The 142,833-nt window shown below is 44.6% G+C and overlaps 2 protein-coding genes, 1 long non-coding RNA gene and 1 pseudogene across 7 annotated transcripts; all 4 read right to left on the bottom strand.

Annotated features, from left to right (window-relative positions):
- Positions 1–26,894: 26,894 nt before the first annotated feature.
- Positions 26,895–51,055, bottom strand: LOC139241229 (probable G-protein coupled receptor 139). Of its 5 annotated transcripts, none has more exons than XR_011588826.1 (3): positions 49,983–51,055; positions 42,493–42,590; positions 26,895–28,241 (listed from the first exon to the last, which is right to left on the bottom strand). XR_011588826.1 is itself a non-coding variant. In XM_070869887.1 (2 exons), exons 1-2 carry the CDS (start codon positions 50,011–50,013, stop codon positions 30,584–30,586), a joined length of 732 nt encoding a protein of 243 aa, XP_070725988.1. In that variant the 5' UTR covers positions 50,014–51,055; the 3' UTR covers positions 29,914–30,583. The 5 variants fall into 5 exon arrangements, 2 of the variants coding, with proteins under 2 accessions (XP_070725988.1, XP_070725987.1); XR_011588827.1 differs by lacking the exon at positions 26,895–28,241 and adding an exon at positions 40,350–40,725; XR_011588825.1 differs by lacking the exon at positions 42,493–42,590.
- Positions 51,056–59,809: 8,754 nt separating this feature from the next.
- Positions 59,810–66,505, bottom strand: LOC139241228 (uncharacterized). The gene is made up of 2 exons (XR_011588824.1): positions 65,781–66,505; positions 59,810–61,625 (listed from the first exon to the last, which is right to left on the bottom strand). It is a non-coding gene; the product is annotated as an uncharacterized lncRNA (long non-coding RNA).
- Positions 66,506–67,033: 528 nt separating this feature from the next.
- On the bottom strand, positions 67,034–88,534 carry LOC139241227 (zinc finger protein 229-like; annotated as a pseudogene).
- A 42,864-nt stretch (positions 88,535–131,398) lies between these two features.
- Positions 131,399–131,713, bottom strand: LOC139241226 (histone H2A type 2-C-like). Its single transcript, XM_070869885.1, has one exon. It carries the CDS (start codon positions 131,711–131,713, stop codon positions 131,399–131,401), a length of 315 nt encoding a protein of 104 aa, XP_070725986.1.
- Between the last annotated feature and the right edge of the window lie 11,120 nt (positions 131,714–142,833).

Below are 142,833 nucleotides of genomic sequence, written 5' to 3'. Positions count from 1 at the left end.
CACACACAGATACATATAAATATATATAGACACATACACAGATATATATAAATATATATCGACATGCACACACACAGATAAAAAAATATACATAGACACACACAGCTATATATAAATATATATAGACACACACACACAGATATATATAAATATACATAGTCACACACACACAGATATATATAAATTTATATAGACACACACACACACAGATATATATAAATATATATAGGCACACACCACACAGATAATTTAAATATATATAGACACACACACACAGATATATATAAATATATATAGACACCCACACACAGATATATATAAATATATATAGACACACACATACAGATATATATAAATATATATAGACACACACAGATATATATAAATATATATATATATACACACACAGATATATATAAATATATATAGACACACACACACAGATACATATAAATATATATAGACACACACACAGATATATATATAAATATATTAAGACACACACACACACAGATTTATATAAATATATATAGACACACGCACACAGATATATAGAAATATATATAGACACACACACAGATATATATAAATATGCATAGTCACACACACACAGATATATATATAAATCTATATAGACACACACAAACAGATATATATATAAATATATAGACACACACACACACAGATATATATACATTTATATAGACATGCACACACACAGATATATATAAATATATATAGACACACACACACAGATATATATATATAAATATATATAGACACACGCAAACAGATATATATATAAATATATAGACACACACACAGATATATATAAATATATATAGACACACACACACAGATATATACAAATATATATAGACACACACACAGATATATATATAAATATACATAGTCACACACAGACGGATATAAATACATTTATTTAGACACACACACACACAGATATATATAAATATATATAGACACACACACGCAGATATATATAAATATACATAGTCACACACACACAGATATATATAAATTTATATAGACATACACACACAGATATATATAAATCTATATAGACACACACAAACAGATATATATATATATAAATATATAGACACACACACACAGATATGTAAAATATACATAGTCACACACACAGATATATAAAAATTTATATAGACACACACACACAGATATATATATAAATATATATAGACACACACACACAGATATATATAAATATATATAGACACACACACACACAGATATATATAAATATATATAGGTACACACAAACAGATATATATAAATTTTTATAGATACACACACACAGATATATATATATATATATATAGACACACACAGAGATATATAAATATATATCGACAAACACACACAGATATATTTAAATATATATAGACACTCACACACAGATATATAAATATATATAGACACACACATCCAGATATATATAAATATATATAGACACACACACACAGATATATATAAATATATATATATACACACACAGATATATATAAATATATATCGACACACACACACAGATACATATAAATATATATAGACACACACACAGATATATATATAAAAATATATATAGACACACACACACAGATATATATAATTATATATCGACGCACACACACAGATACATATAAATATATATAGACACACACACAGACATATATAAATATATATAGACACCCACGCAGATATATATAAATATACGTAGTCACACACACACAGATATATATAAATTTATATCGACACACACACACACACACACATATATATAAATATACATAGACACACACACACAGATATATATAAATATATATAGACACACACAAACAGATATATATATATAAATATATAGACACACACACACAGATATATATAAATATACATAGTCACACACACACAGATACATATATAAATTTATATAGACACACACACACACAGATATAGATAAATATATATAGATACACACACACAGATATATATAAATATATATAGACACACACAAATGATATATATATAAATATATATAGACACACACAAACAGATATATATACATATATATAGACACACACACAGATATATAAAAATATACATAGTCACACACACACAGATATATATACATTTTTATAGATACACACACACAGATATATATAAATACATATAGACACACACAAACACAAAAAAATAAATATATATCGACACACACACACAGGTATATATAAATATATATTGACACACACATACAGATATATATAAATATATATAGACACACACACACACAGATATATATAAATATATATAGAGACACACACACAGATATATATAAACATATGTATATATGCACATACAGATATATATAAATATATATAGACACACACACAGATATATATATAAATCAATATAGACACACACACAGAGATATATATATAAATATATATATAGACACACACCCAGATATATATAATTATGTATAGACACACACACACAGATATATATAAATATATATATAGACACACACACAGATATATATATAAATATATATAGACACACATACACACAGATATTTATAAATATATATAGACAGACACACAGATACATATAAATATATATAGGCACACACACACACAGATATATATATAAATATATATAGACACACACACACAGATATATATATATATATATATAAATATATTTCGACACACACACACAGATATAGATATAAATATATATAGACACACACACACAGCTATATATAAATGTATATAGACACAGAGACACAGACATATATAAAATATATAGTCACACATACACAGATATATATAAAAATATATAGACACACACACACAGATATATATAAATATATATTGACACACACAGACAGATATATATAAATATATATAGACACACACACAGATATATATAAATATATATAGACACACACAAATGATATATATATAAATATATATGGACACACACACACAGATATATATAAATATACATAGTCACACACACACAGATATATATAAATTTATATGGACACACACACACACAGATATATATATAAATTTATATAGACACACACACACAGATATATATATATATAAATAAATATAGACACACACACAAACAGATATATATATATATATATAAATAAATAGACACACACACACAGATATATATACATATATATAGACACACACACAGATATATATAAATATACATAGTCACACACACACAGATATATATACATTTTTATAGACACACACACACAGTTATATATATATATATATATATATATATATAGACACACACAGAGATATATAAATATATATCGACACACACACAGATATATATAAATACATATAGACACACACAAACACAAAAAAATAAATATATATCGACACACACACACAGATATATATAAATATATATAGAGACACACACACAGATATATATAAACATATGTATATATGCACATACAGTATATCTAAATATATATAGACACACACACAGATATATATAAATCAATATAGACACACACAGAGATATATATATATATATATATATATATATATATAGACACACACCCAGATATATATAATTATGTATAGACACACACACACAGATATATATAAATATATATATAGACACACACACAGATATATATATATAAATATATATAGACACACATACACACAGATATTTATAAATATATATAGACAGACACACAGATACATATAAATATATGTAGGCACACACACACACAGATATATATAAATGTATATAGGCACACACACAGAGATATATATATATAAACTTATATAGACACACACACACACAGATATATATAAATATTTATAGACACACACAGATATATATAAATATATATAGACACACTCACACAGATATATATATATATATATATATAAATATATTTCGACACACACACACAGATATAGATATAAATATATATAGACACACACACACAGATATATATAAATGTATATAGACACAGAGACACAGATATATATATAAAATATATAGTCACACACACACAGATATATATAAAAATATATAGACACACACACACAGATATATATAAATACATATTGACACACACAGACAGATATATATAAATATATATAGACACACACACAGATATATATAAATATATATCGACACACACACACAGATATAGATAAATATATATAGACACACACCCAAACAAATATAGATAAATATATATAGACACTCACACACAGATATATCTAAATATATATTGACACACACATACAGATATATATAAATATATATAGACACACACACACACATATATATATAAATATGTATAGAGACAAACACACAGATATATATAAATATATATATATATATATACACATACAGATATATATAAATATATATAGACACACACAGATATATATAAATATATATAGACACACACACAGATATATATATAATTATATATAGACACACACACAGATATATATAGATATACATATATAGGCACACGCACACACAGAGATATATATAAATATATATATAGAAACAGACACAGATATATATAATTATGTATAGACACACACACACAGATATATATAAATATATATATAGGCACACACACACACACAGATACATATAATTATGTATAGACACACACACACAGATATATATAAATATATATATAGAAACACACACAGATATATAAATTTTGTATAGACACACACACACAGATATATATAAATATATATATAGACACACACACAGATACATATAATTATGTATAGACACACACACACAGCTATATATAAATATATATAGACACACACACACAGATATATATAAATATATATAGACACACACACACACAGATATATATAAATATATATAGACACACACACAGATATATATAAATATTTATAGACACACACACAGATATATATAAATATATATATATAGGCACACACACACACACAGATATATATATAAATATATACAGACACACACACACAGATATATATATAAATATTTATAGTCACACACAGATATATATAAATATATATAGACACACACACACAGATATATATATATATATATATATATATATATATATATATAAATATATTTCGACACACACACACACAGATATAGATATAAATATATATAGACACACACACACAGATATATATAAATATATTTAGACACAGAGACACAGATATATATAAAATATATAGTCACACACCCACACAAATATAGATAAATATATATAGGTACACACACACAGATATATATAAAAATATATAGACACACACACACAGATATGTATAAATATATATCGACACACACACACAGATATATATAAATATATATAGACACACACCCACACAAATATAGATAAATATATATAGACACACACACAGATATATAAAAATATATATTGACTCACACATACATATATATAAATATATATAGGCACACACACACACAGATATATATATAAATATATAGAGAGACAAACACACAGATATATATAAATATATCTATATATATATACACATACAGATATAAATAAATATATATAGACACACACACAGATATATTTAAATATATATATATAGGCAGACACACACACACAGATATATATATAAATATATACAGACACACACAGAGATATATATAAATATATATATAGAAACACACACAGATATATATAATTATGTATAGACACACACACACAGATATATATAAATATATATATAGACACACACACAGATACATATAATTATGCATAGACACACACACACAGCTATATATAAATATATATAGACACACACACACAGATATATATAAATATATATAGACACACACACACACAGATATATATAAATATATATAGACACACACACAGATATATATAAATATATAGACACACACACACACAGATATATATAAATATATATAGACACGCACACACAGATGTATATATATATATACACACACAGATATATATAAATATATATAGACACCACACACAGATATATATATATAAATATATATAGACGCACACACACAGATATATATTTAAAAATATCGTCACACACACACAGATATATATATAAATATATATATACACACACACACACAGATATATATATAAATATCTATCTACACAGACACACACACAGATTAATATAAATATATATAGACACACACACACAGATATAAATATATATATATAGATACACACACACAGATATTTATAAATATATATAGATACACACACACACAAATAAGGATAAATATATATAGACACACACACACGATACATATATATAAATATATATAGACGAACACATACAGATATATATATATAAATATATATAGATACACACACACACACAGATATATACAAATAAATATAGACACACACAGATATATATAAATATATACAGACACACACACAGATATATATAAATATATATAGACACACACACACAGATATATATAAATATATATAGACACACACACACACATATCTGTAAATATTTATAGACACACACACACAGATATATATAAATATATATAGACACACACACACAAATATAGATAAATATATATAGACACACACAAACAGATATATATATAAATATATATAGACACACACATACAGATATATATAAATATATATAGACACACACACAGATATATATAAATATATATAGACACACAGACACAGATATATATATAAATATATATAGACACACACACAGAGATATATATACAGATATATATAGACACACAAACAGATATATATATAATTATGTATAGACACACACACACGGATATATATATTTATATAGACACACACACACACAGATATATATAAATATTTATAGACACACACAGATATATATATAAATATTTATAGTCACACACAGATATATATAAATATATATAGACACACACACACAGATATACGACACACACACACACAGATATAGATATAAATATATATAGACACACACACACAGATATATATAAATATATATAGACACAGAGACACAGATATATATAAAATATATAGTCACACACCCACACAAATATAGATCAATATATATAGACACACACACACACAGATATATATAAAAATATATAGACACACACACACAGATATATATAAATATATATCGACACACACACACAGATATATATAAATATATATAGACACACACCCACACAAATATAGATAAATATATATAGACACACACACAGATATATAAAAATATATATTGACTCACACATACAGATATATATAAATATATATAGGCACACACACACACAGATATATATAAATATATATAGAGACAAACACAAAGATATATATAAATATATCTATATATATACACATACAGATATAAATAAATATATATAGACACACACACAGATATATATAAATATATATATAGACACACACACACACAGATATATATAAATATATATAGACACACACACAGATATATATAAATATATATATATATAGGCACACACACACACAGATATATATAAATATATACAGACACACACACAGAGATATATATAAATATATATATAGAAACACACACAGATATATATAATTATGTATTGACACACACACACAGATATATATAAATATATATATAGACACACACACAGATATATATAATTATGTATCGACACACACACACAGCTATATATAAATATATATAGACACACACACACAGATATATATAAATATATATAGACACACACACAGATATATATAAATATATATAGACACACACACACAGATATATATAAATATATAGACACACACACGCACAGATATATATAAATATATATAGACACGCACACACAGATATATATATATATATACACACACAGATATATATAAATATATATAGACACCACACACAGATATATATATAAATATATATAGACGCACACATACAGATATATATATAAACATATATAGACACACACACACACAGATATATACAAATATATACAGACACAGATATATATAAATATATATAGACACACTCACACAGATATATATTTAAAAATATCGTCACACACACACAGATATATATATAAATATATATATACACACACACACACAGATATATATATATAAATAATTATCTACAAAGACACACACACAGATTAATATAAATATATATAGACACACACACACAGATATAAATACATATATATAGATACACACACACAGATATTTATAAATATATATAGATACACACACACACAAATAAGGATAAATATATATAGACACACACACACGATATATATATATAAATATATATAGACGCACACATACAGATATATATATAAATATATATAGACACACACACACAGATATATACAAATATATATAGACACACACACAGATATATATAAATATATACAGACACACACACAGATATCTTTAAATATATATAGACACACACACACAGATATATATCAATATATATAGACACACACACACACATGTCTGTAAATATTTATAGACACACACACACAGATATATATAAATATATATAGACACACACACACAAATATAGATAAATATATATAGACACACACAAACAGATATATATACATATATATAGACACACACATACAGATATATATAAATATATATAGGCACACACACACACATATATAAATATATATAGACACACACACAGATATATATATATATATACACACACAGATATATATATAAATATATATATAGACACACACACAGAGATATATATACAGATATATATAGACACACAAACAGATTTTTATATAATTATATATAGACACACACACACAAATATATATAAATGTATATATAGACACACACACAGATATATATAAATATATACAGACACACACACACAGCTATATATAAATATATATAGACAGACACACACAGATATACATACATATATATATAGGCACACACACACAGATATATATAAATGTATGTAGACACACACACACAGATATATATAAATGTATATAGACACACACACACAGATATATATTTAAATATATATAGACACACACAAAGATATTTTAAATATATATAGACACACAAACAGATATATATATATAAAAATATAGTCACACACACACAGATATGTATAAATATATATACACACACACACACACAGATATATATAAATATCTATCTACACACACAGACACAGATATATATAAATATATATAGACACACACACACAGATATTTATAAATATATATAGAGACACACACACACAAATATGGATAAATATTATAGGCACACACACACAGATATATATAAATTTATATAGACACACACTCACACAGATATATATATAGACACACACACACAGATATATATACACACAGATATATATAAATATATATAGACACACACACAGAGATATATATGCAGATATATATAGACACACAAACAGATATATATAATTATGTATAGACACACACACACACAGATATATATAAATATATATATAGACACACACGAAGATATATATAAATATATATAGACACACTCACACACACAGCTATACATAAATATATATAGACACACACAAACAGATATATATACATAAATATATATAGGCACACACACACACAGATATATATATAAATGTATATAGACACACACAGATATATATAAATTTATATAGACACACACACAGATATATATAAATATATATAGACACACACACACACAGATATATATAAATATACATAGACACACACACAGATATATATATATATAAATACATATAGACACACACACAGATATATATATAAATATATATTGACATAAACACACATAAATATATATAAATATATATCGACACACACACACAGATATATATAAATAAATATAGACACACACACACACAGATATATATAAATATATATAGACACACAAACACAGATATATATAAATATATATAGACACACACACACAGATATATATAAGTATATATAGACACACACACACAAATATATATAAATAGATATAGACACACACAGATATATATATAAATATATATAGACACACACACAGAAATATATAAATATATATAGACACACACTCAGATATATATATAAATTTATATAGACATACACGCACACAGATATATATAAATATATATATTACACACACACTGATATATATAAATATATATAGACACACACACACACAGATATATACAAATATACATAGACACACACACAGATATATATATATATAAATACATATAGACACACACACAGATATATATATAAATATATATTGACATAAACACACATAAATATATATAAATATATATAGACACACACACACAGATATATATAAATAAATATAGACACACACACATACAGATATATATAAATGTATATTGACACACACACACAGATACATATAGATATATATGGACACACACACAGATATAAATAAATATATATAGACACACACAGATATATATAAATATATATAGACTCGCACACACACAGATATATATATAAATATATGTAGAGACACACACACACAGATATATATATATAAATATATGTCGACTCACACACACACATATATATATATAAATATATATAGGCACACACACACAGATATATATAAATATATGTAGACACACCCACACAGATATATATAAATATATATAGACACACACACACACACAGATATATATAAATATATATAGACACACATACACACACATATATATATATATAAACATATATAGAAACACACACAGATATATATAAATATATGTAGACACACACACACACACAGATAAATAGAAGTATATATAGACACACACACACACATATATATATGTAAATATATATAGACACACACACAGATATATATATAAATATATATATAGACACACACACAGATATATATATAAATATATATCGACACACACATACACAGATATATATAAACATATAGCGACACACACAAGCAGATATATATATATATATATATATATATATTTTTATAAATGTATATAGACACACACACATATACAGATATATAAATATATATAGACACACAAACACAGATGTATATATAAATATATAGAGACACACACACACAGATATATATAAATATATATCGACACACACACACAGATATATATTTAAAAATATCGTCACACACACAGATATATATATAAATATATATATACACACACACACACAGATATATATATAAATATCTATCTACACAGACACACACACAGATTAATATAAATATATATAGACACACACACACAGATATAAATACATATATATAGATACACACACACAGATATTTATAAATATATATAGAGACACACACACACAAATATGGATAAATATATATAGGCACACACACACAGATATATATAAAATATATATACACACACACACAAATATAGATAAATATATACAGACACACACAAACAGATATATATAAATATATATAGACACACACATACAGTTTTTATAAATATATATAGACACACACACACAGATAAATATATATATATAGACACACACACACAGATATATATACACACAGATATATATAAATATATATAGACACACACACAGAGATATATATGCAGATATATATAGACACACAAACAGATATATATAATTATGTATAGACACACACACACTAATATATATACAAATATATATGGACACACATTAAGATATATATAAATATATATAGACACACTCACACACACAGCTATATATAAATATATATAGACACACACAAACAGATATATATACATAAATATATATAGGCACACACACACACAGATATATATAAATGTATATAGACACACACAGATATATATAAATTTATATAGACACACACACAGATATATATAAATATATATAGACACACACACACACAGATATATATAAATATACATAGACACACACACACAGATATATATATATATATATATAAATATATATAGACACACACACGCAGATATATATAAATAAATATAGACACACACACACACAGATATATATAAATATATATTGACACACAAACACAGATATATATAAATATATATAGACACACACACACAAATATATATAAATAGATATAGACACACACAGATATATATAAATATATATAGACACACACACACAGAAATATATAAATATATATAGACACACACACAGATATATATATAAATTTATATAGACATACACGCACACAGATATATATAAATATATATATTACACACACACTGATATATATAAATATATATAGACACACACACATACAGATATAAATAAATATATATTGACACACACACACAGATACATATAGATATATATGGACACACACACAGATATAAATAAATATATATAGACACACACACACACAGATATATATAAATATATATAAACTCGCACACACACAGATATATATAAATATATGTAGAGACACACACACACAGATATATATATATAAAAATATATGTCGACTCACACACACACATATATATATATAAATATATATAGGCACACACACACACACAGATATATATAAATATATGTAGACACACCCACACAGATATATATAAATATATATAGACACACACACACACACACAGATATATATAAATATATATAGACACACATACACACACATATATATATATATATAAACATATATAGAAACACATACAGATATATATAAATATATGTAGACAAAGACACACACACACAGATAAATAGAAGTATATATAGACACACACACACACATATATATATATGTAAATATATATAGACACACACACAGATATATATATAAATATATATATAGGCATACAGACACAGATATATATAAATATATATCGACACACACATACACAGATATATATAAACATATAGCGACACACAAGCAGATATATATATATATATAAATGTATATAGACACACACACATATACAGATATATAAATATATATAGACACACAAACACAGATGTATATATAAATATATAGAGACACACACACACAGATATATATAAATATATATCGACACACACACAGATATATATAAATATATATAGACACACACACAGGCATATATAAATATATATAGACACACACACACACAGATATATATAAATATATATATAGACACGCACACACAAAAATTAAAGATATATATAAATATATGTAGAGACACACACACACAGATATATATAAATATAGATAGACACACACACACACACACAGATATATATAAATATATATAGACACACACACACACATATATATATATATATATATATATATATAAATATATATAGACACACACACACACACATATATAAATATATAAATATATATAGACACACACACAGATATATATATATATATATATATATATAAATATATGTCGACACACACACACACAGATATATAGAAGTATATATCGACACACACACACACATATATATATAAATATATATAGACACACACACATATATATATAAATATATATAGACACACACATACACAGATATATATAAATATATATAAACTCACAAGCACATGTAAAAATATAAATATATATTGACACACACACACAGATATATATAAATATATGTCGAGACACACACACACACATATATATAAAGATATGTAGTCACACACACACACAGATATATATAAATATATATAGACACACACACAGATATATATAAATATATATTGACACACAGACACATAAATATATATAAATATATATAGACACATACACACATATATATATAAATAAATATAGAAACACACACACAGATATATATAAATATATATAGACACACAAACACAGATATATATAAATATATATAGACACACACACACAGATATATATAAATATATTTCGACACACACACACAAAAATATATATAAATAGATATAGACACACAGATATATATAAATATATATAGACACACACACACAGATATATATATAGATATATATAGACACACGTACACAGATATATATATATAAATATATATAGACTAACACACACAGATATATATAAATATATATAGACACTCACACACAGATATATATAAATATATATAGACACACACAAACACAGATATATATAAATATATATAGACACACACACACAGATATATATAAATACATAGACAGACTCACACACATATATATATAAATATATATAGATACACACAGATATATATATAAATATATCTAGACACACACACAGATATATAGAAATATATATCGACACACACACACATATATATATTAATATATATAGACACACACACACAGATATATATAAATATATATAGACACACACACACACAGATATTTATAAATATATGTAGACACACACACACACACACATATATATATATAAGTATATATAAATGCACACAGATATATATAAATATATATAAACACACACACAGATATATGTAAATATATATACTCACACACACAGATATATATAAATATATATTGACAAATACACACAGATATATATAAATATATTTATAGACACACACACACAGATATATGTAAATATATATTGACACACACACACACATACATATAATATATATATATAAATATATATAGACACACACACACAGATATATATAAATATATGTAGACACATACACACACACAGATATATATAAATATATATAGACACACAAACACAGATATATATAAATATATATAGACACACACACACAGATATATATAAATATATATAGACATGCACACACACAGATATATATAAATATATAGAGAGACACGCACTGATATATATAAATATATATAGACACACACACACACAGATATATATATATAAATATATATAGACACACACACACACACATATATATATAAATATATATAGACACACACACACACAGAAATGTATAAATATATGTAGACACACACACAGATATATATAAATATATATAGACACACACACACACATATATATTTATATATAAACATATATCGATACACACAGAGATATATGTAAATATATGTAGACACACACACACAGATATATAGAAGTATATATAGACACACACACACACACATATATATATATAAATATATATAGACACACACACAGATATATATATAAATTTATATAGACATACACGAACACAGATATATATATAAAAATATTTATAGACACACACACACTGATATATATAAATATATATAGACACACACACAGATATATATAAATATATATGGACACACAAACACACAGATATAAATACATATATATAGACACACACAGGTATATATATATATATATATAGACACACACACACAGATATATATAAATATATATAGACACGCACACACGCAGATATATATAAATATATGTAGAGACACACACACACAGATATATATAAATATATATAAACACACATACAAACAGATATATATAAATATATATAGACACACACACACAGATATATATAAATATATATAGACACACACACACAGATATATATAAATATATATTGACACACAGACACATATATATATATATATAAATATATATAGACACACACACACAGATATATATAAATATATATAGACACACAAACACAGATATATATATAAATATATATAGACACAAACACACAGATATATATAAATATATATAGACACACACACACAAATATATATAAATAGATATAGACACATACAGATATATATATAAATATATATAGACACACTCACACTGATATATATAAATATATATAGACACACGTACACAGATATATATATAAATTTATATAGACATACACGCACACAGATATATATAAATATATATAGGCACACACACTCTGATATATATAAATATATATAGACACATACACATACAGATATATATAAATATATATTGAGACACACACACAGATATATATAAATATATATGGATACACACAGACACAGATATATATAAATATATATAAACTCACAAGCACATGTAAAAATATAAATATATATCGACACACACACAAAAAATAAAAATATTTATAGACACACACACAGATATATATAAATATATATAGACACACACACACAGGTATATATAAATACATATAGACACACACACACATATATATAAATATATATAGACACACACACACACACATATATATATATATATAAATATATATAGACACACACACAGATATATATATATAAATATATGTCGACACACACACACACAGATATATAGAAGTATATATCGACACACACACACACATATATATATATAAATATATATAGACACACACACACAGATATATATAAATTTATATAGACACACCACACAGATATATATAAATATATATAAACTCACAAGCACATGTAAAAATATAAATATATATAGACATACACACAGATATATAAAAATATTTATAGACACATACACACAGATATATATAAATATATGTAGACACACACACAGACATATATAAATTTATATAGACACACACACAGATATATATAAATATATATAGACACACACACAGATATATATATATATATAGTCACACACACACACAGATATATATAAATATATATAGACACACACACAGATATATATAAATATATGTCGACACACACACACAGAAATATATGTAAATATATGTCGAGATACACACACAAATATATATATAAATATATATCGACACACACACACAGATATATATAAATATATATAGACACACACACACACACACATATATATAAATATATATAGACACACAAACATATATATATAAATGTATATAGACACACACAGATATATATATAAATATATATAGACACACGCACACAGATATATATAAATATATATGGACACACACACACAGATGTATATAAATATATATGGACATACACACACACAGATATATATAAATATATATAGACACACACACACAGATATATATATATATATAAATATGTTCAGACACACATACACACGGATATATATAAATATATATAGACACACACACAGAGATATATATAAATATATATAGACACACACACACAGATATATATAAATATATATAGACACACACACAGATATATATAAATCTATATAGACACACACACACACACAAATATAGATAAATATAACATTCTCTGTTGGGTTGGTGGTGCCTCTTCCAGTCGAAGAGCCGACACAAAATTTGATAACTGCTGCAATACCACGCCAGGACCGATAGGGGGAGCTGTACTGCGCTTTCAGTGTTTCAGCCAATGGCAGCAGCCCCTCTACCTGATGGCAGCTAACTCAGCCAATGTTGAGCGCGCCCACGTGGGGCAGCAACCCGCCCACTGGCCGCGGTTGATGGACAGCTGGGCTGACCAATCACAGCGGAAGCACTCCCGCGCCAGAACACTGCCCCGCTCCGCCCCCCGGGGGTCCCGCCCACGTGCTGATGGACAGCCTGGCCGACCAAGCGCCACTGCGCCCGCCCCCACTTCCAACACCGACCCAGCGTCATTGCGTCATTCCGCTCTGGGTCCCAGGCATCCGCGCCACCTGAAAGCGCCCTTAAAGAGAGGCCACCAAAACACTGCACATTATGGTTGTGCACCGATATTTGAGCACAGGCCCAATTAAAGCGGATACCGGATCGTGCAAAGTCAGTGGGTGCGACAGGAGAGGAAAGGGGGCAAAGAAATGCAGTGGCAGCATGAGAGAAGATGGGAAGGGAATCAATTAATCACAGAAAACTTTCAATCCCAGAATGAGAGTTTGGGATTGATACTGGGCTGTGGGGAGTGAGCGGGTCAGTGAGGGAGAGAGAGAGATTTCTAAATATATATATCTGTCTCACCGTCTGTCCCCCCAGCACGGGATATATACAGAGATAATCTCCCTCTCCACTGTCCTTCAAACTCTCCCAGGGCAGGTACAGGGGGTTAGATACAGACTGAAGCTCCCTCTACACTGTCCCATCAAACACTTCCAGGGCAGGTACAGGGGGTTAGACACAGAGTACAGCTCCCTCTGCACTGTCCCATCAAACACTCCCAGGGCAGGTACAGGGGGTTAGATACAGAATAAATCACACACTACACTGTGCCATCAAACAATCCCAGGGCAGGTGCAGCACGGGGTTAGATACAGAGTAAAGCTCCCTCTACACTGTCCCATCAAACACTCCCAGGGCAGGTACAGGGGGTTCGATACAAAGATAATCTCCCTCTACGCTGTCCATCAAACTCTCCCAGGGCAGGTACAGGGGGTTAGATACAATGTAAAACTCCCTCTACACTGTCCCATCAAACTCTCCCAGGGCAGGTAAAGGGTGTTTGATACAGTGTAGAGTGAGCATTACTCTGTATCTCACCCCCTGTACCTTCCCTGGGAGTGTTTGCTGGGACAGTGTAGAGGGAGATGTACTCTGTTTTTAACCCCATGGATTTGCCCTGAGAGTGTTTGATGGGACAGTGAAGAGGGAGCTTTAGTCTGTATATAACCCCCTGTACCTGACCTGGGAGTGCTTGATGGGACAGTGTAGTGGCAGATTAAATTAGAGAGCAGTCGATCTCTCTAATCAATGTCCAAGCATCAGAGAGACAGATATAGAGAGAGAGAAGCAGAGACAGAGACAGAAAGAGAGGGAGGGAGAGAGAGAGAGAGAGAGAAGCAGAGACAGAGAGAGAGAAAGAGATGGACAGAGAGGAGGAGGGAGAGAGAGAAGCAGAGACAGAGGGAGAGAGAGAGTGAGGGAGAGAGTGAGAGAGAGAGAAGCAGAGTTAGAGGGAGGGAGAGATGGAATGGGGGAGGGAGGGAGAGAGAGAGAGAGAGGAGCAGAGACAGAGGGAGAGAGAGAGCGACGGAGAGGAGGAGGGAGAAGCAGAGACAGAGGGAGAGTGAGAGAGGGACAGAGAGGGGGAGGGAGAAACACACTCAGACACAGAGCTTTCCCCCACAGATACACTGAGATACCAGACCTCAGCTCACTAAGGTGAATTCCCTGAGGGAGATTTTTTCACCTGGTTTTCCTGGTCGTGGATTCTCTGGGTTGGAGTCTTGTTGCGAGATATAGATAAAGCAAAAATTGATTGTTACAATGCTTGTGTAAAATGGCCGTCACTGAGCTGGAAAGGTGTGTGTGGGTGAGAGTAAAGAGTAAAGCGCCCTCGACACTGCCCCATCAAACACTCCAAGGCAGGTAAAGGGCGTTAGATTCAGAGACAAGCTCCCTCCACGCTGTCCCATCAAACACTCCCAGGATAGGTACAGGGGGTGAGATACAATGTAAAGCTCCCTCTACACTGTCCTATCAAACACTCCCAGGGCAGGTACAGCACGGAATAGAAACAGAGTAAAGCACCCTCTACACTGTCCCATCAAACACTCCCAGGGCAGGTACAGCAAGGGGTTAGATACAGAGTAAAGCTCCCTCAACACTGTCCCATCATACACTCCCAGGGCAGGTACAGCATGGGGTTAGATACAGAGTAAAGCTACCTGTACACAGTCCCATCAAACATTCCCAGGGCAGATACAGCATGGGGTTAGATACAGATTCAAGCCCCCTCTACACTGTCCCATCAAACAATCCCAGGGCAGGTGCAGGGGGTTAGATGCGAATAAAACTCTCTCCACACTGTCCCATCAAACACTCCCAGGACAGGTACAGCATGGGGTTAGATACAGAGTTTACTGTGCTGCACTTTTGGAGGGGCAGTACTGAGGGAGTGCCGCACTGTCGGAGGAGCAATACTGAGGGGAAACCTGGGTTCTTGATCCCTGCCCAGTGACCCTGGGTTAGCGAGGTGGGGTCACTGACCCTGGGTTAGGGAGGTGGGGTTCACTGACACTGGGTTCGGGAAGGGGGGGTCACTGACCCTATATAAGGGAGGGGGGTCACTGACCCTGGGTTAGGGAGGGGGTTCACTGACCTTGAGTTAGGGAAGGGGGTTCACTGACCCTGGCTTAGGGAGGGGGTGTCAATGACCCTGGTTTAGGGAGGGGGGGGTCACTGAACCTGTGAGCCTGGGTTATGGAGGGGGGGTCACTGACCCTGGGTTACGGATGTGTGGTCACTACCCAGTGACCCTGGATTAGGGAGGGGGCTCACTGACCCTGGGATAGGGAGGGGGGGTCACTGACCCGGGGTTAGGGAGGGGGGAGTCATTGACACTGGGTTAGGGAGGGGGGGTTACTTACCCTGGGTTAGGGAGGGAGGTCACTGACCCTGGGTTAAGGAGGTGGGGGTCACTAATCCTGGGTTAGGGATGGGGTGTCACTGACCCTGGGTGGAGAGGGGGGTTCACTGACCCTGCCTTAGGGAGGGGGGGTCACGGACCCTGGGTTAGAGAGGGGGGTTCACTGACCCTGCCTTAGGGAGGGGGGGTTACTGACACTGGGTTAGGGAGGGGGGGTCACTGACCCTGTGGGTTAGGACCCTCTCCCTGCTCCCTGCCCTGGGACCATTCACATGTAAATGTCCCCAGACAGCACACACCTCAGTAACTGTATGACTCCCCCTGGCCCTGACCATTGAGATGTTAATCAGCACAAGGCTCTCTCACCCACACACACCTTTCCAGCTCAGGGACCGCCATTTTACACAAGCATTGTAACAATCACTTTTTGCTTTCTCTAGATCTCGCAACAAGATTCCACTCCCAGAGAATCCGCGCCCAGGAAAACCAGGTGAAATAATCTCCCTTCGGGAATTCCCCTTAGTGAGCTGAGGTCTGGTATCTCAGTGTATCTGTGGGGGGGAGCTGTGTGTCTGTGTGTGTCTCTCCCTCCCCCTCTCTGTCACTCTCTCTCTCCATCTGTCTCTGCTTCTCTCTCTCTCTCGCCCTCCCTCTCTCTTTCCCTCTCTCCCTCCCTCTGTCTCTGCTTCTCTCTCTCCCTCCCCCTCTCTGTCCATCTCTTTCTCTCTTTCTGTCTCTGCTTCTCTCTCTCTCTCTCTCTCTCTCTCTCTCTCTCCCTCTCTCTCTCTCTCTCTCTCCCTGCCATTCTTTCTCTCTCTGCCTCTGCTTCTCTCTCTCTCTATCTGTCTCTCAGATGCTTGGACATTGATTACAGAGATCGACTGCTCTCTAATTTAATCTGCCCCTACAATGTCCCATCAAACACTCCCAGGGCAGGTACAGCACGGTGTTAAATACAGATTAAAGCTATCTCTACACAGTCCGATCAAACACTCCCAGGGCAGGTAAAGCACGGGTTAGATACAGAGTAAATCTCTCTAAACTGTCTCATCAAACACACCCAGGTCAGGTACAGGGGGTTAGATATAGAATAAAGTTCCCTCTACAGTGTTCCATCAAACACTTGCAGGGCAGGTCCAGCACGGGGTTAGATACAGAGATAATCTCCCTCGACACTCGACATCCAACACTCCCAGGGCAGATACAGCACCAGGTTAGATACAGAGATAAACTCCTTCTACACTGTACATCAAACACTCCCAGGGCAGGTACAGCATGTTGTTAGATACAGAGTAAAGCTCCCTCTATACTGTCCAAGCAAACACTCCAGGGGCAGGTACAGGGGGTTAGATACAGAGTAAAGCTCCCTCTGCACTCTCCCATCAAACACTCCCAGGCCAGGTACAGCACAGGGTTAGATACAGAGTAAAGCTCCCTCTACACTGTCCCATCAAACACTCCCAGGGCAGGTGCAGTGGGTTAGATACAGAGTAAAGCTCCCTCTACACTATCCTATCAACATTCCCAGGGCAGCTGCAGGGGGTTAGATACAGAGTAAAGCTCCCTCTACACTGTCCCATCAAACACTCCCAGGGCATGTACAGTGGGTTAGATACAGAGTAAAGCTCCCTCTACACTGTCCAATCAAATACTCCCAGGACAGGTACAGGGGGTTAGATACAGAGTAACGCTCCCTCTACACTATCCCATCAAACACTCCCAGGGCAGGTACAACACGGGGTTAGATACAGAGTAAAGCTCCCTCTGCACTATCCCATCAAACACTCCCAGTGCAGCTACAGCATGGGGTTAGATACAGATTATACTGTGCTGCACTGTCGGAGGAGCAATACTGAGGGGCAACCTGGGTTCTTGATCCCTGCCCAGTGAACCTGGGTTGGCGAGGCGGGGTCACTGACCCTGGGTTAGGGAGGGGGGGTCACTGACCCTGGGTTAGAGAGGCGGGGTCACTGACCCTGGGTTAGGGAGCGGGTGTCACTGACATTTGGTTAGGGAAGGGGGTCACTGATCCTGGGTTAGGGAGAGGGGTTCACTGACAATGGGTTAGGGAGGGGGGGTCACTGACCCTGGGTTAAGGAGGGTGGGTCACTGACCCTGGGTTAGGGAGGGGTTGTCAATGACCCTGGGTTAGTGAGGGCGGGGTCACTGAACCTGTGACCCTGGGTTAGAAGGGGGAGTCACTGACCTGGGTTATGGAGGAAGAGTCACTGCCCAGTGACCCTGGCTTAGGGAGCAGGGGTCACTGACCCTGGGTTATGGAGGGGGGTCACTGACCCTGGGTTAGAGAGGCGGGGTCACTGACCCTGGGTTAGGGAGCGGGGGTCACTGACACTTGGTTAGGGAAGGGGGGTCACTGACCCTGGGTTAGGGAGGGGGGTTCACTGACCCTGGGTTAGGGAGGGGGGTGTGACTGACCCTGGGTGAAGGAGGGTGGGTCACTGACCCTGGGTTAGGGAGGGGTTGTCAATGACCCTGGGTTAGGGAGGGGTGTCACTGACCCTGGGTTAGGGAGGGGGGGTTCACTGACCCTGGGTTGGGGAGGAGGGGTCAGTGACCCTGGCTTAGGGAGCAGGGGTCACTGAACCTGTGACCATCAGTTATGGAGGGGGGTGTCACTGACCCTGGGTTAGGTAGGGGGGTCACTGATCCTAGGTTAGGGAGGGGGGGACACTGACCCTGGGTTAGGGTCGGGTGTTCACTGACCCTGGGTTAGGGAGGGGGTAGTCACTGCCCTGTGACCTGGGTTAGGGAGGGGAGGGTCACTGACCCTGGGTTAGGGAGGGGGTGGGGTCATTGACCCTGGTTTAGGGAGGGGGGTCACTGACCCTGGTTTAGGGAGGGGGGGGGTCACTGACGCTGGGTTAGGAAGGGGGGCTCACTGTCCCTGTGATCCTGGGTTAGGGAGGGGTTGTCACTGACCCTGGGTTAGGGAGGAGGGGTCACTGACACTGTGACCCTGGGTTAGTGGTATATGAGATGGTGTGTAATCTCTCTCTCCCTGCTCCCTGCCCTGGGACCATTCACATGTAAATGTCCCCAGACAGCACACACCTCAGGAACTGTGTGACTCACCCTGGCCCTGACCATTGAGATGTTAATCTGCACAAGGCTCTCTCACCCACACACACCTTTCCAGCTCAGGGACCGCCATTTTACACAAACGTTGTAACAATCACTTTTTGCTTTCTCCAGATCTCGCAACAAGACTCCATTCCCAGAGAATCCACGCCCAGGAAAACCAGGTGAAAAAATCTCCCTCCGGGAATTCCCCTTAGTGAGCTGAGGTCTGGTATCTCAGTGTATCTGTGGCGGGGAGCTGTGTGTCTGAGTGTGTCTCTCCCTCCCTCTCTCTGTCCCTCTCTCTCTCCCTCTGTATCTGCTTCTCTCTCTCTCTCTCCCCCCCGCTCTTTCTCTCTCACTCTCTCTCTCCCCCTCTCTGTCCCTGTCTCTCTCTATTGTTCTCTCTGTCTCTCTATCTCTCTCCGTCTCTCTCTCTCGCTCTCTCTCTCACACTGTATATCTCCCTCTTTCTCCCTCTCTCTCTCTCTCTGTTCCTCCCTCTCTCTCTCAATCTCTGTCTCGCTTTCGCACTCTCTCTCTGTCTCTCTCTCTCTCAATCTCTGTCTCTCTCTCGCGCTCTCAGGTTCTGTCTCTCTCTGTGTGTCTCTCTCTCTCTCTCTCCGTCTCTCTCTCTCTCGCTCTCTCTCTCTGCCTCTCTCTCTCTCTGTCTCTCTCTATCTGAGTTTCTCTCTGTCTCCCTCAGTCTCTCGGACTCTGTAACAAAAGACCTGGTATAAAACGGTCGCCACGCATTTCATGTAAAATGGCTGCTCAATCTCAAACAAACTAATCCCACTGCCCCGCTCTCTCCCCATAGCCCTGTATCATTCCCCAAACTAATCCCACTGCCCCGCTCTCTCCCCAAAGCCCTGTATCAATCACCAAACTAATCCCACTGACCCGCTCTCGCCCCATAGCCCTGTATCAATCCCCAAACTCATCGCACTGCCCCGCTCTCTCCCCATAGTCCTGTATCAATCACCAAACTAATCCCACTGCCCCGCTCTCGCCCCATATCCCTGTATCAATCCACAAACTAATCCCACTGCCCCGCTCTCATCCCCATAGTCCTGTATCAATCCCCAAACTAATCCCACAGCCCCACTCTCTTCCCATAGCCCTGTATCAATCACCAAACTAATCCCACTGCCCCGCTCTCGCCCCAAAACCCTGTATCAATCCCCAAATTAAACCCACTGCCCCGCTTTCTCCCCATAGTCGTGTATCAATTGCCAAACTAATCCCACTGACCCGCTCTCTCCCCATAGCCCTCCATTAATCCCAAACTAATCTCACTGCCGCGATCTCTCCCCATAGCCCTCCATTAATCCCAAACTAATCCCACTGGCCCGCACTCTCCCCATAGCCCTGTATCAAACCCAGAATCTATACAGAGAGAGAGAGACACACACACACTCACTCTGTCTCTCTCTCTCTCTCTCTCTCTCTGTTTCTCTCTGTCTCTCGCTCTCTGTCTGTCTCTCTATCTATCTATCTCTCTCTGTCTGTCTCTCTCTCTCTCTCGCTCTCCCTCGATCTGTCTCTCTCGCTGCCTCTGTCTTTCTCTCTCTCCCTTTCTCTATCTGTCTCTTTTTTTTCTCTTACTCTCTCTCTCTCTCTGCCTCTATATCTGTCTTTCCCTATGTCTCTCTCTCTCTGTCTCACTCGCTCTGTCTCTCACTCTCTCTCTGTCTGTCTCTGCCACATTCTCTTACCCTCTGTCTCTCTCTCTGTCTCTCTCTCTCTGTCCCTTTCTCTCTGAGTATCTCACCCGAGCTCTCTCTGTCTGCCTTTCTCTGTCTCTCTTTCTCTCTCCGTCACTCTCTCTCTATTGCTCTCTCTATCTCTCTGTCTCTCTGTTTCTCTCTATAAGTTTGTCTTTCTCTCTCTCGCTTTCTCTGTCCCCTTCTCTCTGAGTCTCTCTCTCTATCTTTCTCTACCTGTCTGTCGATCTCTCTCTCTCTCGCTCTGTATTTTTTGTGTCTCTCTCTCTGACTCTCTCTCTCTCTCTCCAACTCGCTCTGTATCTCTCTCTCTCTTTCTCTCTCTCTCTCTGACTCTCTCTCTCTCTCTCTCCAACTCGCTCTGTATCTCTCTCTCTCTCTTTCTCTCTCTCTCTCTGACACTCTATCTTTCTCTCCAACTCGCTCTGTATCTCTCTCTATCTTTCTCTCTCTCTCTCTGTCACTCTCTCTCTTTGTTTCTTTGTGTCTCTCTCCCTGTTTCTGCCTTGCTCTATCTTTCTCTATCTCTCTGTCAATCTGTCTCTATCTTTTTCTCTCTCTCTGACTCTCACTCTCAGTCTCTTTTGTCTTTCTTTCTCTCTCTCTCTCTCTCTCTCTCTGCCTCTATCTGTCTCGCTCCCTATGTCTCTTTCTATATGTCTGTCTCTTTCTCTCTCTCTCTGTGCCTCTCTCCCTGTCGATTTCTGTCACTCTCACTCTCTTGTCTCTCTCTCTCTTCTCTCACTCTCTCTCTCTCTCTCCCGTGACACGTGTCCTGGTGTAAAATGGTCACCACACATCTCATGTCAAATGGATAGCTCAATCTCATGCAAACTAATCCCACTGCCCCGCTATCTCCCCATAGCCTGTATTAATCCCCAAACTAATCCCACTGCCCCGCTCTCTCCCCATAGCCCTGTATCAATCCCAAACTAATCCCACTGCCCCGCTCTCTCTCCATCGTCCTGTATCAATCCCAAACTAATCCCACTGCCCCGCTCTCTCTCCATAGCCCTGTGTCAATCCCACACTAATCCCACTGCCCCGCTGTCTACCCATAGCTCTGTTTCAATCCCCAAACTAATCCCACTGCCCCGCTCTCCCCATAGTCCTGTATCAATCCCCAAACTAATCCCACTGCCCCGCTCTCTCCCCATAGTCCTGTATCAATCCCCAAACTAATCCCACTGCCCAGCTCTCTCGCCATAGCCCTGTATCAATCCCCAAACTAATCCCACTGACCCGCTCTCTCCCCATAGCCCTGTATCAATCTTCAATCTAATCCCACTGCCCCGCTCTCTCCCCATAGCCCTGTACCAATCCTTATCTAATCCCACTGCCCCGCTCTCTCCCCATAGTCCTGTGTCAATCTCCAAACTAATCCCACTGTCCCGCTCTCTCCCCGTAGTCCTGTATCAATCCCAAACTCATCCCACTGCCCTTCTCTCACTCACTCTATGTCTCTCTCCGTCTCTCTCTCTCCCTCTCTCTCTCTCTCTTTCACTCTATGTCTCTCTCTCTCTCTCTCCGTATCTGGGTATCTTTCTGCCCACATCATCCGTGACCTCACAATAACTTGACCCCGCTCGGATAGGGTCAGGAGCAGAGGTCAGAGGTCGGGAGTTAGAAAATGTAATGTCAAATGACACATTGCAAATCCCAGTGAGACTGTAAATAAACCGATACAAATATAAAATGTCTGAAGACTTTAATAAAAAGTAAACGCAGACAGAAGCTCCATCCCCGCACTTGCTCATCACTGCCCCGCTGCTTTGTGTTAAAAAGCAGCAATGAGTTGTGCTCTGAAAGTGAGCACAATGCTCAGGTATCAGCACCACGCACCATTGGTGATGGGAAATACACAAACTATCTCTCTTCACAGAGACCCGGAGTTTGTAAACCTTCGGTTTAAAGGGCTGAATGTTCACATATCCTCCGCGTGGGCTGTAAAACTGGAGCTGATCCCCAAACACCCGAGTTGTGGGAGGTAAAAGTGAGAATTCGCCCCAGAGTGTTTAACCTTCCCTTGCAGCCATTTGCAGACCACTGACAGCCAGGAAATGGGGCGGGTGAGCTGGGCAAAGGTCTGTATTGTTTTACAGTATAATATAACCAGCTGCTGGTGTACATCAGTACTGCAGTAATACCAACATTTGAGAAACATTCGCTTCATTTCACAATTCAGCCAAGGTCTTCCGAACTGAGAGATAATTGGATCAGAGAGAAGGTCGTAAAATAAACAGGGGCCTGGAAAGCTGTCATTAAATACCCTCACCTTTCAGAGTACATAACTCACTCAGAGAATTGTGAACCTGCGGAATTCTCTGCCTGACTCCAATGACTGAGTGAATCTCTCCCACACTCAGAGAGGTGAACGGCCTCTCCCCAGTGTGAACTCGTTGGTGTATCAGCAGGTGGGATAACTGAGTGAATCCCTTCCCACACTCACAGAGGTGAACAGTCTCTCCCCAGTGTGAACTCGCTGGTGTATCAGCAGGTGGGATAACTGAGTGAATCCCTTCCCACACTCAGAGCGGTGAACGGCCTCTCCCCAGTGTGAACTCGCTGGTGTATCAGCAGGTGGGATAACTGAGTGAATCTATTCCCACACTCAGAGCGGTGAACTGCCTCTCCCCAGTGTGAACTCGCTGGTGTATCAGCAGGTGGGATAACTGAGTGAACCCCTTCCCACACTCAGAGAGGTGAACGGCCTCTCCCCGGTGTGACCTTGCCGATGTCTTTCCAGCTGGGACGGGTAGTTGAATCGTTTCCCACAGTCCCCACATTTACACAGTTTTTCTCCAGTGTGACTGCGCTTGTGTCCCTCCAGGTTGAATGATCGGCTGAAGCCTTGCCCACACACAGAGCACGTGTACAGTTTCTCCCCGCTGTGAACAGTGTTTTTTGCTTCCATGGTCAAAGGCCGAAGACTTTCAGGTCCAGATGTACAGAGTGACTGCATCAGATCTGAATGTGATGTTTGGTTTGAGCCTCTGGTGGACAAATCCTCCCCGTTTAACACACTGTAAAGTGAACTTCTGTAAAGTAAAGTGAAAGAAGAACATTAGAACATAAGAAATAGGAGCAGGAGTAGGCCATACAGCCCCTCGAGCCTGCTCCACCATTCAATAAGATCATGGCTGAACTGATCATGGACTCAGCTCCACTCGCTGCCCACACCGCATAAACCTTTACTTCCATAATCGCTCAAAAATCTGTCTATCTCCGCCTTAAGTATATTCAATGTCCCTTCTTCCACAGCTCTCTGGGACAGAGAATTCTTCTGATTTACAACCCTCTGAGAAGAAATTCCTCCTCATCTCAGTTTAAAATGGGCGACCCCTTACTCTGGTTTTAGTTTCCCCTATGAGTGGGAACATCCTCTCTGCATGCACCTTGTCAAGCCCCCTCAGTATCTTTTATGTTTCAATAAGATCACCTCTGATTCTTCTTAACTCCAATGTGTATAGGCCCAAACTACTCAAACCTTTCTTCATAAGTCAATCACCTCACCTCAGGAATCAACCTCGTGAACCTTCTCTGAACTGCCTCCAATGCAAGTATATCCTTCCTTAAATACAGAGACCAAAACTGCACGCAGTACGCCAGGTGTGGCCTCATCAATACCCTGTACAGTTGTAGCAGGACTTCTCTGCTTTTATACTCTATTTCCTTTGCAATCCCAGCTTCTTCAGTCTGTCCAGGTAACGGAAGTCCCTCATCCCTGGAGTCATTCGTAAATCTTTCCTGCACCCTCTAAAAGGCCTTCATATTCTTCCTAAACTGCGTTGCCCACAGCTGGGTCTGGATCACTGGACCCTGAAGCTGGTCCCTCACACACTGAGCCTCACGTTCACACACACTTCAGCTGGGTCTGGATCACTGGATCCTGAGCGTGGTTCCTCACACACTGAGCCTCACTTTCACACACTCTTCATCTGGGTCTGGATGACTGGACCCTGAGGCTGGTCCCTCACACACTGAGCCTCACAGTCACACACACTTCAGCTGGGTCTGGATCACTGGACCCTGTGGCAGGTCCCTCACACACTGAACCCTTACATTCACACACACTTCAGCTGTAACTGGATCACTTGACCCTGAGGCTGGTCCCTCACACACTGAGCCTCACATTCACACAGACTTCAGCTGGGTCTGGATCACTGGACCCTGAGGCTGGTCCCTCACACACTGAGCCTCACATTAACACACACTTCAGCTGCGTCTGGATCACTGGACCCTGATACCGGATATGCAGCGAATGAGTTAGGACAATGGCGGGGTTTTCCTGCAGAAAGTGAGCCTCAGTATATTTTTGGTGAAGGAGAGCTCGATGAAAGCGACACTATGCTCACAAGGTTAGAATCACATTGCCGTCACAGTGCCCAATCTGACCTGTGGTCACAGATATCTGACAGCAGGCAATGGCCACCTGGGTCATTTCTTCCTGAGAAGAGTCTGCAGCTGTCCACACACCGTGCTACTGGTTCTCATTGCCAGTGGTGTTGTTACTCTGCAAACACCATTGTACATAGACAGCGGGAAAGGGGACTCGCTGCTGGAAACACCACCGTTCACAGACACCAGGACAATGGACTCACGTCCGCAATCAACATCACTTCAGTTCCAATAAATTCCACAGAGCCGCAGTTGATGGAGAAGCTGTTCGTGAACTGGAGAATGTAAAATTTCAAAGACAATACAAGCTGATTGATATAATGATCTGTTTATTATTCTCCAGGCATTTCCACACACAAAAACCAACACAGTTATCATTCACTTCCTGATATTCTTCAACTATTAAATCGAAAGGCGTATTCTTCTCTTACACTTCCCTGGGATAACCCACATGTTCTGATGTTCATCCGGCAATAAACATTCCATGGTCACAACATCCTAACCCTCAATGCTGGGACTTGTATCTCTTTGTGTCCATAAGCATGATTTAATCCAATTAAACTGCTACCGCTATTATAACCCACTATCTACATAATGCTCTTCTACCTTGTTCACAGACACTTACATAGGAAACCGCAGGCCTTGTCAGATATTGCCCAGTGTTATGTCTGAAGAAGCCTGGGCCTGAGTTGCAGCCTGCTGAGGTTCAGGTAAAATATATCTCAGGATACGATATGTGATGTAATGCAGATCTAATGTTGGGAATTGCTCTGAACTTTTCTTTCCTGAACTAAATTAAATAATATTCTCAGAGGATACTTCAACACATTTTTCAGCTCATCTCTGAATTTAGTCTGGGTTACTGCATAAATACACGTGTTTGTACAGCAGCTCAAAAGCAGCAGCATGTAGCTGTAAAGTCTGCAATATACATCGGGTCATTGAAACCTGTAGAATAATAGTGCTTTGTAATTCGCATTAATCAGAAATATATCACATACGTCATCCAGAGCAGTATGAAGTTACCGGATATAGCAAAGAGTAAGATGATGGATTTCCTTCGGTTCTCCATCTCCGGATCATTGTGATTCACATCATTCTTGCTGCCCATCAGCCTCGTGCGGACTCTGCTGGCCGCCAAATTGTATCCTACAGTCAGAGCATTGAGCAGCAATATCAGGAATATTGGGAGCAGTGGAGTTAAACTGCGGTTAATCCAGCCAAATGCTACCCAAGCAGTTACAGTGTAATACTCGGGTTTTTCATGCCAGCCCCAGGGTACATTGTCGATTGTAATGTAGGGTTCAAAAGTAAAGAACCAGGCCATGTTTTTGATACAGAACAGCAGGCACACGGTTCCTATAACCAGGGATGCAGTTTTCTCGGTGCAATATTTAGTCCTCAGCTTCTGGCAACAAATGGTAACAAAACGATCGAAAGTGAAAGCGTTTGTAAACCACACAGAAATATCGGTGACTGTGCGCATCAGCGCTATGAGGAAAGAACACACAGATGTGATGAGCAGGAAGGTAGTCGGGAAATAGTAATCATTAATCCGAACAAGTATCACATCAGTGATAATGACCAGTAGATCCGCCGCTGCCATGGTCACCAGGTAGCGAGTGATACATCTGGAGAGACCGCTCTTTCCCCGGGACAGGATCACAATCGTCACAACATTAGCTGTAAAATGGAAACACTCAGTAACAGGGAATCAGCCGTCAGGTTACAGCAAGGGAGCCAGTTACACAGGATTTGGTGTGAAATGAACTTTACTGCAGGATCTGGGGACTGGAACTGAACTCTTTACCGCTGCTAGAATTGTCTAGCAGAACAGGATTTTAACATACAATTGCAATGTTAAATATCTGTGAGTGTGGGGTAAATACGCGAAAATAAACGACTTCACAAAGTTTATAGAATGTACAAATAGACTCTGGAAATTTCCTCGGAGCTGTTATCCTTCTGCCACTGCAACCTCGTAGAAAGTGGTGTAGAAATCCACCGGAAATCCGAGTAAACTACTGGCCATTTAAATGAATGAATAAATGGACAGTGTGAGAATGAGTTATGGATAATTGCTCAAAGTAGCAGTTCAGTGACAGAGTAAGAAATGAACAGTTAACGAATTGAAAATAAGTCATGAATGGTCAATCCTAAATTGGGAGATGTTTGGCGAGCGGTGAGAATGAAGCCTGACCGAAATGCAGTGAAAGCTAAAGGGAACAACCGAGGCTGAGAAAAAGTGCGGGATTTGGGTCCGTGGACAGGAAAGGGGAGCGGATACAAGGTGTGGGCACGAAATGGCTCAGAGTTCTCAAATTGTATTCGCAGACTGGAGGCTATGAGTAAAGACCTTTGGACAAACTACTGTCAAACACCACGATAATAGGGGAGTTGGTATGTTTCAACTCAACCAAGTTGCAACAGTTATGTTTATATTCCACCAGATGAACATTTAATCTGATCAACTGACTTCTTGGCTGGAAGTCTCAGGTCTTTACATTGGTGCCTTGCACAGTGCAACCCCGCCCCCCCCCCCATCTGGACAAACTCCAACAATAACCTCAAGGGGGAGAAGTTCCGATGTGATCATAAAACAAACAAACTTATCTTGCACCTTCTTCTGTGATCCTAGGAAAAATATACATTCCAAAGTACACAATGGCACAAGGGCCATATTCTTCACCTCGGTTTTGACGCCTCTAATAATGAAGCAAACCTCAGAGGGAGTTGTGGATGTAGATCTCCAGACCACAGCAAAGATACAGTACAAGTGACAATAGAGGCTGCAGTCCAGCCCAGGAGATACCTGCCGAGATTCAGCTTCAGAAAGGCTCCGTGGTAAGGTCTAAGCTCTGAATTAGCAGAATCCATCTTTAATATTAATCCAACATATAACAATATGGGGAATCTGTTTCTCTGGTGAGAAAGACTGGTCGAAAGTACATCCCAGCGGATGTGGGACATTATATGTACCTGAGCTTCCAGCGCAATCCACCAACAATGTAAGATATGCTCAGAAGTGTTTGATTCAGATTCCATTGATGTGCAGGATAGTGTGACACATATCAATTTTTCCAACTTGATATACGCAAAGAGCTCCATTTGTTCATTTGTAAAGAAATAGAGTCAGACAGAGTGTGAGAGAGAGAATACATATGCAAAAGAAACATCTGCACTGAAGAGATATCATGAGCAAGATAAGGCGGCTGGTGTAGAAATAATTAACTGCATTCCCGTTAAACTGTGTTTAGACTATACAGTCTTAGCTGGAAATTAAATCACATGAGTATATAAGATTAATATAATTAAATATGAGTGTGTGGTATGTGGTGGGTGGGGGCGGGGAGGGTGTAGTTACCATGGATACAGAATATAGTGAACATCTGCGGAGAAAGACGGATGAAGTAACTCTGAATCAAATACAAGAGATGGGACGTCCTGTGCTTTTTACACGATGAACCGCTGCAGTCCGTGTGGTGACGCTGCTCCATAGAGTTGTTAGGTGGTGAGTTGCATGAAATAATGGCGAAGATGTGAGGAGATAATATTTCCGACTGGACTTTGCAAATGGCCAAATCTGTCAGTAATTTATGTATCTGAACAATACAGCCTCATAAGAGTTGCTAAAATCATTTCCCGTATTCAGTTTTTCTCAAACCACTTAATTGATTCAAAAATTGGAATATTATTTCAACAACAACAATAATTTGTACTTATATAGTGCCTTTAACGGTGGAAACCTTCCCGAGGCGCTACACAGGAGTATTCTAAGACGAAACAAATATATTTGGCACCGAACCAGATAAGTGCAAATTACGGCAGATAACCAAAAGCTTGGTCAGAGGTAGGTTATAAGCACTTTCTTCAAGGAAGAAAGGGAGGTAGAGAGGCGGTGAGGATTTAGGGAGGCTGTTCCAGAGCTCAGGGCTCGGACATCTGAAGGCACGGCCACCAATGGTTGAGCAGTTGTAATCAGGGATGCACAAGAGGATTGAATTTGAGGAGCACAGACATCTTGGGGGGGTTGCGAAGTTAAAGCAGATTACAGAGATAGGGAGGGACGAGGCCATGGAGGGATTTGTACACAGAATGAGAATTTTGAAATCGAGGTACTGTTGAACCGGGATCAAAGTAGGTTAACGAGCACAGGGGTGATGGGTCAGTGGGATTTCGTGCGAGATTGGACATGCACTGGCGAGTTTTGAACGACCTCAAATTTGAATCGGGTAGAATGTAGGAGGTCAGCCAGGAGTGTGTTGGAACTGTACAAACTAGAGCTAACATAGGCATGGATGAGTATTTCAGCAGCAGAGGAGCTGAGGCAGCGGTGGCTACGGGCAATGTTATGGAGTTTATGCCGCAGATATGTGGCCTGAAGATCATTTCACGTTCTAATAGGATACCTCGATTGCGAACTGTCTGGTGCAGTCACAGACAGAAGCACGGGAGAGGGAGAGAACTGATGGTTCGTGAACAGTTTGTGGTGGGAACAAAGGGAATGTTGTCGGCCTTCCCAATATTTAATTAGAGAAATTTGCTGCTCATCCAGTACTGGATGTCGGACCAGCAGTCTGCCAATTTAGAGAACTTGGAGGTGTCGAGAGAAGTGGTTGTGTGGAAGAGCTTGGTATCATCAGCGTACATGTGCGTTGGAGAGGGGGGAGATCGCTGAGGCAGGCCGATAAAAGACCCAACGCGGCGGCAGTTCGGGGAGTGCATTGGAAAGGCGGGAGATCGCTGAGGCAGGCCTATAAAAGGCTTGTGCAGCTGCTGCGGGTTGAGAAGGCAAAGCAGAAGTAGAAAGAAAACGAAAGGTGACGTCACAGCCAAGGGGGTAAGTGATTGACTGGTGATTGGTAAGTAGCTTTCCTTTTCTTTTCTATTTCAGTAAGTAACCATCAGCATTGTTGTTGCCAAATTAAGTTAATCTAGGGGTTAAGTGATGGCAGGAGAGCTCGGACACGTGTTATCCTCCTCCTGTACTGTGTGCGAAATCAGGGACGCCTCCGGTGTGACGAACCACGTTGCGGAAATGGAGCTGCGGGTGGATTCACTCTGGAGCATGCATGTTGCTGAGAATGATGTGAATAGCACTTTTAGTGAGTTGGTCTTATCGCAAGTAAAGAGACCACAGCTAGATAGGGAATGGAAGACCAACAGGAGGAGCGGTGCAAGGAAGGTGGTGCAGCGGTCCCCTGCTGTCGTCGCCCAGCAAAACAGATACACCGCTTTGAGTACTGTTGGCGGGGATGACTCATCAGGGGACAGCATGGCACCGTGGCTGGCTCAGCTGCACAAGAGGGCAGGAAAAAGTGTGGGAGAGCAATAGTGATCGGGATTCGATTGTAAGGGGAATAGATAGGCGTTTCCCTGTTGCCTCCCTGGTGAAAGGGTCAAGGAGGTCAAGGGCACAAGGAGTGCAGGACATTCTGAAAAGGGAGGGCGAACAGCCAGTTGTCGTGGTACACATAGCTACCAAAGATATAGGTAAAAAACGGGATGAGGTCCTACGAGATGAATTTAAGGAGCTAGAAGTTAAATATAAAAAAGTAGGACCTCAAAAGTAGTAATCTCAGGATTGCTACCAATGCCACGTGCTAGTCAGAGTAGGAATCGCAGGATAGCTCAGATGAATACATGGCTTGAGCAGTGGTGCAGCAGCGAGGGATTCAAATTCCTGGGACATTGGAACCGGTTCTGGGGGAGGTGGGACCAATACAAACCGAACGGTCTGCACCTGGGCAGGGCTGGAACCAATGTCCGCCGGGCAGTTTTTTTTGTGCTATTTGCGATTTAAACTAATATGGCAGGGGGGGTGGGAACCTATGCAGGGAGACAGAGGGGACTAAAATGGAGACCGAAGCAAAAAATAGAAAGGCGAAGAGTAAAAGTGGAGGGCATGGAAACCCAAGGAAAAAAACAAAAAGGGCCACATTACAGCAGAATTCTAAAGTGTCAAAGTATGTTAAAAAGACAAGCGTGAAGGCTTTGTGCCGACATGCGAGGAGTATTCGGAATAACGTGGACGAATTAACTATGCAGATAGCAGTTAACGGGTATGATTGGCATCAAGGAAACATGGCTCCAGGGTGACCAAGGCTGGGAACTCAACATCCAGGGATATTCAGCATTTAGGAAGGATAGACAGAGAGGAAAAGGAGGAGGGGTGGCGTTGCTGGTTAAAGAGGAAATTAATGCAATCGTAAGGAAAGACTTTGGCTTGGATGATGTGGAATCGTTATGGGTAGAGCTGCGGAATATCAACTGGCAGAAAACGCTGGTGGGAGTTGTGTACAGGCCACCAAATAGTAGAAGAGAGGTTGGGGACAGCATCAAACAAGAAATAACGGCTGTGTGCACTAAAGGTACAGCAGTTATAAGAACACAAGAACATAAGAACATAAGAATTAGGAACAGGAGAAGGCCATCTAGCCCCTCGAGCCTGTTCCGCCATTCAACAAGATCATTGCTGATCTGGCCGTGGAATCAGCTCCACTTACCCGCCCGCTCCCCATAACCCTTAATTCCCTTATTGGTTAAAAATCTATCTGCCTGTGATTTGAATACATTCAATGAGCTAGCCTCAACTGCAACATTGGGCAGAGAATTCCACAGATTCACAACCCTCTGGGAGAAGAAATTCCTTTTCAACTCGGTTCTTAATTGGCTCCCCCGTATATTGAGGCTGTGCACCCTAGTTCGAGTCAACCCGACCTGAGGAAACAACCTTTCTGCCTCAATCTTGTCTATCCCTTTCATTATTTTAAATGTTTCTAAAATATCACCCCTCATCCTTCTGAACTGCAACGAGTAAAGACTCAGTCTCCTCAATCTATCATCATAAGGTAACCTCCTCATCTCCGGAATCAGACGAGTGAATCGTCTCAGTACTCCCTCCAAATCTAGTATACCCTTCCTTAAGTAAGGTGACCTAAACTGCACGCAGTACTGCAGGTGCGGCCTCACCAATACCCTGTACAGTTGCAGCAGGACCTCCCTGCTTTTGTACTCCATCCCTCTCGCAATGAAGACCAACATTCCATTCGCCTTCCCGATTACGTGCTGCACCATGGGCGACTTTAATTTACATGTAGATTGGGCTAACCAAACTGGCAGCAATGCGGTGAAGGAGGATTTCCTGAAGTGTATTAGAGAATGTTTTCTTGACCAATATGTCGGGGACTCTACGAGAGAGCTGGCCATCCTAGACTGGGTGACGTGTAACGAGAAGGGACAAATTAGCACTGTTGTTGTGCGAGGTCCCTTGGGGAAGAGTGACCATAATATGGTAGAATTCTTTATTAAGATGGAGAGTGACACAGTTAATTCAGAAACTAGTGTCCTAAACTTAAGGAAAGCTAACTTCGACGGCATGAGGTGCGAATTGGCTAGAATTGACTGGCAAATATTACTTAAAGAGCTGACGGTGGATAGGCAATGGCAAACATGTTTCGATCACATGGATGAACTTCAACAGTTGTACATCATTGTCTGGAGTAAAAATAAAAAAGGGAAAATAGCTCAACCGTGGCTAACAAGGGAAATTAAGGATAGTGTTAGATCCAAGGAAGAGGCATATAAATTGGCTAGAAAACACAGCAAACCTGAGGACTGGGAGAAATTTAAATTCAGCAGAGGAGGAAAAAGGGTTTAATTAGTAGGGGGAAAATAGAGTACGAGAGGTAGTTTGCCGGGAACATAAAAACTGACTGGAAAAGCTTCTATAGATATGTGAAGAGAAAAAGATTAGTGAAGACGAACGTAGGCCCCTTGCAGTCGGGATCAGGTGAATTAATAATGGGGAACAAAGAAATGGCAGACGAATTGAAGAAATACTTTGGTTCTGAGTTCACGAAGGAAGACACTAATGACCTTCCGGATGTACTAGGGGAGCGAGGGTCTAGTGAGAAGGTGAAACTGACGAATATCCTTATTAGGCAGGAAATTCTGTTGGGGAAGTTGATGGGATTGAAGGCCGATACATTCGCGGGGCCTGATTGTCTGCATCCCAGAGTACTTAAGGAGCTGGCCCTCGAACTAGTGGATGCATTCGTGATCATTTTCCAACGGTCCATCGACTCAGGATCAGTTCCTATGGACTGGAAGATAGTAAATGTAACACCACTTTAAAAAAAAAGGGAGAGAGAAAACGGGTAATTATAGAGCAGTTAGTCTGATATCAGTAGTGGGGAAAATGTTAGAGTCAGTTATTAAGGATGAAATAGCAGCACATTTGGAGAGCGGTGACAGGATCGGTCCAAGTCAGCATGGATTTGTGAAAGGGAAATCATGCTTGACAAATCTTCTGGATTTTTTTGAGGATGTAACTAGTAGAGTGGACACGGGAGAACCAGTGAATGTGCTGTATTTGGACTTTCAAAAGGCATTTGACAAAGTCCAACATTGGAGATTGGTGTGCAAAATCAAAGCATATGGTATTGGGGGTAATGTACTGGCGTGGATAGAGAATTGGTGGGCAGACAGGAATCAGAGAGTCGGGATAAACGGGTTCTTTTTGGAATGGGAAGCAGTGACGAGTGGAGTGCCACAGGGCTCAGTGCTCGGACCCCAGCTCTTTACATTACACATTAATGTTGGATGACGGAATTGAGTGTAATATCTCCAAGTTTGCAGATGACACTAAACTGGGTGGTGGTGTGAGCTCTGAGGAGCATGCTAAGAGGCTCTAGATTTATTTGGACAGGTTCGGTGAGTGGGTAAATGCATGGCAGATGCAGTATAATGTGGATATATGTGAGGTTCTCCACATTGGTGGCAAAAACACGAGGGCAGAGTATTATCTGAATGGTGGCAGATTAGGAAAAGGGGAGGTGCAACGAGACCTGGGTGTCATGGTTCATTAATCATTGCGAGTTTGTATGCTGGTGCAGCAGGCGGTGAAGAAGGCAAATGCCATGTTGGCCTTCTTAGCTTGGGGATTTGAATCGAGGAGCAGGGTGGTCTTACTGCAATTGTACAGGGCCTTGGTGAGGCCTCACCTGGAATATTGTGTTCAGTTTTGGTCTCCTTATCCGAGGAAGGATGATCTTGCTATTGAGGGAGTGCAGCGAATGTTCACCAGACTGATTCCAGGGATGGCAGGACTGACATATGAGGAGAGACTGGATCAACTGGGCCTTTATGCACTGGAGTTTAGAAGGATGCGAGGGGATCTCATAGAAATGTATAAGATTCTGACGGGACGGGCAGGTTCGATGCGGGAAGAATGTTCCCGATGTTGAGGAAGTATAGAACCAGGGGACACAGTCTTAGCATAAGGGTTAGGCCATTTAGGACTGAGATGAGGAGGAACTTCTTCACTCAGAGAGTTGTTAACCTGTGGAATTCCTTCCGCAGAGAGTCGTTGATGCCAGTTCATTTGATATATTCAAGAGGGAGTTAGATATGGCCCATATGGCTAAAGAGATCAAAGGGTATGGAGAGAAAGCGGGAAAGGGGTACTGAGGTAAGTATCAGCCATGGTCACATTGAATGGTGATGCAGGCTCGAAGGGCCGAATGGCCTACTCCTGCAACTATTTTCTATGTTTCTATGTTTTCCTCGATAAGTACCGTCCATTTTTAAAAGGATTTCAAACCCGAAATTTAAATCTCCTTTACTGCAGTGAAACTTTCTCGTAATTTAAAATCATTATCAACATAGAGTGTCTTCTATCTCTTTTCCAATAATCACATTTTGAAACAAAGCCAAAATTTTACTTTGACCATTATGAAAGTTCAGCTTTCATTGGTTAATTATCCTCCAATTAAAACAAAGTCTTTTTCACAGCCAGTATCAACTAGTATCCAGTAAGTTACGTATTTTTCCATTTAAATCTCCTTTCTTCAAATAAGTTTTTGTATCTAACAAATATTTTACACAGAGGGCTGTGTCTCCACGAATTTGTTAATTTAAACTATATAAGACAACGCAAACAATTTTTTCCCCAACTAGGCATTCATTTTTGCAGCTTTAGCTTTTGCTAAAATCAAGCTGTCCTTTGTGAACTTAATACAGCTTATATTATGTTTCTTCCACCAACTTAATCAACAGTCAAGAAAGCTTCTACGCAAACACGTTCATAACGTCAGACATTCACAGTAAAATTTCATTCAATACAGCTTATCCTATGTCTCTTTCCAGGAATTTAAGGCATGCCATTTTTCGTCTAGGTGCGTTTACCGCTCTACCAGATTTCCTGTACTGATTCGAAGCCCTTGGACCCCTCTAACGTCCTGCCATGCTAACAATACTGCTTGCCTCCCTAATCTGATTCCTCCACAATTAAAGTGTTTACGTTTAATTTTTTCGTCTTTCCTGCTAGCATTTATTTTGGGGACCCTTTTGGTCCATATCTCAGAGACCCTATTGGTCTTCATTGTTTCCCACTGACCAGTTTTTTTCTAAATATCCTGCCCCCCCCCACTTTCGGTTGTATTTCTTATTTTTCAGCCAATGCAACTATCCCCTAACTAGGTTTTCTTGCATCCGTGGTTCGCTGTACATTTGTCCGACAGACAACCCCCTTCTAGTTCTTTGTACAGATAATCTCCTTCCCCGTCAATGCTACAGCTGCAGCTGGTAAAAATACACACTCACTGCCATTGCTAGCTGCCACATTATTAAGTTCAGAGAGTCTGCAACCAGCTCGCAGCGCCAATTGTTGTGGTAAAAGGAAGACTTCTCTTCCTTAAGGCGGACTTCCCTGATATAGGCAATCGCCACTTCGCCCTCACCCTACGTATAATGACCACGGAATCAAACAAACGAAAGCTTCTGATTCACTGGTTTTATTATTCTAATATGCTCCGGAAATGTTCTGCTGAACACCTCGTAGTACAAGAGTTCGACAAGCATAGTTATACGATTTTTCGATATGTGCAACCCTCCTACAAAACCGATTGGGCTACGGCTCAGACTGGCTCTGAGTGGTTCTCCCCCACCGGTCCATCTCGCATCACATGTTTCTCTTCGAGAATGGCTTCAACTTTGCTTCAGTTTCTCTTGATGTGTTGATTGATCTTGCTTCCCAGGGTATGGCATCTTTCTAGGATTTTGATTCTCCACTGCCCTTGTGTTTCAGTACTGAGTGTATGTTTTCATCTTCTATTTTCTGTGCTGAGGGTCAATGCAAAGTTGGCTACTTCTGATGGTTCATTAATCATCAGGTATTGCTGCATCCCTCTGATTAACCCAATGTAAGCGAATGTATAAGCGTGCTTTGCATACATAAGCGAGTTTTACATAATCGGTCAATATTACAATCCATAGCGTAAGACAGAGGAACTCCCGGTTCCTCAGAATCTTCTAATTCCCTAATGCTTCTTACTCAAGTGTACTTTTCCCCCCCTTACAATCGCCCCTAATGGCCATTGGCAATATGCCCAAGCTATGCCACTTCCCAATTAATTCCTCATTGGTGAGCTTCCAGGGTTGTTCTTTCCCTTCGTAGCTCTACCTCCCGAGCTGCAGAACCTAACTGTTGGCTTCCCCATCAAGGTTGTTCTAAATAAGTCCTTTCTGCTAGACAGTCTATAATTCTCTTTATTCAATGTTTTATCTATAGTTCTGGCTAGCGTCTGCCTCCAATGTCACAATGACGAGTCAAGTTCCTACTGTCTCCATCGTTTGACACTGATCAGGAAACAGGGACCCGTTCTATTGGTCCAAAAGACAATGGGGGGCAGAGTCTGATGGGGCGACCAGTGCCTGCAACAGCCACACTAAGATTTAAGAATTTAAAATAAACATAATTGTAAAACCCGTCATTGTTCCTACACTAAATTAAGCTTTATCTGACAATTTAAATGTCGTGTCTCATTTCAGTACATGCAGTACAAGCTCGTTATGATTGTTCTCCTTCAAAGTGGAGCAGGACGAGCGCTGTTTTTATGGGACACGCTAATGATCACCCTGTGAAAACAGTAGACATCAAACACACGGCAAAAAGTAGATAAATATTTCTTGATACTTGTTAATTTTCACCACAAAGATCCATTTCCGTCCTAATAGAAAGCCGGCTATTAAAAATTGGACACGGGCTGTAATGGAACTCTAGTTTTGACAGGAAACATTGCTTTGACTTTTTATTTTTTTAACAATAAATGTCCCAGGAATTTTCATCACCTCCTTCATCTCTGTCCTGAATTTAGTTTGTGTAGCTGCATAAATACATGTATTTGTACATGAACTCAAATACATGAGCATAAAACCAGTTTCAGCGGCAATATAAGAAGGGGCGGAAAAATCGCCTCGGTAATGCACGGTGGTTTTCAATTTGGTATTTAAACCAGTAACAATAGTTGTCAGCCACAACAGTACAAAACTGCCTGATATAGTGAACAATAAAATGATGGATCTCCTTCGGTTCTTCATCTCTGGATCGCTCTGATTCTCATTGCCATGACCCCGGAGTACCCTGCGGGCTCTACTGGCCACTAAAATACGCCTAACTATCAAACAATTAAACAGTAATATCAGAGCAAATGCAAGCCAATTAAAACAAGCATTTTGCATCCAGGTCAACACTACACCTAGAGGCGATGAAAAAAAGTTCACTCTTGTGCTGCAACCCCACTGAACATTGTTAATTATTCTCTCAGGTCCATATCCAAACCAGAAAAGGAGGCTCTTTAAACTGATCACGACAGAGAAAGATGTTATAACCGCGGCCGCAGTTCTGACTGTGCAATACTTTGCTTTAAACTTCTCGCAGCATATCGATACAAATCGGTCAAATGTGAACGAGACTGTAAACCACACCGACCAATACAAGGCTACACATTGCAAGTATATAACCATCTTACAAACGACAGTGTAGGACAGGAATGAATGTGGGAAATGATAACGTAAAATGCGGTTCACTAATATATTGATGATCATCACCAGTAAATCTGCTGTTGCCATGGCGACCATGTACACAGAGACACATTTGCAAAGGCCGCAATTTCCCCTGAGGAGAATCATGATTGTCAGTAGGTTCGCTGTAAGAAAGAGGGACAAGCTGTCAGTAACGAAATCACCCAGGTAAATCTCACAGCATATTGTGGGGCAATGTTCAGATCTGTCCCTACTTTATCGCTAATGTAGGCGAGGAGTGAGGACATTTTAATTAAAACATTCAACAAAGAGCGACTGGAAATCCGCCGTCGTTCCTGCATAATTCAGTTAAGAATTAAATATAATTCACGGCAATGAATGGAATACTGAAATAAAACATTCAGCTGAGTAAAAAAGCCAAACGCTGCCGACCTGAGCTGATGCATCTCCCTGAGCTGTAATTATTTCTCAAAATACCTTTCAAGGTCCCGTGTTGGAAGCAGGTTGTTGCAGTTCGAGGAATTATCAACTTAATGCAAACAGAGAACAAAGGTGCAAATGGGATGACGAGTATCAGCACTGATCAAAGCGTTCTCTCGTGAACTCTATACTGTTGGAGGGGACGGGGAATCAGCGTCATCCTCCATCGGTATAGGGCGGGAATGCTGAGGGGCCGATGGAAATGACTTTCCGAGCACAACGGCGCTTCACGGGCCCCGCTGACTGGTAGGATTCCCGCTGAAATTCACCAGCTGATCCCAACGAATAAATGACTGCAATTAGGACATTCTCGGAATCTGTTACATGTTCATTTCGAGTGAGATAGTCAACAGGTACAAGGCAACATGACATTATTGACTTACCGGGAATGCCAAAGGCTGCGAGAATATGGTAGTAAATGTCCCTTATCTGTACAATTGTTGGCCGCACCATTCTTTTGAAGACTTGAGTGGATTTTGTGCGGCGTTACGATTCCAACTGGAGTGTATCTGAGCTCCATCAATGCTCTCCCTTTATAGAACATTGTCCGTCCCAGTGACAAAATCCGGTTACACAAGCATTGGCGTTAGTTACAGTCACTTAGCAAACAAGTGGAAAAGTACCGCTTCAGTGCAATGGGGACATTGAACAGCTCAGTTCATGAAACTGCTACTGTTAAAATCAATGAACGGAAAGTAATCGCAGAGGGTGCAATTTGTGTACGAGCCATAAACCCTGATGGGAAGAACCCCCACCCCTCCCCCGTGTATTGCATTAGGTTGTTGGAGCCTGAAAATAATTCGTTACAAACTCAAATCAACGAATACATAATTAAAATCGGTTGTGTACTGTGGAAGGACAATGCTCTCACATTAATGGTGGTGATCCTACTCTAACATTACTGGTGGTGGCCCTACTCTAACATTACTGGTGGTGACCCTACTCTAACATTACTTGTATTGACCCTACTCTAACATTACTGGTGGTGACCCTACTCTAACGTTACTTGCGGTGACCGTACTCTAACATTACTGGTGGAGACCCTACTCTAACATTACTGGTGGTGACACTACTCTAACATTACTGGTGTTGATCCTACCCTAACATTACTGGTGGTGACCCTACTCCAACATTACTGGTGTTGATCCTATCCTAACATTACTGATGGTGATCCTACTCTAACATTATTGGTGTTGATCCTATCCTAACATTACTGGTGGTGACCCTACTCTAACATTACTGGTGGTGACACTACTCTAACATTGCTGGTGGTGACCCTACTCTAACATTACTGGTGGTGACACTACTCTAATATTACTGGTGTTGATCCTACCCTAACATTACTGGTGGTGACACTACTCTAACATTACTGGTGTTGATCCTACCCTAACATTACTGGTGGTCACCCTACTCTAACATTACTAATGGTGATCCTACTCTAACATCACTCGTGGTGACCCTACTCTAACATTACTGGAGTTGATCCTACCCTAACATTACTAGTGGTGACCCTACTGTCACATTACTGGTGGTGATCCTACTCTAACATTACTGGTGGTGACACTACTCTAACATTACTGGTGGTGACCCTACTATAACATTACTGGTGGTGACCCTACTCCTCTAACATTACTGGTGGTGACACTACTCTAACATTACTGGTGGTGACCCTACTCTAACATTACTGGTGGTGATCCTACTCTAACATTACTGGTAGTGACCCTACTCTAACATTACTGGTGGTGAATCTACTCTACATTACAGGTGGTGACCCTACTCTAACATTACTGGTGGAATCAACTGAGTGAAAGTTCTCGGAATTGCCTCCAAAGCAAGTATGTCATGTCATAAATATGGAAACCAAAACGGCACGCAGTATTCCAGGTGTGGCCGCACCAATACCTTGTATAGCTGTAATAAGACTTCCCTGCTTTTATACTTCATCCTCTTTGCAATAAAGGCCAAGATTCCATTGGCCACCTGATCACTTGCTGTACCTGCATACTATACTTTTGTGTTTCATGCACAAGTACACCCAAGTCCCGCTGTACTGCAGCACTTTGCAATCTTTCTGCATTTAAGTAATAAATTCCTCTTTGATTTTTTTTCTGTCAAAGTGCACGAGCTCACATTTTCCAACATTTTACTCGATCTGTCAAATTTTGCCCACTTACTTAACCGGTCTATGTTCTTTTGCAGATTTTTTGTGGCCTCCTCATATATTGCTTTTCCTCCCACCTTTTGTTCGTCAGCAAACTTGGTTACACTCAGTCCCTTCTTCCAAATCGTTCATATAGATTGTAAATAGTTGGGGTCCCAGCACTGATCCCTGTGGCACCCCACTGTTACTCGTTGCCAACCAGAGAATGGACCATTTATCCGAACTCTCTCTTCTCTGTTAGTTAGCCAATCCTCTATCCATGCTAATATATTATCCCCAACCCAGTGAATGTTATCTTATGTGGCACTTATATTACGTGGCACCTTGTCAAATGCCTTCTGGAAGTCCAAATATACCACATCCACTGGTTCTCCTTTATCCACCCTGTTCGTTACATCCTCAAAGAGTTCCAGCAAATTTGTCAAACATGACTTCCTCTTTCATAAATCCATGCTGACTCTGCCTGACCGAATTTTGATTTTCCAAATTGCTTCTTTAATAATGGACTCCAACATTTTCCCAACCACAGATGTTAGGCTAACTCGTCTATAGTTTCCTGGTTTTTGCCTGACTCCTTTTTTAAATAGGGCGTCACGTTTGCAGTTTTCCAATCTGCTGGGACATCACCAGAATCCAGGGAATTTAGGTAAATTACAACCAATGCATCCACTATCCGTGCCGTTACTTCTCTTAAGACCCTAGAATGCAAGCCATTCGGTCCAGGGGATTTATTGCCTTTAGTCCCATTATCTTACTGAATTAACACCTCCTTAGTGATTGTGATTGCGGTAAGTTCCTCCCTTCCTATAGCCCCTTGACTATCCATTGGAATAATGTTACTGTCCTCTACCATAAAGACGTGTTCGCCGCTATGCTGCACCTCACAATCAACAAGCTCCCCGCTGGAGTGGAAATAAACTACAGAACCAGTGGGAAGCTACTTAACCTATGCCGCCTCCAGGCCAGGTCCAAGATCACCCCAACCTCTGTCGTGATCTGCACTATATGGACGACGCCTGCGTCTGCGCACATATTGAGGCTGAACTCCAGGATATAATCAATGTATTCACTGAGGCATATGAAAGCATCGGCCTTAAACTTAACATCCGTAAGACAATGGTCTTCCACCAGCCTGTCACCGCGGCACAGCACTGTCCTCCAATCATCAAGATACACAGCGCGGCCCTCGACCACGTGGATCATTTCCTATATCTCGGGAGCCTCATCAACAAAGGCAGACATTGATGCGGAGATTCAACATCGCCTCCAGTGCGCAGTGCAGTCTTCGGCCATTTGAGGAAAAGTGTGTTTGAAGACCTGGCCCTCAAATCTACCACCAAGCTCATGGTCTACAGGGCTGTAGTAATACCCGCCCTCCTGTATGGATCTGAGGCATGGACGATGTATAGAAGGCAACTCAAGTCGCTGGAGATATATCACCAACGATGTCTCCGCAAGATCCTGCAAATCCCCTGGGAGGACAGGTGCACCAACATCAGTGTCCTCGACCAGGCTACTATCCCCAGTATTGAAGCACTGAGCACACTCGATCAGCTTCGCTGGGCAGGCCACAAAGTTCGCATGCCAGATACGAGACTCCTGAAGCAAATGCTTTATGCGGAGCTCCATCTTGGTAAACGAGTCAAAGGTGGGAAGCGGAAACGTTAAGGACATCCTCAAAGCCTCCCTGGTAAAGTGTGACTTCACCACTGACACCTGGGTGACCCTGCGCAAAGACCTCCCAAGGTAGAGAAAGTGTATCGGGGAGGGCGTTGAGCTCTTCGAATCTCAATGTAAAGAGCGTGAAGAGGTCGAGTGCAGGCAGCGGAAGGAGCGCATGGCAAACCAGGCCCACCGACCCCTTCACTTGACGAATATCTGTTCCACCTGTAACAGGGCCTGAGGCTCTCGTATCGGACTGTTCAGCCATCAAAGAACTCACTTTGGGAGTGGAAACAAGTCTTCCTCGAGTCCGAGGGACTGCCGATGATGATGAGAGACGGACACAAAATATTTGTTCAGAGTTTCTGCCATTTCTATGTTCCCCATTACTAATTGCCCGGTCTCATCCTCGAAGGGACCAACATTTACTTCAGCCACTCTCTTCCTTTTTATATACGTTTAGAAACTTTTGCTATCTGTTTTGATATGTGTGTTGAAGTTTAATCTGTGCCTCTCAGTTTATGTTATGTTAGTCTGGGATTTTATCTGTACCTGTTTGTTCCTGTTACTTAATTGTGTGTTTTAGACAGTACCTGTCAGTTCCTGAGTGTGGAATTTACTCTGTATCTGCCCGTCTCTGGTATGTGAACGTGAGAATCAATTTTATTTTTTACCTGTATTTCTCTGATATGTGAGTGAAGATTATGACTTCTATATGTATTTTTCTGATGTGTGTGTGTGGGTTTTACTCTGCCCCTATCAGATTCTGCGATGCAAGTAACAATTTTACTTACTGCCTTTCATTTTCCGATATGTGCCCATGGGATTTACACTTTACCTGTCACTCTCTGATATGTAAGTGGGGATTTTATTCTGTTACTGTCACTTTCAAATATGTGGGTATGTGTTGTATACTGTATCTGTCAGTCTATGGTACAGGAATGTGGGTTTTATTCTGCACCTGTCATCTTCTGGTATGTTCGGGGGGTTAAATACTGAATCCATCAGATTCTGAAACGTGAATATGGCTTTTGCTCTGTACCCATCAGCTTCTGATATGCGAGGGTGGTTTATAGTTTCTGTTTGACATTTTTTCTGATAGATGATTGTCTTTTATTCTCTACCTGCCAGTTTCTGGCAAGTGAGTGTGGGTGTTTAATGTACCTGTCAGTGTGATCTGTTTCAATGGCGAAACAGCATCTGATTCTGCTGCTCCATGTGGCGGTAAGATTCACAATATAACTCTGCCACTTCGAATCACTGTGGGACTGACAGCTTCTGCTGCCTGTGACAATACGATTGAGGCCAGTTCTGTGTTTTTGTGCTCTGCGAGTGATAATCGACTTACTGTGTGTGAGAAGGAACTGCCTGCACTGTACCTTGTGTTCCGGTTAGATGAAAGATCACATTTGTTCAGTCAGGTTGAAGAATTTTGATCTGAGAATACTAATACAAGAACATTATTAGTTCTAGGATATGGATGCAGGAGAGAATATGATGTATCTGAGGGAGCGACAATGTATCTCTCGATCACCAGCAACACGGTTCTGGAGAATTCAGCTCACCGAAACAATATAACCCATCTTTAAAATATCATACCCCACACTCCTCTCCTGGTACCTGCAATAGATGCACTTTGTGAAACTCCCCACATCCTCACTGTCAGGCTGTGTTTCCACTGCTCACTGTCCAAGAACAACAGACACGGTGAGATTGGAAGTGAATCAGGAACATTCACTTCTGATTTGGGGAAAGAAAGCAGCAATGATTTGAAAGAGCGAGGTGATTTACTTTCTCTATTACCTTACAATGACGACACACAGCCCGAGAATGGCCTCTCCCTTCCCCCACACACACTACACACTGAGACAGGTTCTTGCTCCAGTCTGCCTCTTACACACAGCCCTCGACTCCCCCTGAACTCCCCCCGGACGCAATGCCGATCTCTGAGCCCATCTGCGGACACGCTCCCAAAGCGCTGCGCTGCTGTAAGGAGGCTGCCTATCTCTGTCTTACGCCGGGGCCGTGGTGTCTCCATTCCTGGCTGTTTAAACGATCTTCTTCAACTCACTGAGTGAATGGTGATCACAGACAGGGCTGGGGGAGGGGAGAGCGCATCTGCTCTTCTGCTCACTTAAAATCGACACAGTGGGCGGGGCTGAACCGTGCATGCGCAGCTCTCTGCACTAATTCTGTGATGTATGTCGCACTCAATTCACTGACTCCACACGGTCTGGTGTTATAGTATCTGCTGTGACCTTAGTCCTTTATTGTGTAACTCCAGAATGCCTCCCAGGTGTGTGGGCAGCCTTTTATACTCTGGCTTGCAGGTACTTTCAGGTCTCCCACCACAGCGCCCTCTGTGGCGCACCATTATACTTATACATTTAATGTACCTGGGCAATACAGAACATCTCGGCGACAAGGATACGGACGAATTTCACGCAACCATGGCTACTCTGGGCTCTTTAAAGGATTTTACTGTGGCAAATTATTGGGAGGACTTTAGGGAAAGGCTGGAGTACTACTTCACAGCAAATGACCTGATGGGTAACACGGATGCACTGAGAGAGAAGTGTAAGATGATATTACTTTCCAGCTGTGGCGATGAGGTTTACTATCTCATCAGGGATTTGCTGGCACCCGAGAGCGCCAGGGACAAGTCATATTAGGAGCTGGTCGCACTCATTCGTGACCAACTTAAACCGAAGGAGAGCATCCTTACGGCCCGGCACAAATTCTACCACCACTGCAGACCTGAGGACCAGGATGTCACCAAATATGCTGCATACCTCAGGGGACTCGCGGCACCGTGTGATTTTGGCACACACCTTGTTGACGCGTTGCGAGACGTTTTTATCATGGGGATTGGCCATGAGGAGCTCCTCACAGGCTGCCAGCCACTGAACCTACAGTCACCCTGAAGCAAGCCATCACCATCAGCCGGGCGTTTATGACCTCGACTTGCAGCATCAAGCAGATGATCAACACAGTCTCGAACCCGACAGATACTATCCACAGGATAGCACCCACCACAGACAAAACTGCAGAACGTGGCTCTGCCCAGGGCAGAGAGCACGGATCTCAGGCTCCTGAAACTCCGATTCTGCCAAGGGGATCTAATCGAGCAGCAGCATGCTGGCGCTGCGGAGGAAGACATGAGGCTCACCAGTGCAGATTTCTGGAGTACACATGCAAAACCTGCCACACGAAAGGCCACATTCAGCGTTTGTGCAAAAGACACCTGACTCACCGTGTGGCTGAGGAGATGGTAGAGGGTCCATTTTCCAGCGAGGAGCAGGCAGAAGAATACGAGGCGTTGTTTGGACTGTATACGTGTACCGACGATTCAGCCCCAGTGATTATGGAAGTCAAGATTAACGGAGCCCCCGTGAGTATGGAAGTGGATACTGGATCGGGTTCGTCGTTGATGAGTCAGGAAACTTTTGAAAATCTGTAGGTCAACCCAGCTGCACGACCCAAGCTAGTCCCGGCGAAGCTGCGCATCTACACCAAGGCAGAGCGGAGGTGCAGGTATCTCACCGGGGCGAGACGTACGGTTTACCTTTGTGAGTGATTGCAGGCGGTGGGCCGACGCTTCTCGGCAGAAGATGGATGGGGAAGGTCCTTTGGAGCTGGGAAGACTTCATTCCTCCACAGACCGCTGTCCCCCGGCTTCCCAAAGAGCAGCGCCGACCGAGCTGGAGGAGAAAGAAGCAGTTTATTGGCAGTCTAAATCCCCACACAGACGACAGCAGGTCAGAACTCCTGACCTAAAGCAATCCTGCAGCCTCAGCCTCCACAGACGAGCAGACCCTGGAAGAGCAGTTTTTCAAGTGCGGGCCGATCGCTGAGGTGCGAGCCGGCGATGCACTGCGGACAATAAATGGGAGGTCCATCGATGGCCGACAAGTCCGGTGGGGGCCCTCGCAGATAAAGAGTCGCGCGGTGGTCACGGCTACGGTGGAGGCCAGGAGAGTGGCGGCAGTTACTGGGACAGGAGCGGAGGCCACAGGAGAGGCGGCAGTTGCTGGCACAGCGGCAGTTACAGCGGCAGGAGCGGAGACTGCAGCGGCGGCGGAGGCTACGGCGGCGGCCGGAACGACTCGGGAGAATGCGATTACTCGGGTGGGTGCAGGAGCCAGAGCAAATGCAGGAACCACAGCAGAGGATACGGCAGCAATCACATGGATCGAATTCCAAGTGCCAAATTCAAGATCGGATTGTTTTGGCCGTTTTCTTTCCTTCTTTCTTCGTTATTCCTTCTACACTAGAGAGATAAATGGCAGGCCAGCGAGCTCAAGATGGTAGCAGCAGAGCTCTGCAAAGAACAAAGGCAAGCAGTACAACTAAAATGGCGGCGCCAAAGGGAAGCCTCGTGGGAATCACAAGATGGCGTCTTAAAAGGGAAATGCACCCGGAGCCTTAAAATGGCCTTACACCGTTGGCGGAGTCCATAAAAAAATGTTGTCAGGCAAGAGCGAGTCCAAATGTGTAATGTGATTTGTATGATGATGTGATTTAGGATTAGAAGTGATATTTTGATGCTGAATGGTTACTGTGTTTAAAATGATGGATATGAATGATTTACGAAAAGAGTTAATACCACGAGATACAAGTAAAAGGGCTAATGGATCCGTGACTAACATGCCTAAGGGGCCAATGTGATTTTCGATTTTACGTGATTCATGCAAGAATTCAGCGGCTGCCGATGAGCCACCAAGGCGACGACTGAGAACAGAGGCAATGCGTCAGTTGTGATACCCTGTTTCAGTGCAGCCCATACCTCGGGCGAAAAGGGGCAGTACTCTGCCACCGTACCTCACCCCGTGGAGCTGGGATTAAATAACTGTTCAGTGCACCTGCAACCATTTGACATACCATCTGCACAACTTATCATACAAATGTATTGTCTATGTATACCTGTTTTCTGTTGGAGGTTATACTCGTGTACTTCAGCACCCATGTCAGGACTGCAAATTCCACATGCTTGCACCGGATCGCAAGCATAATCTCCACATGGTGGGAAAGTGGATGGTCATGGACTCACACTCACAAACCAAACAGGACGAACAAGGCCGAGGTTTCCAACAATGGTTTTTGGAACTGGCGTGGGGGGGGGGGGGGCGGTGAAATGTTGTGCATTGTCCAGGTACATTAAATGTATAAGGACAATGGTGCGCCACAGAGGGCACGAAGGTGGGAGACCTGAAAGTGCCTTCAAGACAAAGTATAAAAGAATGCCCACCACACCTGGGAGGCACTCTGGAGTTACACAATAAAGGACTAAGGTCACAGCAGTTACTACAACACCAGACCGTGTGGAGTCAGTGATTTGAGTGCTACAAACATCACAAATTCAATCTGTAAAAATCAAAGTGCACTTTTCCCCGTTTACTTTTATCAGAATCTGAGCAAAGGAACGGAGCCTGGGGGGAAGGACGGAGAATGATTAAAGCTGGGAGCCTTTTCCCTTGGAGATGCTCAATTTGGAATCATTCCGTGCAGCTTGTTGCTCTCCATGAGCCCATCTTCACAAAGCAATCCTGCAGCAACATTGGAGGGATGAGGGAGTGGGAGTGTTTGCTGGGACCGTGCAAGAGTTAATATCTGACAGGAACAGTCCGAGATCAGTTTAATTAGAGTAAAACACTCGGTCACTGAGATTAATAGCGAACGGCCCTGAGCTGCAAGTTTGAAGAGATGACAACGGGCGAGCGAGGGTTAAATGTGTTACATTGTTTCTCTCACTCTGACACTGTCCTGCAGTGTGGCATTAATAATGTGTCTGTCTCTGGTACAATATCAGTGAGAGGAGAGACTGCATCTTCTGTCTCTCCAATGGGAACTTTCAGCATAAAACAGGACTTCAGAGGTCAGTCTGGAGCTGATACTGTGCATGGCTTTCTGTGTCTCACCACACTATCTTGTCTCTCGCTCAGGCCTCTTCCATCCCTCTGTTGCTATCCGCTCTCTCTTGTACTGGTTGTGAAAGCGGATACTGGTTATAGCGTGATGTGGAAACACTGTTGGAGGTGCAAGTCTGATAATGTCTCTGTTTCTCTCCCTGCTGCAATACGTGAAAGTGTGGCACTGTTACTGACCGTATTATAGAGACACTGATACAAAGTGTAAGACTGATACTGTCTCGGTCTCTCTGTCTTTTCCGCTGGTGCTATACATGAATGTGTGACACTATTACTGATGTAATATAGAGACATAGTTTGGGACACAGACAGAGATAGAGTAGTCTGTCTGTCTCTCTGTCGCTCACTATGATAGCCATCTCTGGGTGTTGAGTCAGGGATGTCACCATCATAGGCAGTCCCTCGGATCGAGGAAGACTTGCTTCCACTCTAGAAATGAGTCCTTGGGTGGCTGAACAGTCTAATACGAGAACCACAGTCTCTGACACATATGGGACAGATAGTCGTTGTGGGTAAGGGTGGGTGGGACTGGTTTGCCGCACGCTCTTTCCGCTGCCTGCGCTTGATTTCTGCATGCTCTTAGAGATGAGACTCGAGATGCTCAGCGCCCTTCCAAATGCACTTCCTCCACTTAGGGCGGTCTTTGGCCAGGGACTGCCAGGTGCCAGTGGGGATGTTGCACTTTATTAGGGAGGCTTTGAAGGTGACCTTGTAATGTTTCCTCTCTCCACCTTTGGCTCATTTGTTGTGAAGGAGTTCCGAGTAGAGCACTTGCTTTGGGAGTCTTGTGCCTGGAATGCGACCAATGTGGCCTGCCCAGCGGAGCTGGTCAAGTGTGGTCAGTGCTTCAAATGCTGGGAATGTTGGCCTGGTCGAAGACACTTTGGTACGTCTGTCCTCCCAGGTGATTTGTAGGATCTTGCAGTAAGGGATGGATAAGACACCAGTTATTCAAATGTCCCTCATTTTCGGAGACGAGAGAGACAAAGAGAGGCTTCAGGGGTGGTGAGCACATCATCTGTACTTTCATGTTAGTCAAACATATTTCTGAATTCGAACAATAGAACATAAGAACATAAGAATTTGGAACAGGAGTCGGCCATCTAGCCCCTCGAGCCTGCTCCGCCATTCAACAAGATCATGGCTAATTGGCCGTGGACTCAGCTTCACTTACCCGCCAGCTCCCCGTAACCCTTAATTCCCTTATTGGTTAAAAATCTATCTATCTGTGACTTGAATACATTCAATGAGCTCGGCCTCAACTGCTTCCTTGGGCAGAGAATTCCACAGATTCACAACCCTCTGCGAGAAGAAATTCCTTCTCAACTCGGTTTTAAATTGGCTTCCCCGTATTTTGAGGCTGTATCCAGAGTTCAATTCTCCCCGACCAGTGGAAACAACCTCTCCGCCTCAATCTTGTCTATCCTTTTCATTATTTTAAATGTTTCTATAAGATCACCCCTCATCCTTCTGAACTCCAACGAGTAAAGACCCAGCCTACTCAATCTATCATCATAAGGTAACCCCCTCATATCCAGAATCAGCCTAGTGAATCGTCTCTGTACCCCCTCCAAAGCTAGTATATCCTTCCTTAAGTGAGGTGACCAAAACTGCCCGCAGTACTCCAGGTGCGGCCTCACCAATACCCTGTCCAGTTGCAGCAGGAGCTCTATGCTTTGGTATTCCATCCCTCTCGCAATGAAGGCCAACATTCCATTCGCCTTCCTGATTAACTGCTGCACCTGCAAACTAACTTTTTGGGATTCATGCACAAGAACCCCCCAGGTCCCTCTGCACCGCAGCATGTTGTAATTTCTCCCCATTCAAATAATATTCCCTTTTACTGTTTTTTTTCCCAAGGTGGATGACTTCACATTTTCCGACATTGTATTCCATCTGCCAAACCTTAGCACCTTCGCTTAACCTATCTAAATCTCTTTGCAGCCTCTCTGTGTCCTCTACACAACCCACTTTCCCACTAATCTTTGTGTCAGCTGCAAATATTGTTACACTACACTCTGCCTCCTCTTCCAGGTCATCTATGTATATTGTAAACAGTTGTGGTACCAGCATCGATCCCTGTGACACACCACTAACCACCGATTTCCAACCCGAAAAGGACCCATTTATCCCGACTCTCTGCTTTCTGTTAGCCAGCCAATTCTCGATCCATGATAATACATTTCCTCTGACTCCGCGCACCTTTATCTTCTGCAGTAACCTTTTGTGTGGCACCTTATCAAATGCCTTTTGGAAATCTAAATACACCACATCCATCGGTACACCTCTATCCACCATTCTCGTTATATCCTCAAAGAATTCCAGTAAATTAGTTAAACATGATTTCCCCTTAATGAATCCATGTTGCGTCTGCTTGATTTTACTATTCCTATCTAGATGTCCTGCTATTTCTTACTTAATGATAGTTTCAAGCATTTTCCACACTACAGATGTTGTACTAACCGGCCTGTAGTTACCTGCCTTTTGTCTGCCCCTTTTTTTAAACAGAGGCTTGGCATTAGCTGCTTTCCAATCCGCTGGTACCTCCCCAGAGTCCAGAGAATTTTGGTAGATAATAACGAATGCATCTGCTATAACTTCCGCAATCTCTTGTAATACCCTGGGATGTATTTCACCAAGACCAGGGGACTTGTCTATCTTGAGTCCCATTCGCCTGTCCAGCACTACCCCCCTAGTTATAGTGATTGTCTCAAGGTCCTCCCTTCCCACTTTTCCGTGACCAGCAATTATTAGCATGGTTTTTGTGTCTTCTACTGTGAAAACCGAAGCAAAATAATTGTTTAAGGTCTCAGACATTTGCACATTTCCCATTATTAAATCTCCCTTCTCATCTTCTAAGGGACCAACATTCACTTTAGTCACTCTCTTCCATTTTATAGATCGGTAAAAGCTTTTACGATCTGTTTTTATGTTTTGCGCAAGTTTACCTTCGAAATCTGTCTTTCCTTTCTATATTGCATTTTTAGTCATTCTTTGCTGTTGTTTAAAATTTTCCCAATCATCTCGTTTCCCACTAACCTTGGCCACCTTATACGCATTGGTTTTTAATTTGATACTCTCCTTTATTTCCTTGGTTATCCACGGCTGGTAATCCCTTCTCTTACCACCCTTCTTTTTCACTGGAATATATTTTTGTTGAGCACTATGAAAGAGCTCCTTCAAAGTCCTCCACTGTTCCTCAATTGTGCCACCGTTTAGTCTGTGTTCACAGTCTGTTTAGCCAACTCTGCCCTCATCCCACTGTAGTCCTCTTTGTTTAAGCATAGTATGTACGTTTGAGACACGACTTCCTCACCCTCAATCTGTACTACAAATTCAACCATACTGTGATCACTCATTCTGAGAGGATCTTTTACTAGGAGATCGTTTATTATTCCTGTCTCATTACACAGGACCAGATCTAAGATAGCTTGCTCCCTTGTAGGTTCTGTTACATACTGTTCTAAGAAACAATCCTGCATCCATTCTATGAATTCCCACTCAAAGCTACCCCATGCGATTTGATTTGACCAATCGATATGTAGGTTAAAATCCCCCATGATTACTGCCGTTCCTTTTTCACATGCCTCCATTATTCCCTTCATTATTGCCCGACCCACCGTGAAGTTATTATTTGGGGACCTATAAACTACGCCCACCCGTGTCTTTTTCCCCTTACTATCTCTAATCTCCACCCACAATGATTCAACATTTTGTTCATTAGAACTAATATCGTCTCTCACAACTGCCCTGATATCATCCTTTATTAACAGAGCTACACCACCTCCTTTCCATTCTTGTCTATCTTTCCGAATTGTCAGATACCCCTGTATGTTTAATTCCCAGTCTTGGCCACCCTGCAACCATGTTTCTGTAATGGCCACCAAATCATACCCATTTGTATTGATTTGTGCCGTCAACTCATTTACTTTATTTCGAATGCTGCATGGGTTTAGGTCGAGTGTTTTAATACTGGTTTTTCAACCATAATTTTTAGTTTGACCCCTCCTGCAGCCACTTTATATTCATACATATTGTCCCTTCCTATCACCTTGTGGTTTACACTTATCCGAGTGCTACTCTGCTCTGTTGCCTCCTGCCTTTTGGATTCGTTCTTGGGGTCCTGTTCATCTGAGCTCTCACCCACTATAACTAGCTCAGAACCCTTTCCTGTGTTCTGAATACTCCTCGCATTGAGGCACCGAGCTTTCATGCTTGACTTTTTATTACACTTTGACCCTTTAGAATTTTGCTGTACAGTGGCCCTTTTTGTTTATTGCCTTGGATTTCCCTGCCCTCCACTTTTACTCATCTGCTTTCTGTCTTTTGCTTCTGTCTCCATTTTGTTCCCCTCTTTCTCCCTGCATTGGTTCCTATCCCCCTGCCATATTAGTTTAACTCCTCCCCAACATCACTAGCAAACACTCCCCCTAGGACATTGGTTCTAGTCCTGCACAGGTGCAGACCGTCCGGTTTGTACTGGTCCCACCTACCCCAGAACCGGTTCCAATGCCCCAGGAATTAAAATCGTTCCCTGCTGCACCACTGCTCAAGCCACGTATTCATCTGAGCTATCCTGAGATTCCTACTCTGACTAGCACGTGGCACTGGTAGCAATCGCGAGATTACTACTTTTGAGGTCCTACATTTTAATTCAGCTCCTAGCTCCTTAAATTCGTCTCGTAGGGCCTCAACCCTTTTTCTACCTATATCTTTAGTACCAATGTGCACCACGACAACTGGCTGTTCACCCTCCCTTTTCAGAATGTCCTGCACCCGCTCCAAGACATCCTTGACCCTTGCTCCAGCGAGGCAACATACCATCCTCGGGTTCGGCTGCAGAAACGCATATCTCTTCCCCTTACAATTGTATCCCCTATCACTATCGCTCGCCCACACTTTTTCCTACCCTCTTGTGCAGCAGAGACAGCCACGGTGCCATGAACTTGGCTGATGCTGCACTCCCCTGATGAGTCATCCCCCTCAACATTACTCTAAGCGGTGTATCTGTTTTTCAGGGGGTTGACCGCAGGTGACCCCTGCACTACCATCCTTGCACTGCACTTCCTGCTGGTCTTCCATTCCCTATCTGGCTGTGGACCCTTCACCTGCGGTAAGACCAACTCGCCACACCTGCTACTCACGTCATTCTCAGCATCGTGAAGTGTCCCTGAGTTCCCACATGGTACAGGAGGAGCATATCACGTGACCGAGCTCTCCTGCCATGACTGAACCCTCAGATACAGTTAAATTTGAAACAATAATGCTAAAGTTTACTCGCTGTTATAGAAGAGAAAAAAGAAAAAGTACTCAACAATCACTTACCCCCTTGGCTGTGACGTCACCTTTCTGTTTCTTTCTACTCATTTTTTGCCTTCTCCCTGTAGCTGCACAAGCTGGGCCTTCTCCTCCACGCTGCCCGAACTCCTGAACTCGCGGCCTTTTTATAGACCTCCGAACCCGGACTGTCGCCTCCTCCTCGACGCTATACCAACTTAAAGCAGTTATGGGTTAATCCAGCCAGAGCTGTGATTGGCTCCTGCCCTCGAATCTGGGAACAGACACTGTGAGGAGCGCCGGCCTCAGAGTGTTTAACACTTACTGAGCTGGGAAACTACAACTGACCCGAGAATCAGCAGCACAGCCGAGCGGAGAAGTAAACCTGTGCTGGGAACTATAAATCTGCGAACAGTTTGTGTGTGAATGTGCAGATTTCAACATTGTGTGAGCGAGTGTGTGTTAAAGGGGCGGGTGGATTCGACTAATGTCACTGTGTTTGTGTGTTCGTTCTCATCGCCGGATTTCAGGGACCCTTTTGTGTAAAATTCAAAGATTTCCCTGTCACAGGATCGCACAGCTGCCCTGCTGTGGTTCCCCACTCCAAGCCAGCCTGTCTAAGTTGGGCGAACAGATCATCAAGGTTGTGGCCGATGGCAGCGATCGCAAGGGGATGTCCCTGGGCGCGATAAAGAAGACTCTGGCAGCCAAAGGCGGCGATGCGGGTCCCAGATCAGGTTCAGTATCAAGAGGAATGTGACCAATGGTTCCCTGAAGCAGATCAAGGGCACGGGCGCCTCGGGCTTCTTCAAAGTCGCAAAGGAGGAACCCAAGGGGAATTGGAAAGGGAGGTGAAGAAAGCAGCAGCCAAGTAACCTGCAACAATGCAAACGACATAAGACACAGCGAAAGCGCCGGCTAGGAAGAAGGCGCCAGGGAAGAAGCCCAAGAGCCCCAAGAAGGCCACAGGCGCAAAGGTGAAGGTGGCCAAAAAGGTGGAGAAACCGAGGGCCAAGGCCACGCCCAAATCAGCAAAGACCAAGAAAGCAGCGGCCAAAAAGTAAATAAAAAGGACAACTTGTAAACATCTGAACCCAAAGGCTCTTCTCAGAGCCACCCACGCCTCTCAGAAAAGATCTGATCCCAGAATCAAATGATCCCTCTCCGGGGGCCGGGCTCAGATCCCAGACAAACTGAAAATTATCCCATGATCCCTGGGGACTCGTTAAAATTGGCTGCACCCACCCCTCCCCCAGTGTCTGCACCACCCCTCCGCCAATGTCCTGCTTATTTTATGGTCAGCAAACTCCCAGGTTAATTGCAGATATTTAATATTAAATTAGAACTGGGACAACTGAGATCCATAGAACAGTAACCAGCCCTTTCACAGATACTGAGGGTGGCTCTGAAAACAGTCGTTCTGTTATTAGATTTAATCCTGTTCGCTTTACTTGCTCTTGGACACACTGATGGTTTTTGTGGGCAGCAACACAGCCTGGATATTAGGCAGCGCCCTGCCCTGAGCGATGGTCACCTTTCCCAGCAGCTTGTTGAGCTCCTGGTCGTTGCGGATGGCCAGCTGCAGGTGTCTGGGGATGGTGCGGGTCTTCTTAATGTCGCGAGCCGCGTTGCCGGCCAGCTCCAGGATTTCAGCCGGTCAGATACTGGATCACAGCAGCCATGTTGACCCGGGCTCAAGCACCCACACGCTCAGTGTAGATCGCCTTCCGCAGGAGCCTGTGAACACGGCTCACAAGGAATTGCAGTCCGGACCGGGAGGAGCGAGACTTGGCCTTGGCCCGAGCTTTGCTGCCGGTCTTTCCTCTTTTTAATGTTTATAAAAATATACTTTATTCATATAAAAATGTTCACGATGCATTGGAAAATAGTTTAGTACATTTAGATACGGTCAGCAATTACATACAATTAATTTGGATGCTAACAGCAGTTCCATACAATACACTTGCGTACATTTCATTCCAAGGTACAGTTTAGTACAATCCGCAAATCACCTTCCATGTAGCACTGTACCCAGAAGGATGTTACATGGAGCAGATAAGAACAGGTTTATATTACATTCCAGGATACATTTCAATACCGATCATGAATCACGTTACATGTAGCACTATGAAGATGAAAGCAGTAATCCGAACGGGTGAGGATACATTTCCATTTCTTTCCAAGTTACGTAACAGTTCAGAAACGTTCATTATACATGGCACAGCACAGGCGTTTTTCAGTACATGGTGCTCTTCCAGACATTTCCACAATCCACACGTTCAGAGAAAGAATGAGAAACTGCCCACATCTGCCTTTCATGTACCTTCTGGAGGAATGCAAGGTGTGAACATGTGATTGGTCGCTCTGTGGTGAATTTCATTGGTCACAGTCTGTTTAGCCCGCCAATAAAAGTTAGGCGGAAATTAATTCAAAAACTCCAGCAAGAATTTTTAAAATAGCGGATTATGTTAATAAATTTACCATTAGTCAAAGATTTGCCAACACGTTTTAATTCCCTTTCTCTTATTCTATATTTCCCTTGCAAGTTCCAAACTGTTACAATCACCATTAAATTCGGATACTGTTTCAAACTGTCTGTAATGGGCGTGAATCAATTTCCACTTATTCTGTAACGGGACACATTGCAATTCAATCTTTGTCAAAGTTGGGTTTCATAGATTATCGATCGATCCCCCGCAGAGGCGGCAGTGAGACCAGAACTGGTAGTCCCTCTGCGAAAGAGAAGAGAGACAGAATGCCCCGGTTCTGTTCTCTGAGAACTCCCATTCTGGGTTGTTACACTGCGGGGAGTGTCGGGTTAATAAACGGACTGACCCGCAACAGGAATTGAAAAATAAAGTTGAAAAGGGCCTGCGAGAGAAAATGTGTGACTGAAACCTGATTTTCAGCCCCTAAACAAGCTTTTAATTCGGCAGGCGGTGTACATGAACGGGTCTGAGAGCAAAGGGAAAGAGCGACCAGGGACCGTGTTTGTAGTTTGTGGGCGGGTAATTCCAGCGACACTGAGGTCGAACCAGACAATGAAGCTGCTTGTCGGAGAATTCAAAATGAAATCTACAGCTGGAACTGCAAAGGTTCTCAGTCACTTGTTCAGGAAATAATTAGTGATGTTAGTCTAAAGGTTGATGGGTTTGTGCAGCTCTTTCAGAGAGGCTGTGGATGGCTCTTAAAAGAGCCGTTTTGTTTGGGTTTGATCTCCCAGGACAGCGTGCAGTTTTACTTGGAGCTGGTGTACTTGGTCACCACCTTTATCCCTTTCTACACGGCGCGCTTGGCCAGCTCCCCGGGCAGCAGCAGGCGCACGGCGGTCTGGATCTCCCGGGAGCTGATGGTGCGGCGCTTGTTGTAATGGGCCAGGCGGGAAGCCTCACCCGCGATGTGCTCCAAAATATCGTGCACAACCGAGTTCATGATGTCCATGGCCTTGGAGGAGATGCCGGTGTCGGGGTGAACCTGCTTCATCACTTTGTAGATTTAGATGGAGTAACTCTCCTTCCTCCACTTTCTGCGCTTCTTGCCGCCCTTCGGTGATGTTTTCTTGATGACTTTCTTGGCGGTAACTGTTGACTTTCCGTCAGCTATCGGCTGATTCAGTCCGGCGCAGATTTAAGGAAACTCTGCTCCGAGCCCGCATTATATGGGCAGCCCCGCACTCCGCCCACAGCCCTATGCTAATGAGGGATGGATGGCAATGATTACATAGAAACATAGAAACATAGAAAATAGGTGCAGGAGCAGGCCATTCAGCCCTTCTAGCCTGCACCGCCATTCAATGAGTTCATGGCTGAACATGAAACTTCAGTACCCCCTTCCTGCTTTCTCGCCATAACCCTTGATCCCCCGAGTAGTAAGGACTTCATCTAACTCCCTTTTGAATATATTTAGTGAATTGGCCTCAACTACTTTCTGTGGTAGAGAATTCCACAGGTTCACCACTCTCTGGGTGAAGAAGTTTCTCCTCATCTCGGTCCTAAATGGCTTACCCCTTATCCTCAGACTGTGACCCCTGGTTCTGGACTTCCCCAACATTGGGAACATTCTTTCTGCATCTAACCTGTCCAAACCCGTCAGAATTTTAAACGTTTCTATGAGGTCCCCTCTCATTCTTCTGAACTCCAGTGAATACAATCCCAATTGATCCAATCTTTCTTGATAGGTCAGTCCCGCCATCCCGGGAATCAGTCTGGTGAACCTTCGCTGCACTCCCTCAATAGCAAGAATGTCCTTCCTCAAGTTAGGAGACCAAAACTGTACACAATACTCCAGGTGTGGCCTCACCAAGGCCCTGTACAACTGTAGCAACACCTCCCTGCCCCTGTATTCAAATCCCCTCGCTATGAAGGCCAACATGCCATTTGCTTTCTTAACCGCCTGCTGTACCTGCATGCCAACCTTCAATGACTGATGTACCATGACACCCAGGTCTCGTTGCACCTTCCCTTTTCCTAATCTGTCACCATTCAGATAATAGTCTGTCTCTCTGTTTTTACCACCAAAGTGGATAACCTCACATTTATCCACATTATACTTCATCTGCCATGCATTTGCCCACTCACCTAACCTATCCAAGTCACTCTGCAGCCTAATAGCATCCTCCTCGCAGCTCACACTGCCACCCAACTTAGTATCATCCGCAAATTTGGAGATACTGCATTTAATCCCCTCGTCTAAATCATTAATGTACAATGTAAACAGCTGGGGCCCCAGCACAGAACCTTGCGGCACTCCACTAGTCACTGCCTGCCATTCTGAAAAGTACCCGTTTACTCCTACTCTTTGCTTCCTGTCTGACAACCAGTTCTCAATCCACGTCAGCACACTACCCCCAATCCCATGTGCTTTAACTTTGCACATTAATCTCTTGTGTGGGACCTTGTCGAAAGCCTTCTGAAAGTCCAAATATACCACATCAACTGGTTCTCCCTTGTCCACTTTACTGGAAACATCCTCAAAAAATTCCAGAAGATTTGTCAAGCATGATTTCCCTTTCACAAATCCATGCTGACTTGGACCTATCATGTCACCATTTTCCAGATGCACTGCTATGACATCCTTAATAATTGATTCCATCACTTTACCCACTACTGAGGTCAGGCTGACCGGTCTATAATTCCCTGTTTTCTCTCTCCCTCCTTTTTTAAAAAGTGGGGTTACATTGGCTACCCTCCACTCCATAGGAACTGATCCAGAGTCAATGGAATGTTGGAAAATGACTGTCAATGCATCCGCTATTTCCAAGGCCACCTCCTTAAGTACTCTAGGATGCAGTCCATCAGGCCCTGGGGATTTATCGGCCTTCAATCCCATCAATTTCCCCAACACAATTTCCCGACTAATAAAGATTTCCCTCAGTTCCTCTTCCTTACTAGACCCTCTGACCCCTTTTATATCCGGAAGGTTGTTTGTATCCTCCTTAGTGAATACCGAACCAAAGTACTTATTCAATTGATCCGCCATTTCTTTGTTCCCCGTTATGACTTCCCCTGATTCTGACTGCAGGGGACCTACGTTTGTCTTCACCAACCTTTTTCTCTTTACATACCTATAGAAACTTTTGCAATCCGCCTTAATGTTCCCTGCAAGCTTCTTCTCGTACTCCATTTTCCCTGTCCTAATCAAACCCTTTGTCCTCCTCTGCTGAGTTCTAAATTTCTCCCAGTCCCCAGGTTCGCTGCTATTTCTGGCAAATTTGTATGCCACTTCCTTGGCTTTAATACTATCCCTGATTTCCCTAGATAGCCACGGTTGAGCCACCTTCCCCTTTTTATTTTTACGCCAGACAGGAATGTACAATTGTTGTACTTCATCCATGCGGTCTCTAAATGTCTGCCATTGCCCATCCACAGTCAACCCCCTAAGTATCATTCGCCAATCTATCCTAGCCAATTCACGCCTCATACCTTCAAAGTTACCCTTCTTTAAGTTCTGGACCATGGTCTCTGAAATTACTGTTTCATTCTCCATCCTAATGCAGAATTCCACCATATTATGGTCACTCTTCCCCAAGGGGCCTCGCACAATGAGATTGCTAATTAATCCTCTCTCATTACACAACACCCAGTCTAAGATGGCCTCCCCCCTAGTTGGTTCCTCAACATATTGGTCTAGAAAACCATCCCTTATGCACTCCAGGAAATCCTCCTCCACCGTATTGCTTCCATTTTGGCTAGCCCAATCTATGTGCATATTAAAGTCACCCATTATAACTGCTGCACCTTTATTGCATGCACCCCTAATTTCCTGTTTGATGCCCTCCCCAACATCCCTATTACTGTTTGGAGGTCTGTACACAACTCCTACTAACGTTTTTTGCCCTTTGGTGTTCTGCAGCTCTACCCATATAGATTCCACATCATCCAAGCTAATGTCTTTCCTAACTATTGCATTAATCTCCTCTTTAACCAGCAATGCTACCCCACCTCCTTTTCCTTTTATTCTATCCTTCCTGAATGTTGAATACCCCTGAATGTTGAGTTCCCAGCCCTGATCATCCTGGAGCCACGTCTCCGTAATCCCAATCACATCATATTTGTTAACATCTATTTGCACAATTAATTCATCCACCTTATTGCGGATACTCCTTGCATTAAGACACAAAGCCTTCAGGCTTGTTTTATTAACACCCTTTGTCCTTTTAGAATTTTGCTGTACAGTGGCCCTTTTTGTTCTTTGCCTTGGGTTTCTCTGCCCTCCACTTTTCCTCATCTCCTTTCTGTCTTTTGCTTTTGGCTCCTTTTTGTTTCCCTCTGTCTCCCTGCATTGGTTCCCATCCCCCTGCCATATTAGTTTAAATCCTCCCCAACAGCACTAGCAAACACTCCCCCTAGGACATTGGTTCCAGTCCTGCCCAGGTGCAGACCGTCCGGTTTGTACTGGTCCCACCTCCCCCAGAACCGGTCCCAATGCCCCAGGAATTTGAATCCCTCCCTGCTGCACCACTGCTCAAGCCACGTATTCATCTGCGCTATCCTGCGATTCCTACTCTGACTATCACGTGGCACTGGTAGCAATCCCGAGATTACTACTTTTGAGGTCCTACTTTTTAATTTAGCTCCTATCTCCTTAAATTCGTTTCGTAGGACCTCATCCCTTTTTTTGCCTATGTCGTTGGTACCAATGTGCACCACGACAACTGGCTGTTCTCCCTCCCATTTCAGAATGTCCTGCACCCGCTCCGAGACATCCTTGACCCTTGCACCAGGGAGGCAACATACCATCCTGGAGTCTCGGTTGCGGCCGCAGAAACGCCTATCTATTCCCCTCACAATTGAATCCCCTATCACTATCGCTCTCCCACTCTTTTTCTTGCCCTCCTGTGCAGCAGAGCCAGCCACGGTGCCATGAACTTGGCTGCTGCTGCCCTCCACTGATGAGTCATTCCCCTCAACAGTACTCAAAGCGGTGTATCTGTTTTGCAGGGGGATGACCACAGGGGACCCCTGCACTACCTTCCTTGCACTACTCTTCCATTCCCTATCTGGCTGTGGACCCTTTCCCTGCGGTAAGACCAACTCACTACACGTGATACTCACGTCATTCTCAGCATCGTGGATGCTCCAGAGTAAATCCACCCTCAGCTCCAATTCCGTAACGCGGTCCGTCAGGAGCTGGAGGCGGATACACTTCCCGCACACGTAGTCGTCAGGGACACCGGAAGTGTCCCTGAGTTCCCACATGGTACAGGAGGAGCATAACACCCGACCGAGCTCTCCTGCCATGTCTTAACCCTTAGATACACTTAAACTGGTAATAACAATGTTAAAAGTTACTGACCAATATAAGAAGAAAAAGAAAAACTACTCACCAATCACCAGCCAATCACTTACCCCCTAGGCTGTGACGTCACCTTTGTATCTTTGCCTTCTCCCTGCAGCTGCACCGGTACGCCTCTCGCCGACCCCGGTCTCGCGCTGCTCCGAGCTCCCGCCTCCTCGACTGACTGCTCGACTCCCGCTGGCCTTTATAGGCCTCTCGCCGACCCCGGACTCGCGCTGCTCCGAGCTGCCGCCTCCTCGACTGACTGCTCGACTCCCGCTGGCCTTTATAGGCCTCTCGCCGACCCTGGACTCGCGCTGCTCCGAGCTCCCGCCTCCTCGACTGACTGCTCGACTCCCGCTGGCCTTTATAGGCCTCTCGCCGACCCCGGACTCGCGCTGCTCCGAGCTCCCGCCTCCTCGACTGACTGCTCGACTCCCGCTGGCCTTTATAGGCCTCTCGCCGACCCCGGACTCGCGCTGCTCCGAGCTCCCGCCTCCTCGACTGACTGCTCGACTCCCGCTGGCCTTTGTGATTGGTTCATTGGTCGCTTGTCAATATCCATTGTTCTGTAGCTATTTTTGATCGGAGGAGCACTTGAGAGCGAATCGGTGACTTTGCCGTTTCAACCTGTCTTCTGAAGCGCCGCAGGGACCCACTCCGACTGCCAATGAGGTGTTGGGACGTTAGTGTTTCCAGGCTGCAGGTGGCCTCTATTTCTCTCTAATTGGTCTCTTTAAACATCCAATCAGATTTGTTGCTTGCCACAATCACAAATTCTTGAATGAGGTCATCAGTTACAACCCTTCCTCATTTATACTTTGTGTTTCTATTCTGCTCTAAGGCAAAAATCTTACCAGGAAGGTTCGTTATTGTTTTAGTATATATTGAATAAACTGAACAGCAAACTCGCTGCTCTTTTTGTCGATCTACATTTTCACATGTTCAACTCACATTGACCAGTTTATAACTGAGATCGATTGAGGGTCACTTCTGGTCAGGAAACTCCCAGCTTATCAACCATAGGGGTTTAATAAAAACTTGGGTTTAAATTGTGTCTTTCAGGACCATCGGTCTTCTGAACGTGTTTTGCAGCCAATGAAGTACTTTTTGATAAATAGACACTAGTAATGTCGGAAGGTCGGCAGACCTTTCGCGCACAGCAAGCTCCAACAAACAGCAATGTGATAATGACCAGATAAGCTGTTGTGTTATGTTGATCGAAGGCTAAGTATTGGCCAGGATACCGGGGATAACTAATCTTCTCTTCTTCAAAATAGTGGCCGTGGAATCTATTCCGTCCACCTGAGAGAGCAGACGGGGCCTCGATTCAATGTCTCTTCCTATAGATAGCACCTCCGACAGTACAGCACTCCCTCATCCCTGCACTGGTGTGTCAGCCGAGATTTTGTGCTCAAGTCCCTGGAGTGGAACTTGAAGCCACAACCTTCTGACTCAGAAGCGAGAGTGTCACCAACTGAAGCATCGCTGATAAGGTTGTGATCAATCGATCAGTTTCTTCAAACAGTAAGCAGCCTTTTCACAGATCGAGTGGGTGGCTCTGAAAGAAACCAATATGTTATTTGATTAAACCTTGAACACTTTACTTACTCTTGCTGGGCCCAGCATTGGATTCCTTTGTCAGAAGCCGCGCCTGGAGTTGGCAGTTCAGCCATGGTCCTATTGATTTCTGGAGCAGGATCTTCTGAAGGCATTCGATAAGATGCCACATAAGCGGTTACCTGCACAAGATAAAAACTCACGGAGCTGGAGGTAATAGATTAGCATGGATAGAGGATTGGCTAACTAACAGAAAACAGAGAGTCGGGATAAATGGATAATTTCCGGTTGGCAAATAGTAATTAATGGGGTGCCGCAGGAATCGGTGCTGGGGCCTCAACTATTTACAAAGTTTATTAATGACTTGGATGAAGGGACCAAGTGTAATGTAGGCAAATTTTCTGATGATACAAAGATGGGTGGAAAAGCAAATTGTGAGGAGGGCACAAAGAATCTGCAAAGGGAGTATAATGTGGGAAAATGTGAGGTTATTCATTTCGGCAGAAAAACAGTAAAACAAAGTGTTATTTAAAAGGAGAAACGTTGCAAAATTCTGCAGTACAGAGGGACCTTTGGATCCTTGACCATGAAATATAAGTTAGTATGCAGGTACAGCAAGTAATCAAGAAAGCAAATAGAATGTTGGCCTTTATTGCAAGGGGGAAGGAATATAAAATCAGAGAAGTCCTGCTACAACCTTACAGGGTATTAGTGAGGCTACAAATAGAGTACTGCATTCATTTTTGGTCTTCATATTTAAAGAAGGTTATACTTGCATTGGAGACAGTTCAGAGCAGGTTAACTCTGATGATTGCGGAGATGAGGGGGTTGACATGAAGATAGGTTGGGCCTATAGTCATTGGAGTTCAAAAGGATGAGTGGTGATCTTATCGAAATGTATAAGATAATGAGGGGCTTCGACAAGCATAATGCGGAAAGTATATTTCCACTCATAGGAAAAATAGAACTAGGAGCATAGTCTCAGAATAAGGGCCGCCCATTTAAAAGTGAGAAGAGAAGAAATTTCTTCATTCAGAAGGTTGTAAATCTGTGGAATTCTCTGCCAAAGAGAGCGTTGAAGGCTGAGTCATTGAATATACTTAAGGCGGAGAAAGACATATTTTTGAGCGATAAGGGAATAAAGGGTTATGGGGAGCGGGCAGGGAAGAGGAGCTGAGTCCATGATCCGATCAGCCATGATCTTATTAAATGGCAGAGCAGGTGCGAGGGACCAAATGGTCTACTCCTGCTCCTATTTCTTTTGTTCTAGGCCAAGATCTGATAGAGCAGCAGCTTGTGTGGCACCTTAGCAAAAACGTTTAGGAAGACTGGACAGGAGAGGGTGATGGGCTTCTGCTTCAGTCTGGGACAAGGGAGGGTGAGGGGGGATCTGGTTCTGGATCAGTCTGGGACAAGGGAGGTGAGGGGGATCTGGTTCTGGATCAGTGGTGAATAGGCGAGTGTGAAGAGGGGGTCTTGTTCAGTCTGGACAGGGAAGGGTGAGGGGGGGTGGTGGTTCTAGTTCAGTCTGGTACAGGAGAGGGTGGGGGTGGAGCGGTCTGGTTCTGGGTCAGTCTGGGACCGAGACAATTGAGGGAGACGTTATCTGCTCCAGTCCTGTAGAGTGTCTGGTAAGTGGAGCACATTTGCTGAGTTTATGCTGGGAATTGAAGATGATTGCTTTGTATTTCTGCACCTAGCCAGAGTCAGCATCTTCAGGAGAGGAGAGCGGCTGTGGATAAATGTAACTCCCCGCAGCTGAGTGATAGTGGAGCTAACATGGGGGATCTGGTAGGTGGAGGGGGCAGAGGGATCGCTGGCCCATGTCGGGACCCATTTTCGCAGCTCTGTCGGCCAAAGCTCCCCTCTTGTAGAGACCAGTGTCCCAGATCTGTGGGTTAAAGCTCTGGCGTCTGCCGGTGGGGGGGGGGGTGCAGAGGGATCGCTCCCCCGTGTGGAAACCCACTGTCCCAGGTCTATGGTTGGGGTCTGGGGGCTTCTCCAAGGTCTGTTATGTCCGACGTGGTGTCTGTGGCTTCTCGGGCTGCAGCGCAGAAAGTGGGAATTCAGCTTCAATCTAATTCAGGATTCATGACGGGAATGTTTGGAGAAGTTCCCCTTCTGTCTGCGCACCCTCCAGCTGCGACTTCCCCAGAAACAGTGCAGATCGCGCAGCCCCGACAATGTGCAGTATGTTCAGTGTCTGACCCTGAGCTGCCCCAGGTAGGGGGCAGTGTGTGATGTCACTGTGGGGTGCAGTGTCTGACCCTGAGCTGCCCCAGGGAGGGGGCAGTTTATGATGTCCCTGTGGCGTGAAGTGTCTGACCCTGAGCTGCCCCAGGGAGGGGCCAGTGTGTGATGTCCCCGTGGGGTGCAGTATGTTCAGAGTCTGAACCTGAGCTGCCCAGGGAGGGGGCAGTGTGTGAAAACCCTGTGGGGTGCAGTATGTTCAGTGTCTGACCCTGAGCTGCCCCAGGGAGGGTGCAGTGTGTTCAGTGTCTGACGCTGAGCTGCCCCAGGGAGGGGGCAGTGTATGATATCCCTGTGGGGTGCAGTATGTTCAGTGTCTGACCCAGATCTGCCCTTATTCCTCCTGCTCTAGGGGGCAGTCACATTCCTCTCAGTCTGAGTTCTTCGGAGGGACAGCGTCATCTACTGGTGGTATTTCAAGGCACATCACATCTGGCTCCGTTTCAGAGAAATCCAAAACCAACTTGCAAAATCAATTATTTTTATCATCAATTGTTTAGCTCCATGGTGTTGCAGCTTTCAGTATTGAATAGAACCCTTCTGATATTTTGTATTCGTCTTCAACTTAGGAGATATTGAATACATCCCAATAATATATAATCAGGTAGCTATAGGGAAGGGGAAACTTAAAACTATCACTGACATGAAAGAAAAAGTACTCTGTGAAATAATGGGACTAAAGATGGACAAGTCCCCTGGACCAAAACTGGACAATTCCCCTGGACCAAAGCTGGACAAGTCCCCTGGACCTGATAGCCTGCGACCTAGGCTCTTAAAAGAAGTGGCTGCAGAGATAGTGGATGCGTTGGGTGAAATCTGCCAAAACTCCCTGGATTGTGGAGGGGTCCCAGTAGTTTGGAAAAACACAAATGTAACATCGCTATTTAAAATTGAGGGAGACAGAAAAGAGGAAACTAGAGACTAGTTAGCCTTACTTCTGTTGTTGGGAAAAAGCTGGACTCCATTATTAAGCAGGGCATTTGGAAAATCATAATACAGTCAGACAGAGTCAGCATGGTTTTATGAAAGAGAAATCACGTTTGACAAATTTGCTGGAGTTCTTTGAGAATATAATGAGCAAGGTTGATAAGAGAGAACCAGTGGATGTAGTGTATTTGGATTTCTAGAAGGCATTCGATAAGGTACCATGTATCTGCACAAGATAAAAGTTCACGGATTTGGGGGTAATATATTAGCATGGATAGAGGATTGGTTAACTAACAGAAGACAGAGTGTCGGGATAAATGGGTAATTTTCCGGTTGGCAAACGATGACTCGTGGCGTGCCATAGGGATTGGCCTCAGCTATTTACAATCTATATTAATGACTTGGATGAAGGGACAGAGTGTAATGTTGCCAAATTTGATGTTGATACAAAGATGGATAGGAAAGCAATTGGAGGAGGACACAAATAATCTGCAATGAGATGTAGACAAACTAAGTGAGTGGGTTAATATTTGGAAGATTGAGTATAATGTGGGAAAATGTGAGGTTATCCACTTTGGCAGGAAAAAAAAATACAATTTATTACTTAAATGAAGAGGTATTACAAAATGCTGCATGCAGAGGGACCTGGGTGTCCTTATGTTTGAAACACAAAAAGTTAATGTGCAGGTAAAGCAAGTAATTATAAAGCCAATAGAAATGTTGGCCTTTATTGCCAGGGGGATGGAGTATAAAAGCAGGGAAGTCTTGCTACAACAGTACAGGGTATTGGTGAGGCCACACCTGGAGTATTGCATTCAGTTTTGATCTCCGTATTTAAGGAGGGATATATTTGCATTGGAGAAAGTTCAGAGAAGCTTCACTAGTTTGATTCCTGAGATGAAGGGGTTGACTTATGTAGTTAGGTTGAGCAGTTTGGGCCTATTCTCGTTTAAAAGAATGAGAGGTGATCATATTGAAACATATGATACTGAGGGGACTCAACAAGGTAGATGCAGAGAGGATGTTTCCACTCGTGGGGGAATCTGGAACTAGGGGGCATAGTTTATGAATAAGGGGTAGCCTATTTACATAAGATCAGAAATAGGAACAGAAGTAGGCCAAACGGCCCCTCGAGCCTGCTCTGCCATTCAATAAGATCATGGTTAATCTGATCATGGACTCAGCTCCACTTCCCTGCTTGCTCTCCACAACCCCTTATCGTTTAAGAAACTGTCTATTTCTGTCTTAAATTTATTCAATGTAATAGCTTCCACTGCTCTCTGAGGCAGTGAATTCCGCAGATTTACAACCCTCAGAGAAGAAATTTCTCCTCATCTCAGTTTTAAATGGGTGGTCGCTCATTCGAAGATCATGCCCTCTATTTCTAGTCTCCCCCATTAGTGGAAACATCCTCTCTGCATTCACTTTGTCAAGCCCCCTCATAATCTTATATGGTTCGATAAGATCACCTGTCATTCTTCTGAATTCCAATCTACTTAACCTTTCGTCATAAGTCAACCCCCTCATCCCCGGAATCAATCTAGTGAACCTTCGATTTAGAACCGGGATGATGAGAAATTTCTTTTGAGGGTCTAAACTTTTGGAATTCTCTAACCCGAGAGCTGTAGAGGCTGGGTCATTGAATATATTAAAGGTGGAGATAGCCAGATTTTTGAGCGATAAAAGAGTGAAGGGTTATGGAGAGCGGACAGGGACGTGGTGTTGTATCCAAGATCAGATCAGCCATGATCTTATAAAATGGCAGAGCAGGTTCGAGTGGCCAATGGCCTACTCCTCTCCTATTTCTTATGTTTTTTAAAGGGTGAATTATAGATGCAAACACAATCAGCGATATTTTTTTTGACCATTTTTCCGTTGATTAATTGGGCAAATATCCCGAATATTAAACTCCAGCCCAGTTATAGGAAGAATCAACATCAGCAGAAAGAAAGCCCAACTGTCAGAATGGATACGATTCAGTCTGAGACAACAGCAGAATCTAAACTCTGCAGTCAATTGTGAAATCGCTGGTGTGTCAGCAGGGTGGATGACTGAGTGAATCCCTTGCCACACTTGGCGAGGTGAACGGTCTCTCCACAGTGTGAACTCGCTGGTGTCTCAGCAGGTTGGATGGCTGAGTGAATCCCTTCCCACACTCAGAGCTGGTGAATGGCCTCTCCCTCGTGTGAACTCGCTGGTGTATCAGCAGGTGGGATGTCAGAGTGAATCCCTTCCCACACTCAGAGCAGGTGAACAACCTTTCTCCAGTGTGAACTCGCTGGTGAGTTACAAGGTGGGATGATGTAGTGAATCCCTTCCCACACTCGGTGCAGGTGAATGGCCTCTCCCCACTGTGAACTCGCTGGTGTGTCAGCAGATAGGATGATACAGTGAATCCCTTCCCACACACAGAGCATGTGAATGGCCTCTCCCCAGTGTGAACACGCTGGTGAGTTACAAGGTTGGATGATGTAGTGAATCCCTTCCCACACTCGGTGCAGGTGAACGGCCTCTCCCCAGTGTGAACTCGCTGGTGTCTCAGCAGGTCGGATGAGGTAATGAATCTCTTCCCACACTCGAAGCAGGTGAACGGCCTCTCCCCAGTGTGAACTCGCTGGTGTCTCATCAGGTAGGATGAGGCAGTGAATCCCTTCCCACACTCAGAGCAGATGAACGGCCTCTCCACAGTGTGAACTCGCTGGTGTTTCAGCAGGTAGGATGAGGCAGTAAATCCCTTCCCACACTCAGAGCTGGTGAATGGCCTCTCCCTCGTGTGAACTCGCTGGTGTATCAGCAGGTGGGATGTCAGAGTGAATCCCTTCCCACACTCAGAGCAGGTGAACAACCTTTCTCCAGTGTGAACTCGCTGGTGAGTTACAAGGTGGGATGATTTAGTGAATCAATTCCCACACTCGGTGCAGGTGAATGGCCTCTCCCCACTGTGAACTCGCTGGTGTGTCAGCAGATAGGATGATACAGTGAATCCCTTCCCACACACAGAGCATGTGAATGGCCTCTCCCCAGTGTGAACACGCTGGTGAGTTACAAGGTTGGATGATGTAGTGAATCCCTTCCCACACTCGGTGCAGGTGAACGGCCTCTCCCCAGTGTGAACTCGCTGGTGTCTCAGCAGGTCGGATGAGGTAATGAATCTCTTCCCACACTCGGAGCAGGTGAACGGCCTCTCCCCAGTGTGAACTCGCTGGTGTCTCATCAGGTAGGATGAGGCAGTGAATCCCTTCCCACACTCAGAGCAGATGAACGGCCTCTCCACAGTGTGAACTCCCTGGTGTTTCAGCAGGTAGGATGAGGCAGTGAATCCCTTCCCACACTCGGAGCAGGTGAATGGCCTCTTCCGAGTGTGACAGCGCCGATGAACTTCCAGCTCAGACGGGTAATTGAATTCCTTGCCACAGTCCCAACATTTCCATGGTTTCTCCATGCTGCGGGTCTCCTTGTGTCTCTCCAGGTTGGACGACCAGTTGAAGCCTTGTCCACATACACAACACGTGTACGGGTTCTCCCCGCTGTCAATGCTGTGATGTTTTTTCAGGCTGTGCAACTGGTTAAAGCTTTTTCCACAGGCAGTGCACTGCAACACTCTCACTCGGGTGTGTTTTCTCGTGCTTTTCCAGTCACACTGATGTTTGAAACTGTTCCCACAGACACAACAGACAAACTTTTCTCCATCCAAATTCAAAGGCTGATGATATTCCGGTCCTGATGAATCGAGCGATTCCGCCAGATCTTGACGTGATGTTTGGTTTGTGTTTCCCGTCTGCAAATCCTCCCCTTCTGATACCCTGGAAAAGGAGTTTACAAAAATCATTACTGCAAGTACAGGACAGAAATTCACAACAGACAATTCAAGATTTTAAGGAAAATTCTTTCCTCTCTTGTTCCTCCAAAGCTGTAAATCCCCACCCCATACTCTCTTCCCCTTCCCTGTCCTGAAATTAAAACACATCGCACGTCTGAATGCAGCTTGTCCTGTGCACCTAATTATCAACACCATCTCTGGCTGGGTTCAGATCTACACTCACTGGTTCCCCTCCCTCTCCTCCCCTGAAGGTGCTGACTCTGGCTGGATTCAGTTCTACAATCACTGGTTCCCCTCCCTCTCCTCCCCTGAAGGTGCTGACTCTGGCTGGGTTCAGTTCTACAATCACTGGTTCCCCTCCCTCTGCTCCCCTGAAGGTGCTGACTCTGGCTGGATTCAGTTCTACAACCATTGGTTCCCCTCCGTCTCCTCCCCTGAAGATGTTGACTCTGGCTGGGTTCAGTTCTAGACTCACTGGTTCCCCTCCCTCCCGCACAATCCCAGAGGGTGCTGACTCTGGCTGGTTTCAGTTAACATAAGAACATAAGAAATAAGAGCAGGAGTAGGCAATTTACTCTAGGCCTGCTCCCCCATTGAATAAGATCATGGCTGATCTGATCATGGGCTCAGCTCCAGTTCCCTGCCCGTTCCCCATAACCCTTTACTGCCTTATCACTCAAAAATCTGTCTTTCTGCCTTAAAATATATTCAATGACACAGCCTCCACAGCTCTCTGAGGCAGAGAATTCCATAGATTTACAAACCTCTGAGAGAAGACATTTCTCCTCATCTCAGTTTTTAATGGCAGCCCTTACTTTAAGGCTTGTAAAAAGGGAACAGCAATAATCATGGGTGAGTTTAATCTCCATATTGATTGGACAAATCAAATTGGTCAGGGTAGCCTTGAGGAGGAGTTTATAGAGTGCCTAAGGGACAGTTTCCTTGAGCAGTTTGTAACGGAGCCAACTAGGGGGCAGGCTATCTTAGATCTGGTCCTGTGTAATGAGACAGGATTAATAAACAATCTCCAAGATAAAGGGTTCCCTCGGAATGAGTGATCATAGTATGATTGAATTTCAAATTCAGATGGAGGGTGAGAAAGTTGGATCTCTAACCAGCGTACTAAGCTTAAATAAAGGAGACTATGAGGGCAGAGTTGGGTAAAGTGGACTGGGAAAATAGATAAAAGTGTAGGACGGTTGATGAACAGTGGTATACAATTAAGGAGATATTTCACAACTCTCAAGCAAAATATATTCCAGTGAGGAGGAAAGGGTGTAAGAGAAAAGATAACCATCCATGGCTAACTAAAGAAACAAAGGACAATATCCAATTAAAAACAAGGGCATACAAAGTGGCCAAAACTAATGGGAGGACAGAAGACTGGGAAGATTTTAAATGCCAGCAAAGAACGACTGAAAAAATGATTAAGAAAAGGAAGATAGACTCTGAAAGTAAACTAGCGCAAAATATAAAAACAGATAGCAAGAGTTTCTATAGATATATAAAATGAAAATGGGTGGCTAAAGTAAACGTTGGTCCCTTAGAGGACGAGACCGGGGAATTAGTAATGTGGGATATGGAAATGTCAGAAACTCTGAACAAATAATTTGTATCAGTCTTTATGGTAGACGACACTAAGAATATTCCAACAGTGGACAGTGAAGGGGTTATGGAGGGGGGGGGGGAAGGAACTTAACACAATCACAAAGGAGGTGGTACTCAGGAAAACTTAGAAATATGTGCAGGAGTAGGCCATTCGGCCCGTCGAGCCTGCACCACCATTCAATGAGTTCATGGCTGAACATGCAACTTCAGTACCCCATTCTCGCCATACCACTTGATCCCCCGAGTAGTAAGGACTACATATAACTCCTTTTTGAATATGTTTAGTGAATTGGCCTCAACAACTGTCTGTGGTAGAGATTTCCACAGGTTCACCACTCTCTGGGTGAAGAAGTTTCTCCTCATCTCGGTCCTAAATGGCTTACCCCTTATCCTTAGACTATGACCCCTGGTTCTTGACTTCCCCAACATTGGGTAAGATAATGGGACTAAAGGTAGATAAATCCGTTGGACTCGATGGCTTTCGTCCTAGGGTCTTGAGCAATAACGGCAGCGATTGTGGATGAATTGGTTGTAATTTACCAAAACTTCCTGGATTCTGGAGAGGTCCCAGCAGATTGAAAAACTGCAAATGTAACTCCACTATTTAAAAATGGAGGCAGACAAAAAGCAGGAAACTGGAGATCAGTTAGCCTAACATCTGTAGTTGGGAAAATAATGGAGTCCATTATTAAACAAGCAGTAGCACGACATTTGGTTAAGCAAAATTCGGTGAGGCAGAGTCAGCATGGATTTATGAAGGGGAAGTCATGTTGGACAAATTTGCTGGAGTGCTTTGAGGATGTAAGGAACAGGATGGATAAAGGCGAACCAGTGCATGTGGTGTGTTTGAACTTCCAGAAGGCATTTGACAAGTCGCCACATAAAAGGTTACTGCACAAGATAAAAGTTCATGGGGGGTGAGGGTAATATATTGGATGGATAGAGGATCGGCTAACTAACAGACAACAGAGAGTCAATCTCTGGTTGGCAACCAATCACTAGTAGGGTGCCACAGGGATCAGTGCTGGGACCCCAACTATTTACAATCTATATCCACGATTTGGAGGAAGGGACCGAGTGTAACGTAGCCAAGTTTGCTGACGATACAAAAATGGGAGCAAAAGCAATGTGTGAGGAAGACACAAAAAATCTGCAAAAGCACATCGTCAGGCTAAGTGAGTTGGTAAAAATTTGGCAGATGGATTAGAATGATGGAAAGTATGAGGTCATGTACTTTGGCAGAAATAAATCAAAGAGCAAGTTATTATTCAAATGGAGAAATATTGCAAAGTGTCGCAGTACAGTGTGACCTGGGGGTACTTATGCATGAAACACAAAAGGAGAATATGCAGGTATAGCAAGTGAACAGGAAAGCCTTTATTGCAAAGGGGACGGAGTATAAAAGCAGGAAAGTCTTACTACAGCTATATAAGGTATTGGTGAGGCCACACCTGGAATACTGTGTGCAGTTTTGGTTTTCATGTTTAAAAAAGGATATTCCTGCTTTGGAGGCAGTTCAGGGAAGGTTCACTCGGGTGATTCCGGGGATGAGGGGGTTGACTTATGAGGAAAGGTTGAGTAAGTTGGGCATCTACTCATTGGAATTCAGAAGAATGAGGTGATCTTATCGAAACATATAAGATTATGAGGAGGCATGACAAGGTGGATGCAGAGAGGATGTTTGCCTTCCATTTGCTTTCCTGATCACTTGCTGTATCTGCAGACTAACCTTTTGTGTTTCGTGCAGGTCCCTCTGTACTGCAGCACTTTGCAATTTTTATCCATTTAAATTATAATTTGCAGTATTTTGCTTCTGCCAAATTGGATAACCTCATATTTTCCCACATTATACTCTATCTGCCAAAATTGTGCCCACTCGCTTAGCCTGTCTATATCTCTTTGCAGATGTTTTGTGTCCTCCTCACAGTTTGCTATCCCATCCATCTTTGTATCATCATCAAACTTAGTTACATTATAGTCGGCCCCTGCATCGAAGTCATTAATATAGATTGTAAATAGTTGAAGACCCAGCACCGATCCCTGCAGCACCCCACGAGTCCATGTTTGCCAACCAGAAAATGACCCATTCATCCCGACTCTCCTTTTACTGTTCTTTAGCCAATCCTCTATCCATGCTAATATATTATCCCCAACCTTATGAACTTTTATCTTATACAGTAACCTCTTATGTGACACCTTGTCGAATGCCTTCTGGAAATTTTCCAAATACACCACATCCACTGGTTCCCCCTTATCCATCCTGCCCGTTACATTCTCAAAGAGTTCCAGCATATTTGTCAAACATAATTTCCCATTCATAAAACCATATTGAATTATGCTGCACCAAATGGCCTGCAACTGCTTCCTTAGTAATAGATGTTGGACAGATACGGTTTCTGTCATTCTCTGACACTATGTGACAGGTGAGTGTTGGATAGCTACTGCCTCTCTCATTCTCTGACACTATGTGACACGTTAGTGTTGGATAGATACTGCGTCTCTCATTCTCTGACACTATGTGACAGGTGAGTGTTGGATAGATACGGCCTCTCTCATTCTCTGACAATATGTGACAGGTGAGTGTTGGATTGAAACTGCCTCTCTCATTCTCTGACACTATGTGACAGGTGAGTGTTGGATAGATACTGCATCTCTCATTCTCTGACAATATGTGACAGGTGAGTGTTGGATTGATACTGCCTCTCTCATTCATTGACACTATGTGACATGTGAGTTTTGGATAGATAATGTCTCTCATTCTCTCACACTATGTGACTGGTGAGTGTTGGATATATACTGCCTCTCTCATTCTCTGATACTATGGGCCCAAGTTTCCACACGATAAAAAACGGGCGCCCCTCCGAGCTGGGCGCCCGTTTTTCGCGCCTAAAACAGCGCCGGAAAAAAACTCGCGATTCTGGAGAGCCCTGCAGCTCGTTTTCTGTTTGGCACGGCGCCCAGGGGGGCGGAGCCTACACTCGCGCCGATTTTGTAAGTGGGAGGGGGCGGGTACTATTTAAATTAGTTTTTTCCTGCCGGCAACGCTGCACGTGCGTGTTGGAGCGTTCGCGCACGCGCAGTGTGAAGGAAACATTGGCACTCGGCCATTTTTGTAGTTCTTTGCAGCTGTTTAATTATTGAACATTTTTTAATAAAACCACATTGCCATCAGCACTGAGGCTTCCGGCTTACTGCCCCTCCCTCCCTCCCTCCCGTTCGCGGGAACGACGCTGAGCTGACTGTAAGGCTTCCACCTCAAGTGGAAGGCTGTTTGCTGCCTGGATACTGCCTGCCTGACCCTCCCTCCCGTTCGCGGGAACATCGCTGAGCTGACTGTAAGGCTTCCACCGCAAGTGGAAGGCTGTTTGCTGCCTGGTTACTGCTTGCCTGCCCCTCCCTCCCGTTCGCGGGAACGACGCCACATCGGTGAGCTGATTGAAGCACTTTCACACAGGGAGGAAGATGGTTTATTTAATCTTTTCTTTGCTTATAAATGTTTATTCAGGTTGGATTTATTTGTATAATATTTGTAGAAGTATAAATAAGGATTTGTTGTAGAATTTAATGACTTTCCTTCCCCCCCACCTCCCCCGGCCTACCTAGTTCTGGACGCCTAATTTGTAATCTGCGCCTGATTTTTTAATGTGTAGAACAGGTTTTTTCAGTTCTTCAAAAATCTTCGCTTGCTCCATTCTAAGTTGGTTTGGAGTAAGTTTTCACTGTGGAAACTTTGAAATCAGGCGTCAGTGGCCGGACACGCCCCCGTTTGAAGAAAAAATTCTGTTCCAAAGTAGAACTTTTCTACCTGACTAGAACTGCGGAAAAAAAATGTGGAGAATTGCGATTTCGAAGATAGTCCGTTCTCCACCAATTGCTCCTAAAAATCAGGCGCAAATCATGTGGAAACTTGGGCCCTATATGACAGGTGAGTGTTGGATAGATACTGCCTCTGTCATTTTCTGATACTATGTGACAGGTGAGTGTTGGATAGATACTACCTCTCTCATTCTCTGACACTATGTGACAGGTGAGTGTTGGATAGATACTGCCACTTTCAATCTCCGGTGCAGTATCAGTGTGGGACTGATCAGTGATTATAGGATAGATACTTACACTTTCACTCTCTGATCTATTGACAGGTATATATAGAGTTAATAGTGTTGGTGTCTGGTACGCAAGTGTGGATTGGACTCTGTATCTGTCCATCTCTGGTATGTGAATGAGGATTTGACTCAATATGTCAGTTTCTGATACGAAACTGTATTTTTTATTCTGTACCTGTCAATTTCTGGTAATTGCCTGTTGGTTTCATTCTGTAACTTTCCATTCCTGGTGTGTTAGTATGTGTTTTGTGCTGTATCTGTGCCATCTCTGTTATGTGAATGTGAGCTCGACTCCATACCCGTCATTCTCCAGTATGTTAGTATTGTTTAACTGTGTACCCCCAATTCCTGATAGAGTGTTCGTTTTACTTTCTAACTGTCAATTTGTGTTATGTAGGCGAATGTTTATGCTGAATCTCTCGATCTCTGGTATGTGAGTGTGGGCCTTTCTCTGTATCTCTCCATTTCTCTATTGGGAGACTGGGGTTTATTCTGTACTTGTCAAGTCCTGATATGTGATTGTGGGCCTTACTCTATACCTGCCAGTTTCTGCTTAATTGAGAGTGGACGTTCCTTCGTACCTGTCTGTTTCTGGTATGAAAGAGTGGTCTTTACCCTGTACCTGTCAATTACTGGTAAACGAGTAAGGGCATTTCAGTGTTTGTCAATTTATATTATGGGAATATAGATTTTAATATTTAATCTCTGATGTGTGAGTGTGGGTTTTACACTGCATCTCTCATTCTCTGATATGCAAGTGTGTGTATTTTTCTGTACCTGTCAGGTTTCGGTAAATGTGTTGAGGTTTAATCTGTGCCTCTCATTTTCTGCTGTTAATCTGGGTTTAATCTGTACCTATTATTCCTGCTACTTGATTGTATGTTTTCGACTGTACCTGACAGTTCCTGCTTAGTGAGTGTAGAATTTACTCTGTATTTGCCAGTCTCTGGTATGTGAACATGAGAATCAATGTTACTTTTAAACTTTATTTCTCTGATATGTGAGTGAAGATTTTGCCTTCTACCTGTGGGTGTGGGTTTTACTCTGCATCTATCAGTTTCTGCGATGCAAGTAACAATTTTACTTACTGCCTTTCAGTTTTCCGACGTGTGCCCATGGGATTTACACTTTACCTGTCACTCTCTGGTATGCAAGTGTGAATTTTATTCGGTTACTCTCACCTTCATATACGTGGGTGTGTGTACTGTATCTGTCAGTCTATGGTACGGGAATGTGGGGTTTATTCTGCACCTGTCATCTTCTGGTATGTTCGTGGGGTTAAATACTGAATCAGTCAGATTCTGAAACATGAATATGGCTTTTGCTCTGTACCCATCAACTTCTGATATGCGAGTGTGGTTTATACTTTCTGTTTTATTCTCTACCTGCCAGTTTCTGGCAAGTGAGTGTGGATGTTTAATGTACCTGTCAGTGTGATCTGTTACAATGGTGAAACAGCATCTGACTCCACTGCTCCATGTGGCTGTAAGATTCACAATGTAACTCTGCCACTTCGGATCACTGTGGGACTGACAGCTTCTTATCAATCAAGTGGCAAAAAGATATGATAATGATATGCAATTAGCACTCCAATGTATCGTTATTGCACAACGTCACATGGTTAAGGAATTGGGCCCGTAACATTACGTCAAGCAATGAAACTATGTCAGACGAATTAAGTTAAATGCATCTCTGCGGTATGGATGTACAAATCACTCCGTAATCACTGGTAGGGGGATTATGGGCCACTTTTGGTCAATGCGTGTAGTTAAGCATTCTAAGTGCCCCATGGATAATTTGCAACGACTACACTCTACATGTACACCTGTGCTTACATCCCCACCCATATTAAATCTCACACTACACGTCCAGTATGCGGACAAGCCGTCTGACACTTGTAATATAACAACAATTAAAGCAAATCTGAAAACGTCAGTGAGACAAAGGCGTGATATATTAGGTGGTGTAGGAACAGGAATAGGAGCATTAAACTCTATGGACATTTAGACCTTACAAAACAAAATACAAAAGGTCGGGGGACTCACTGGAGATGCAATTCGATTGCGAAATGCATGGGACAGAGGTCTCACAGTACAGATGTTTTCTAGTTGGCTGTCGGAAGTAATGCGATGGGAACACAGAGATAAAACTGCTCAAGAGATAGGGACTATCACTGGGCGACAACAAGAATTAGGCCATCACACACAATGCACGTTTGATGAAGTCACCCGGCAACAATTAAGGGCAGAGTTAGAACGTATTGTCATGTCAGGCATGCAGATAGTTGGAGCAAAATATTCCACTTTGGCAACAGAAACCTAGGGGTAAAACCTACTATGCAACATACACAATGTGATGACAAGGGGTGTAACTTTACTATGAGAATAGTCAATATCACAAAAACCAACATTTGGTGCCAGTTTATAGTGCTTTCCCACCTGTATGGCCAACATCTATGGGTACCCGAGTTAAAGGGTGGATCGATCGATGCTAGCAATAGAACTCACCAAGCTTAAGATTGTCAAATATGACCTTTCGGTATGGTGTGTCCTTTGCGCACACCTGTGTTTGAACCAAGCTTCCTGCAGCAGGAATATGTATTTGGACACTTGTAAAATTGTATCATTGTACGGTACATGAAATCGGACAGAATCATGTTTGTATTATCCCATCTATCTTGACGGCACCCGTAAAGATCCTCCTCTAAATGCTTGCTTTAAAGGTATGTATACCATATATGACCTTCATTCTAAAAGGTCATATCGATTGGAACGATGGAAAAATGTTGTGCGCCATCATACCTCCCACTGTAGACCAAACTCGTTCAGCTCAATTTCTAAAATAATCAAAAGGTCACTGACGAATCGAGCAAACGAGGGCATACTCTTCATACTGTGCAAGTTGCTATGAGTTACAGTGAAGGCGTCTTGGTCAAGTTGCGCCAACAGTCACTGACCTTACGGTACACCATGTGGGACATCTTTTACGGATGGTCCCCAAAAACATCCACCGCTTTGAAGCTGTTAATACATCCTATCGTTGTTTTACTCGTCGCGTTATTACTGACATTACTGCTTGTATGTATTCTTTGGTGTAGATTGCGGGCATTGCTTGCGTATACTCAACGTGTAACTGATGCATTACACCTTCAACTTGATTATATCACTTAGAATGTCTAAATATCAAGGGTGGATTGTATTGTATAGGGTTAATCACATAGGGTTAATTATGATATTTAGTCATTTACAGTGTGTTTCTGCTTCATGCCTCGTGGATTGTTGAAGATGGAGAGAGAGACAGAGAGAGAGCGAAGTTGAGGTGCAGACCAGCTAGGAGTTGGTCATAAGCCAATGTTTGTTCAATAGTATGTTTGTTCAATAGTACAAAGGAACGGACTCTCCAGTAGCTCTTTGAACTTCACCTTGGACGGTGATTCGCGAGTGGTGCCGGGACCCCCCCCAAGGCTCCTGACCAGCCGTCGTTGCGGATTTCGCGACGGGCAGAAAGCTTTGTTGCATCTCATCATCCTTCTCTTTCCTTCGTAAACTGTATAATGTTTCTTTTCTCTCAGTAAACGGTATTTTATCTTTAGTTCATTTGTCTTGTCTCTTATTTAACATTCATCCAGATCCAGAACCTGGGTCTATTATTATCGATCCAAAACAGGGCCATATCTAACTCGCTCTTGAATATATCGAACGGACTGGAATCAATAACTCTCTGCGATAGAGAATTCCACCGGTTCAAAACTCTCTGAGTGAAGAAGTTTCTCCTCATCTCGGTCCTAAATGACCTACCCCTGATCCTTAGACTGTGACCCCTGGTTCTGGGTTTCCCCAACATCGAGAACATTCTTTCTGCATCTAACCTGTTCAATGCCGTCAGAATTTTATATGTTTCTATGAGATCCCTTCTCATTTTTCTAAACTCCAGTGAATACAGGCCCAGCCGATCCAGTTTCTCCTCATATGTCAGTCCGGCCATCTCGGGATTCAGTCTGACGAACCTTCGCTGCACTCCCTCAATAGGAAGAACGTCCTTCCTCAGATGAGGAGACCAAAACTGAACACAATATTCCAGGTGAGGCCTCACCAAGGCCCTGTACAACTGAAGTAAGACCTCCCTGCTCCTATACTCAAATCCTCTCGCTATGAATGCCAATATGTCATTTAACACCTTCACCACCTGCTGTACCTGCATGCTAACCTTCAATGACTGATGTACCATGACACCTAGGTCTTATTGCACCTCCCCTTTTCCTAATCTGCCGCCATTCAGATAATATTCTGCCTTCATGTTTTTGCTAAAATGGAAAACCTCACATTTATCCACATTATACTGCATCTGCCATGCATTTGCCCACCCTACAGCCTCTTCTCATCCTCCTCACAGCTCACACCGCCATCCAGCTTAGTGTCATCTGAAAACTTGGAGATATTACACTAAATTCCTCCATCTAAATCATCGATGTATATTGTAACTAGCTGGTGTCCCAGTACTGAGCCCTGCAGTACCCATCAGTCACTGCCTGCCATTCTGAAAAGGACCCGACTCTCTGCTTCCTGTCTGGAACCAGTTCTCCATGCACATCAGTACATTATCCTCAATACCATGTGCTTTAATTTTGCACACCAATCGCTTGTGTGGGACCTTGTCAAAAACTTTTTGAAAGTGCAAATACACCACATCCACTGATTCTCCCTTGTCCACTCTACCAGTTACATCCTCAAAGAATTCTAGAAGATTTGTCAAGCATGATTTCCCTTTCATAAATCCATGCTGACTTGGACCGATTATGAGGGAGTTAGATATGGCCCTTATGGATAAAGGGATAAAGGGGTATGGAGAGAAAACAGGAAAGGGGTACTGAGGGAATGATCAGCAATTATCTTATTGAATGGCGGTGCAGGCACGAAGGGCCGAATGGCCAACTCCTGCACATATTTTCTATGTTTCAAAAAGATCACCCAATTCTCCTAAACTCCAATGTGTTTAGTTAATAGAGTAAAGCTCCCTCTATACTGTCCATTAAACACTCCCAGGACAGGTACAGCACGGGGTTAGATACGGAGTAAAGCTCCCTCTCCACTGTCCCATCAAACACTCCCAGGACAGGGACAGGGGTTAGATACAGAGTAAAGCTCCCTCGACACTGTCCCATCAAATACTCCCAGGACAGGTACACGGGGTTAGATAGAGTAACGCTCCCTCGACACTGTCCCATCAAACACTCCCAGGACAGGAACAGCTGGAGGATCCGCTCCTATTCTGGGGCCCGCACTTTCCCCACAATCCGGCTCCCGGCTCCCTCTCACTGGGAGACACCCACCATCAGCCTCCTCTCTCACCCCCGGGGGACACCCACCCTCAGCCCCCTCTCCTACCCCCGGAAGACAATGACCCTCAGCCCCCTCTCCTAACACTGACCCACGGGAACACTCACCCTCAGCCCCATCTCCTATCCCCGACTCCCGGGGACACTCACCCTCAGCCCCATCTCCTACCCCCGACTCCCGGGGACACTGACACTCAGCCCCTCTCCTACCCCCGACCCCCGGGAGACACTGACTCTCAGCCCCCTCTCTCACCCCATACCCCAGGGGGACACTGATCCTCAGCCCCCTCTCCTACCCCCGGGGTACACTCGCCCTCAGCCCCCTCTCCAACCCCCGTCCCCCGGGGGACACTGACACTCAGCCCCCTCTCCTACCCCAGATCCTCGGGACACTGACTCTCAGCCCCCTCTCTCATCCCCGACCTCCGGGGACACTGACCCTCAGCCCCCTCTCCTACCGCCGACCCCCGGGGGACACTCACCGTCAGCCCCCTCTCCTACCCCTGACCGCCGGGGGACACCCACCCTCAGCCCACTCTCCTACCCCAGAATGCCGGGGGACATTGGCCCTCAGCCCCCTCTCCTACCCCAGAACGCCGGGGGACATTGTCCCTCAGCCCCCTCTCCTACCCCCGACCCCCGGGGACACTGACCCTCAGCCCCTTCTCTCACCCCCGACGACACTGATCCTCAGCCCCCGGGGGACACACCCTCAGACACCTCTCCTACCCCCGACTCCGGGGACACTCACGCTCAGCCCCCTCTCCTACCCCCGACCTCGGGGATACTGACCCTCAGCCCCCTTTTCTACCCCCGATCCCCGGGGGACACTCAGCCTCAGCCCGCTCTCCGACACCCGTGGACACTGACCCTCAGCCCGCTCTCCTACCACCGACCCCGGGGACACTCACCCTCAGCCCCCCCTCCCTCCCCCGACCCCCGGGGACACCCGCCCTCAGCCCCCTTTCCCACCCCCGACCACGGGGTCACTCACACTCAGCCCCCTCTCTCTCCGCCGACCCCGGGAACACAGACCCTCAGCCCCCTCTGCTACCGCCGACCCCGGGGACACTGACCCTCAGCCCCCTGTCCTACCCCCGACACCCGGGGGACAATGACCCTCAGCCCCCTCTCCTACCCCCGACCCCAGGGGACACTGACCCACAGCCCCCTCTCTCACTCCCGACCCCCGGGTGACACGGACCCTCAGCCCCCTCTCTCACTCCCGACCACGTGGACATCCACCCTCAGCCCCCTCTCCGAACCACGACCCCCGGGGACACACACCCTCAGCCCCCTCTCCTACGCCCGAACCCCGGGGGACACTGACCCTCAGCCCCTTCTCCTACCCCCGACCCCGGGACACTCACCCAAAGCCCCCTCTCCTACCCCCGGGGACAATGTCCCTCAGCCCCCGCTCCTAACCCCGACCCCCTGGCGCACTGACCCTCAGCCCCCTCTCACACTCCCGACTCCCCGGGGGACACTCACCCTCAGCCCTCTCTCTCATCCCCGACCCCCGGGGACACTCACCCTCAGCCCCCTCTCCTACCCCCGGGGACACTGACCCTCTGCCCCCTCTCCTACACTCGACCCCAGGGGACACTGACCCTCAGCCCCCTCTCCTACTCCCCACCCCTGGGGACACTGACCCTCAGCCCCCTTTCATAACCCCGACTCCCGCGGACACCCACCCTCAGCCCCCTCTCCTACCCCCGACCCCGGGGGACACTGACCCTCAGCCCCCTCTCCTACCCCCGACCCCCCGGGGACGCCCAACCTCAGCCCCCTCTCCTACCCCCGACCCCTGTGGGACACTGACCCTCAGCCCCCTCTCCTACCCCCCGACCCCTGAGGGACACTCACCCTCAGCCCCCTCTCCTACCCCCTGCCCCAGGGGGACACTCACCCTTAGCCCCCTCTCCTACCCCCGGGGACACTGACCCTCAGGTCTCTCTCCTACTCCCGACCCCGGGGACACTGACCCTCAGCCCACTCACATATCCCCGACAACCGGGGGGCACTGAACCTCTGCCCCCTCTCCTACCACCGACCCCCGGTGGACATTGACCCTCAGCCCCATCTCCTACCCCCGACCCCGTGGACATTGACCCTCAGCCCCCTCTCCTACCCCCGGGGACACAGACCCTTAGCCCCCTCTCCCACCTCCGACCCCCATGGGGACACCCATCCTCAGCGCCCTCTCCTACACCCGACCCCCGGGGGACACTGACCCTCAGCCGCTTCTCATAACGCCGACCCCCGGGGCCACTCACCCGCAGCCCCCGATCCTACCCCAGAATCCCGGGGACACTCACCCTCAGCCCCCTCTCCTACCCCCAACCGACGGGGTACACTGACTTTCAGCCCCTTCTCTCACCCTCAGTCCCCTCTCCAACCCCGACCCCCGGGGGACACGGACCCTCAGCCCCCTCTCCTACCCCCGACCCCCGGCGGACACCCACCGTCAGCCCCCTCTCCTACCCCCGACCAACGGGGGACAAACCCTCAGCCCCCTCTCCTACCTCCGAACCGCGGGGGACATCCACCCTCAGCCCCCTCTCTCACCCCCGACCCCCGGGGGAAACTCACCCTCAGCCCCCTCTACAACCCCGACCCCCGGGGGACACGGAGCCTCAGCCACCTCTCCTACCCCTGACCACCGGGGGACACCCACCGTCAGCCCCCTCTCCTACCCCCGACCAACGGGGGACAAACCCTCAGCCCCCTCTCCTACCTCCGAACCGCGGGGTACACCCACCCTCAGCCCACTCTCTCACCCCCGACCCCCGGGGAAACGCACCCTCAGCCTGCTCGACTACCCCCGACCCCCGGGGACACTGACCCTCAGCCCCCTCGGCGACCCCCGACCCCCGGGGGTCACTCACCCACAGCCCACTCTCTCACCCCCGACCCCCGGGGAAACACACCCTCAGCCCCCTCGACTACCCCCGGGGACACTGACCCTCAGCCCCCGCGGCGACTCCCGACCCCCGGGGATACTGACCCTCAGCCCCCTCTCCTACCCCCGACCCCCGGGGACACTGACCCTCAGCCACCACTCCTACCCCCGACCCCCGGGGACACTGACCCTCAGCCACCACTCCTACCCCCGACCCCCGGGGACACTTACCCTCAGCCACCTCTCCTACCCCCGACCCCTGGGGGACACTGACCATCAGCCCCATCTCCGGCTCCCTCCGCTGACCGCTGACTTTCCGCCATTTTGTTTTCTTTCACCAACCTTCAACATCCGGATCTAGGACATGCGCAGTGGGAGTTCAGAGCGCGCTAAGGGATCGATGTGATCCGTCGCTGCTATTGGGTGAAGGCAGCGGATTGACAGCAGCCCGACCAATCGCCCAGAATCGCCCCGCCCACCCCCACAGCCGTAGGCGGGGCCGGTCCCAATCATCGTGGCTCCTGATTAGAAACCTGCCGGTAACCGCCCTTGCGCGTGTGACCTCCGTAACCTGGCAACCCGAGCACTGTGACGTAGATAACCTGGCAACGCAGTCTGTGTGACGTCTTATAAGCTGGCATCAGGAGTGGGCTGTGTGTGTGATATATGTCTGTTTACAGACTGTGTGTGTGATATATGTCTGTGTACAGGCTCTGTGTGTGATATATGTCTGTGCACGGGCTGTGTCTGTGATATATGTCTGTGTACGGGCTGTGTGTGTGATACATGTTTGTGTACAGGCTGTGTGTGTGTGATATATGTCTGTGTACACGCTGTGTGTGAGATGTCTGAACGGGCCATGTGTGTGATATATGTCTGTGTACAGGCAGTATGTGTGTGTGATATGTCTGCGTATGGGCTGTGTGTGTGATATTTGTCCGTGTACGGGGTGTGCGTGTGATATATCTCTGTGAACAGGCAGTATGTGTGTGTGATATGTCTGTGTACGGGCTATGTGATATTTGTTTATGTACGGGCTGTGTGTGTGATATATGTCTATGTACGGGCTGTGTGTGTGTGATATATGTCTGTTTACGGGCTGTGTGTGATATGTTTGTACGGGCTGTGTGTGTGTGTGTGTGTGATATATGGCTGTGTATGGGCTGTGTGTGTGCTATATATCCATGTATGGGCTGTGTGTGTGATATATGTCTGTGTACAGGCTGTGTGATATATGTCTGTAAACGGGCTGTGTGTGTGATATATTGTCTGTCTATGGGCTGTGTATGAGATATATGACTATGTACTGCTGTGCGTGTGTGTGTAATATATGTCTATGTACGGGCTGTGTGTGTGTGAGATATGTCTGTTTACGGGCTGTGTGTGATATGTTTGTACAGGCTGTGTGTGTGTGTGTGATATATGGCTGTGTATGGGCTGTCTGTGTGCTATATATCTATTATTGGCTGTGTGTGTGATATATGTCTGTATACAGGCTGTGTGATATAGTCTGTAAACGGGCTGTGTGTGTGATATATTATCTGTGCATGGGCTGTGCATGAGATGTATGACTGTGTACTGCTGTGCGTGTGTGTGAGATATATGTCTGTATACAGGCTGTGTGTGGGATATAGGTCTATGTATGGCCTGTGTGTGTGAAATATATGTTTGTGTAGGCGCTGTGTGTGTGATATATGTATGTGTACGGGCTGTGTGTGTGTGATGTCTGTGTACGGGCTGTGTGTGTGTGATATTTGTCTGTGTACGGGCTGTGTGTGTGATATATGTCTATGAACAAGTTGTGTGTGTGTGTGTGATATATGTCTGTGTACGGGCTGTGTGCGTGATATATGCCTGTGTATGGGCTGTGTGGATATGATGTGTGTACGGGCTGAATGTATGATATATATGTGTGTAAGGGCTGTGTGTGCAATATATGTCTGTGTACCGGCTTTGTGTTTGTGATATATGTCTGTGTACGGGCTGTGTGTGTGATATATGTATGTGTACGGGCTGTGTGTGTGAGATATATGTCTGTGTACGGGCTGTGTGTGTGATATATGTCTGTGAACAGGCTGTGTGTGTGTGTGGTATGTGTACGGGCTGTGTGTGTGAGATATATCTCTGTGTACAGGCTGTGTGTGTGATATATGTCTGCGTACGGGCTGTGTGTGTAATATATATCTGTGTACGGGCTGTGTGTGTGATATATATGTGTTTACGGGCTGTGTGTGTGATATATGTCTGTGTATGGGCTGTGTGTGTTTGAGGGGATGACTCTACTTGTGTGTGCGTGATATATGTCTGTGCTTATGTCTTGTCTCTATATTTGTGTCTCTGGTTCTATCTCTGTTTCCCCTGCCCCTTTCTCCGGACCTTTCTAAATACTATTCACTACCAATGTGTCTGGACCAATCACCTCCCTAGAAAGTGCTGAATTGTCACTTTAATCTGGTGCATTCTGATTAATTTGATTCCTTTCTTTATTCGTTCTTCAAATGTGGGTGGCCCTCTCCAGGCCAGTAATTATAGAAACATAGAAACATAGAAAATAGGTGCAGGAGTAGGCCATTCGGCCCTTCTAGCCTGCACCGCCATTCAATGAGTTCATGGCTGAACATTTCAACTTCAGTACCCCATTCCTGCTTTCTCGCCATACCCCTTGATCCCCCTAGCAGTAAGGACCTCATCTAACTCCTTTTTGAATATATTTAGTGAATTGGCCTCAACAACTTTCTGTGGTAGAGAATTCCACAGGTTCACCACTCTCTGGGTGAAGAAGTTCCTCCGCATCTTGGTCCTAAATGGCTTACCCCTTATCCTTAGACTGTGACCCCTGGTTCTGGACTTCCCCAACATTGGGAACATTCTTCCTGCATCTAACCTGTCTAACCCCGTCAGAATTTTATATGTTTCTATGAGGTCCCCTCTCATTCTTCTGAACTCCAGTGAATACAAGCCCAGTTGATCCAGTCTTTCTTGATAGGTCAGTCCCGCCATCCCGGGAATCAGTCTGGTGAACCTTCGCTGCACTCCCTCAATAGCAAGAATGTCCTTCCTCAGGTTAGGAGACCAAAACTGTACACAATACTCCAGGTGTGGCCTCACCAATGCCCTGTACAACTGTAGCAACACCTCCCTGGCCCTGTACTCAAATCCCCTTGCTATGAAGGCCAACATGCCATTTGCTTTCTTAACCGCCTGCTGCACCTGCATGCCAACCTTCAATGACTGATGTACCATGACACCCAGGTCTCTTTGCACCTCCCCTTTTCCTAATCTGTCACCATTCAGATAATAGTCTGTCTCTCTGTTTTTACCACCAAAGTGGATAACCTCACATTTATCCACATTATACTTCATCTGCCATGCATTTGCCGACTCACCTAACCTATCCAAGTCGCTCTGCAGCCTCACAGCATCCTCCTCGCAGCTCACACTGCCACCCAACTTAGTGTCATCCGCAAATTTGGAGATACTACATTTAATCCCCTCATCTAAATCATTAATGTACAGTGTAAACAGCTGGGGCCCCAGCACAGAACCTTGCGGTACCCCACTAGTCACTGCCTGCCATTCTGAAAAGTACCCATTTACTCCTACTCTTTGCTTCCTGTCTGACAACCAGTTCTCAATCCATGTCAGTACACTACCCCCAATCCCATGTGCTCTAACTTTGCACATCAATCTCTTGTGTGGGACCTTGTCGAACGCCTTCTGAAAGTCCAAATATACCACATCAACTGGTTCTCCCTTATCCACTCTACTGGAAACATCCTCAAAAAATTCCAGAAGATTTGTCAAGCATGATTTCCCTTTCACAAATCCATGCTGACTTGGACCTATCATGTCACCTCTTTCCAAATGCACTGCTATGACATCCTTAATAATTGATTCCATCATTTTACCCACTACCGATGTCAGGCTGACCGGTCTATAATTCCCTGTTTTCTCTCTCCCTCCTTTTTTAAAAAGTGGGGTTACATTGGCTACCCTCCACTCCATAGGAACTGATCCAGAGTCAATGGAATGTTGGAAAATGACTGTCAACGCATCCACTATTTCCAAGGCCACCTCCTTAAGTACTCTGGGATGCAGTCCATCAGGCCCTGGGGATTTATCGGCCTTCAATCCCATCAATTTCCCCAACACAATTTCCCGGCTAATAAGGATTTCCCCCAGTTCCTCCTCCTTACTAGACCCCCCGACCCCTTTTATAACCGGAAGGTTGTTCGTGTCCTCCTTCGTGAATACCGAACCAAAGTACTTGTTCAATTGGTCCGCCATTTCTTTGTTCCCCGTTATGACTTCCCCTGATTCTGACTGCAGGGGACCTACATTTGTCTTTACTAACCTTTTTCTCTTTACATATCTATAGAAACTTTTGCAATCCGTCTTAATGTTCCCTGCAAGCTTCTTCTCATACTCCATTTTCCCTGCCCTGATCAAATCCTTTGTCCTCCTCTGCTGAGTTCTAAATTTCTCCCAGTCCCCAGGTTCGCTGCTATTTCTGGCCAATTTGTATGCCACTTCCTTGGCTTTAATACTATCCCTGATTTCCCTTGATAGCCACGGTTGAGCCACCTTCCCTTTTTTATTTCTATGCCAGACAGGAATGTACAATTGTTGTAGTTCATCCATGCGCTCTAAATGTCTGCCATTGCCCATCCACAGTCAACCCCTTAAGTATCATTCGCCAATCCATCTCAGCCAATTCACGCCTCATACCTTCAAAGTTAGCCTTCTTTAAGTTCTGGACCATGGTCTCTGAATTAACTGTTTCATTCTCCATCCTAATGCAGAATTCCACCATATTATGGTCACTCTTCCCCAAGGGGCCTCGCACAACGAGATTGCTAATTAATCCTTTCTCATTACATAACACCCAGTCTAAGATGGCCTCCCCCTAGTTGGTTCCTCGACATATTGGTCTAAAAAACCATCCCTTATGCACTCCAGAAAATCCTCCTCCACCGTATTGCTTCCAGTTTGGTTAGCCCAATCTATGTGCATATTAAAGTCACCCATTATAACTGCTGCACCTTTATTGCACGCACCCCTAATTTCCTGTTTGATGCCCTCCCCAACATCACTACTACTGTTTGGAGGTCTGTACACAACTCCCACTAACGTTTTTTGCCCTTTGGTGTTCTGCAGCTCTACCCATATAGATTCCACATCATCCAAGCTAATGTCCTTCCTAACTATTGCCTTAATATCCTCCTTACCCATCCCTAATCCGACTAGAGAAGTGAGAGTGAGCTGTGTTCTTGAACCGTTGCAGTCCGTGTGCTGAAGGTGCTCCCACAGTGCTGTTAGGGAGGGAGTGCCAGGATTTTGACCCAGCGACTATGAAGCAACAGCCGATATATTTCCAAGTCAGGATGGTGAGTAACTTGGAGGGGAACTTGCAGATGATGCTGTTTCCATGCGCTTGCTGCCCTTGTCCTTCTAGGTGGTAGTGGTCGCAATTTTGGGAGATGCTGACAACGAAGCTTTGGTGAGTTGCTGCAGTGCATCTTGTAGATGTTACACACTGCAGCCACGGTGCGCCGGTGGTGGAGGGAGTGAATATTTAACGTGGTGGATGCAGGGCCAATCAAGTGGCCTCCTTTTGTCCTTAAAAAAGGAGGCAACAAAAAGCAGGAAACTATAGATCAATTATCTTAACATCTGTCGTTGGGAAAATGCTGGAGTCCATTATTAAGGAAGCAGTAGCAGGACATTTGGAAAAGCATAATACAATCAACCAGAGTCAGCATGGTTTTATGAAAGGGAACTCTGATTTCACAAATTTGCTGGGGCACTTTGAGGATGTAACGAGCAGAGTGGATAAGGGGGAACCAGTAGATGTGGTGTATTTGGACATCCAGAAGGCATTTGACAAGATAAAAGTTCACGGGGTTGGGGTAATATATTAGCATGGATAGAGGATTGGTTAACTAACAGAGAACAGAGTGTTGGCATAAATGGGTCATTTTCTGGTTGGCAATCAGCAACTAGTGAGGTGCCGCAGGGATCGGTGCTGGGTCCTCACCTATTTACAATCTATATTAATGACTCGGATGAGGGGATCAAGTGTAATGTAGCCATGTTTCCTGATGATACACAGATGGGTGGGAAAGCAAATTGTGAGGAGGACACAAAAAATCTACAAAGAAATAAAGACAGACTAAGTGTGTAGGCAAAAATTTGGCACATGGAGTATAATGTGGGAAAATGTGAGGTTATCCACTTTGGTAGAAAAAATAGAAAAGCAAATTAAAATTTAAATGGAGAAAGATTGCAAAGTGCTGCAGTACAGCGAGACCTGGGGGGACTTGTGCATGAAACATAAAAAGTCAGTATGCATACAGCAAGTAATCAGGAAGGCAAATGTAATGTTGGCCTTTATTGTAAGGGGGATAGAGTATCAAAGCAGAGAAATCCTCCTACAACTGTACAGGGTATTGGTGAGACCACACCTAGCGTACTGTGTACAGTTTTGATCTCCTTATTTAAGGCGGGATATACTTACATTGGACACAGTTCAGAGAAGCTTCACTTGTTTGATTCCTGAGGTGAAGGGATTGACTTCTGAAGAAAGGTTGAGCAGGTTGGGCTTATACTCATTGGAGTTTGGAAGAATGAGAAATGATCTTATTGAAACATATGATACTGAGGGGGTTCGACAAAGTAGATGCAGAGAGAGTGTTTCCTCTCGTGTGGAAATCTAGAACTAGGGGCATAGTTTGAGAATAAGGGGTCACCGATTGAGAACGGAGATGTGAAGACATTTCTTTTCTCAGAGGGTCATAAATGTTTGGAAATCTTTACCCCAGAGAGCTGTGGAGGCTGGGTCATTGACTATATTTAAGGTGGAGATAGACAGATTTTTGAGCGATAATGGAGTGAAGGGTTATGCGGAGCGGGCAGGGAAGTGGAGCTGTGCCCAAGATCAGATCAGCCTTGATCTTATTTAATGGCAGAGCATGCTCCAGTGGACGATGGCCTACTCCTGTTCCTATTTCTTATGTTTTTTAAAGAGTGAAGTATGGATGCAAACACAATAAGCGTTATTTTTTTTATCTGACCCTATTCCCGACGATTAATTGGTGAAATATCTCGAATAGTAAACTCCAGCCCAATTATACGGGTGATCATACAAGCAGAAAGCAAGCCCAACTGTCAGAATGGGCACGATTCAGTCTGGGACAACAGCAGAATCCAAACCCTGAAGTCACTTGTGAACTCGCTGGTGTGCCAGCAGTTGGGATAACTGAGTGTATCACTTCCCACACTCGGAGCAGGTGAACGGCCTCTCTCCAGTGTAAACTCGCTGGTGTGTCAGCAGGTTGGATAATGTAGTGAATCTCTTCCCACACTCGGAGCAAGTGAACGGTCTCTCCCCAGTGTGAACTCGCTGGTGTGTCAGCAGGTCGGATGATGTAGTGAATCCCTTCCCACAGTCAGAGCAGGTGAACGGCCTCTCCCCAGTGTGAACTTGCTGGTGTTGCATCAGGTTGGATGATGTAGTGAATCCCTTCCCACACTCGGAGCAGGTGAAAAGCCTCTCCCCAGTATGACTGTGTCGATGAACTTCCAGCTCAGACGGGTAATTGAATCCCTTCCCACAGTCCCCACATTCCCACTGTTTCTCCATGCTATGGGGGTCCTTGTGTCTCCAGGTTGGACGATCACTTGAAGCCTGGTCCACACACACAACACGTGTACAGGTTCTCCCCGCTGTCAATGCTGCGGTGTTTTTTCAGGCTGTGTAACTGGTGAAAGCTCTTTCCACAGTCAGTGCACTGGAATACTCTCACTCGGGTATGTGTGTCTTGGTGCTTTTCCTATCACACTGATGTTTGAAATCTGTTCCCAGACAGAACAGACAAACATTTCTCCTTCCATATTCAAATGCCGCTGATATTCAGATCCTGAGGAATCGAGTGGTTCTGTTAGATCTTGACGTGATGTTTGGTTTGTGTTTTCCGTCTACAAATCCTCCCCGTCTGATACCCTGGGAAAGGAGTTTACAAAAATCATCACTGCAAGTACAGGACAGAAATTAAGAACAGGCAATTCTAGATTCTACGGAACATTCTTTCCTCTCTTGTTCCTCCAAAGCTGTAAATCCCCTCCCCATACTCTCTTCACCATCCCTGTCCTGAAATTTAAACACATCGCACGTCTGAAGGCAGCTTGTCCGATGCTCCGAATTATCATCACCATCACTGACTGGGTTCAGTTCTACACTCATTGGATCCCCACCCTCTCCTACCCTGAAGGTGCTGACTCTGGCTGGTAATGTTTCTGTCACTCATTGGTCCAATGGGACAGGTGTGTATAGGACAGACACTGCCACTCACTCTGTGGTAATGTGTGTCAGAGTGTGATTGATAGGTGTGTAAAGGATAGACACTGCCACTCACTCTCTGGCACTGTGTGTCAGTGTGTGATTGATAGTTGTGTATAGGACAGACACTGTCACTCACTCTCTGGTATTGTGTCAGTGCAGGATTGACAGGTGTGTATAGGACAGACACTGTTACTCACTCTCTGGTACTGTGTGTCAGTGTGTGATTGACAGGTGTGTATAAAACAGACACTGTCACTCACTCACTGGCACTGTGTGTCAGTGTGTGATTGACAGGTGTGTAGAGGACCTACACTGTCACTCACTCTCTGGTTCTGTGTGTCAGCGTGTGGTTCACAGGTGTGCATAGGACAGACACTGCCACTCACTCTCTGGTACTGTCTGTCAGTGTAGAATTGACATGTGTGTATAGAACAGACACTGTCACTCACTCTCTGGTACTGTGTGTTCGTGTGTGATTGACAGCTGTTTATAGGACAGACACTGTCACTCACTCGCTGGTACTGTGTGTCAGTGTCTGATTGACAGGTGTTTATCGGACAGACACTGCTGCTCACTCTCCAATACTGTTCGTCAGTGTGGGATTGACATGTGTGTTTAGGACAGACACTGTCACTCACTCTCTGGTACTGTGTGTCAGTGTGTGATTGACAGGTGTTTATAGGACAGCCTCTGTCACTTACTCTCTGGTACTGTGTCAGTGTAGGATTGCCAGGTGTGTATAGGACAGACACTGTTACTCACTCTCTGGTACTGTGTGTCAGTGTGTGATTGACAGGTGTGTATAGTACAGACACTGTCACTCCCTCTTTGGTACAGTGTGTCAGTGTAGGATTGACAGGTGTGGATCGAACAGACAATGTCACTCACTCTCTGGAACTGTGTGTCAGTGTGTGATTGACAGGTGTGTATAGGACAGACATTGTCACTCACGAGCTGGTACTGTGAGTCTGTGTGTGATTGTCAGGTGTTTGTAGGACAGACACTGTCACTCACTCTCTGGCACTGTGTGTCAGTGTGTGATTGGCAAGGGTGAAAAGGACAGTCACTGCCACTCACTCTCTGGTAATGTGTGTCAGTGTAGGTTTGACGGGTGTGTATAGGACAGACACTGCCACTCACTCTCTGGCACTGTGATTCACTGTGTGATTGACAGGTGTATATCAGACAGACACTGCCACTCACTCTCCAATACTGTGTGTCACTGTGTGATTGACAGGTGTGTATCGGACAGACATTGTCACTCACTCGCTGGCACTGTGAGTCTGTGTGTGATCGTCAGGTGTTTGTAGGACAGATATTGTCACTCACTCTCTGGTACCATGTATCAGTGTGTGATTGACAGGTGTGTATAGGACAGACACTGCCACTCACTATCTGATACTGTGTGTCAGTGCAGGATTGACCAGTGTGTATAGGACAGACAATGTCACACACTCTCTGGTACTGTGTGTCAGTGTGTGATTGACAGGTGTATATAGGACAGACACTGTCACTTACTCTCTGGTACTGTGTGTCAGTGTAGGATTGACATGTGTGTATAGGATAGACACTGTCACTCATTCTCTGGTACTGTGTCTCAGTGTGTGATTGACAGTTGTGTATAGGACAGACACTGCACCTAACTCTCTGGGATTGTGTGTCAGTGTAGGATTGACAGGTGTGTATAGAACAGGCACTGTCACTCACTCTCTGGTACTGTGTGTTCGTGTGTGATTGACAGCTGTTTATAGGACAGACACTGTCACTCACTCGCTGGTACTGTGTGTCAGTGTCTGATTGACAGGTGTTTATCGGACAGACACTGCTGCTCACTCTCCAATCCTGTTCGTCAGTGTGGGATTGACATGTGTGTTTAGGACAGACACTGTCACTCACTCTCTGGTACTGTGTGTCAGTGTGTGATTGACAGGTGTTTATAGGACAGCCACTGTCACTTACTCTCTGGTACTGTGTCAGTGTAGGATTGCCAGGTGTGTATAGGACAGACACTGTTACTCACTCTCTGGTACTGTGTGTCAGTGTGTGATTGACAGGTGTGTATAGTACAGACACTGTCACTCCCTCTTTGGTACAGTGTGTCAGTGTAGGATTGACAGGTGTGGATCGAACAGACACTGTCACTCACTCTCTGGAACTGTGTGTCAGTGTGTGATTGACAGGTGTGTATAGGACAGACATTGTCACTCACGAGCTGGTACTGTGAGTCTGTGTGTGATTGTCAGGTGTTTGTAGGACAGACACTGTCACTCACTCTCTGGCACTGTGTGTCAGTGTATGATTGGCAAGGGTGTATAGGACAGTCACTGACACTCACTCTCTGGTAATGTGTGTCAGTGTAGGTTTGACGGGTGTGTATAGGACAGACACTGCCACTCAATCTCTGGCACTGTGATTCACTGTGTGATTGACAGGTGTATATCAGACAGACACTGCCACTCACTCTCCAATACTGTGTGTCACTGTGTGATTGACAGGTGTGTATCGGACAGACACTGTCACTCACTCGCTGGTACTGTGAGTCTGTGTGTGATCGTCAGGTGTTTGTAGGACAGATATTGTCACTCACTCTCTGGTACCATGTATCAGTGTGTGATTGACAGGTGTGTATAGGACAGACACTGCCACTCACTATCTGATACTGTGTGTCAGTGTAGGATTGACCAGTGTGTATAGGACAGACAATGTCACACACTCTCTGGTACTGTGTGTCAGTGTGTGATTGACAGGTGTATATAGGACAGACACTGTCACTTACTCTCTGGTACTGTGTGTCAGTGTAGGATTGACATGTGTGTATAGGACAGACACTGTCACTCACTCTCTGGTACTGTGTCTCAGTGTGTGATTGACAGTTGTGTATAGGACAGACACTGCAACTCACTCTCTGGGATTGTGTGTCAGTGTAGGATTGACAGGTGTGTCTAGGACAGACACTGTCACTCATTCTCTGGTATTGTGTGTCATTGTGTAACTGACAGGTGTGAAAAGGACAGACAATGTCAGTAACTGACTGATACTGTGTGTCAGTGTGTGATTGACAGTTGTGTATAGGACAGACACTGCAACTCACTCTCTGGGATTGTGTGTCAGTGTAGGATTGACAGGTGTGTATAGAACAGACACTGCCACTCACTCTCTGGTTCTATGTGTGAATGTATGATTGACAGATGTGCATACGAGAGACATTGTCACTCACTCTCTGGTACTGTGCGTTCATGTGTGATTGACAGCTGTGTATCAAACAGGCACTGCCACTCAATCTCTGGTACAGTGTGTCAGTATTGGATTGACAGGTGTGTATAGGACAGACACTGCCACTCACTATCTGGTGATGTGTCAGTGTGTGATTGACAGGTGTGTATAGGACAGACACTGCCACTCACTCTCTGGTACTGTGTGTCAGTATTTGATTGACAGATGTGTATAGAACAGACACTGCCACTCACTCTCTGCGACTGTGTGTCAGTGTGTGATTAACAGGTGTGTATAGGATAGAGACTGTCACTCACTCTCTGGTACTGTGTTTCAGAGTGCGATTTACAGGTGTTTATAGGACAGACACTGCCGCTCACTCTCTGGTACTGTGTGTCAGTGTGTGATTCACAGTTGTGTGTCGGACAGACGTTGTCACTCACTCTCTGGTACTGTGTGTCATTGTGTGATTGACAGGTGTCTATAGGACAGAGACTGTCACTCACTCTCTGGTACTGTGTGTCAGTGTGTGATTGACAGGTGTGGATAGGACACACACTATCACTCACTCTCTGGTACTGTGTGTCATTGGGTGATTGACAGGTGTGTATCGGACAGACACTGCCACTCACTCTCTGGTACTGTGTGTCAGTGTGTGACTGACATGTGTGTATATGACAGACACTGCCACTCACTATCTGCTGTTGTGTGACAGTGTGTGCTTGACAGGTATGTATAGGACAGATACTGCCACTCAATCTCTGGTACTGTGAGTCAGTGTGTGATTGACAGGAGTGCGTCGGACCGACACTGTCACTCACTCTCTGGTACCGTGTGTGAATGTGTGATTGACAGATGTGTATACAAGAGACATCGTCACTCACTCTCTGGTACTGTGTGTCAGTGTGTGATTGACACTTGTGTATAGGACAGTTACTGCCACTTGTTCTCTGATACTGTGTGTCAGTGTGTAATTGACAGGTGTGTATAGGGACAGACACTGTCACTCACTCTCTGGTACTGTGTGTCAGTGTAGGATTAACAGGTGTGGATAGAACAGACACTGTCACTCACTCTCTGGTACTGTGTGTCAGTGTGCGATTGACAGATGTGTATCGGACAGACACTGCCACTCACACTCTGGTACTGTGTGTCAGTGTGTGATTGACAGGTGAATATATGACAGACACTGCCACTCACTGTCTGTTGCTGTGTGTCAGTGTGTGATTGACATTTATGTACAGGACAGACACTGCCACTCACTCTCTGGTACTATGAGTCAGTGTATGATTTACAGGTATGTACAGGACAGACACTGTCACTCACTCTCTGGTACTCTGTATCAGTGTGTGATTGACAGCTGTGTATAGGACAGACACTGTCACTCATTCTCTGGTACTAGAAACATAGAAACATAGAAAATAGGTGCAGGAGCAGGCCATTCAGCCCTTCTAGCCTGCACCGCCATTCAATGAGTTCATGGCTGAACATGAAACTTCAGTACCCCCTTCCTGCTTTCTCGCCATAACCCTTGATCCCCCGAGTAGTAAGGACTTCATCTAACTCCCTTTTGAATATATTTAGTGAATTGGCCTCAACTACTTTCTGTGGTAGAGAATTCCACAGGTTCACCACTCTCTGGGTGAAGAAGTTTCTCCTCATCTCGGTCCTAAATGGCTTACCCCTTATCCTCAGACTGTGACCCCTGGTTATGGACTTCCCCAACATTGGGAACATTCTTTCTGCATCTAACCTGTCTAAACCCGTCAGAATTTTAAACGTTTCTATGAGGTCCCCTCTCATTCTTCTGAACTCCAGTGAATACAAGCCCAATTGATCCAATCTTTCTTGATAGGTCAGTCCCGCCATCCCGGGAATCAGTCTGGTGAACCTTCGCTGCACTCCCTCAATAGCAAGAATGTCCTTCCTCAAGTTAGGAGACCAAAACTGTACACAATACTCCAGGTGTGGCCTCACCAAGGCCCTGTACAACTGTAGCAACACCTCCCTGCCCCTGTATTCAAATCCCCTCGCTATGAAGGCCAACATGCCATTTGCTTTCTTAACCGCCTGCTGTACCTGCATGCCAACCTTCAATGACTGATGTACCATGACACCCAGGTCTCGTTGCACCTTCCCTTTTCCTAATCTGTCACCATTCAGATAATAGTCTGTCTCTCTGTTTTTACCACCAAAGTGGATAACCTCACATTTATCCACATTATACTTCATCTGCCATGCATTTGCCCACTCACCTAACCTATCCAAGTCACTCTGCAGCCTAATAGCATCCTCCTCGCAGCTCACACTGCCACCCAACTTAGTATCATCCGCAAATTTGGAGATACTGCATTTAATCCCCTCGTCTAAATCATTAATGTACAATGTAAACAGCTGGGGCCCCAGCACAGAACCTTGCGGCACTCCACTAGTCACTGCCTGCCATTCTGAAAAGTACCCGTTTACTCCTACTCTTTGCTTCCTGTCTGACAACCAGTTCTCAATCCACGTCAGCACACTACCCCCAATCCCATGTGCTTTAACTTTGCACATTAATCTCTTGTGTGGGACCTTGTCGAAAGCCTTCTGAAAGTCCAAATATACCACATCAACTGGTTCTCCTTTGTCCACTTTACTGGAAACATCCTCAAAAAATTCCAGAAGATTTGTCAAGCATGATTTCCCTTTCACAAATCCATGCTGACTTGGACCTATCATGTCACCATTTTCCAGATGCACTGCTATGACATCCTTAATAATTGATTCCATCATTTTACCCACTACTGAGGTCAGGCTGACCGGTCTATAATTCCCTGTTTTCTCTCTCCCTCCTTTTTTAAAAAGTGGGGTTACATTGGCTACCCTCCACTCCATAGGAACTGATCCAGAGTCAATGGAATGTTGGAAAATGACTGTCAATGCATCCGCTATTTCCAAGGCCACCTCCTTAAGTACTCTAGGATGCAGGCCATCAGGCCCTGGGGATTTATCTGCCTTCAATCCCATCAATTTCCCCAACACAATTTCCCGACTAATAAAGATTTCCCTCAGTTCCTCTTCCTTACTAGACCCTCTGACCCCTTTTATATCCGGAAGGTTGTTTGTATCCTCCTTAGTGAATACCGAACCAAAGTACTTGTTCAATTGATCCGCCATTTCTTTGCTCCCCGTTATGACTTCCCCTGATTCTGACTGCAGGGGACCTACGTTTGTCTTCACCAACCTTTTTCTCTTTACATACCTATAGAAACTTTTGCAATCCGCCTTAATGTTCCCTGCAAGCTTCTTCTCATACTCCATTTTCCCTGTCCTAATCAAACCCTTTGTCCTCCTCTGCTGAGTTCTAAATTTCTCCCAGTCCCCAGGTTCGCTGCTATTTCTGGCCAATTTGTATGCCACTTCCTTGGCTTTAATACTATCCCTGATTTCCCTAGATAGCCACGGTTGAGCCACCTTCCCCTTTTTATTTTTACGCCAGACAGGAATGTACAATTGTTGTACTTCATCCATGCGGTCTCTAAATGTCTGCCATTGCCCATCCACAGTCAACCCCCTAAGTATCATTCGCCAATCTATCCTAGCCAATTCACGCCTCATACCTTCAAAGTTACCCTTCTTTAAGTTCTGGACCATGGTCTCTGAAATTACTGTTTCATTCTCCATCCTAATGCAGAATTCCACCATATTATGGTCACTCTTCCCCAAGGGGCCTCGCACAATGAGATTGCTAATTAATCCTCTCTCATTACACAACACCCAGTCTAAGATGGCCTCCCCCCTAGTTGGTTCCTCAACATATTGGTCTAGAAAACCATCCCTTATGCACTCCAGGAAATCCTCCTCCACCGTATTGCTTCCAGTTTGGCTAGCCCAATCTATGTGCATATTAAAGTCACCCATTATAACTGCTACACCTTTATTGCATGCACCCCTAATTTCCTGTTTGATGCCCTCCCCAACATCCCTATTACTGTTTGGAGGTCTGTACACAACTCCTACTAACGTTTTTTGCCCTTTGGTGTTCTGCAGCTCTACCCATATAGATTCCACATCATCCAAGCTAATGTCTTTCCTAACTATTGCATTAATCTCCTCTTTAACCAGCAATGCTACCCCACCTCCTTTTCCTTTTATTCTATCCTTCCTGAATGTTGAATACCCCTGAATGTTGAGTTCCCAGCCCTGATCATCCTGGAGCCACGTCTCCGTAATCCCAATCACATCATATTTGTTAACATCTATTTGCACAATTAATTCATCCACCTTATTGCGGATACTCCTTGCATTAAGACACAAAGCCTTCAGGCTTGTTTTATTAACACCCTTTGTCCTTTTAGAATTTTGCTGTACAGTGGCCCTTTTTGTTCTTTGCCTTGGGTTTCTCTGCCCTACACTTTTCCTCATCTCCTTTCTGTCTTTTGCTTTTGGCTCCTTTTTGTTTCCCTCTGTCTCCCTGCATTGGTTCCCATCCCCCTGCCATATTAGTTTAAATCCTCCCCAACAGCACTAGCAAACACTCCCCCTAGGACATTGGTTCCAGTCCTGCCCAGGTGCAGACCGTCCGGTTTGTACTGGTCCCACCTCCCCCAGAACCGGTCCCAATGCCCCAGGAATTTGAATCCCTCCCTGCTGCACCACTGCTCAAGCCACGTATTCATCTGCGCTATCCTGCGATTCCTACTCTGACTATCACGTGGCACTGGTAGCAATCCCGAGATTACTACTTTTGAGGTCCTACTTTTTAATTTAGCTCCTAGCTCCTTAAATTCGTTTCGTAGGACCTCATCCCTTTTTTTGCCTATGTCGTTGGTACCAATGTGCACCACGACAACTGGCTGTTCTCCCTCCCATTTCAGAATGTCCTGCACCCGCTCCGAGACATCCTTGACCCTTGCACCAGGGAGGCAACATACCATCCTGGAGTCTCGGTTGCGGCCGCAGAAACGCCTATCTATTCCCCTCACAATTGAATCCCCTATCACTATCGCTCTCCCACTCTTTTTCTTGCCCTCCTGTGCAGCAGAGCCAGCCACGGTGCCATGAACTTGGCTGCTGCTGCCCTCCCCTGATGAGTCATTCCCCTCAACAGTACCCAAAGCGGTGTATCTGTTTTGCAGGGGGATGACCGCAGGGGACCCCTGCACTACCTTCCTTGCTCTACTCTTCCTGCTGGTCTTCCATTCCCTATCTGGCTGTGGACCCTTTCCCTGCGGTAAGACCAACTCACTACACGTGCTACTCACGTCATTCTCAGCATCGTGGATGCTCCAGAGTAAATCCACCCTCAGCTCCAATTCCGCAACGCGGTCCGTCAGGAGCTGGAGGCGGATACACTTCCCGCACACATAGTCGTCAGGGACACCGGAAGCGTCCCTGAGTTCCCACATGGTACAGGAGGAGCATAACACCCGACCGAGCTCTCCTGCCATGTCTTAACACTTAGATACACTTAAACTGGTAATAACAACGTTAAAAGTTACTGACCAATATAAGAAGAAAAAGAAAAACTACTCACCAATCACCAGCCAATCACTTACCCCCTAGGCTGTGACGTCACCTTTGTTTTTTTGCCTTCTCCCTGTAGCTGCACCGGTACGCCTCTCGCCGACCCCGGACTCGCGCTGCTCCGAGCTCCCGCCTCCTCGACTCCCGCTGGCCTTTATAGGCCTCTCGCCGACCCCGGACTCGCGCTGCTCCGAGCTCCCCCCTCCTCGACTGACTGCTCGACTCCCGCTGGCCTTTATAGGCCTCTCGCCGACCCCGGACTCGCGCTGCTCCGAGCTCCCGCCTCCTCGACTGACTGCCCGACTCCCGCTGGCCTTTATAGGCCTCTCGCCGACCCCGGACTCACGCTGCTCCGAGCTTCCGCCTCCTCGACTGACTGCTCGAACTGCCCGACTCCCGCTGGCCTTTATAGGCCTCTCGCCGACCCCGGACTCGCGCTGCTCCGAGCTCCCGCCTCGGACAGACACTGTCACTCACTCTCTGGTACTGTATGTCAGTGTAGGATTAAAAGTTGTGTATAGGACAGACACTGCCACTCACTCTCTGGTACTGTGTGTCAGTGTGTGATTGACAGATGTGTATACGACAGACATTGTCACTAACTCTCTGGTACTGTGCGTTAGTGTGTGATTGACATCTGTGTATCGAACAGGCTCTGCCACTCAATCTCTGATACAGTGTGTCAGTCTTGGATTGACAGGTGTAGAAAGGACAGACCATGCCAGTCACTCTCTGGTACTGTGTGTCAGTGTGTGATTGACAGGTGTGTTTCGGACAGACACTGTCACTCACTCTCTGGTACTGTATGTCAGTGTAGGATTAAAAGTTGTGTATAGGACAGACACTGCCACTCACTCTCTGGTACTGTGTGTCAGTGTGTGATTGACAGGTGTGTATAGGACAGACGCTGCCACTCACTCTCTGGTGCTGTGTCAGTGTGTGATTGACAGGTATATATCGGATAGACACTGTCTCTCACTCTCTGGTACTGTGTGTCAGTGTAGGATTAAAAGTTGTGTATAGGACAGACACTGCCACTCACTCTCTGGTACTTTGTGTCAATGTGTGATTAACAGGTTTGTATAGGACAGAGACTGTCACTCGCTCTCTAGTACTGTGTGTCATAGTGTGATTGACAGGTGTATATAGGACAGACACTGCCACTCACTCTCGTGTACTGTGTGTCAGTGTAGGATTGACAGGTGTGTATAGGACAAACACTGCCACTCACTCTCTGGTACTAGGTGTCAGTGTGTGATTGACAGGTCTGTATAGGACAGAGACTGTCACTCACTCTCTGGTACTGTGTCTCAGTGTGTGATTGACAGGTGTGGATAGGACAGACACTGTCACTCCCTCTCTGGTACTGTGTGTCAGTGTGTGATTGACAGGTGTTTATAGGACAGACACTGTCACTAACTCTCTGGTACTGTGAGTCTGTGTGTGGTTGACAGGTGTTTGTAGGACAGACACTGTCACTCACTCTATGGCACTGTGTGCCAGTGTGTGATTGACAACGGTGTATAAGACAGATGCTGTCACTTACTCTCTGGTACCGTGTGTTAGAGTGTGATTGACAGTTATGTATAGGACAGGCACTGCCGCTCACTCTCTGACACTGTGTGTCAGTGTGTGATTAACAGGTGTGTATAGGATAGAGACTGTCACTCACTCTCTGGTACTGTGTTTCAGAGTGCGATTTACAGGTGTTTATAGGACAGACACTGCCGCTCACTCTCTGGTACTGTGTGTCAGTGTGTGATTCACAGTTGTGTGTCGGACAGACGTTGTCACTCACTCTCTGGTACTGTGTGTCATTGTGTGATTGACAGGTGTCTATAGGACAGAGACTGTCACTCACTCTCTGGTACTGTGTGTCAGTGTGTGATTGACAGGTGTGGATAGGACACTCACTATCACTCACTCTCTGGTACTGTGTGTCATTGGGTGATTGACAGGTGTGTATCGGACAGACACTGCCACTCACTCTCTGGTACTGTGTGTCAGTGTGTGACTGACATGTGTGTATATGACAGACACTGCCACTCACTATCTGCTGTTGTGTGACAGTGTGTGCTTGACAGGTATGTATAGGACAGATACTGCCACTCAATCTCTGGTACTGTGAGTCAGTGTGTGATTGACAGGAGTGCGTCGGACCGACACTGTCACTCACTCTCTGGTACCGTGTGTGAATGTGTGATTGACAGATGTGTACACAAGAGACATCGTCACTCACTCTCTGGTACTGTGTGTCAGTGTGTGATTGACACTTGTGTATAGGACAGTTACTGCCACTTGTTCTCTGATACTGTGTGTCAGTGTGTAATTGACAGGTGTGTATAGGGACAGACACTGTCACTCACTCTCTGGTACTGTGTGTCAGTGTAGGATTAACAGGTGTGGATAGAACAGACACTGTCACTCACTCTCTGGTACTGTGTGTCAGTGTGCGATTGACAGATGTGTATCGGACAGACACTGCCACTCACACTCTGGTACTGTGTGTCAGTGTGTGATTGACAGGTGAATATATGACAGACACTGCCACTCACTGTCTGTTGCTGTGTGTCAGTGTGTGATTAACATTTATGTACAGGACAGACACTGCCACTCACTCTCTGGTACTATGAGTCAGTGTATGATTTACAGGTATGTACAGGACAGACACTGTCACTCACTCTCTGGTACTCTGTATCAGTGTGTGATTGACAGATGTGTATACGACAGACATTGTCACTAACTCTCTGGTACTGTGCGTTAGTGTGTGATTGACATCTGTGTATCGAACAGGCTCTGCCACTCAATCTCTGATACAGTGTGTCAGTCTTGGATTGACAGGTGTAGAAAGGACAGACCATGCCAGTCACTCTCTGGTACTGTGTGTCAGTGTGTGATTGACAGGTGTGTTTCGGACAGACACTGTCACTCACTCTCTGGTACTGTATGTCAGTGTAGGATTAAAAGTTGTGTATAGGACAGACACTGCCACTCACTCTCTGGTACTGTGTGTCAGTGTGTGATTGACAGGTGTGTATAGGACAGACGCTGCCACTCACTCTCTGGTGCTGTGTCAGTGTGTGATTGACAGGTATATATCGGATAGACACTGTCTCTCACTCTCTGGTACTGTGTGTCAGTGTAGGATTAAAAGTTGTGTATAGGACAGACACTGCCACTCACTCTCTGGTACTTTGTGTCAATGTGTGATTAACAGGTTTGTATAGGACAGAGACTGTCACTCGCTCTCTAGTACTGTGTGTCATAGTGTGATTGACAGGTGTATATAGGACAGACACTGCCACTCACTCTCGTGTACTGTATGTCAGTGTAGGATTGACAGGTGTGTATAGGACAAACACTGCCACTCACTCTCTGGTACTAGGTGTCAGTGTGTGATTGACAGGTCTGTATAGGACAGAGACTGTCACTCACTCTCTGGTACTGTGTCTCAGTGTGTGATTGACAGGTGTGGATAGAACAGACACTGTCACTCCCTCTCTGGTACTGTGTGTCAGTGTGTGATTGACAGGTGTTTATAGGACAGACACTGTCACTAACTCTCTGGTACTGTGAGTCTGTGTGTGGTTGACAGGTGTTTGTAGGACAGACACTGTCACTCACTCTATGGCACTGTGTGCCAGTGTGTGATTGACAACGGTGTATAAGACAGATGCTGTCACTTACTCTCTGGTACCGTGTGTTAGAGTGTGATTGACAGTTATGTATAGGACAGGCACTGCCGCTCACTCTCTGACACTGTGTGTCAGTGTGTGATTCACAGGTGTGTACAGGACAGACACTGTCACTCACTCTCTGGTACTGTGAATCAGTGTGTTATTGACAGGTGTGTCTCGGGCAGACACTGTCACTCACTCTATGGTACTGTGTGTCAGTGTGCGATTGACAGGTGTGTAAAGGATAGACACTGCCACTCACTCTCTGGTACTGTGTGTCAGTGTGTGATTGACAGGTATGTAATAGACAGACACTGTCACTCACTATCTGGAACTGTGTATCGGTGTGTGATTGACAGGAGTGTGTAGGACAGACACTGTCACTCACTCTCTGGCACCGTGTGTGAATGTGTGATTGACAAATGTGTATTTGAGAGACACAGCCACTCACTATCTGGTACCGTGTGTCAGTGTGTGATTGACAGGTGTGTATCGGGTCGACACTGTCACTAACTCTCTGGTACTGTGTGTAAGTGTGTGATTGAAAAGTGTGCATAGGACAGACACTGTCACTCACTCTTTGGTACTGTGTGTCAGTGTGTGATTGACAGGTGTGTAAAGGACAGACACTGTCACTCACTCTCTGGTACTGTGTCTCAGTGTGTGATTGACAGGTGTGGATAGGACAGACACTGTCACTCCCTCTCTGGTACTGTGTGTCAGTGTGAGATTGACAGGTGTGTATAGGACAGACACTGTCACTAACTCTCTGGTACTGTGAGTCTGTGTGTGATTGACAGGTGTTTGTAGGACAGACACTGTCACTCACTCTATGGCACTGTGTGCCAGTGTGTGATTGACAACGGTGTATAAGACAGATGCTGTCAATTACTCTCTGGTACCGTGTGTTAGAGTGTGATTGACAGTTATGTATAGGACAGGCACTGCCGCTCACTCTCTGACACTGTGAATCAGTGTGTTATTGACAGGCGTGTCTCGGGCAGACACTGTCACTCAATCTATGGTACTGTGTGTCAGTGTGCGATTGACAGGTGTGTAAAGGATAGACACTGCCACTCACTCTCTGGTACTGTGTGTCAGTGTGTGATTGACAGGTATGTAACAGACAGACACTGTCACTCACTATCTGGAACTGTGTATCGGTGTGTGATTGACAGGAGTGTGTAGGATAGACACTGTCACTCACTCTCTGGCACCGTGTGTGAATGTGTGATTGACAAATGTGTATTTGAGAGACACAGCCACTCACTATCTGGTACCGTGTGTCAGTGTGTGATTGACAGGTGTGTATCGGGTCGACACTGTCACTAACTCTCTGGTACTGTGTGTAAGTGTGTGATTGAAAAGTGTGCATAGGACAGACACTGTCACTCACTCTCTGGTACTGTGTCTCAGTGTGTGATTGACAGGTGTGGATAGGACAGACACTGTCACTCCCTCTCTGTTACTGTGTGTCAGTGTGTGATTGACAGGTGTGTATAGGACAGACACTGTCACTAACTCTCTGGTACTGTGAGTCTGTGTGTGATTGACAGGTGTTTGTAGGACAGACACTGTCACTCACTCTATGGCACTGTGTGCCAGTGTGTGATTGACAACGGTGTATAAGACAGATGCTGTCACTTACTCTCTGGTACCGTGTGTTAGAGTGTGATTGACAGTTATGTATAGGACAGGCACTGCCGCTCACTCTCTGACACTGTGAATCAGTGTGTTATTGACAGGCGTGTCTCGGGCAGACACTGTCACTCAATCTATGGTACTGTGTGTCAGTGTGCGATTGACAGGTGTGTAAAGGATAGACACTGCCACTCACTCTCTGGTACTGTGTGTCAGTGTGTGATTGACAGGTATGTAACAGACAGACACTGTCACTCACTATCTGGAACTGTGTATCGGTGTGTGATTGACAGGAGTGTGTAGGATAGACACTGTCACTCACTCTCTGGCACCGTGTGTGAATGTGTGATTGACAAATGTGTATTTGAGAGACACAGCCACTCACTATCTGGTACCGTGTGTCAGTGTGTGATTGACAGGTGTGTATCGGGTCGACACTGTCACTAACTCTCTGGTACTGTGTGTAAGTGTGTGATTGAAAAGTGTGCATAGGACAGACACTGTCACTCACTCTTTGGTACTGTGTGTCAGTGTGTGATTGACAGGTGTGTAACGGACAGACACTGTCACTCACTCTCTGGTACTGTGTGTCAGAGTAGGATTGACAGGTGTGTATCGGACACACACTGTCACTCACCCTCTGGTACTGTGTGTCAGTGCGTGATTGACAGGTGTGTAGAGAACAGACACTTTCACTCACACTCTGGTACTGTGTGTGAGTGTGTGATTGACAGGTGTGTACAGTGCAGAGACTGTCACTCACTCTTTGGTACTGTGTGTCAGTGTAGGATTAACAGGTGTGGATAGAACAGACACTGTCACTCAATCTCTGGTACTGTGTGTCAGTGTCAGATTGACAGGTGTGTATCGGACAGACACTGCCACTCACTCTCTGGTACCGTGTGTCAGTGTGTGATTGACAGGTTTGTATCGGACACACACTGTCACTTACATTCTAGTAATGTGTGTCAGTGTGTGATTGTCATGTGTGTATAGTGCAGACACTGTCACTCACTTTCTGGTACTGTGTGTCAGTGTGTGATTGACAGGTATGTATCGGACACACACTGTCACTCACTCTCTGGTACATGTTTATCAGTGTAGGATTAACAGGTATGTAAATGACAGACACTGCCACGCACTCTCTGGCACCGTGTGTGAATGTGTGATTGACAAATGTGTATTTGAGAGACACAGCCACTCACTATCTGGTACCGTGTGTCAGTGCGTGATTGACAGGTGTGTATCGGGTCGACACTGTCACTAACTCTCTGGTACTGTGTGTAAGTGTGTGATTGAAAAGTGTGCATAGGACAGACACTGTCACTCACTCTTTGGTACTGTGTGTCAGTGTGTGATTGACAGGTGTGTAAAGGACAGATACTGTCACTCACTCTCTGGTACTGTGTCTCAGTGTGTGATTGACAGGTGTGGATAGGACAGACACTGTCACTCCCTCTCTGGTACTGTGTGTCAGTGTGTGATTGACAGGTGTGTATAGGACAGACACTGTCACTAACTCTCTGGTACTGTGAGTCTGTGTGTGATTGACAGGTGTTTGTAGGACAGACACTGTCACTCACTCTATGGCACTGTGTGCCAGTGTGTGATTGACAACGGTGTATAAGACAGATGCTGTCACTTACTCTCTGGTACCGTGTGTTAGAGTGTGATTGACAGTTATGTATAGGACAGGCACTGCCGCTCACTCTCTGACACTGTGTGTCAGTGTGTGATTCACAGGTGTGTACAGGACAGACACTGTCACTCACTCTCTGGTACTGTGAATCAGTGTGTTATTGACAGGTGTGTCTCGGGCAGACACTGTCACTCACTCTATGGTACTGTGTGTCAGTGTGCGATTGACAGGTGTGTAAAGGATAGACACTGCCACTCACTCTCTGGTACTGTGTGTCAGTGTGTGATTGACAGGTATGTAACAGACAGACACTGTCACTCACTATCTGGAACTGTGTATCGGTGTGTGATTGACAGGAGTGTGTAGGACAGACACTGTCACTCACTCTCTGGCACCGTGTGTGAATGTGTGATTGACAAATGTGTATTTGAGAGACACAGCCACTCACTATCTGGTACCGTGTGTCAGTGTGTGATTGACAGGTGTGTATCGGGTCGACACTGTCACTAACTCTCTGGTACTGTGTGTAAGTGTGTGATTGAAAAGTGTGCATAGGACAGACACTGTCACTCAATCTTTGGTACTGTGTGTCAGTGTGTGATTGACAGGTGTGTAAAGGACAGACACTGTCACTCACTCTCTGGTACTGTGTGTCAGAGTAGGATTGACAGGTGTGTATCGGACACACACTGTCACTCACCCTCTGGTACTGTGTGTCAGTGCGTGATTGACAGGTGTGTAGAGAACAGACACTTTCACTCACTCTCTGGTACTGTGTGTGAGTGTGTGATTGACAGGTGTGTATAGTGCAGAGACTGTCACTCACTCTTTGGTACTGTGTGTCAGTGTAGGATTAACAGGTGTGGATAGAACAGACACTGTCACTCAATCTCTGGTACTGTGTGTCAGTGTCAGATTGACAGGTGTGTATCGGACAGACACTGCCACTCACTCTTTGGTACCGTGTGTCAGTGTGTGATTGACAGGTTTGTATCGGACACACACTGTCACTTACATTCTAGTACTGTGTGTCAGTGTGTGATTGTCATGTGTGTATAGGGCAGACACTGTCACTCACTTTCTGGTACTGTGTGTCAGTGTGTGATTGACAGGTATGTATCGGACACACACTGTCACTCACTCTCTGGTACATGTTTATCAGTGTAGGATTAACAGGTATGTAAATGACAGACACTGCCACGCACTATCTGGTACTGTGTGTCAGTGTGTGATTGACAGGTATGTATCGGGTCGACACTGTCAATGACTCTCTGGTACTGTGTATCAGTGTACGATTGACAGCTGTGTATCGGACACACGCTGTCATTCACTCTCTAGTAACCTGAGTCAGTTTGTGATTGACAGGTGTGGATAGAACAGACACTGTCAGTTACTCTCTGGTATTGTGTGTCAGTGTGTGATTGACAGGTGTGTATTGCACAGACACTATCGCTCACTCTCTGCTATCGTGTGTCAGTATGTGATTGACAGGTGTGTATAGAACAGACACTGCCACTCACTCTCTGGTACTGTGTGTCAGTGTGTGATTGACAGGTGTGTATAGGACAGACACTGTCACTCATTCTTTGGTACTGTGTGTCAGTGTAGGATTGACAGGTGTGTATAGGGTCGACACTGTCACTCACTCTCTGGTACTGTGTGTCAGTGTATGATTGACAGGTCTGTACAGGACAGACACTGCCACTCACTCTCTGGTACTGTGTATCAGTGCGTGATTGAAATGTGTGCATATGACAGACACTGTCACTCACTCTCTGGTACTGTGTGTCAGTGTGCGATTGACAGGTGTGTAAAGGATAGACACTGCCACTCACTCTCTGGTACTGTGTGTCAGTGTGTGATTGACAGGTATGTAATAGACAGACACTGTCACTCACTATCTGGAACTGTGTATCGGTGTGTGATTGACAGGAGTGTGTAGGACAGACACTGTCACTCACTCTCTGGCACCGTGTGTGAATGTGTATACGACAGACATTGTCACTCACTCTCTGGTACTGTGTGTCAGTGTGTGATTGACAGGTGTGTATCGGGTCGACACTGTCACTAACTCTCTGGTACTGTGTGTCAGTGTATGATTGACAGGTGTGTATAGGACAGACTCTGTCACTCACTCTCTGGTATTGTATGTCAGTGTGTGATTGACAGGTGTATATAGGACAGTCACTGTCACTCACCATCTGGTACTGTGTGTCAGTGTATGATTGACAGGTCTGTACAGGACAGACACTGCCACTCACTCTCTGGTACTGTGTATCAGTGCGTGATTGAAATGTGTGCATATGACAGACACTGTCACTCACTCTCTGGTACTGTGTGTCAGTGTGCGATTGACAGGTGTGTAAAGGACAGACACTGTCACTCACTCTCTGGTACTGTGTGTCAGAGTAGGATTGACAGGTGTGTATCGGACACACACTGTCACTCACCCTCTGGTACAGTGTGTCAGTGCGTGATTGACAGGTGTGTAGAGAACAGACACTTTCACTCACTCTCTGGTACTGTGTGTGAGTGTGTGATTGACAGGTGTGTATAGTGCAGAGACTGTCACTCACTCTTTGGTACTGTGTGTCAGTGTAGGATTAATAGGTGTGGATAGAACAGACACTGTCACTCAATCTCTGGTACTGTGTGTCAGTGTGTGATTGACAGGTGTGTATCGGACAGACACAGCCACTCACTCTCTGGTACTGTGTGTCAGTGTGTGATTGACAGGTTTGTATCGTACACACACTGTCACTTACATTCTAGTACTGTGTGTCAGTGTGTGATTGTCATGTGTGTATAGGGCAGACACTGTCACTCACTTTCTGGTACTGTGTGTCAGTGTGTGATTGACAGGTATGTATCGGACACACACTGTCACTCACTCTCTGGTACATGTTTATCAGTGTAGGATTAACAGGTCTGTAAAGGACAGACACTGCCACTCACTCTCTGGTACTGTGTATCAGTGCGTGATTGAAATGTGTGCATATGACAGACACTGTCACTCACTCTCTGGTACTGTGTGTCACGTGTGCGATTGACAGGTGTGTAAAGGATAGACACTGCAACTCACTCTCTAGTACTGTGTGTCAGTGTGTGATTGACAGGTATGTAATAGACAGACACTGTCACTCACTATCTGGAACTGTGTATCGGTGTGTGATTGACAGGAGTGTGTAGGACAGACACTGTCACTCACTCTCTGGCACCGTGTGTGAATGTGTGATTGACCGATGTGTATACGACAGACATTGTCACTCACTCTCTGGTACTGTGTGTCAGTGTGTGATTGACAGGAGTGTATCGGGTCGACACTGTCACTAACTCTCTGGTACTGTGTGTCAGTGTATGATTGACAGGTGTGTATAGGACAGACTCTGTCACTCACTCTCTGGTATTGTATGTCAGTGTGTGATTGACAGGTGTATATAGGACAGTCACTGTCACTCACCATCTGGTACTGTGTGCCAGTGTGTGATTTACAGGTGTGTATTGCACAGACACTATCGCTCACTCTCTGCTATCGTGTGTCAGTATGTGATTGACAGGTGTGTATAGAACAGACACTGCCACTCACTCTCTGGTACTGTGTGTCAGTGTGTGATTGACAGGTGTGTATAGGACAGACACTGTCACTCATTCTTTGGTACTGTGTGTCAGTGTAGGATTGACAGGTGTGTATAGGGTCGACACTGTCACTCACTCTCTGGTACTGTGTGTCAGTGTATGATTGACAGGTCTGTACAGGACAGACACTGCCACTCACTCTCTGGTACTGTGTATCAGTGCGTGATTGAAATGTGTGCATATGACAGACACTGTCACTCACTCTCTGGTACTGTGTGTCAGTGTGCGATTGACAGGTGTGTAAAGGACAGACACTGTCACTCACTCTCTGGTACTGTGTGTCAGAGTAGGATTGACAGGTGTGTATCGGACACACACTGTCACTCACCCTCTGGTACTGTGTGTCAGTGCGTGATTGACAGGTGTGTAGAGAACAGACACTTTCACTCACTCCCTGGTACTGTGTGTGAGTGTGTGATTGACAGGTGTGTATAGTGCAGAGACTGTCACTCACTCTTTGGTACTGTGTATCAGTGTAGGATTAACAGGTGTGGATAGAACAGACACTGTCACTCAATCTCTGGTACTGTGTGTCAGTGTGTGATTGACAGGTGTGTATCGGACAGACACTGCCACTCACTCTCTGGTACTGTGTGTCAGTGTGTGATTGACAGGTTTGTATCGTACACACACTGTCACTTACATTCTAGTACTGTGTGTCAGTGTGTGATTGTCATGTGTGTATAGGGCAGACACTGTCACTCACTTTCTGGTACTGTGTGTCAGTGTGTGATTGACAGGTATGTATCGGACACACACTGTCACTCACTCTCTGGTACATGTTTATCAGTGTAGGATTAACAGGTATGTATATGACAGACACTGCCACGCAGTATCTGGTACTGTGTGTCAGTGTGTGATTGACAGGTGTGTATCGGGTCGACACTGTCAATGACTCTCTGGTACTGTGTGTCAGTGTACGATTGACAGCTGTGTATAGGACAGACACTGTCATTCACTCTCTAGTAACCTGAGTCAGTTTGTGATTGACAGGTGTGGATAGAACAGACACTGTCAGTTACTCTCTGGTATTGTGTGTCAGTGTGTGATTGACAGGTGTGTATTGCACAGACACTATCGCTCACTCTCTGCTATCGTGTGTCAGTATGTGATTGACAGGTGTGTATAGAACAGACACTGCCACTCACTCTCTGGTACTGTGTGTCACTGTGTGATTAACAGGTGTGTATAGGACAGACACGGTCACTCATTCTTTGGTACTGTGTGTCAGTGTAGGATTGACAGGTGTGTATAGGGTCGACACTGTCACTCAATCTCTGGTACTGTGTGTCAGTGTATGATTGACAGGTCTGTACAGGACAGACACTGCCACTCACTCTCTGGTACTGTGTATCAGTGCGTGATTGAAATGTGTGCATATGACAGACACTGTCACTCACTCTCTGGTACTGTGTGTCAGTGTGCGATTGACAGGTGTGTAAAGGATAGACACTGCCACTCCCTCTCTGGTACTGTGTGTCAGTGTGTGATTGACAGGTATGTAATAGACAGACACTGTCACTCACTATCTGGAACTGTGTATCGGTGTGTGATTGACAGGAGTGTGTAGGACAGACACTGTCACTCACTCTCTGGCACCGTTTGTGAATGTGTGATTGACCGATGTGTATACGACAGACATTGTCACTCACTCTCTGGTACTGTGTGTCAGTGTGTGATTGACAGGTGTGTATAGGACAGACTCTGTCACTCACTCTCTGGTATTGTATGTCAGTGTGTGATTGACAGGTATATATAGGACAGTCACTGTCACTCACCATCTGGTACTGTGTGTCAGTGTGTGATTGACAGGTGTGTATTGCACAGACACTATCGCTCACTCTCTGCTATCGTGTGTCAGTATGTGATTGACAGGTGTGTATAGAACAGACACTGCCACTCACTCTCTGGTACTGTGTGTCAGTGTGTGATTGACAGGTGTGTATAGGACAGACACTGTCACTCATTCTTTGGTACTGTGTGTCAGTGTAGGATTGACAGGTGTGTATAGGGTCGACACTGTCACTCACTCTCTGGTACTGTGTGTCAGTGTATGATTGACAGGTCTGTACAGGACAGACACTGCCACTCACTCTCTGGTACTGTGTATCAGTGCGTGATTGAAATGTGTGCATATGACAGACACTGTCACTCACTCTCTGGTACTGTGTGTCAGTGTGCGATTGACAGGTGTGTAAAGGATAGACACTGCCACTCACTCTCTGGTACTGTGTGTCAGTGTGTGATTGACAGGTATGTAATAGACAGACACTGTCACTCACTATCTGGAACTGTGTATCGGTGTGTGATTGACAGGAGTGTGTAGGACAGACACTGTCACTCACTCTCTGGCACCGTGTGTGAATGTGTGATTGACCGATGTGTATACGACAGACATTGTCACTCACTCTCTGGTACTGTGTGTCAGTGTGTGATTGACAGGTGTGTATCGGGTCGACACTGTCACTAACTCTCTGGTACTGTGTGTCAGTGTATGATTGACAGGTGTGTATAGGACAGACACTGTCATTCACTCTCTAGTATCCTGAGTCAGTATGTGATTGACAGGTGTGTATAGAACATACACTGTCACTCACTCTCTGGTACTGTCTGTCAGTGTAGGAATAACAGCTGTGTATTTGACAGACACAGCCACTCACTATCTGATACCGTGTGTCAGTGTGTAATTGACAGGTGTGTATCGGGTCGACACTGTCACTAACTCTCTGGTACTGTGTGTAAGTGTGTGATTGAAAAGTGTGCATAGGACAGACACTGTCACTCACTCTCTGGTACTGTGTGTCAATGTGTGATTGACAGGTGTGTATAGGACAGGCACTGTCACTCACTCTCTGGTACTGTGTGTCAGAATAGGATTGACAGGTGTGTATCGGACACAGACTGTCACTCACTCTCTGGTACTGTGTGTCAGTGTGTGATTGACAGGTGTGCATAGGATCGACACTGACACTAACTCTCTGGTGCTGTGTGTCAGTGTGTGATTGACAGGACTGTATAGGATAGACACTGACACTCACTCTCTGGTACTCTGTGTCAGTGTAGGATTGACAGGTGTGTGTCGGACACACACTGTCACTCACTCTCTGTTCCTGTGTGTCAGTATGTAATTGACAGGTGTGTATAGGTTCGACACTGTCGCCAATTCTCTGGTGCTGTGTGTCAGTGTGTGATTGACAGGTCTGTATAGGACAGACACTGCCACTCACTCTCTGATTCTGTGTGTCAGTGTATAATTGACAGGTATGTACAGGACATACACTGTCACTCACTCTCTGGTAAATGTATGTCAGTGTGTGATTGACAGGTGTGTATAGGACAGACACTGCCACTCACTCTCTGGTACTGTGTGTCAGTGTGTGATTGACAGGTGTGTATAGGACAGACACTGTCACTCACTCTCTGGTATCGTGTGTCAGTGTGTGATTGACAGGTGGGTATAGGACAGACACTGTCACTCACTCTCTGGTAATGTGTGTCAGTGTAGGATTGACAGTTGTGTGTCGGACACACACTGTCACTCACTCTCTGGTCCTGTGTCTCAGTGTGTGATTGACGGGTGCGTATAGGGTCGACACTGTCACTAACTCTCCGGTGCTGTGCGTCAGTCTGTGATTGACAGGTCTGAATAGGACAGACACTGCCACTCACTCTCTGAACCTGTGTGTCAGTGTGTGAATGACAGGTCTGTATAGGACAGGCAATTGTCACTCACTCTCTGATATTGTGTGTCAGTGTAGGATTGACAGGTGTGTATCGGACTCACACTGTCACTCACTCTCTGGTCCTGTGTGTCAGTGTGTGATTGACAGGTGTGTATAGGATCGACACTGTCATAAACTATCTGGTGCTGTGTGTCAGTGTGTGGTTGACAGCTCTGTATAGGACAGACACTGCCACTCACTCTCTGGTACTGTGGGTCAGTGTATGATTGACAGGTATGTACAAGACAGACACATTCACTTACTCTCTTGTACTCTGTGTCAATGTGTGATTGGCAGCTGTGTACAGGACAGACACTGTCACTCACTCTGTGGTACTGTATGTCAGTGTGTGATTGACAGGTGTCTATAGGACAGACACTGTAACTCACTCTCCGGTACTGTGTGTCAGTGTGTGATTGACAGGTGTGTATTGCACAGACACTATCGCTCACTCTCTGGTATCGTGTGTCAATATGTGATTGACAGGTGTGTATAGAACAGACACTGCCACTCTCTCTCTGGTACTGTGTGTCAGTGTGTGATTGACAGGTGTGTATTGCACAGACACTATCGCTCACTCTCTGGTATCGTGTGTCAGTATGTGATTGACAGGTGTGTATAGAACAGACACTGCCACTCACTCTCTGGTACTGTGTGTCAGTGTGTGATTGTCATGTGTGTATAGGGCAGACACTGTCACTCACTCTCTGGTTCTCTGTAAAAGTTTCGGATGAACAGGTGTGTATAGGACAGACACTGTCACTCACTCTCTGGTACTGTCTGTCAGTGTAGGATTGACAGGTGTCTATCGGACACACACTGTCACTCACTCTCTGGTCCTGTGTGTCAGTGTGTGATTGACGGGTGTGTATAGGTTCGACACTGTCACTAACTCACTGGTGCTGTGTGTAAGTGTGTGATTGACAGATCTGAATAGGACAGACACTGCCACTCATTCTCTGGTACTGTGTGTCAGTGTATGATTGACAGGTATGTACAGGACAGACACTGTCACTCACTCTCTGGTACTTTGTGTCAGTGTAGGATTAAAAGTTGTGTATAGGACAGACACTGCCACTCACTTTCTGGTACTGTGTGTCAGTGTGTGTTTGACAGGTGTGTATCGGACACACTCTGTCACTCATTCTATGGTACTGTGTGTCAGTGGGTGATTGTCTTTTGTGTATATGGCCGACACTGTCACTCACTATCTGGTACTGTGTGTCAGTGTGTGCTTGACATGTGTGTATCTGACAGACACTGCCACTCACTATCTGGTACTGTGTGTCAGTGTGTGATTGACAGGTGTGTATCGATCGACACTATCACTAACTCTCTGGTACTGTGTGTCAGTGTATGATTGACAGGTGTGTATAGGACAGACACTGTCATTCACTCTCTAGTATCCTGAGTCAGTATGTGATTGACAGGTGTGGATAGTACAGACACTGTCACTCACTCTCTGGTATTGTGTGTCAGTGTAGTATTGACAGGTGTGTATCGGACAGACACTGTCACTCACGCTCTGGTCCGGTGTGTCAGAGTGTGATTGACAGGTATGTATTGGGTCGACACTGTCACTAACTCTCTGGTGCTGTGTGTCAGTGTGTGATTGACAGGTGTGTACAGGACAGACACTGTCACTCACTCTCTGGTACTGTGTGTCAGTGTGTGATTGACTGGTGTGTACAAGACAGACACTGTCACTCTCTGGTACTCTGTGTCAGTGTGTGATGAACAGCTGTGTATAGGACAGACACTGTCACTCACTCTCTGGTACTGTATGTCAGTGTGTGATTGACAGGTGTCTATAGGACAGACACTGCCACTCACTCTCTGGTACTGTGTGTCAGTATGTGATTGACAGGTGTGTATAGAACAGACACTGCTCCTCCCTCTCTGGTACTGTGTGTCAGTGTGTGATTTTCATGTGTGTATAGGGCAGACACTGTCACTCACTCTCTGGTACTGTGTGTCAGTGTGTAATTGACAGGTGTGTATCGGACACACACTGTCAATCACTCTCTGGTACTGTGTATCAGTGTAGGATTCACAGGTGTGTATATGACAGACACTGCCACTCACTCTCTGGTACTCTGTGTGAATGTGTGATTGACAGATGTGTATACGACAGACATTGTCACTCACTCTCTGGTACTGTGCGTTAGTGTGTATTTGACAGCTGTGTTTCGAACAGGCACTGCCACTCAAACTCTGGTACAGTGTGTCAGTCTAGGATTGACTGGTATAGAAAGGACAGACCCTGCCACTCACTCTCTGGTACTGTGTTTCAGTGTGTGATTGACAGGTGTGTTTCGGACAGGCACTGCCACTCACTCTCTGGTGCTGTGTCAGTGTGTGATTGAAACGTGTATATAGGACAGACACTGTCACTCACTCACTGGTACTGTGTGTCAGTGTCGGATTAAAAGTTGTGTATAGAACAGACACTGCCACTCACTCTCTGGTATTGTGTGTCAGTGTAGGATTGACAGGTGAGTATACGACAGACACTGCCACTCACTCTCTGGTACTGTGTGTCAGTGTGTGATTCACAGTTGTGTTAGGACAGACACTGTCACTAACTCTCTGGTACGGTGAGTCTTTGTGTGATTGACAGGTGTTTGTCGAACAGACACTGTCACTCACTCTCTGGCACTGTGTGTCAGTGTGTGATTGACAACGGTGTTTTGGACAGACACTGCCTCTCTCATTCTCTGGCACTGTGTGTGTCAGTGTGCGATTGACAACGGTGTAGAGGACAGACACTGTCACTCACTCTCTGGTACCATGTGTCAGTGTGTGATTGACAGTTATGTATACGACCGGCACTGCCACGCACTCTCTGGCACTGTGTGTCAGTGTGTGATTGACAGGTGTGTATAGGACAGTTACTGTCACTCACTCTCTGGTACTGTGTGTCAGTGTGTGATTGAAAGGTGTGTACATGACAGACACTGTCACTCACTCTCTGGTACAGTGTGTCAGTGTGTGATTGACAGGTGTGTAAAGGATAGACACTGCCACTCACTCTCTGGTACTGTGTGTCAGTGTATGATTGACTGGTATGTATAGTACAGACACTGTCACTCACTCTCTGGAACTGTGAATTTGTGTATGATTGACAGGTGTGTATTGGACAGACACTGTCACTCACTCTCTGGTTCAGTGTGTGATTGACAGGTGTGTATACGACAGACACTGTCACTCACTCTCTTGTACTGTGTGTGAATGTGTGATTGACAGATGTGTATACGACGGACATTGTCACTCACTCTCTGGTACTGTGCGTTAGTGTGTGAGTGACACGTGTGTCTTGGACAGACACTGTCACTCACTCTCTGATACTGTATGTCAGTGTGTGATTGACAGGTGTGTACAGTACTGATACTGCCACTTCTTCTCTGATACTGTGTGTCAGTGTGTGATTGACAGGTGTGTATAGAACAGACATTGCCACTTGTTCTCTGATATTGTGTGTCAGTCTGTGATTGACAAGTGTGTATAGGACAGACACTGTCACTCACTCTCTGGTACTGTGTGTCAGTGTGTGATTGACAGGTGTGTATAGGACAGACACTGTCACTCACTCTCTGGTACTGTGTGTCAGTGTGTGATTGACAGGTGTGTAAAGCATAGACACTGCCACTCACTCTCTGGTACTGTGTGTTATTGTGTGATTGACAGGTGTGTATAGGACAGACACTGTCACTCACTCTCTGGATCTGTGAATTTGTGTCTGATTGACAGGTGTGTGTCGGACAGACACTTTCACTAACTCTCGGGTACTGTGTGTGAATATGTGATTGACAGATGTGTATACGACAGACATTGTCACTCACTCTCTGGTACTGTGCGTTAGTGTGTGATTGACAGATGTGTTTCGGACAGACTCTGCTACTCAATCTCTGGGACAGTGTGTCAGTCTAGGATTGACAGGTGTAGTAAGGACAGACCCTGCCACTCACTCTCTGGTACTGTGTGTCAGTGTGTGATTGACAGGTGTGTATACGACAGACAATCACTCACTCTCTGGTACTGTGTATCAGTGTGTGATTGACAGGTGTGTATAGGACAGACACTGTCACTCACTCTCTGGTACTGTGTGTCAGTGTGCGATTGACAGGTGTGTATACGACAGACACTGTCACTCACTATCTGGTACTGTGTATCAGTGTGTGATTGACAGGTGTGTATAGGACAGACACTGTCACTCACTCTCTGATAAAGTGTGGCTGTGTGTGATTGAGAGAGACTTTCGACAAAACACTGCCACTGTCACTTTCTGGTACTGTGTGTCATTGTAGGATTGACTTCCAAAAGTGGGATAGACACTGGAGCTCTCATTCTCTGATATTACTATCAGTGCCGGATATATTTGTTCACAGAGGATAGATACTGCCTCTCTCATTCTCTGACACTATGTGACAGGTGAGTGTTGGATAGATACTGCCTCTCTCATTCTCTGACACTGTGTGACAGGTTGGTGTTGGATATATACTGTCTCTGACATTCACAGACACTATGTGACAGGTGAGTATTGGATATATACTGCCTCTGACATTCTCTGACACTTTGTGACAGATTCTGATTGACAGGTGAATGTTGGATGGACACTGACACTTTCACTCTCTGATCCACTGACAGGTAAATATAGAATTAATATTTTGGGTGTCTGGTATGGGAGTGTGTATCTCTGGTATGTGAATGATGGTCTTACTCTGTATGTCAGTTTTTCATCTGAGAGTGTCGGTTTTATCCTGCACCTGACAATTTCCGGTAATTGACAGTGGATTTCATTCTATACCTTTCCATTCCTGGGGTGTGTGAGTTTGTGTTTTGTGCTGTATCTGTCCATCTCTGTTATGTGAATGTGAGCTCTACTCCATACCTGTCATTCTCCAGTGTATTAGTATTGTTTTACTGTGTACCACCAATTCCTGAAGGAGTATTTGTTTCACTTTCTGACTGTCAATTTGTGTTATGGAGGTGAGTTTTATCCTGAATCTGTCGGTCTCTGGTAAATGAGTCTGAGTTTTCCTCTGTATCTATCTGTCTCTGGTATGTGAGTGTGGGCCTTTCTCTGTATCTCTCCATTTCTGTTATGGGAGTTTGGGTTTTATTCTGTACCTGTCAAGTCTCGATATGTGTGTGTGGGCCTTACTCTTTACCTGCCAGTTTCTGCTTGATTGAGAGTGGGCTTTCCTTTGTACCTGTCAGTCTCTGGTATGGAAGAGAGGTCTTTATCCTGTACCTGTCAATTACTGGTAAGTGAGTCTTGCCATTTCGTTGTATCTGTCAATTTATGTTATGGGAATATGGATTTTAATATGTCAGCCTCTGATGTGCGAGTGTGGGTTTTATATTGTGCCGGACAGGTTTTGCTATGTGTGTGGGGGTTTGAGCTGTGTGTCTAAGTTTCTGGTATGTTAGACTGCCTTTAATTTGTATCTATTAGTCTACGTGGTTTTATGTTTTACACTGTACATGTCAGTTTCTCGCAAGTGTGTGTGGGTGTTTAATGTACCTATCAGTGTGATCTGTTTCAATGGAGAAACAGCATGTGATTATACTGCTCCATGGACTGTAAGATTCACAATGTAACTCTGCCACTTCGGATCACTTTGGGACTGACAGCTTCTGCTGCCTGTGACAATAGGATTGAGGCCAGTTCTGTGTCTCTGCGCTCTGTGAGTGATAATCGACTTACTGTTTATGAGAAGGAGCTGCCTGCACTGTTCCTTGTGTTCCAGATAGAGGAAAGATCACATTTGTTCAGGCTGGTTGAAGAATTTTGTTCTGAGAATAATAAAACGAGAACATTATTAGTTCTAAGATATGGATGCGGGGAGAATATGATGTATCCGAGGGAGCGACAATGTAGCTCTCGATCACAAGCAACATGGTTCTGGAGAACTCAATGCATGGAAACAATATAACCCTTCTTTAAAATATCTTCTCCCACACTCCTCTCCTGGTGGCTGCAATAGATGCACTTTGTGAAACTCCTCACATCCTCACTGTCAGGCTGTGTTTCCACTGCTCACTGTGCAAGAACAACAGACACGGTGAGATTGGAACTGAATCAGGAACATTCACTACTGATTTGGAGAAAGAAAGCAGCAATGATTTGAAAGAGCGAGGTGGTTTACTTTCTCTGTTACCTTACACTGTCCACACACAGCCCGAGAATGGCCTCTCCCTTCCCCCACTCACTCCATGTTCCGGAACTAGTTCCTGCTCCAATCTGCCTCTTACACAGAGCCCCCGACGGAACTAAACCAGGAACGTTCACTACTGGTTTGGAGAGAGAAAGCAGCAGATTGTAAATAGCAGATTCTGCCCATTCTGTCTCCCTTACCCTGGACACACGCTGTTCACACACAGCCCGAGAATGGCCTCAACTGGGAAATGACCTCAACTGGGAAGTGTGTAAATGTCATTTGAGGGCAGGATTGGACTCGACTCTGATGCCTATTAGAGTGGAAATTCCTATCCTGTACTTAAAGTAATAACGTTTGTAACCTCCATTTGCAAGGTATTAGAAAGGGAGGGTCTATAGCTGGTAAACTGAAACTAAACATCACGTCAAGATTTGAGACATTCACCGGATTCATCAGGATCACCTTTTCATCAGCCTTTGGAAAAACACCAATCACAGCGGTGAGAAACAGGACACATGTTCTGTGTGTCGATGCACCTTCAACCAATCGTCTAGCCTGTGAGACTCGTGTGCCCAGCTGACTCAACACTTTAACGTGGGGACAGTGGGAATTGGTGCAGATGCGCGTTGGGTGGAAACATATCAGGGAGAGACCGTTTACCAGCTGAATGTGGAAAGAGATTCACTCTCTCATCTCACCAAATGACATTCGATGACTTGGATAACAGACTTTCTCCTGTGAATATAGAGCTGGGTTATTGGGCCGTGATGTTTATCTTGTTGACTGTAAACCTTTGGCAGTTACTTGATGTGATGGTTTTACTTGTACATTTTTCTTTAAACACATTTACTGAGTGGATTAAAAATTTAAATTGAAACCAGATTTGCACGATGCTCTATTCACACATCGAAGGTGAGAGAGTTGCTGCCAGGAACGCGCTAAGTCCTGTAGCTGAAAGGGATTAACAGAGTTTGATTTGTGTTCAGTGATCCCAGGCGTGATAGCTCTCCCTACTCTGGACACCAAGGCAAAGAGAGGCACACTGGAATGTATAAGGTACTGAGAGTAACCAAAGTTCAGAGAACTAAAGCAATCTAATATCAGAAAGGAGAAAAGGACCAAAATGTAACAGGATATCAATTAGTGTGCTCTTATCATGGATATGTCAAATATCGACACATTGTATTATTTGAAATATCAAAATATTAAACCCCATCCCAGTTTTCGGGGTTAGTAATATCAGCAGAAACAAATCCCAACTGAGACAACGAACACAATTCAGTCAGGATGTGATTAACAGCAGTAATAACAGTCGAACATAACCCCTGCAGTCACTTGTGAACTCGCAATTCAGATGACTGAGTGAATCCCTTCCCACACTTCCCCAGTGTGAACTCGCTGGAGTTTCAGCAGGTTGGATGATTGAGTGAACCCCTGCCCACACACAGAGCAGGTGAACGACCTCTCTTTGGTGTGACTGCGACAATGAATTTCTCGATCAGACGGGTAACTGAATCCCTTCCCACAGTCTCTACATTCCCACGGTTTCTCCATGATGCAGGTGTCCTTTGTCTCTCCAGGTTGGACAATCAGTTGAAACCTCCTCCACACACAGAACACGTGTAGTTTCTCCCCGCTGTGAATGGTGCAATGTTTTTTTCAGGCTGTGCAACTGGTTGAAGGTCTTTCCACAGTCAGTGCACAGGAAGACTCTCACGCGGACGTGTGTGTGCTTTTCCAGTCACACTGATGTTTGAAATATTTTCCCACAGACAGAACAGACAAATATTGATCCTTCCACATTCAAAGGCCGATGATGTTCATCATTTCGACCTTACATATTTGGGTTCAGGCCTGCACCCGCTGTGTGCAGAGTGAGAATAAAATCAATCAGCTACTCATTTTCTCTGCTGGTCACTGGCCCTTTTGTATCAGCCCAATAGGGTGAACCACGGATGGCCCAATAGCATGAGCCTGTGCTGGCCCGATAGGACGAGCCTGGGCTTGCCCAATAGGCTGAGCCCGGGCTGGCCCAATTGGATCAGCCTGTGCTGACCCAATAGGGTGAGCTTGGGATGTCCCAAAAGGCTGAGCCCGGGCTGGCCCAATAGGATCAGCCAGGCTGGCTCAATAGGGTGAGACCCGGCTGGCCCAATAAGTTGAGCCTGGGATGGCACAATAGAATGAGCCATGGCTGGCCCAATAGTGTGAGCCTCTGCTGGCACAATAGGGTGAGCCTGGGCTGGCCCAATAGGATGAGCCCGGGCCCAGTGTCACCAGACAACAATCAGAACAACAAGACTCCCTTTCAGGGGTCACTGACCTAGGCACAAACATGTGACCAATCAAACCGATAGACACCCTAAAGCACTGCCCACACTTTGTCCCTGCACAATGGGACGCGCATGTGCCGTCAGACCCGCCCTGACCAAAACGGAGGTAGCATAGCCCGTTCCCCTGGGCGCCCTGCCCAAGATGGAGGCCATTGATCCTCCTCCCATGGGCGGGGAAAACAGTTACGGCCAAGAAAGGTGCCAAGTGTCCACCAGTGTCTGCACCCACTCCTCCCTCAGTATCTGCACCTACACTCCCCCAGTGTCTGCACTCACCCCTTCCCCAGTGTCTGCATCCATCCTCCCCCAGTGTCTGCACTCACACCTTCCCCAGTGTCTGCATCTACCCTCCCCTAATGTCGGCAGCCACACTTCCCACAGTGTCTGCACCCACTGATCCCCCGTGTCCTCACCCACCCCTCCCCCAGTGTCTGGACCCACCCATCCCCCAGTTTCTGCACCCACCCCTCCCCCAGTATCTGCACCCACCCCTCCCGCAGTATCTGCACCCTCCTCTTTCCCCAGTGTCGGAAGCCACCCCTCCCCCAATGTCTGCACCCACACCTCCCCCAGTATCTGCACCCACCCCTCCACCAGTGTCTGCACCCACCCCTCCCACAGTATATGCACCCACCTCTCCCCCAGTGTCTGCACTCACCCCTCCCACAGTATCTGCACCCACCCCTCCCCCAGTATCTGCACCCACCCCTCCCGCACTATATGCACCCACCTCTCCCCAGTGTCTGCACCCACCCCTCCCACAGTATCTGCACCCACCCCTCCCCCAGTTTCAGCACCCACCCCTCCCCCAGTTTCTGCACTCATCCCTCCCCCAGTGTCTGCACCCACCCCTCCCCCAGTTTCTGCATCCATCCTTCCCCCGTGTCTGTACCCACACCTCCCTCAGTGTCTGCACCCACTCCTCCCCCGGTGTCTGCACCCACCCCTCCCCCAGTGTCGGCACCCACCCCTCCATCAGTGTATGCACCCACCCCTCCCCCAGTTTCTGCACCCACCCTTCCCCAGTGTCTGCACCACCCCCTCCCCCAGTGTCTGCACCCACCCCTCCCCCAGTGTCCGCACCCACCCCTCCCCCAGTGTCTGCACCCACCCCTCCCCCAGAATGAGTAACCTACAGGATTAGGGACAGAAGAGCGTGCGGTTTGGGATTAAGCACAGCCGCTGTGTCAAAGAGCCAGCAGCGGCACAATGGGCCTTTGGCTGCAACTTGGTGGTTTTGGGGGAGATCTGTCCTCTGTGGCATTTGAATTCAAAATGGACGAATTACACTTTGGAAATCCTTGGGCGGTTCCAGTTACATATTCCAGATGAACTACAGGTTGTGGCTTATCCTCCAAGGCGTCCAATTATCAATAGACCATGTGATAATGGCGAGCCAATCAGAGAAACGGCTGCCTTTTTCAGTTAGTACAAATAAATGCATTAGTCAGAAAAAGCCTACCTCCCAAAAGATCAACGCTGTAACGTTAAACGCCAAAAGCTAAGAAAACAGCCAAAAGCTCCAAAAAGAAGTAAAATAAAAGATCGCAACTTTTAAATACCTGAACTGAAACGCTCTTCAGAGCCACCAATGCCTCTCCGGAAAGAGCGGAGATCGCATTAAAATGTCACCTGTCCCACGGCCGGGCTCCTTCTCCATAGAAATCAGTCACAAATAAAGAGACGAGGATGTCAGGCAGTATCAGTGTGAGACGGTGCAGCGGATCTCGTGCCTGATCTACGAGGAGACCCGTGAGGTGCTGAAGGTTTTCCTGGAAAATGTGATCAGGGACCCGGTCACCTACACCGAGCCCGCCGAGGGCAAGGCAGTCACTCTCCTGGATGTGGTGTACACTCTGAAACTCTCTATGGATTCGGCGGCTGAACAACTCGACGCTTTCGCGCCGGACACAACAGCCACCCACCGCCTCACAGAGAGAGCAGTGACCTGTGACCAGGGATAGAGTGTGGAGTCACGTTGTGTTGGGTTTTGGCATTTAAGTACAAAGCTGCACTGGGTGTGGAGTAGAGAGCGCCTACTTTATACTTTGAATAACTATATGGCCTTGCTCGACTTAGAGAGGATGATAGGTGCTCTAGATTTTAATGATGGTGGCAGGATGCATAGGGAGTATCGAGGGAGGGTGGACCAATTGGTGGGTTTATGATGATCATAGGTGTTGATGTGGTAGATACAATTTCCTCGGATTGTGGAGTACAGAACATGCTGGCATAACCTTAAGAGCCAATTGATGCGGTGATGGGTCCTGAGGATTCTGTGGGAGGAAGGGTTAGACGGCAGTGGCCTCTTCTCTCTATATTGATAAAATGTTCAATGTTTTTGTTAAATCTTTCAGTCCTGCAGTGAAATTGGCAGATTTTTGAAAATGATGCTCAATCCCAGCTCAGCCAATCAGAGGCCAGTACTTTCCACCGCTTCGTTCCCTCATATTTGATTGGATTGAAGCTGGACGGGCGTCCGGCGCCAGCCAATCACTGCTGGGAGTGGTCCCTCACAGTGTAAAATGACAGGGTTTGATCCAGGTTTAAATGTGATTGGGATGCCCAATATACCGATAACTCCCGCCCAATGTGGGCGGAAACTATCAGTGGGAGATCTGAAAGTGAATTGATCCCACTGCACATATCTAAATTCTGTATCTCACCTTTAACTCAGCTCTTAATGGGGGGACAAGTGGGATACTATTTGCAATATTTTGAATTAACCAGAGCTGTAATTCTGGTTCCCTCCTGTATGCAAATTCAACGGCGAAAAGTCTGCATTGATCACTGTGTTCAGGATGTATATCCTTCAGCCTATGGAATTATTTCCCCAATAATGGACGGTGAGCCCATTAACCGTTCATTCCCTTTGTACTCGGCTCTTAACATCCATTCATATTCGGCTCTCCCAACAAAGTGCTCAATGACGGGCGGTCTCACGTTCAGGTCCTGTCGGTTGTGTTTCCCTGAAGCCAGTCCCTCTCTATATTGATTCGCTGATCTGAAGATCCGCTGCAGTGTTTGGCGATCTAGATTTCTACATTTTCATCATGTTTATAACTGAGAATATCTGTGGCTAATTTTTGATCAAGAAACTCTCGGCGTTATTACAGAGATATAATATGTTAAATTAAATCTGGGACAACTGAGATGCATAGAACAGTAAGGAGCCCTTTCACAGATATTGTTAGTGACTTTGAAAAGAGTCTTTTGGTTATTAGATTAAATCCTGTCCGCTTTACTTGCTCTTGGACACACTGGTGGTTTCCGTGGGCAGCAGCACAGCCTGGATATTAGGCAGCACCGCGCCCTAAGCAATGGTCACCTTTACCAGCAGCTTGTTGAGCTCCTGGTAGTTGCGGATGGCCAGCTGCAGGTGTCTGGGGATGAAGCGGGCCTTCTTGTTGTCGAGGGCCGCGTGGCCGGCCAGCACCAGGATTTCAGCGGTCAGATACTCGAGCACAGCAGCCATGTAGACCGGGGCGCCGGCACCCACACGTTCAGCGTAGTTCCCCTTCCGCAGGAGCCTGTGAACACGGCCCACAGGGAACTGCATTCCGGCCCGGGAGGAGCGAGACTTGGCCTTGGCCCGAGCATTACCGCCGGTTTTTCCTCTTCCAAACATTTGCACAATCTACACGTTCAGAGAAAGAATGAAATGCTCCTCCCACATCTGACTTTCTTATAACGTATATCAGCAGGCCGGGACCATTAGATGGAGCAGCGTGCGGCGGCGTCCCACTGCAAGGAGCAGCGCTTGCTGCTGCAGGAGGGCTGCTGTGAAGCCAGGTCGCTGAGTGCAGTGCGGGCAGGTACAGCAGGAGGGACAAAGGAGCGGCCAGAGATTGTAGAGGCTTGTGATCGGGACCCGAGAGAGGCGTGAGTTCAAGGTCCAGAAGAGCCGAAGGCCCAGGGACAGCACGGGCCAGCCACAGTGAGATAAGTGTGCACTCGGTCCGTGCAGCAGAGCTGGTCTCCAGGTAGTCTTGGGTAATCGTTGCCGCTGGACCAAGACCTAGTTCTGTCAAGCCCGTGTGGTGGCTGGTGTACAATGGCAACCACACGTTAAATTAATCCACGCACAGGCATCTTCCACCCTTCAAGATGTAGTTCGTAATCTGGAACATTAGGTCCTTCATTGAAACATCTGTGAATTTTTCCGATGACCAATTACTATCTCCAACAATCAGATGCTAATGTATTTTTAATTTCAATAAACCCGGCAAGAAATAGCGGATTAATAAAGTCAAGATTAGTCAAAGATTTCGCAACACGTTTTAATTCCTTTTTATTCCATACTTCCCTTGCAAGTTCCTGGCTGTTACAATTAGGATTATATTCTATTTCAAACGATCTGTAATGGGCGGGAATCAATTCCCACTGATTCTGTAATGGGACACATTCCAGCTCAATCTTTCTAAAAGTGGTCTTTCATAGATTATCGACCGATCCCCCGGAAAGGCGGGAGTGAGAGCAGAACTGGGAGTCCTTCTGTGAAAAGAGAAGAGGGACAGATTGTTCAAACTGTCCCCGTTCTGGACTCTTTAAGACCTCCCATTCTGGGTTGTTACACTGCGGGGAGTGTCGGGTTAATAAATGGTTTGACCTCTAATAAGAATTTGTTTAAATTAAAGGGGGCATGAGAGAGAACGAGATGGCTTAAGCCGTGGGTCTCACCCCTAAAAGAAGCTCTTAATTCACCGGCAGGCGATGTAAATTAATGGGTCTGAGAGCAATGGGAAAGCGCGATCAAGGACGGTGTTTGTAGTTTGGTGGGAAATTCAACAGCGACGCTAAGATTGACCCAGACAGTGAAGCTGCTGATCTGAGAATTGAAATCTATAGCTGGAACTTCAAAGGTTGTCAAATACACTTGCTCGGTAAATAATTACTGTAAATCGATGTTAAATGTTGTGGTGGTTCATGTTTGGGGCGTTTGATCTCTCAGGACAGCGTGTAGTTTTACTTGGAACTAATCTACCAAATTTCTCTGGACTCTGGGGAGGTACCAGCGGATTGGAAAGCAGCTAATGTAACACCTCTGTTTAAAAAAAGGGGCAGACAAAAGGCAGGTAACTACAGGCCGGTTAGTTTAACATCTGTAGTGGGAAAATGCTTGAAGCTATCATAAAGGAAGTAATAGCGGGACATCTATATAGGAATAGTACTATCAAGCAGACGCAACATGGATTCATGAAGGGGAAATCATGTTTAACTAATTTACTGGAATTCTTTGAGGATATAACGAGCATGGTGGATAGAGGTGTACCGATGGATGTGGTGTATTTAGATTTCCAGAAGGCATTCGATAAGGTGCCACACAAAAATTACTGCAGAAGTTAAAGATACGTGGAGTCAGAGGAAATGTATTAGCATGGATCGAGAATTGGCTGGCTAACAGAAAGCAGAGATTCGGGATAAATGGTTCCTTTTCGGGTTGGAAATCGGTGGTTAGTGGTGTGCCACAGGGATCGGTGCTGGGACCACAACTGTTTACAATATACATAGATGACCTGGAAGTGGTGACAGAGTGTAGTGTAACACAATTTGCAGATGACACAAATATTATTGGGAAAGTGGGTTGTGTAGAGGACACAGAGAGGCTGCAAAGAGATTTAGATAGGTTAAGCGAATGGGCTAAGGTTTGGCAGATGGAATACATTGTCGTAAAATGTGAGATCATCCACCTTGGGAAAAAAAGCAGTAAAAGGGAATATTATTTGAATGGGGAGAAATTACAACATGCTGCGGTGCAGAGGGACCTGGGGGTCCTTGTGCATGAAACTCTTTTGGAATTTACCTGAAAAACATGAACATTAATCCGTGCCCCCCGACTTGGATGACACACCAGACATTTACAAGGCCCTTTTTTTCCTTTTTTTTTGTTGTTTTCTTTTGTGTTTTTCTTTTTTTGGGGTTTTGTTTGGGCACTAATTTCACAGTTTTTTTCCAGTGCCCCCTTTCAAAGGGGAGGGGGACACTAAAAACACCGGGAATTAAAATAAATTAAACTTTAAAACGTAAAATCAAATTAAAATTTGGTTGCCGGGTGTGATGATACACTCCAGTCCCTCCGGTGCCCACCTCTCGCGGAAGGCCACGAGCGTACCAGTGGATACTGCGTGCTCCATCTCCAAGGACACCCTGGACCGGATGTAACAGCGGAAGAGAGGCAGGCAGTCAGGTTGAAACTCTTTTTGGAGTTCATCTGCAAAACAAAAAAATCATTAAACGGTGCCACCCGACCTGGGTGACACTCCAGACATTTACAAGGCCCTTTTTTTTTCCCCCTTTTTTTTTTTGTGTTTTTCTTTTTTTGGTTTTTTTTTGGGCACTAAAATCACAATTTTCCCCAGTGCCCCCTATAAAAGGGAAGCGGGACACTAAAAGTTCCGGCAATTAAAACAAATTAAACTTAAAAACGTAAAATCAAATTAAAATTTGGTTGCCGAGCGTGATGATGCACTCCAGTCCCTCCGGTGCCCACCTCTCGCGGAAGGCCGCGAGCATACCGGTGGACACCGCGTGCTCCATCTCCAAGGACACCCTGGACCGGATGTAAGAGCGGAAGAGAGGCAGGCAGTCAGGTTGAATCCCAAAAAGTTAGTTTGCAGGTGCAGCAGGTAATCAGCATGGCGAATGGAATGTTGGCCTTCATTGCGAGTGGGATGGAGTACAAAAGCAGGGAGGTCCTGCTGCAACTGTACAGGGTATTGGTGAGGCCGCACCTGGAGTACTGCGTGCAGTTTTGATCACCTTATTTAAGGAAGGATATACTAGTTTTGGAGGGGGAACAGGGACGATTCACTCGGCTGATTTTAGAGGTGAGCGGGTTACCTTATGATGATAGATTGAGTAGACTAGGTCTTTAGTCGTTGGAGTTCAGAAGAATGAAGGGTGATCTTATAGAAACATTTAAAATGATGAGAGGGATAGACAAGATAGAGGCAGAGAGGTTGTTTACACTGGTCGGGGAGACTAGAACTAGGGGGCACAGCCTCAAAATACAGGGGAGCCAATTTAAAACCGAGTTGAGAAGGAATTTCTTCTCCCAGACGGTTGTGAATCTATGGAATTCTCTGTCCAGGGAAGCAGTTGAGGCGAGCTCATTGAATGTATTCAAATCACAGATAGATAGATTTTTAACCAATAAGGGAATTAAGGGTTTTGGGGAGTGGGTGGGTAAGTGGAGCTGAGTCCACGGCCAGATCAGCCCTGATCTTCTTGAATGGCGGAGCAGGCTCGACGGGCTAGATGGCCTACTCCTGTCCCTAATTCTTATGTTCTTATATGTTCTTATGATGCGAAGGTGGATCCGAACAGTGAAGCTGCTGATCTGATAATTCAAATCTGCAGCTGGAACATCAAAGGTTGTCAAACACACTTACTCGGGAAATAATTACTGTAAATCGATTTTAAAGGTTTGTGTAGCTCGTTCAGTGAGGTTGTGGTGGCTCATGTTTGCGGGGTTTGATCTCTCAGGACAGCGTGTAGTTTTACTTGGAGCTGGTGTACTTGGTCATCACCTTTGTCCCTTCCGACACGGCGTGCTTGGTCAGCTCCCCGGGCAGCAGCAGGCGCACGGCGGTCTGGATCTCCTGGGAGCTGATGGTGCGGTGCTTGTTGTAATGGGCCAGGCGGGAAGCCTCACCCGCCATGCGCTCCAAAATATCGTTCACAACCGAGTTTATGATGCCCATGGCATTGGAGAAGATGCTGGTGTCGGGGTGAACCTGCTTCATCACTATGAAATGTAGATGGCGTAACTCTCCTTCCTCGATTTTTTACACTTCTTGCCGCCCTTCAGTGATGCTTTGGTGACCGTTTTCTTGGCATCTTTCTTGGCGGTAACTCTTTTTCCCGCCGGTGGGTACGTGCTCAGCTGTCGCCATCTTGGTCAGGACACCCAGGGGAGCGTGCTCATCGGACATCATCTTGGATAGGGCGGGTCTCGCAGTGCGTGTGCGGCCCTTTGTGCAGGGATAAATTGTGGGCGGGGCTTCAGGGTGTCTGTCAGGGTGTCAGTTTGATTGGTCACATGTTTGTGCCCAGGTCAGCGTCCCTGAAAGGGAGCCTTGTTGTTCTCATTGTTGTCTGGTGAGCTTAGGGCCTGGACTCACCCTATTGGGCCAGCCCGGGCTCACCCTATTGGGCCAGCCCAGGCTCACCGTATGAGCCAGCCGGGGATCACAGTATGGGCCAGCCGGGGCTCACCCTATTGGGCCAGCACAGGCTCACCCTTTTGGGCCAGCCCAGGCTCACCCTATCGGGCCAGCGCAGGCTCACGCTATCGGACCAGCACAGGCTCACCCTATCGGGCCAGCACAGACTCACCCTATTGGGCCAGCACAGGCTCACCTTATCGAGCCAGCCCAGGCTCATCCTATTGGGTGAACCCTGGCTCCAGCTATTGGGCGAGCCGAGGCTTAACCTATTGGGCGAGCCCACGCTCAACCTATCGGTCCAGCACTGGCTCACCCTATTCAGCCAGCACTGGCTCACCCTATCGGGCAAGCACAGGCTCACCCTAATGGGCCAGCACAGGTTCACCCTATTCTGCCGGCACAGGCTCAACCTATTGGGCCAGCACAGGCTCACCATATTGGGCCGGCACAGGCTCACCCTATTGGGCCAGCACAGGCTCACCATATTGGGCCAGCACAGGCTCACCCTATTGGGGCAGCACAGGCTCACTCTATTGGGCCAGCACAGGCTCAGCCTATTGGGCAAGCAGAAAAGGCCCAGTGACCAGCAGAGAAACTTAGATTTTATTCTCACTTTGCGCACAGCGGGTGCAGGTCTGAACCCAAACATGTAAGCTGGAAATCATGAACATCGTCGGCCTTTGAATGTGGAAGCAGCAATGTTTGTCTGTTCTCTCTGTGGGAAAATATTTCAAACATCAGTGTGACTGGAAAAACACACACACATCCGAGTGAGAGTGTTCCAGTTCACTGTCTGTGGAAAGAGCTTCAAGCATTTGCACAGCTTGAAAAAACATCGCACCATTCACAGCGGGGAGCAACTACACGTGTTCTGTTTGTGGAGCAAACTTCAACTGAGAGACACAAGGACACCCGCACCATGGAGAAACCGTGGGAATGCGGAGACTGTGATTCAGTTCCCCGTCTGATCTAGAATTTCATTGTCGCAGTCACACCGGAGAGAGGCCGTTCACCTGCTCTGTGTGTGGACAGGTTTCACTCAGTCATCCAACTTGCTGAAACACCAGCGAGTTCACACTGGGGAAGGGTGGAAAACATTCACTCAGTCACCTAAATTGCGAGTTCACAAGTGACTGCAGGGGTTGGGTTTATTGTTATTACTGCTGTTAATCGCATCCTGACTGACTCGTGTTCATTCTGTCATTTGGGATTTGTTTCTGCTGATGTTAATAACCCCTAAAACTGAGCTGAAGTTTAATATTTTGATGTTTCAAATAACACAATGTGCCGATATTTGATATCTCCATGATAAGAGGAGACTAATTGCTATCCTGTCACTCACTGCTTCATATTGTGCCTTTTCTCCTTTCTAACTCTACATTGTTTCAGTTCTCATGCCTTTGGTTACTCTCAGGGATAAGTCCCAGTTCTCCATACCTTCCAGAATATCTCTCTTTGCCTTGATGTCCAGGGTAGGTATAGCTAACAGGCCCGGGATCCTAAAAGAAAACTGTCTGTTACTAACTTTCAGCTACAGGATGTAGCGTGTACCCCACAGCATCTCTGTAATATTCGTTGTGTGAATAGTGCATCACGCCTGCAAAGCTGGTTTCAATTTGAATTTCATTCCATTCACTAAATGCATTTAAAAAAAATATGTGCAAGTTAACTGATCACATGAAACAATTAGCAAAGGATTACAGTCAACAAGTTGAATAGTAAAAACATCACGGCCCAATAACACAGCTCTATATTCACAGGAGAAAGTCTGTTATCCAATTCCTCGAATGTCAGTTGTTGAGATGAGAGAGTGAATCTCTGTCCACATTCAGCTGGTAAATGGCCTCTCCCTGATGTGTTTCCACCCAACGCGCATCTGCATCCATTCCCACTGTCCCCACATTTACAGTGTTGAGTCAGCTGTGCACAGACTCTCGCAGGCTAGATGATTGGTTGAAGGTGCATCCACACACAGAACATGTGTCCTGTTTCTCACCGCTGTGATTGTGTTTTTCCAAAGGCTGATGATAAGGTGATCCTGATGAATCCGGTGAATCTCTCAAATCTTTACGTGCTGTTTGGTTTGAGTTTCCCAGCTGCAGATCGTCCCCTTCTAAAACCCTGCAAATGGAGGTTACAAAAGTTGTTACTTCATGTACAGGATAGAAGTTCAACACAGACAATTCTAGATTCTATCGAACATTCTGTCGCCTCCTAAGCTGTAAATCCCTTATTCTAGATATTCTCCTTCCATCCTTAGTCTAAAATCAACATTCATTTAATCGTCTGCGAGTTATTTTCTCCAGAAAGTGCTGAATCTGGTTGGGTGCAATTCCACAGACATTTATTTACCTCTGGTGCCTCACCATCAATCGACTCAGTGAGTGTCAGCAGCACTTCCACTGTGGTAGGCATCAGAGCCAAGTCCAAACCTGCCCTCAAATGACATCCACACACTTCCCAGTTGATGTCACTGGATCGGTATCAAGAGCAGAGGCAGTGGATATGTTTTACTCATATTTAGCCCAGTGATACTGAGGACAATTATAATTCCTAAACTGCTGCCTTGGCTGAGATCAACGAACAGCCCAGATCAAGGATCGAACTTGGGAACATCCCAGTCAGTACTGCAGTGCTTTAAAATTTTGGGGAGTTGGGGGAGGGTTAGAAAGAATATTTTGAAACCAATTTACTCCACCTTTAAATAAAACCTTCGTCACACTGCACAATTCTGAAATCTTTGCAAGTCAAATGGATCATAGAGACAATGAGACAGTTTTACAGTCACTGCACAGTACAGAAGGGAGCGACTGTTAATGGGAGCTCGGTTCGTGAAGTCCTCCGACACTCTGAGGTAAACTGGACTGTTCCTTTAAGTATAAATTGACAGAGAAAATGGAGACCCTGTCCCTTTAAATATCTGCTCCATTTCCCCAGGCAGTGGGACGAGCAACAGCGGGCGGTCTCTTGCTATCCTGACGCATAAAGCACCGCCGGATGGGCTCCCGCAGGGTCCAAAAGACCTAAGAAAAAATAACTTCCGGCTAAGCAGAACAACTGAAAAGTGTGCACACAAAGTCTTTGCAATTATCTCCATATGTATGTCTGTGTGTGTAATAAAACACATCATTCTTAATGTTTGCTAGCCAGTTCCACAGAGATAAGTTATTATCGTTACCAGTTATTTTTCAGCATTTTATTTCCTTTTATTTACAATGTAATTGCAGAGTGTTTAATCCCTTTATCATTTATTGATGACCCATTGTCTTCTGCGCTCTTGGTTAAAAAGTGATGTCACAATGACCATTCCGTTACCAAGGTGACCGTCAGTGCACAGTATTCAGTGGGAAAGGAATTAAATCTCACCGAGGGGAATGAGCAGCCACCCACCAGTCTCTGTGTTTTATTGTCCAGTGATCACCTCACCATTACACAGAAGCTCCGCAGATTTACCTCCACTGTGGATGACTTGTGTAAGTGATGTTAAAAGTGAAATTATAGGTGTAAAAGTGAAGTTGGGTGAGGGGTTTGGAGAGTAGGGTTGAGGGAGGTGTTGGGGTGAGGGGTTTGGAGAGTAGGGGTGATAGAGGAGTTGGGATGAGGATTTGAGAAATGGGGTGATGGAGGAGTTGGGTGAGGGGTTGCAGAGTAGGGATGAAGGATCTGTATGAGTGTGGGCAGTTTACTGCCCATTAATCACCTCCGTTCAAATATGATGGGGTTTATTTTTACTTTAAAATGTTTTTATCGTGTTTTTCACGGAAGTTAAACATGTGGGGTTGCAGTTCCTTGCAGGCACTGGGCTGGTTCTGGTGAATTAATGTGGGATCATTCTATGCTGAATGCGCTGCTGGGTGACGGGTTTGCCCTCAATCCCAGTGGCGAGGTGCTGTTGACAACAAATCCAGGATCCACTTATATTGTGACATCAAACCCAGGGACAGCATAGAGTGTGGCACTAAATCTAGGGACCACATACATTGTTACATCAAACCCAGGGACCACATACATTGTGACATCAAACCCAGGGACCACATACATTGTGACACCAAATCCAGGGACCACATACATTATGACACGAAGCCAGGGACCACTTACACGAAGTCATCTAATCCAGGGACCCCTTAAACTGAGCCATCAAATCCAGGAACACATACCGTAACACCAATCCAGGGACTAGTTACAATGAGACATCAAATTCAGGATTAACTGCATCGTGACACCAAATTGAGGGATTTTTAATTCCATGATAAGAAATTCAGGGACCAGTAACATTGAGGCATCAAATTCGTTGATCACTTACACGAGACTCCATAATTACTTCGGATATACGGCACAGAAATAGGCCATTCGGACGAACCAATCCATGCAGGTGTTTATTCTCTGCTCGGGAACTAGAGAGCCTCAGTATGGGTAATGGTCATGCCAGTGAAAGCAGCTCCAGTTAAGGCGAAAGGTGGTTAATGAATGAAGATATTATGGTGGAATCACATGGCGACTGGTGGGGCCTGGTTAACGATTATTGTCAGAAGCAATTTTTAGGCAGGCTGATGATTAGGTGCAACCTTCATCATCATAGGCAGTCCCTCTGAATGGAGGAAGACTTGCTTCCATTGTTGAAATGAGTTCTTTGGTGGCTGAACAGTCCAATACGAGAGCCACAAACTCTGTCAGAGGTGGGACAGATAGTCGTTGAGGGAAGGGGTTGGTGGGACTGGTTTGCCGTACGCTCCTTCCGCTCTCTGTGCTTGGTCTCTGCATGCTCTCGGCGTTGAGACTCGAGGTGGTCAGTGCCCTCTTGGATGCACTTCCTCCACTTAGGGCGGTCATAGGCCAGGTACTCCCAGGGGTCAGTGGGGATGTTGCACTTTATCAGGGAGGCTTTGAAAGTGCCCTTGTACCGTTTCCCCTGCCCATCTCTGGCTCGTTTGCCATAAAGGAGCTCCGAGTAGAGCACTTGCTTTGGGAGTCTCGTGTCTGGTATGCGGACTATGTGGCCTGCCCAGCGGAGCTGATCGAGTGTGGTCAGTGCTTCAATGCTGGGGATGTTGGCCAGAATGAGGACACAGATGTCTGTCCTCCGAGGGGATTTGTAAGATCTTGCGGAGACATCGTTGGAGATATTTCTCCAGCTACTTGAGGCGTTTACTGTACATAGTCCATGTCTCTGAGCCATACAGGAGGACGGGTATTACTACAGCCCTGTAGACAATGAGCTTGGTGGTAGATTTGAGGACTGGTATTCCAACACTCTTTTCCTCAGGCGGTCGAAGGCTGCACTGGCGCACTGCAGGCGGTGTTGGATCTCGTCGTCGATGCCTGCTCTTGTTGATAGGAGGCTCCCGAGACATGGGAATTGTTCCACGTTGTCCAGGGCTGCGCCGTGGACTTTGATGCTGGTGTAACCGACACAACAACTGTGTCTATCTGTTCTTGTCACAAAATGCCCAAATGTAAGGTCACTAATTTTTCTTTCTGTGATAAATGTACAGATGTCAAAGAAGGGAGGAAATGAGGCTTGAACACTAAATAAGGTTCCTTGAATGAACGAATTGTGAGGCTGTTTTGTGACTCGTTTCTGAGAGGTTCAAAACATGAAATGGAAAAGGGCAAGTCCAGTGACATTTCTATTGCCAATAATGCTTTCTTATTTAATCACTATATCCTAAGCCAAATATCCTACTGACTACCTCAACCACTAATCACGATCCTAACAAATGTACACAAACCACACCCACTAACCAATAAACGTGCATATAAACCAAGTCCCTAACTGTTATGTATGAATAAAGATTCTGACCAGATACTGTGAGCTCAAAGTAAAGTGTGACCTTTGTCTTTTATTACAGGTCTCCAGAGTGCCTCTCCAACCTGTGAGGCCTGCTTAAGTACAGGTGCTCCCATGGGATTGTGGGATCGCTTGGGACTCCAGGGGATGAGCCTTCTGGTAGCTGAACAAGGTATTTACAGGTTTACATGTATAACAACACTCCCTCCCAAAGTCAATAGTGTAACTATTTACAAAGTGAGTCGATCTGCGGCCTTACTTTCCCTGGTTGATCGCGTCTGTACAAATGTTGGTTTTGGTGAGTCATTTGTTGGGCTTTCACTGGCTGCTGTGCAGCTGGCCTTGCTGAGCTGCTGGTGTGGTGAGTCATGCTATGCTGCTGCGGGTGATGTGTTCTGTTTCGTGGTGAAAACTGTGTCAGTTGCCACTGGTGTGTGAGTTGGTGGGTCAGAAAAGGTAGGGTCTAATGTGGGTTGCTCTGTATAGGCCGTGAATCTGATTTTTGTTTGGTCCAAGTGTTTCCTGTAGATGAATCCATTTGTAAGTTTGACCTGAAACGCCCTACTACCCTCTTTGGCCACGGCAGTACCGGGAAGCCATTTGGGACCTTGTCCATAGTTCAACACAAATACAGGATCATTAATCTCAATTTCGCATGACACATTTGTGCTCCCATGATATGTACTTTGTTGAAGCCACCTGCTCTCCACCTGTTCATGTAGATCAGAATGGACTAACGAGAGCCTCGTCTTCAAAGGCCTTTTGATGAGCAGTTCAACGGCTGGAAACCCA

This window comes from Pristiophorus japonicus (assembly GCF_044704955.1).
Source record: "Pristiophorus japonicus isolate sPriJap1 chromosome 24 unlocalized genomic scaffold, sPriJap1.hap1 SUPER_24_unloc_2, whole genome shotgun sequence".
NCBI classification, from domain to species: Eukaryota; Metazoa; Chordata; class Chondrichthyes; family Pristiophoridae; genus Pristiophorus; species Pristiophorus japonicus.
This window is presented reverse-complemented; position numbering and strand designations above follow the sequence as displayed.

What these genes read in the sequence shown, in the direction of transcription:
- LOC139241226 (XM_070869885.1), bottom strand. Translation starts at nt 131,713, where the DNA reads ATGTTTGGAAGAGGAAAAACCGGCGGTAATGCTCGGGCCAAGGCCAAG.
- LOC139241229 (XM_070869886.1), bottom strand. Translation starts at nt 50,013, where the DNA reads ATGGACCCTCTACCATCTCCTCAGCCACACG. An exon ending in ACCATCTCCTCAGCCACACG is followed by an intron (nt 42,591 to 49,982) that starts GTGAGTCAGGTG and finishes TCTTTCTTACAG; the next exon opens with CGAACCTACTGACAATCATG.